The sequence below is a fragment of the Bos mutus genome, chromosome 11 (assembly GCF_027580195.1).
Source record: "Bos mutus isolate GX-2022 chromosome 11, NWIPB_WYAK_1.1, whole genome shotgun sequence".
Lineage (NCBI taxonomy): Eukaryota > Metazoa > Chordata > Mammalia > Artiodactyla > Bovidae > Bos > Bos mutus.
Genome location: NC_091627.1, coordinates 99,289,407 through 99,424,620, shown reverse-complemented (window position 1 = coordinate 99,424,620; position 135,214 = coordinate 99,289,407). Strand labels below are relative to the sequence as shown.

At 43.0% G+C, this 135,214-nt stretch overlaps 2 protein-coding genes across 9 annotated transcripts; both read left to right on the top strand.

The window, feature by feature from the left end:
* The first annotated feature begins 67,506 nt into the window (after window positions 1-67,506).
* On the top strand, window positions 67,507-94,352 carry IL1RL1 (interleukin 1 receptor like 1). 5 transcript variants are annotated; one of them, XM_070379873.1, is made up of 12 exons: window positions 67,507-67,580; window positions 74,368-74,407; window positions 74,695-74,864; window positions 75,966-76,176; window positions 77,790-77,964; window positions 78,058-78,220; window positions 79,641-79,712; window positions 82,056-82,197; window positions 82,295-82,434; window positions 86,947-87,093; window positions 88,380-88,547; window positions 92,920-94,352. In XM_070379873.1, exons 3-12 carry the CDS (start codon window positions 74,804-74,806, stop codon window positions 93,303-93,305), a joined length of 1,665 nt encoding a protein of 554 aa, XP_070235974.1. In that variant the 5' UTR covers window positions 67,507-67,580; window positions 74,368-74,407; window positions 74,695-74,803; the 3' UTR covers window positions 93,306-94,352. The 5 variants fall into 5 exon arrangements, with proteins under 5 accessions (XP_070235974.1, XP_070235973.1, XP_070235972.1 ...); XM_070379872.1 differs by having other exon boundaries at window positions 67,508-67,580; window positions 74,368-74,424; XM_070379871.1 differs by lacking the exon at window positions 67,507-67,580 and adding an exon at window positions 73,685-73,800.
* Window positions 94,353-97,594: 3,242 nt separating this feature from the next.
* IL18R1 (interleukin 18 receptor 1) lies at window positions 97,595-134,928 on the top strand. Of its 4 annotated transcripts, XM_070379876.1 has the most exons (12): window positions 97,603-98,488; window positions 103,167-104,214; window positions 105,306-105,391; window positions 107,225-107,468; window positions 109,364-109,529; window positions 110,915-111,062; window positions 115,912-115,974; window positions 117,200-117,320; window positions 121,712-121,851; window positions 123,706-123,867; window positions 127,679-127,837; window positions 131,241-134,928. In XM_070379876.1, exons 3-12 carry the CDS (start codon window positions 105,334-105,336, stop codon window positions 131,594-131,596), a joined length of 1,617 nt encoding a protein of 538 aa, XP_070235977.1. In that variant the 5' UTR covers window positions 97,603-98,488; window positions 103,167-104,214; window positions 105,306-105,333; the 3' UTR covers window positions 131,597-134,928. The 4 variants fall into 4 exon arrangements, with proteins under 4 accessions (XP_070235978.1, XP_070235979.1, XP_070235977.1 ...); XM_070379877.1 differs by lacking the exon at window positions 103,167-104,214 and having other exon boundaries at window positions 97,595-98,488; window positions 109,364-109,433; XM_070379875.1 differs by lacking the exon at window positions 103,167-104,214 and having other exon boundaries at window positions 97,607-98,488.
* The last annotated feature ends 286 nt before the right edge of the window (window positions 134,929-135,214 follow it).

Below are 135,214 nucleotides of genomic sequence, written 5' to 3'. Positions count from 1 at the left end.
GGTGATGTTAACACAAGGTCATGTGCCCGGTGCACAGCGAGGTCAAACAAACTGAAACATCGGAGGCGGGGCCAGAGGAAGGTTTCTTTCGGGGCCATGCGAGGAGAATGGGTGGCTCGTGCCCCAGGAAGCCCCGAACTCCCCGAGGGTTTCAACACAACCCTTTTAAAAGCCTGATGAGAGAGGAGGGCCACAGATCTGTGATCAGCTCGAGCATGATTCTGATTGGCTGATGGTGAGGCAGCAGGTGATGTCATAGGGACACGCATCACCAGTCCCAGGGCAGGGGGCCCGGGTTCAATCCCTGGTCAGGGAACTGGAGTCCATGTGCCACTGCAACTTAAAACCTGGAGCAGAAAAATAAATATTTAAAAACAAAACATTATCAGTCCTTAGGCTCCAAGAGGCCTGGGGCTGTGTGCTCATGATTGTCAAGTAGTTAACATTTTCCATTTGTTGAAAAGGGAGGCTTTTTATTTGATCTACCAAAAAACCTCAGGAAATGTGCACCAACTACTGTCATCCAGGTGCTTCAGCGAGGAGGTCAAGCAGAGGATGCAGCGGAAGGCCCCACGGGTCCTGCTCCCTTACAGTGAGAGGTGAAGAAGTCAGTCAAGGTGACATGCAGGTGCTATGCCCCTCTAGCTTCTGGTTCATTCCTGTAATGACTGAGTCGCCCACAAAACCCACTTCCTTTGGTCTCTCCCCTCGAACACCATGCATCTGTCCCTGAGAAAGGGCAGCCTCAAGGCTGAGTCATGTCAAACAAAGGGTCCAGAGAGGGCTGGTCTTTCCCCAAAAGACTGAGATGCAGATACACACGTGAAAGTGCTTGGCACGCTCCGAGGTCCGATGAGGAGCTGTCTGACCAACAGGGAGTGGGTGGCGGGGCTGGTTCCTCAGTGCCTCCTGGCACCCCTCCATCCCCCTGGCCCCCACAGTGACTCAGAGGCTTCCTGCTGGCCCCAGGCAGTTGACCTTTCCCCAGCGCCCCATCCCCCTTCACAGTTATAAACTTTCCATCCACGCTCACTCCTGTGGTTGATTTATCCAGGGGTGTGTGTGTGTGTGTGCAAAGTTCAGAGAGTGGAAAATTCCTCCTTGGTTTCCTTCTTAGAGACTTCTCTACAGATGACGAGCCCACAACATCTGGAATAAATGATGGGGGTTGGGGAGCCCTCATAGGACATTGGGACGAAGCCCTGGAGACCACACGTCTTGAACGGAATTCTCCTGGGGCCCTTGAGCGGCGGAGGATGGAAACTCTGTGCCTCTGTGCCTCTTCCGCTGCCAAGCCCAGGCAGCTCCTAAGGGACGCTGGTGTTTGTTGCAGTCAAACTGAAACCTCACGCTCCTCTTCTTCCTCCTAGAGGAAGGTGGAAGCAGACCTTGAGCCCTGGCTCTTGCCCTCGTGAGTCACCTCTCCCCAGAGGCTCTTTTATTCTTCTTATTTTTGAAATCAAATCCACAAAACCGAGAAAGCCAGTACAGTTCCTGCCTGTGAGTTGTAAAGGGAAACACAGATTCCAAAACCCGCACGTTTGCCAATCTGTTTAGGTAGGTTTTTCAGGAATGTGTCTGCTTTTCCCTAAATAATCTGTTGGTTCTGGTCTACCATTGATTCAAACTCTTGAAACAGAGCAGGACCTTATGGTCCTTCCCCCAGCAGGTCCTCTGCCTCCCCTCTGTCCGTGGAAAACTTTAGTCAAAGAGTGAGTTTAATCAGAGGAATGAGAAAAGCAGAAACAAAGGGAAACAGTCAGAGGAGACCGGATAATAATGATGTAGTCGTTAAGCGCAGTCAAGGGTCTTTAGTTTCTTGTCAAGGGCTGTAGATAATATTCTCAGCTGTATCCTGTGAGCTGTCTTATAGATACTAAAACAGCAGATGGGAGAAGTTAACTACATAATGCAAAGATTGTACAGAGGACATAAGCTGCCACAAATCCAAGAACTGGCCTCAGACAAATCGGAACAAACAAGCCCCGGAACTGAAGATTAACTGTATCTAAAACAATCAAGACGACACTGGTCAGGCCACCAGTGACAATCTGAAGCTGACTGCTGTTCTGCATGTAGCCCACCCCTCCCCCAACCTATAAAAGTTCTGTGGGGGGAGTTGGCTTTTGTACAGATGTCTGCCCTTACCCCCAAGTTGCTGGCATCTGAATTAAAGCAAACTTTCCTTTCCACCAACCTGGCCTGTTTATTGGCTTTTGGGCATCAAGCAGTCAGACCCACCCCACGCCTTTCAGGAACAGTCTGACAAAACACAAAAATTAGCTTTTTGCTACTTTGGCAGGATATAAACAAGCTGCTTTAATATGGCAAATGGTTGTTTGGTTTTCCCGCCTTTCTCAACTGCTTTGGGAGGGTTTGCATTTTACGCTATCTTGATCAGAGGCTCTCTTATTAACAACTGCCACGCCCCACCTCTGATGCTCTGATCTGACTGTTCCTAGGAACACAGCAGATGTTGATCTGCAAGGACCTCAGCAACTTTCGTGAAGGAGAAGGGAGAGCAGGACAATGGAATCCACGGGGAGATGTCATCAGAGGACTGGCCCTCAGGTGGTTTTCTTGTCTTTATCAGGAGGCTGCCCAGCCCCCGCCTCCCAGCCCCTGGGAAGCGGAGAAAGCGCATCTTTTCTGAATGCAGGTGCAGACTGGGGCCATGGGGGACAGGGCTGCACTCACGTCAGCTGAAACGGTGGCACTAAAATGTCTCACGGGGCAGCTCGTGCTGTGGTTTGCTCTGTCTCCTCTTCCCTGCCTGCCTCCAGTTTCCTGATGCAGGAGGGGTTAGGGGTGGGATTCCTAGATCCACCTGAGCTCTGCCACAGAGGAGAGCTGGATGGGGTGAGAGCCAGTGGTCCTGGTGGACTCAAAGCCTGTGACTGAAGACTGTGTACCCCGACCCACCTCTGTCCACAATGAAATACTGTGTTGCTGTTGTTTAGTCACTCAGTTGTGCCCGACTCTTTGCGACCTCATGGACTGCAGCATACCAGGCTTCCCTGTCCTTCACTATCTCCCAGAGCTTGCTCAAACTCATGACCATTGAGTCGGTGATACCATCCAACCATCTCATCCTCTGTCATCCCCTTCTCTACCTGCCCTCAATCTTTCCCAGCATCAGGGTCTTTTCCAGTGAGTTAGCTCTTTGCATCAGGCCGCAAAAGTACTGAAGCTTCAGCTTCAGCACCAGTCCTTCCAATGAATATTCAGGGTTGGTTTCCTTTAGGATTGACTGGTTTGATCTTGCTGTCCAAGGTACTCTCAAGAGTCTTCTCCAGCATCGCAGCTCTAAAGCATCAATTCTTTGGTGCTCAGCCTTCTTTATGATCTAACTCTCACATCCATACATGACTACTGGAAACACCATAGCTTTGACTATACGGACCTTTGTTGGCAAAGTCACATCTCTGCTTTCTAATACGTTGTCAAGGTTTATTATAGCTTTTCTTCCAAGGAGCAAGTGACTTTTAATTTCACGGCTGCAGTCACCATCTGCAAGGCTTTTCCGGTGGCTCATACAGTAAAGAATTTGCCTGCCAATGCAGGAGGTGTGAGTTTGATCCCTGGGTCAGGGCATGGCAACCCACTGCAGTATTCTTGCCTGGGCAAACCTATGGACAGAGGAGCCTGGCAAGGCTACAGTTCATGGGGCCACAAAGAGTCAGACACGACTGTGCAGCTAACATTTTCACTTTCCAGCCACTGTCCGCAGTGATTCTGGGGACTAAAAAAGTAAAATTTGTCCGTTTCCACATTCTCCCCCTATTTGCCATGAAGTTATGGGACTGGATGCCATGATCTTCATTTTTTGAATGTTGAGTTTTAAGCCAGCTTTTTCACTCTCCTCTTTCACCCCCATCAACAAGCTGTATAAAGTGGTAAGTCTGGCTCCTCTTGGGTTGCCTAACTTCTGGGTCAAAGGGCTTTGTTGTTCTGTGCCTGCAGGGCAGCAGAAGTCTTCCCTACAGCCAAGTCTTGAGCCAACAGAACTTCCTGCTTGTGTAACAGGATGACATCAAGAGGGAAAGAAAGTAGCCCCGTGGGTGAAGGATCTTGTGAAAGAGAAAAGCATTTCCTCTCTTGAGACAGGGGGAACCGAAGTTAACGCCCCATCTTGGAGCCATCAAAGGTCTCCCCGCGGCGCTACAGCGCCCTCTGCTGGCAAATCCGAGTAAATGCGCCCCTTGCGTGGGAGCCTGTAGAATCCCGGACTGACAACGCAGCATCCTTACCCTCGCAGGTGCCCGCGCAGCCTGTCGGGGTCTCCACCTTAAGGCCATCTTGTCTCCTCCTTCTTAGGCTGTGGGAAAGGTTGAGAGAGGGCCATTTTCTAAGCCTGTCACTGAGTTTCTAACCCTTGGGCTTCCAAGCCTGCAGCCATCTGTCCACGAGTTGTGATGGGGACCAGGAGGCTGTGCTTTTATGCCCACAAGGCAGGGGTCTGAGGCGGTGGTTCCTGAAAGATTGCCCCGCCACCATACTGCCTGGATTCCAGCCACACTCCGCCACGTGCTAATTGAGTTCATTTGCTAAATCTGTGACTTCTTAGTCCCTCAAAGCAAGTCACATATTCTGTTTTAGTTTCTTCCTCTATAAAGAAAAAAAAAAGTATGAATATTGCAGGACAACCAGCCAGTAAAGTACTTCGTGGTGCCTAGTGAGACCTCAGTGAACACTGGCTTTTATTATTCTTATATTGTTACAATAATTCATGGGCTTCCCTGGTAGCTCAGCTGATAAAGAATCCACCCGCCAATGCATAAGGCGCAGGTTCCATCTCTGGGTCAGAAAGATCCCCTGGAGAGGGCATGGCAACCCACTCCAGTATTCTTGCCTGGGAAATCTCATGGACAGAGGAGCATGGTGGGCTACAGTCCATAGGGTCACAAGAGAGTCGGACATGACTCAGTGACCAAACAACACCAATAATAATTCATATTATTTTCACTGTAATGTCATTTTTACTATAGCTATTATTTTGCAGTTATTAATTTTGTTGTCACACTAATGATAACAGTGATAAGTAACATTTCAGACATTCACTCACAACATTTCAGACATTTTTCTACATGCTTTGTACATAATGGTTCATCATCATCTCTGTGAGGTGGCACCCTAAGGATTTCCACTTTGCAAGTGAGGAAGGAGGCTTGGTCTGGTGTTAGAGGGGCTTGGGAAGCAGAGAACCTGGGTTCAAGGTGGCTAGTCTCTCTGTTCCATTAGCCCAGTGAGCCATCTCTAGAATCCAGGTGACGGTAATACTTTCTTGATAGGGAGTGGAAAATATTAAGTGCCATATGTGGACAGGACTGGAAGTCCTACACACAACTGGTAATCAGTATTACTGTGAATATAGTTTACCCAAGACTACTGTATATAACTTAGTTCAGAGTAGTTCCACCTTATGAAAAACCTGATTTTACATATATCAAAAATAAGCTCATGAATTCAGTGAGTGATTATATTGGGTTGGCTGTTTGTTTGACGTTTTCCGTAACATCTTACAGAAAAAACATGAGTGAGCTTTTGACCAACCCAATATTTTTGCTTGTTTAGTGAAAATAGATTATGGGGCTCATTTAGTGAGTGATTCTCAAAGTTTATATGAGCCAAATAAAAACACAAAACACATATATAAAATATATATATATTATATTGATGCAAACAAAGGAAAGGAAGGATGTATTTTCCCACATAATTGTAAGTAAAATAGAAAAGCATAAACTAAAAAAAAAATGTGAGCAAGCATAAGAAAGATAAGCGTTGCTATTCTTAATGCCCATTAGAAAAAGAGCCAGAAGATATGAATAGGAAATTCATAAAATAAGGGCCAGTGCCTACAAAAGCCTAGTAGAAGAGAAAGTGGAAAATGTGGCAAGTCACCCGTCGCTACTAGTTTAGGATGCTTACAATGTGCCAGACTCCTATACTAACCTCTTTCATATAATCTCTCATTTAGCACTGTCAGTGACCTTATATTCTCTCCACTTTAAAAATGAAGAAGTTAAGGATATAAGAGGTCACCCAGGAGTAAGCAGTTGCAAGAAATGGCCCTAGGGAAATGTATTGCTGCTGCTGCTGCTGCTGCTAAGTCGCTTCAGTCGTGTCCGACTCTGTGCAACCCCATAGACGGAAGCCCACCAGGCTCCCCCGTCCCTGGGATTCTCCAGGCAAGAACACTGGAGTGGGTTGCCATTTCCTTCTCCAATGCATGAAAGTGAAAAGTGAAAGTGAAGTCGCTCAGTCGTGTCCGACTCTTAGCGACCCCATGGACTGTAGCCCATCAGGCTCCTCCGTCCATGGGATTTTCCAGGCAAGAACACTGGAGTGGGATTTTTCCAATGCAAGAGTGCTGGGAAGGTGCCATTGTCTTACTAAGTGTTTAATGATGGACCATCAGGCTCCTTCCATGGGATTTTCAGGCACGTCTTGATGTAAGTGTTTAATAATAGCTTTGCTCAACGTCTTGATGTGATAATAATAATATCATATAAATCATGAAAAATGCCAGTCCAGGTTCGATGCAGGATACAGGATGCTTGGGGCTGGTACACTGGGATGACCCAGAGGGATGGTACGGAAAGGGTTCAGGATGGGGAACACGTGTATACCCGTGGCAGATTCATGTTGATGTATGGCAAAACCGATACAATATTGTAAAGTAATTAGCCTCCAATTAAAATAAATAAATTTAAATTAAAAAAATAATAGCATTGTTATGTTTCCAAAAGAGTCCTTGTGTTTTGGATGGGATATAATGAAGCATTTATGGATGAAATGCTAGGATGTCAGAGATTAGCCTTAAAATAATTCAGCATAGAGAGAGAAGGAAGCGTCTAGAGAATGGGTAGAAAAAGATGACCGTGAATGATGTTCCTGGGGGCCCATGGTATTATTCTCTCTATTTTTGTATGTGTGTGAACTTTTATCCAAAATAAGTTTGAACATTCCAGTAGGTTAAAAGGAGATTAAAAAAAAACAACTAACTCTCAGACACTTGAGCAAATTTGCCTATGAAAAAAGAAGAAGATTTGTTTTCCTAGCTAAGGGAAAAGGCGTGTGGTTTTCTTTTATTTTCAAAAAATATAAGGCGCTTTTCCTTTTCCTGATTATTTGCCCACTGGAAAAACTTGTAAAAACATGAAATTATTAAAAAATATTTATTAATATGTTGGTGTATATATGAATATTTACATAGATCTGATCTCATAATCTGTACCTAATTGCTCCCCAATAACAGACTAAGATATCAGCATGCCAGCATATCATGGACATAATTACCATCCAATAAGATGGAACTACATGGTTTTGTTGAGGATGGCACCCCACTCCAGTACTCTTGCCTGGAAAATCCCATGGATGGAGGAGCCTGGTAGGCTGCAGTCCATGGGGTCGCTAAGAGTCGGACACGACTGAGTGACTTCCCTTTCACTTTTCACTTTCATGCATTGGAGAAGGAAATGGCAACCCACTCCAGTGTTCTTGCCTGGAGAATCCCAAGGACGGGGGAGGCTGGTGGGCTTCCGTCTATGGGGTTGCACAGAGTCAGACACGACTGAAGCGACTTAGCAGCAGCAGCACATGGTTTTTGTTGAGATACAATTGACATATAACTATACTAGTTTCAGGTATACAACATAATGATTTGATATTTGTATTGTTGTGACATGGTCCCCACAATAAGTCTGGTTAACATCCCTCATCATACGTGGTTACCATTTTTCTTCTTGTAATGAGAATTTTCAAGATCTCTTCTCTTGGCACCTTTCAAACATACAACACAGGATTATTAACTATATTCCCCACCCACCAGTTTTCATGGTTGCCTAGCATCCTATGGGAATTCCCTCATTGCTCAGAGAGTAAAGAATCTACCTGCAATTCAGGAGACCTGGGTTCGATCCCTGGGTCAGGAAGATCCCCTGGAGAAGGAAATGGCAACCCACTCCAGTATTCTTGCCTGAGAATACCATGGACAGAGGAGCCTGGAGGGCTACAGTCCATGGGGTCACAAACAGTCAGACACAACTGAGCACCTAACACTACCATCCCATTAGATAGAAGTATTATAATTTTTACATTAATCCTTGATTTAAGGATCTTTTGGGACTTCCCTGGTGGTCTTGTGGTTAAGACTTCACCTCCCAGCGCAGGGGATGGGGGTTTGATTCCTGGTCAGGGAGCTAAGATCCTACATGCCTCATGGCTAAAAATCCAAAACATAAAACCAAAGCAATATTGTAACACATTCAATAAAGACTTTAAAAAATGGTCCATAAAAAAAAATCTTTAAAAAAATATTGGAAAAAACAAGGGTCTTTAGGTTTTTTCCAATTTGTTGCTTTTGCAAATGTGGTCCATTCATTTGGTGATTTGCCTTGGATAGGTGACTGGAAATAGAATTTCCAAGTTAAGACATCTGAAACATCCTTCCAAATTCCCCTTCAGAAAGCTTGTGGTTGTGACTCATACCATACGGGTTGAAGATACCAGAGAGTGAAATATTTATTCATAGATGAAGAATTTCAGGCTCATGTTTGAATTGTTATTTTGGTCATAACAATGGAAAATTTCTTGTTTCATACATTTGCGTATGCTTCAAAAGAGATGATCAACAAGATGGGGTGGGATATTTGGGGTCTTGAAGGGCCAGGTTACACACTTCTGGGGGCAGGGGTGCAGCTGTGTAATCCCCAGGTCTGAATCCCTGGTGCGAGCGCGGTCTCCAGCAGTACCTTGACTTGGTGGCGGGGCCACTCCTGCAGGTCTGGGCTCTCTTGCTGCCCCATCCAGCTGCATCCTAAAACCTTGACAACCCATAGTATAGAGATGAAGAGAAGTACGGGGCTCCAAACAAATGAAGGATAGAGGCAGCCAGGCATCTAGTGTGCCTGCTACCCACCCTGGTAGAGTGAGTTACTTATACAACAGCTCCTTTCCCTCCCCGCCCCAGGCGAAAGAGGCCGACGTCTTTGGTTTTAAGAGAAGAGGACCAAGGTGAGTCAGATGGGCTGCTGTGGAGAGCTGCTCCCCTGTGAGGAGTGTGATCCCCTAAAATTAAGAGGAGGCTTGTGATTGAAGGATGTCTCTGCCCCGCTCTGATGTCACTCACTCTGAGTTAATTTCGCATAGCACAGGTGACAGGCACAGATATTCCTGAGAAGAGATGCTTGGGGAGGCTATAGGTCTTGTGAGTAGGTATTAATATCAGCTTGTTGGGAAACTGGGTCATTCGTAGTAATGTGGCTGGACCTAGAGACTGTCATACAGAATGAAGGAAGTCAGAAAGAGAAAAAAATATCATATATTAACACATAGATGTGGAATCTAGAAAAATGGTACAGATGATCCTATTTGCAAAGCAGAAATAGACACACAGATGTAGGGAACAAATGCATGAATACCAAGTGGGAAAGAGAGGGATAGAAGGAACGGGGAGATTGGGCTTGAGACATATTCACTATTCATACTGTGTATACAATAGATAGGGCTTCCCAGGCAGCTCAGCGGTAAAACAAAAAACAAAAGAGTCCGCCTGCCAGTGCAGAAGCCTCAGGAGATGTGAGTTTGATCCCTGGGTCTGGAAGATCCCCTGGAAGAGGGCGTGGTATTCTTGCCTGGAGCATCCCATGGACAGAGGAGCCTGGCGAGCCACAATCCATAGGGTCACACAGAGTCGGACATGACTGAAGTGACTTGGCACATACAATAGGTGACCTATACGAACATACTGTACAGTACAGGGAACTCTATTTAATGCTCCGTGGTGGCCCGAATGGGAACGTCTGGACGGGAGGGCATGTATGTATATGTATGATTGGCTCATTTTGCTGTACGGTAGAAATGTATATAGCGCTGTAAAGCAAGTCTCCAATAAAAATTAATTTTTAAAAATCTGCTTGTTGGAATAAATCAACAGTGCAAAATCCTTTACCGGGGTGGGTGGAAAATAGCAGGACATGTACTCCTGGCCTCCGTGTTTGAAAACCATTCGCTTCTGAGGTTTCCATCTTTTCCATTTCGAATAACATCAGTCAGCTGGGAAAATCCCCACAAATGACTGAATGAACGACAAGCAGGCTCTGTTCATCTCATGCAGGGTGAAAAGAAGCACCCACACTCTGACTCGGATGGAGGGTGGTGGTGGCCCCGGATCGGGGGAAGGTTCCGCTTTGCTGATGACAGAGAATCTGGAAGAGAATGACTTGTCTTAGGGCTGCTGTCCCCATCCCAGGGCAACCCCCAGCCCCCTGCCCCGCCCCCAGTCACGGTCGGCAGGCCACTGTGGCACAGTCTCTCCGTGAACCTCCCTTGGGAGGTAGCTACTTGTCTGCACCCAAGGACCATAACTGACTTTAAAGCCCCCTGCAGACAGACAAGGGCTTTCCTGGTAGCTCAGCTGGAAAAGAATCCGCCTGCCGTGCAGGAGACCCCAGTTCGATTCCTGGGTGGGGAAGATCCCCTGGAGGAGGGCATGGCAACCCACTCCAATATTCTTGCCTGGAGAATCCCCAAGGACAGAGAAGCCTGGCCTGCTACATCCATGGGGTCACACGACTGAAGAGTCAGACACGACTGAAGTGCCTAAGCACAGAACAGCAGACAGACAAGCCGCGGGAATATCCCCGCGCCTCAAACCTGGGGCTGATGCAGGCCGCCCTCGAGGCGTCTGTGGTTGCTCCAAATGTCCTGCAGGGGGAGCCCTGGCATTTTTAAAAATTCAATTTCAAAGGGTTTCTGTGAAGAACTGTAACCTTGATTTGACACAAAGCAATAAACGTCTCATGCTCCTGTTGCTCAGTCGGGTCTGACCATTCACTCAGGGACAATTCTCTTGGGCTTCCCCCACCAGGAGAGTGGAGAAGGAATAGGCTCTTTCCATGAAACAAACACTCTTAGCAGAGGGGGCCCATGGAGTCTCTTTAGACGGGGTGGTTGCTTCTTGGGGTGGGGAGTGGGGAGGAAAGCGGTCAGGCTGTTGAAGTGAAAAGAAAAAAGAAAAATTTTTTTAAAGAATGAGTTTGTTTTTTTTTCTTTCCCTTCCCCGAGAACAAAGAAGATAAAGAGAACATTGAACAGGCCTGACCATTCCTAGATTTTTTGTTTTTTTTTTTTTACTTTAACTGCTCCTAACTCTCCGTGTCTGTAACTGAGTTTGCTTTTCTGCCCCTCAACTCTGCAGGAGCTGCAGTTCACACCTATTATCCTTGGACTCTATGTCTGATACATCCTGTATCTGGTGTTTACCTTTACAACAGCCTTCCCCTTGTAGTTACATATCAGAAAGTAGGCCCCAGAGGCACCCAACTGCCAGACTCGATTCCTGGGTTACTGACTCCAGCCTACGACTGTCTTTGAAACAATGCAAGAGGGAAAAATCAAGATCCTACCACCTTTGGTTCTCATCACCAACACCTGAGTGCAAGCCCTCGTGTACGCCCCTAGACTCCTCACGGGAGGGGCCCAGTTCTTGCAGCACAAGCCTACCGTGTTCCCCTCTCCGCTGGCTGAGAAAGCCACCTTTCTATTTCCTGCAAACTCTGTCTCCGTATTTTTCATCTGGCTTCAGCGGGCAGAGAAGGCCAAGAGTTTGGCCAGCAACAAGGCCACGTCCTCTGCAGCATCCCCGCTTCTCCGTGGTCCCGTGGCTGTCTGCGTTTAGGTTAGGGCGAACTAAGCACATTCTCCCCTCTGTCTCAGGCTCAGCTGAAAATCGAGACAAGAGAAAAGATCCTGCTTGGATTCCCTTTGGCACAGGTTTTCAGACGAGGAAGATAAAAGGTTTCAGGTGCCGAGGCCACACCTAGGTCACTGATCCAGCGCTCTTTCCAGAATCAACCGCCCCTCCGCCCCCGTCCCGAGGCATGGAGCTGGAGGTAGCCCATTCCCTCTGTGCACTCAGCTCTGTGAATCAGTGTTGAGGGAAGAAAGGAGACGGAAAGGGTGGAGGGAAGGAGCGTGAGAGGCAAAGTCAGATTTGCGGTCTTCCTGACACAGATTGGAACAGGCTCAAATGGGAGAGAACTCTTAAAAAGACAAAGCAAAGAGCTTGTGAATGACAAGCATCTGACTTTCAAGTTACAGAAACACAGTCTCGGATCTGTTTTCTGGGCGGTCACTTAGCTTTGTGACCTTGGACAAATCATTTATCAGAACTGAGCACTGGTTTCCCCATCTGTAACAGTGGGACAAATGATTCACCCTACAGTGCCCTGGGAAGATTAGCTTTAGCATCCATAATTAAAAGGACGGAGGACCCTTGGTGGAAAATGTTACTGATCTCTGTAACGTCATCCAAAGGAAAAGTCGACTTTCATAGAAAATTTCCCCAAAGTCCTTAAAATTAAAATTACAATATAAAATTATATTACAAAGTATATTAAAAATTACTGATCAGGAGGAAGACTTCTAAATGAAACATTTTAGAAATTTAACTATCAAAGAAGACCCATGCTTGTGTGCTCGGTTCTGTCAGACTCTTTGCAACCCCAGGGACTGTAGCCCACCAGGCTCCTCTGTCCATGGGATTTCCCAGGCAAAAATACTAGAGTGGCTTGCCATTTCCTCCCCCAGGGGATCTCCCAACCCACGGATTGAACCCACATCTCTTGTGTCTCCTGCACTGGCAGGCGGGTTCTACTTGTACACAATGACAGAAGATAAATATCTGAACCGTGAAAAGAACTCCTAAATATTCAAGAGAGATAGAAAGGTGATATAAACAGGAAAACCAAAACAGGACAGGAAGCCAAACGGCCCAGACACACAGGGAAGCCCAGGCTCAACAGCAGTGAGGAAACACATGAAATGGCACAATGTTGCCTTATAGCCAACAGATTAGCAAAATGCCAACAGTCTGACAACATTGGCAAGATGCTGGGGCAAAGGGAGTGCTCCTGCACTTCTGATGACACTGCAAATTGGTTAAGATCACTGTGGAGAGAGTTTGCTAAAAGCCGGCATAGCTGTCTAAGGTATGACCTAAAGAAATTCTCACATGTGTGAACAATGACCCACGTGTGAGAATGTTACCGAGTCCAAGGGTCCTCTGCTCAACGTATGACAGGCCAGTGAATCTGAGAGACAAGGGGTTGAGGCGAGGAAGAGCCTTTAATTGGGGAGCCAGCTGACTGAGAAGATGGCATCTCAAAATAACCATCTTGTCAGGGTCTGGTTGCCAGGCTCTTTTATGAATCAGAAATGGGGGGGAGGTGAGGAAACACAGTAATAAGACTATTCAGTCCTTGCAAATATCCCCTAGAAAGGCAAGCCTCAGACTGGGCGATGTGTTAGTTTCACTTCCTTACAGCCCTTCACAGGTGGGCAGCTCAGGTTATTTCCCCAAAGCAGGCGATTATGTCTGCTTATAAAAACAAAAAAGGGTTAAAGCCACAGAAGTAGAGCCAGTGTAAATTTAAAATTAACCCTTCCCCCGTTAAAAGAATATTTATTGTTGCATTGTTTGTAAGAATGGAAATTTAGGAGCAAACGAAATATACACACAGATAGGAGAACACCAAAGCTGTAGTATGTTCCCCAGATCAACTCTTATTCCCAGTTTAAAAAGAATGAATTTGGGCTTCTCTGGTGGCACAGTGGTTTAAGAATCTGCCAGACAATGCAGGAGACATAAGAGGCACGGGTTTGATCCCTGGGTCAGGAAGATCCCCTGGAGGAGAGCATGGCAACCTGCTCCAGTATTCTTGCCTGGAGAATCCCATGGACAGAGGAGCCTGGTGGGCTATGGTCCATGGGGTCACAGAGTCGGACACAACTGAAGTGACTTAGCATGCACCCACGCATGCAGTAGAAAGAAGAAAGGTTCCTTAAAATGAGATGTCCTCAGGGGCTTTATTCACACACTTGCAGGGGGAAAGTTAGCTGATTGTGTCACAATGGGATGGGTAGCTGAGAAGGAGCAGAGCTATAAAAGGGGGGATTTGCTACTGGAAATGGAGAAGGCAATGGCACCCTACTCCAGTACTCTTGCCTGGAAAATCCCATGGACGGAGGAGCCTGGTAGGCTGCAGTCCATGAGGTCGCTAGGAGTTGGACACGACTGAGCGACTTCACTTTCACTTTTCACTTTCATGCATTGGAGGAGGAAATGGCAGCCCACTCCAGTGTTCTTGCCTGGAGAATCCCAGGGACAGGGGAGCCTGGTGGGCTGCCGTCTATGGGGTCGCACAGAGTCAGACACGACTGAAGCGACTTAGCAGCAGCAGCAGCAGCTATTGGAAAGGAATGAGGGACAGACATTCAGTGTGGGCTGCTGTGGGGAGATGGTATCGTAGCACCACTCTGGGGTACAGTATATGCTCTTTGCAAATGAGAGGAAGGGAAAAGTTATGAATGTGGGTGTTTGTAAAAACATGTAAACATGTCACAGGGCACGATGCCTGGTAACTTCAATGACTGTGGGGGTTAAGTTTCGTTGAGCATCTACTTATGTTCCAGTCACTTAGCTCACACCATTCTTGTGAGGTACATTTTGCAGATGCTAAAATTGAGCTTCAAAGTTTAAATATTTTTCCTACATACACAACAGTATTTGAATGCAGTGTTAGTTGACTTAAGAATTCAATGTGCCATGATGTTACTGAACGATGGTTTTCCTCCTATTTTATTTCTTGTTCCTACACAGGACCTGGGTTTGTGGTGGGCCACACTTTGAGTCTGACTTACACATTTTCTCACCCTTCTTTTGATCCCATTGAGAAACTCCCACTTGTATGTAAATGGACCCTGTGGTCTATGACCCAGGCTCAGGCAATCCTAATAAACCACTGTCTGCACAGTTTGAAGACAGTCTTGAGACCCAGTATGGGTGAACCAGAATACTCCGTGGTTCTTTTCAGCTGGAATAAGTGGGGGAAATTGTCTGCTCTGTGTCTTTCTCCGTCTTTCTTTCTCTCTTGGAAGTGGATTTCCAGGAGCAATTTTTCTTCCCATAAACAGAAACTGTCAGAATTAAGAAAGAATAATGCCCAAAGTGAAGAGCTACAGAGATAGGCAGAATCAGGGAAGAAGAAAGAGAGCTGGAAAGAGAAAGCCTGACTCATGACCTTGTTGGAGATGCTGGATCCTGCCGCACCCGAATTCCCTAGAATGCTCAAGCTCAGGAATTAGATCTTCCTCCTTTCTGCTTAAGGTGGATGTCTGTTTCTTCCAGTTGAAAAAATTCTGACAAATATAAGCCTCCTCAATATTTTCACCTTTTTCTTCAGATGTTTTTACTGATATCAACCATAAGCAATGCAAGTTTTCCTACAGAATATTATCTATTTCTCCATTTAAAAAAAGGATAAAAGAACTGTATTAGGTTTGAATCTCCTTTGATGAAAGGGATTTGAGCCATTATAAAATGACTCAATGGCTCAGAAGCAATTTTTAATGTATCTATTTGGTATAACCTAGCCAAATAAATAGGCTTTTCAGGTGGCTCAGTGATAAAGAATCCACTTGCCAATGCAGGAGATGTAGGTTTAGATCCCCGAGTTGGGAAAATCCCCTGGAGAAGGAAATGACAACCCACTCCAGTATTTTTGACTGGGAAATCCCATGGACAGAGGAGCTGGGCAGGCTATAGTCCATAGGGTTACAAAAGAGTTGGACATGACTGAGCAGCTAAAGAACAACAACAACACAAAACCTCATAAATGCTTTTGATAGTTAGTAGAATGAAATGAAAGCTGGGCCTCCAATGGCATGCTTCCCTGGCCCTCCTTCAGTATGCCTTCCCACCACAAGTCAGGAGTAAAAGAGTAAGAGCTGGTCCTTGCTACTAATACAGCAGTTTGGAGCAGATGGGTCTTTTATTAGCGGGTCAGCACACCCAGGAGAGACATAGGTCTGTCACCGCTATATTTGGGTGGTCCAAATGATGCTGCAAGACATGAGCAAATGCCTTGCAAGTGACGCAGCTTCCGCATGGCAACAGGCCAGTCAGCCACGGAAATGAGGGCTGAGCACAGGGAGGCTTTACTGTAAGAGGGATGCCTGTCATCACAGGCCAGTCCAGCTCACAGGTCCCGAAGAGGAATGTCCCAACTGTGAGCCCTTTCCATCTTGGTGCCAACCGGGCCAATTGGGATGCTGAAGGGTTTTCCTTTTTATACCTGACCCAACCAAATAGAGAGAAGAAATCTCTTTCTCTCCCTATTTTCCCCAATGCCTGATGTAAAGACTACTGAAATCAAGGGCTTTAGATAGGGCGTCATGCAACAGTGACCTGCCAGAATGAATCAGGTGCTGATCATGGTAAAGGCTTGGTGTGCTGGGTTTTGTTCGGGTTGTTTGAAGGAGGGGAGCTTAAGGGAGCTGCTGTCTGGGATGGCTTTAATAACTGTGCCTTATGTTTTAACTGAAACCGTGAGCTAGAATTAGCAGGGCACGATGCAGTTTCTTTTCCTCCTTCCTTTCTTTCCTTCTCCCTCTCTACCTCCCCTTTCCTTTCTTTCTTTCTCCCTTTTGTTTCTTTCTCCTCCTTTTCTTCTCCTCCTACTCATCATTTGTCTTCTTCATCTTCTTTTCTGTCTCTCTTTCTCTGATGTTGCTACCTACCATGTACAGGATAAATTGCAGAAATACAAAACAAATTCTGCAGAAAAACATGCAGTAGTTTCCACTGGCCAGGAAGCTCTGATTCACTTACCACCTCATCACCCCTACCTTGTGTGAATTCACAGGTGAAAAGACAAGTCTGTTTAATCCTAGCTGTTCCTGAACAAGAGAGTTGACTTATGTTTTGCTCCCAGGCTGAGCTTACTAATATGATGCCGTCCCCCTTTTTTTTTTTTAAGAGGAAAACAAACAAAAAACCAACAAGCAAATATTGTAGAGAAGAAAGAAGAATTGTAAGATCCCCACTGATGGGAGGACGTTCAGAAGGAAACCACCGAAGATCAGAAAGAGATTTGGATCATTGATGTGAAAGGTTAAAATATAAATAGAATGGGCAGAGGCCAGAGAGTTTTTGAACAATAAAACATGAAAATTAGTGAAGGCTGCGATGGGAACCGTTTCTGCCTTAGAGATCTCAACAAAGGGTTATGTATAAAGACTTTAAACACCTCTCTAGTTTAAGTTTCTCTGTGCCTATTGCCAAACAGACAAAAAAACAGAATCTGTTTTTTGCCTAAAAAACAGAGCTATAAACATCCCTTGTTACATTACCACTTCGTGTTTAAAAAGGATACTTTGATTGAGAATGATAAGCTAGTTTTAAGTCCCAGGGTTGGAGAGGAACAAAATATACCATCTCAAAACCTTCCTGTTTGGCTTAAGAAGAATGTATTTTGAGCTGATTATTTTTAAGCCATGGCAGATACAGGAGAGGCTCTGAATAGAGTAGAAATTAGCCTTTTCTAAGAGACATTTACATTCATAAAGGAAGTCTGCATTTGTAAATCTACCCTTAGTACCAGAAAGAAGACGTCTGTAAATCACAAGAAACTGCCCCAGGGCGAAGGCACCTGGTCATTTCTGCCTACCCGCCCTACACTTTTTTGTTGTCCGTTTACTGATAACCTCCCCAAACTGTCCCCCACCCCCAACACCTTTCTTGTGTCTTGAGCTGGAGGTGGTATTTACCGTGCCAACTTGGGTCATTCCAGGGAGTTTACTAAGATTTCCTGGGTACCACCCATACAGACAGAAGGTGTGCGTGATATTCAACTTTAGTTTGTTTTTCTATTGTGGATCTTTTTTTTTTTTGGTCATTGTGGTGGGGGGCGCTCAGTTACAGAACCCAGAGGGGTAGAAGGAGCATTATTTTTCTTCCCTTTCAAGATTAGAACATGAATGAGACAACCAATCTTGAAAATAATCTGATTAAGAAATAAGCGGAAGAGTTTTCTGCATAAGATAAAGTATACCTCCTCCATCCAGGGAAATATCAGCTTCAATCTAAGTGTTTGTTTTATCAGTTCTCTTATTTACACATGATTTTAATGTGACGTGAGAAGAGCAGTGAGGATGGGGGACAGGAGGCCGGGGAGAACTTTCTGGGAAATGTGACCCCTTATCAAACTGGAGCCAGAGCATAAAGCCGCAGTGAGGGAGAGGCTCAGAGGTGAGTAAGCAGAGGGTGAATGGAAGGGAGTGAGTGGGAGCCTCAAGCAGGGCACACAGTGAGAGAGGTTTAGGATTTTGTATATAGCTTACATTTTCAAAGATTTCTCTTGTTTATAAATACTTGAGTAAAATATTGAAAATGCCAAAAAAAAAAAGCATAGGAAAAAGCATTCACAAATCTGGGCATAAACACTGTTTATATTTTTATACTCTATGTCTTAACGGGGCTCCCTAGGTAGCTCAGTGATAAAAGAATCCACCTACCAGTGCAAGAGCCACAGAGACTCCAGTTCCATCCCTGGGTTGGGAAGATTCCCTGAAGGAGGAAATGGCAACCCACTCCAGTATTCTTGCCTGGAGAATCCCAGGGACAGAGGAATCTGGTGGGCTACAGTCCACGGGGTCACAAAGAGTCAGACACGACTGAGTGTGCATTTACATGTCTTAACATCTGGAAATGTGACCCACCCCTTACTATTATAATTATTATACTTTTCCCCCAACACTTTCCTAACTCTCCTTGTTTATTCATTGGTTTCTCAAGTTTCAACAAATTTCTAAAGGTATTTTGATTAGAACTGCCTTGGATTTATGCATTAATTTACATTATGCCTCTTTAAAAACATGGAATATCTCTCAATATTTGTTTAATGTTTAACATTGTACTTTAATAATTTTTTTCCATGTAGATCTTTGCCCAAGTTTCTTAAAGAGTTCCTCCCCAGAAATTATTTTGTTTTTGTTGTTATTGGAATTGTTACTAGGACCTTTTTTTAACCCCATATTTTCTAGCAGTTAATTCTTGACTAACGGGGTACTGTTGATTTTTGTATTTTTGTTTTGTAACTGGCTGATTCCTATTAGTTTTAATACTTGGGAGCAGATTTAACTATGCTTTTCCTACATAGATGTTTATGTAATAAAAAAATAATAATCTGAAAATGATAGATTTCCCCCCCATTTTTTATGATACTTGTTTTCTTTTTCTTTAATTGTTAGAATGTCTAGAATTTGATTCATAGAAGTGATAGTAGATATGTTTCTATGTTTTAACTTTAGCTATGCTGTTGGCTGTTGTTAAGCTTTTTGATTATGTTAGATTCAAATTGCTTTAAATTTAATCATCTTTTAGTCCTAATTTACTAAAGGTATCAGAATGTACTTGAATTTTATCACAAGTCTTTGGCATATATTAAGATGATTATATGCTTTTTCTCCTTTGACTTTCTGATTAAACCTATTAATATGTAACCTTGTATTACACCATTTTTGCATTCCTGAATGCCGACTGTAATCTTATTTGTTGATACATTTCATTTATCAAATTTTATTTGGAATTTTCATTTATATTTACAAATGAAATTGATCTTTACTTTTTAAAACTCTGCCTGTAGATGTATTGCTGGCTTTACAGAAGGAATTATGAAGCTTTTGGTCTTTTATTGGCTCTGGAAGTATTAACATAGACTGGGAACTCTTTCTTTTCTATAGGTCTGAAACTGTCTGAGTACAGTATCACTTTGATGGTGATTTTACACTGTATTTGTTATTTCTATCACATTTATTGATTAATTTGGTTACAAAAGTTTTTTAAATCAGTTTTGCTAATTTATAATTATCTAGAAATTGTGGACATAAATTTATTGCCATAGAGAGATATAAATACACTAATCCTTCTAAAAGCACTTACGTCTAAAATATATACTCTCTGGTTCTTTCTTCATCTGATTTTGTTTCCTTTTGCTTTCACTTTTCCCTCCTGCCTTTTGACCGAGCAGAGATGTCTGTTTCATCTTCTCCCTTCCATTGTGTTGCTGTTGTTGTTTAGTTGCTAACGCTAACTCGTGTCTGACTCTTTTGCAACCCCATAGGCTGCAGCACACCATCTCCTGGAGTTTGCTCAAAGTCCTGTCCATTGAGTCGGTGATGCCACCCACCCATCTCATCCTCTGTCTCCCCTTCTCCTCCTGCCCTCAATCTTCCCCAACATTAGAGTCATTTCCAGTGAGTGGGTTCTTAGCCTCAGGTAGCCAAAGCATTGGAGCTTCAGTTTCAGCATCAGTCCTTTCAATGCTTGGATTTATCAATGCAAATATTTTCTCCTAGTCAATTAATTTCTTTTTCTTTTTATCCTTAAGTATCTCTACCTTTCTTTTCAACTTTATTTGTGATTGCTGACCTAACTTCTCAAGATAAATGCTTAATTAAGAAACAAAGAATTGTCCGCTTTTTGCCCAGTACAGCTTTCACCATATCCCCAAATTTTGATATGTGACATTCTTGTGCCTAATATTCAGGCTTTGATTTTTAACTTTTTTCTTTCCACTTTTACTGAGACTATAATAGACATAAGTTTAAGATGTTCAGCGTAATGATTTGACTTACTTCAATCATCAGTTTAAGGTGTATAAATTTATATACATAAATAGAAGTTTATGTTTTAAAGCATAAGTTTACTTACATAAATCATGAAATGAGTACCACATGTTTGGATTTTTTAAGTCTCGATTCCAATTTTGAGTTCAATTTTGGTGACTTTCTTTTTTTCCTAGTGGTTCAGTTCGTTCACGTGTAACATAGTTAATTATTTTTAGTTTTATTTCATCATAGCTAGAAAATTTATCCTTCATCATTTATCACATAATATGGTGGTAAATAACATCTTGGCATCCATGGTTGTAATCCCATTGGCATTAGATGCAGGATGATAGATTCCCTATTTGCTGCTTTAATGCTCAATTTGCACACTCTCAAATCATTTCACTCACAGGACTGAGCCCAGCCAAGCATAACTTGACAGAGTTCAAAATGTGGTCAGCATACCTGTTGTGAATTGCATGCGTGCATGTTTAGTCACTAAGTTGGGTCTGACTTTTCGTGACGCTATGGACTATAGCCCGCCAGGCTTCTCTGTCCATAGGATTTCCCAGGCAAGAATACTGGAGACAGTTGCCTTTTTCTTCTCCAGGGGACCTTCTGGACCCAGGGATCAAACCCAGGTGTCTTGATTGGCAGGTGGATTCTTTACCCACTGAACCACTAGGGATCTTCCCTCTAGCTCAGTTGGTAAAGAATCTGCCATCAATGCAGGAGACCTGGGTCTGATTCCTGGGCCAGGAAGATCCCCTGGGGAAGGGAATGGCGACCCACTCCAGTGGTCTTGCCTGGGAAATCCCATGCACAGAGAAGCCTACTGGGCTACAGTCCGTGGGGTTGCAAGAGTTAGACACTATTTAGTGACTAAACCACCACCACCCCTAGACAGCCAGCACACCTGTTCCCAGAGGGCAAATTTGAAAGGCCCTCTCACCTCTGACCTGTCACTTCCTTCGCCACTCGAGTTCTGATAAGGGTGCTCTGATAAGGCTGCTTGTGGTGGTGGAGGTCTGGACTACAGAAAACCTGCACTCTGGGCTCTGTTGTAAGTACAGGGTGCTGGGGAAGACTGGGGGACTCTTGTCTAGTAGAGTGCTGCTCTGGGGGTCTCACGGGGAGGCGGCATTCACTGACCTGGCAGCTGCAGTGGGCGGAGGCGGGTGTCCTTCCAGGGCAGCCTCCACCGTGGACCAGAGCCCCCATCTGCTCTAGTCTCTCTGGCCATCACGCATTCTCTTGTGTGGGGCCCCTCTCTCCCCCACAAGAAAGCCATTGCTCTTCTCCTCATATCTCTGCATCTACCCCAGTAAGGGAGGACCTTGCCAGTGGTTTTAAGGTAATGTGATGTTTACATGAGGATGGCCTCACAAGGAATCTCACGAGATTTCTTTTTTTTTAATGTATTTATTTTTGGCTGTGCTGAGTTCATTGCTGTGTGTAGGCTTTCTCTGGTTGCAGGGGGTTTGGGGGTGGGGGTTGGGGCTATTCTCTTGCTGGGGTGTTTCCTTCTCATTGTGGTGGCTCCTCTGTTGCATGGGCTCTAGGAGATGTGGGCTCAGCGGTTCTGGTGCAGGGGCTTCGTTGCTTCAGGGCATGTGGAATCTTTCTGGATCAGGGATCACACCCGCATCCCCTGCGTTGGCAGGCAGATTCCTTACCACTGAGCCACCAGGGAAGCCCCCAGGAGATGTCTTATCCTCACTTACATTAGGACATGGTGGAAACTTCTCTCACTTAAGAGGACCCTTCCCTGCATACATATTCAAGTATACAAGAAAAAAATAAATAATCCCTGAGTTTCTATTTTCTTTCTTTATGTGGAGACTACTAACAACATGTCACATGTATACTTTAAGCATCTAACTGGACCATAACTAGTTGCTTTGCCAGTATTGTTGTCTCCTTTAATATAGTCTGTGTCTTTTTAATTATCCCTGAACATTCTTTTCCAAAAAAGTATGTTCTTGCTCAAAGTTAATAGCCACTGCCTGGGAGAAAGTATCAAAATAAGTGAGGAGAGAGTTACTTGCATTTAAAAAGCCAGCTCCTTATCCTGGTAATCTAGGTATTTAAAAAAAAACTTTTTATTTTATATTAAAGTATAGCTGATTAACAGTGCTGTGATAGTTTCAGGTGGACAGCAAAGGGACTCAGCCACACATGCACATGTATCCATTCTCCCCCAGACTCCCCTGCCAGCCAGGATGCCACGTAACGTTGAGCAGAGCTCCCTGTGCTGTGCAGTGGGCACCTGCTGGCTATTCATTTTAAATTTAGCAGTGTGTACATGTCCATCCCAAGCTCCCTTACTCTCCCTTGCCCCCATCCTTCCCTCCTGGCAACCATAAATTTGTTGTCTAAGTCTCTGAATCTGTTTCTGTTTTGTAACTAAGTTCATCTGCGTTATCTCTTTTCAGATTCTACATATCCGGGGTATCATACAGTATTTCTCTTTCTCTGACTTACTGCACTCAGTATGAGTCTCTAGGCTCTTTCTAATGTGACCGCATTGCACCTTATTTTGTTCAAAATATCACGGTCTATCATTAGTTCTAGTCCTGGAGGAGGAAATGGCAACCCACTCCAGTATTCTTGCCTAGAGAATCCCATGGACAGAGGAGCCTGGCAGGCTACAGTCCATAGGATCACAAAGAGTTGGACATGACTGAAGTGATTTAATAATAATAATAGTCCTTGTTAGAGCAACAGAAAGAGCATGGATGACCCGGGTTCAGACCCCAACCCAGGATCATAGCATCTGGCTACCTTAAGGATACTGTTTAGTCTTTGCTTTCTGATCTGCAAGCTGTGGTAACATATGGACATGTTTGGGGATGAAAGCAAGAACCCGGTATACTGTAGGCTCTCAGAGTGTGGCTACTGTTGCTGTTATCGTTACCAGCCATCCTCCGCGTTATGCTGCCCACAGATGCCCTTTCTCCAGCCTGTCGCTGTGTTCAGTCCCCATCTCTGATTCCAGCCTGTGCACACTCTCCCCCAGAGCAGAGCTCTCCACTGGAACATGGTTCTCAACTCAGTGAAGAGGGAACAGCACCCCAGGGGACAGTGAGGGGAACAGCGCCCCAGGGGTCAGTGAAGGGGGAACAGCACCCCAGGGGACAGTGAAGGGGACCAGCGCCCCAGGGGTCAGTGAAGGGGGAACAGTGCCCCAGGGGACAGCTGGCGATGTCTGGAGACATTCTCTTTGTCATCACTGGGTGATGGCTACCGGCACTGAGTGGTCACTGAACATCCTGCGATACACAGGGCACGTGCCCCCGATAGAGATTGCCAGGAGTGACCAGCCCAAACGTCCATCGTGCTGAGGGTGGGAAACTCTCAGAAGCACCTGGGGAGTTTCCTCCAGATGTGGTCACCTAAGGATTCTGATACGCACTATGGAAAAAGGGCAGAATTAAGCCAGAAGGTTTAGCATAACTTTCCCACAAGATGACGAAATCATCCAAACGAAGCTGCTCTGGTTTGTCTAATCTATACTTGTGGCTCTTTCATTGGCTTCATTGTATCAAAAAATCCAGACAGTGGCTTCTAGGAATGCCTCTGGCTTTGGTTGCCTCCTGTAAGGGGGTTTAGTGAAGTGAGATGCAGAGTGAGCTGCTCCATAAAAGGGAATCTACCCGCTTCTTCTGTATTCTAAGCTCTCTGGAACCTGAGGCCGTGTCAGCAACTGCTGTCTGCAATGCAGGGGGTGCTCATTTAAAGAGTCGCTCATTGGTTGCGTGCCAAGTCGCTTCAGTCCTTGTCCAAATCTTTGTGACCCCATGGACTGTAACCCGCCAGGCTCCTCTGCCCATGGGATTCTCCAGGCAAGAATACTGGAGCAGGTTGCCATTTCTTCCTCCAGGAGATCTTCCTGACTCTGGGATCAAACTGCTATCACTTACATCTACCTGCATTGGCAGGCAGGTTCTTTACCACTGCTGTGACTAATACTAGTGAAATAACTCTTCATTTCACCAGTGGGAGATAGATTTAGTGGCAGGCAATTCAGACTTTCAAAACCACAAGCAGTGTATCTCCTGAAGGCAGTAAATAACAAAGCCAAAAGAGAAAAAGAAAAAACTTTTCTTTCCTTTCTGAGAACATTTCCGTTCTCAGAAAAAAAAGGTGCTACAATCACTTTTTCTTGTAAAGTGGTAACTGGAAGCCACCCTTGGTCGCAATTGCTGATTCAGCTGGTCTCTAGATATTTGATCTTAGGCGCTCGCATACACACACACATACACACACACACACACACACACACACACACGATTTTTCTTCCCTATGTGCTGAACGAACAATATTTTGCTGCTACTTGGAAGTATTTTAATTTGCAAGTGCATTTTTTTAAGTTTCTATTTTATATTGAAGTATAGTTAGCAATGCTGTGTTAGTTTCAGTATAGCAAAGAAGTTATACATATATCTACTCTTTTTTCAAATTCTTTTACCATTTAGGTTGTTACATAATATTGAGAAGCATTTTCTGTGCTATACAGTAGGTCCGTGTTGGCTATTCATTTTATATATAGCAGTGCGTACATGTCCTTCCCAATCTCCCTAACTATCCCTTTCCCCATTCTTCCCCCCGGTAAGCATAAGTTTCTTCTCAAAGTCTGGGAGTCTGTTTCTGCTTTGTAAGTAAGTTCATTTGTATCATTTCTTTTTAGACTCTACACTTTGGTCACTCAGTATGACAATCCCTAGGTTCATCCATGTTGCTGCAAATGACACTGCTTCATTCTTTTTAACAGCTGAGTAATATTCCATTGTGTATATATGTGCCACAGCTTTATCCATTCCTCTGTTGATGGACATTTAGGTTGCTTCCATGTCTTGGCTAATGTAAACATTTCTGCAGTGAACATCGGGTCTGAAAACATGGTCAGAAAAGACACATGCACCCCATTGCCAAGTGCACTTTTTATTTTTTTCCTACAAGGAAACAATTACTTCACTTGTATCTCAGGGTTGATTTTTGTTTAAAAATGTAGTTTTGTGTCTTTTATGTAAAGTTCATGTATAAAATTCATGTAAAGTTCACCTATAAGATTCCATGCTGCTTTCCTTCTTTCTTATATGTATTCACTTTAAAAAATGCAAGTGTTTTTCGCCCTCAAACTCTTGAGAATTTACCTGGGTGGAATTAATTATTCATTGTCCCTTCAGGTACCATCGCTTTTTGGTGTCACCATTGATAAAGGATGTTTCTTCTACTGCTTATAAAAATTAAACTATAAAATTTGCAAGTTAGGTAAATCTAAAATCTTTTGTAAAATCATGTCAGGTTAGGTATAAATCCTGGTTTAAAATGAGAAACACTCAGATCAACATTATAATTTGCAAAACATGCATGTTTTAAGATGAACAAATGCTTATGAATTGATTTTGTAAGCGTGGTTTTTCAATGGAATGGAAGAAAGCTTGGTGTTTCTTCTACTGTGTGTTCTTAAATAGCCTGCAGCCTTAGAATGAGATTTCACTTACAAACGTAGATTTTAAATATAAACCAATTCTCTCACCAATAATTAATATAAATGACTACTTCTTAATTTTCCACCTAAATACGTCATTTTCTTCTCCTTTATCTTTTGGAGACATTTTCATTTGTCTTCCTTCCCTGGGTCAATTTGTTGCATACCTTTCCTGTTTGTTAGGCTCTCCAAACCTAGAATGTGGTATTTGGACAATATTAGTGGTCAGCCCACTCCAGTGTTCCTCCCTGGAGAATCCCGGGGACGGCGGAGCCTGGTGGGCTTCTGTCTATGGGGTCGCACAGAGTCGGACACGACTGAAGTGACTTAGAAGCAGTAGCAGCAGCAGTGTCCTCAAACCTGGCTGCATGGAAGAATCACCTGGAGAGCTTAGAGAAATATATACGTAATGCCTTGCTCCAGCCCCGGTTGATTCCAGTGGTAGTCAGATGTGAGACCTTAGGGCAGATCTCTTAGACTATTTCCAGCTTTAAAATTCTGTGATCTGACAGGATCAGATCTGTTTTCGAAAGTGCGATAAAAATTGGCAAGTCACTGATCTCAGATAGGATGGTTAAGTTGGATGGTGATTCTCACGGCATGTTTAATTACAGACAGCAAAGGGTTTTAAAATGTACCTAACCTTTGACCCAGCACTTCTGTTACTAGGCATCTATTCTTAAGAGAAAATTCACATGGAACCAAATGTTTAGTTACAAAGATATTGACTTAAGCGCATATAAAATAGACAAAAGTAAAATTCAACCTAACTGGGAAGTTTTTGAATAAATTATGGTACAACCACGGAGTGGAATACTACTTATTAGACGTTAGAAAAATAATTCTATAGCAAAGTATTTTATGTCACCAGAGAATGCTCATGAAACAAAGTTACAATTAGGTAATATAGTAATTTCATTTGAGAGGTAAATCATATGTATATTTTAAATATAAGTAGAATAATATTTGTAAGGTTATAGAGCAAAATGATGACAATGGTAATCTCTAGGTGTAGGGATTAGAAGTAATTTCTTTTAATTGATTTGTGCTTTTCTATTTACCTACTGTCATTGTATATTATTTCTTTAATTAAAAATGTTAGTTTTGGGAACTTCCCAGGTGGTCCAGTGGTTAGGACTTCACCTTCCATGTGGGCTTGATTCCTGGTTGGGGAGCTAAGACCCTATATGCCTCGGAGTCAAAAAACCTGAACATAAAACAGAAGCAATATTGTAAAAATTTCAATAAACACTTTAAAAATGGTCCACATTAAAAATAATCATAAATAAATTTTAAAAAGAGACTTCCCAGGTGGTCCAGTGGTTAAGAATCTGCCTTCCGATGAAGAGGATGCAGGTTCAATCCCCAGTCAGGGAACTAAGACCCCACATGCTGCAGGGAACTGAGCCTGTGTGCTCTAGAGTCCATGGGCTGCAACTAAGACCCAAGACAGCCAAATAAGTAAACACATATTTTTAAAAAATGTTAGTTTAAAGCAATGCTTTGATCTGGCTCCTTCAAGGTTCACCTGTATCCTTCTCAAGGCCTGTTTTCCAAACTGCAACCTCACAGTACTGAGCTAAAACCCGGGCTTATCCGGAATGCTGAGCTCAACACAGCAGCACGTGTGGGCGCCCGTCTGCGTCCTGCCGTCAGCCCACCCAACAACGGAGCATGTAGGTTCTTAGTCAAAAGTCACAAGTCAAGCCAGAGGGACGTAAGTGCTCAAGAAACGTATAACCATTTACACGGGGAGCTAAGTAGCAAGGCTCAGAACCTTCCCAGGCCAAAGGGCGTTGGAGAAAGAGGTTCTCACCAGGTGGACACTGCTGCAGGAGTAATGGAAAGAGACACGCTAGGTCGTTCCAGTACATTGCATATTTGGGGCAAATTGGAAGATTCAGGTCTGAGTATCAAGTAGGGAGAGGGATACGTAAGTGTTAAAGAAGGACTCTGAGGAAATCCCAATCCGTACTGTACCTCTGAGCAGATTAGGGAAAGGAGCTTCCTCCTCTGTCCAAACTCGGACTCAGCTCAGACCAGGCAACCCACTGGTGACTAGGGCGCGGGTTGGGTTTCAGCTTGCACGTGCTTCATCAGCTGGGCACGCTTGTGCCTGTGGTGGTAAAAGAGATACCAGAGGTGGGTGAACACAGTGCATTCCGTGCAGGCTGTGGTTGGTGTTGTTAGGCCGCTGTCATGTCCACTTCTTTGTGACCCCATGGGCTCCTCTTGCCAGGCTGGTCTGTTTATGGGGTTTCCTAGGCAAGAATACTGGAGTCGGTTGCTATTTCCCTCTCCAGGGGATTTTCTAGAGGGATCGAACCTGCATTGGCAGGCAGATTCTTTACCACTGAGCCACCAGGGAGGCCCTTATTGTGCAGGTAGCATGAAGGTATTTGCAGATAGGGTGGTGTGAGGAAGCAATTGATACGGGTCTTGACCATCAGCATTTGTTGATAGGTGAAGTTGTGGGAATCCCTGAGATTTGCTACAGAAAGCAGTAAGCACAGATCTTTAGACCAGGGGTTCCCAACCTCTGGGAGCTAATGCCTGATGCTCTGAGGTGGAGCTGATGTCATAATGAAAGAAATAAGTGCACAATAAGTGTAACATGTTCGAGTCATCGTGAAACCATCTCCCCCTCCCTGGTCCCTGGAAACATTGTCTTCCACAAAACTGCTGCCAAAAAGGTTGGGGACCGCTGCTTTAGACAATGCCTGCATTCAGCTGCAGGGGTTGGTGAGAGCAATCGACGAAGCACCCGAGAAGAGACATCAGGGTGACGGGAGGGAGACCCAAAGGGGAATGAGTGTCACGGAGCCCGCGGGTGGAGTTTCGAAGAGGAAGTGGTCAGGGTGTGAAGTGGTCCCAGTGGAGAAGCGAATGCAAATCAGAAGTTTCTGGTTACTTTTTAACCAGCAGTTCAAGCAGCAGGGCAGAATTGGACCCTAAGGGTCTGAGGAGTAGGTGGGCAGTGGGGGTGATGAGGGCTGGGGCAGAGGTTTCTCTAAGAACATGGGCAAGGAGAGATGGGGCAGTACTTTCATAGGAAAGTGATTAACAGAAGGGAAGGCTTCAGTTATGGTGGGGAGCCCAGAGTCTTCTAGACACTGGGTGGAGGAAGCCATAGACATAGATATAAGGATGAGACCAAGCAGAACTTTTGAGAGTAAGACTGTATGCAGGCTGCGGGCTGAGAGATTAACCCCAGAAGAGGCACTGTTCTTGGGAGGAGGGAGAATATGAGTGAAGAGACGGGGGATTTTTTTTTAACTTTTTACTTTATGTTGGAGTTTAGCTGATTAACAATGTTGTGACAGTTTCAGGCGGACAGCCAAGGGACTCAGACATACATACACATGTATCCATTTTCCCCCAAACTCCCCTCCCATCCAGGCTGCCACATAAGTTTGAGCAGAGCTCCCTGTGCTGTACAGTAAGCCTGGGATATTTTGAGTTGGGAAAGAGATAGTACATCTCTTAGTGCCCCTTTTCTCAGGGGCCAGGAAATGGGACCAGTGGGTCATAGCCAGAGATTCCATGATGGATTTGTGAGTCAAAGGAAAGGTCTGAAAGATGCTATGGACCATAAGAGAAAGGAGTTTTGGGTGAACAGAAGGATCGATTAGGAGTGTGGTGAGCCTCCCACTGCAGTGGGAGGAATTTGTTACTTTTGTGAGGAGAGAAACTCTGTTCATCCTGCTGATAAAGTGAAACTTCATGCTTATCTTAAACAGTATTTTTCTAAGACATCACACAGTGCCTGGCCAGAGCAGGCACTTGGCAAATATCTGTTTAATGGATACATTCTGTGATGGTGCTCATCAGTGAAATCAGGTGAGTGCTGCCAGCATTATTTAGCACCTGGCAGAGAAAACAAGATTAGGGAACCCAACCTTGCTCTGTGTGTGTGTCATGACTGACTTAGTCATGACTGACTCTTTGCAACCATCTAGACTGTAGACCTCCAGGCACCTCTGCTCACGGGATTCTCCAGGCAAGAATACTGGAGTGGGTTGCCATTCCCCTCTCCAGGGATCTTCCCAACCCAGGGATCCAACCTGCATCTCCTGCATTGCAGGCAGATTCTTTATGATCTGAGCCACAGGGAAGATCCCTTATAGGTCTTAGAATAAGCAAAAGAAAAAAAGAAGGAAATTTTTTTCCCTATTTGCTTGACTGAAGAGCGAAACTTAGACATACATGATGGTACCAGAAGGTGACAGTTTCAAACCTAGTGTACTGAGAAATAGTGGAGAATCATCCCAAATCTGAGACCAAAGTCTTGTCATTGTGGTATGAAGACTGGTGACTTTCCTTGGGGTGGGGGTGGGGGTGGGGGCTCATTTCAGGGGCCAAGCTACTTTCTCTGTGAGCTTTTTCCTCTCCCAGAGCAAGGCTCTGAAAGGATGATTCATGGGGCTGGTGAATCTGTGACATCTCTGTGGGGGCACTGGCCCTGGGAACTTGTGTGAGAATAAGTCAGGTCTGGCTGGTGAAACCATGCTTTGGGGACCAGCAGCAGGGCTGCCTTGACGGAAACTCAGAGTTTTGAAGGTCATCCGTGGATGATCCTTGGGCAGCTTTAGAAACCACATCCATCTCTGAATGAGACATAACTGCAAAATCAAGGAACCGCTTTGCTCCACGCCCACAGATCAAGCTGGGCAAGGACTGTGGCCACTTTGCGACCTGGGCCTTCCACACTGGGTAGTACATGGCCACATCTGTATTAGTCAGCTCGAGTTCCATAACAAAATACTGCAGATCAGGGAGTTCAGAAAACAGGAGCTGATTTTCTCACAGTTCTGGGGACTGCAAGTCCAAGGTCAAGGTGCTGGCAGGGTCAGTTTCTCTGAAGGCCTCTCTCCGTGGCGTGCAGACAGCCACCTTCTCCCTGCATCCCCTGGGTCCTCCACAGCCTTTCCTCTGTGTGGATTTGTCCCTGGCATATCTCTTCCGGCAGGGACCCCAATCATATCGGGTTAGGATCTGGCCATGTGAAGGCTTTAACTCTCAAGACAGTCACATTCCAAAGTATATTGGGGAAGGAGGTGAGGACACCAACCTATGAATTTTGGTGGAGTGTGGGGGACACAATTCAGCCAGAATACCACCCACAGTGAGATCCAGAGTGCGGGCTTACGTTTAGTCCACGTGTGTGCTCAGTCACTCAGTCGTATCTGACCCTTTACAACCCTACAGACTGGAGCCCACCAGGTTCCTCTGTCCATGGGATTTCCCAGGCAAGAATACTGGGTTGCCATGTCCTTCTCCAGGAGATTCCTGACCCAGGGATAGAACCTATGTCTCCCGCATTGGCAGGCAGATTCTTTACCGCTGAGCAACCTGGGAAGCCCAAATATCCTTGTTACATATATCTTTATTAACATGTGTGATTTTTTTTTAAAAAGGCACATTCTTGAAAGATTAACTTTTGAAAAGAATGTTTATCATAAGATGCCCTGTAGAAAAGTGTTTATTGACTTACAATTCCTAGAGTAGTAAATATACAACATCATCCTGAAAAAGAAATCTTGTTACTCAGTTGGCTAAAGAGATATCTCCTTTGAACTTACATGTCTTTGTTTACTTATGAGACAGCCTTGCCTAAGTTTGTTGATTTCTGTATTTCCTCTTTTGCTGATGGCCTGTTGTAATTTCTGCTCATTTTTGTATTGTGATATTGTTAATCTTTTGGTAGTGGTGGTGGTTTGTTTAGTCTCTAAGTCATTTCTAATTCTTTTGTGACCCCATGAACTGCAGCCTGCCAGGCTCCTCTGTCCATGGAATTTCCTAGGAAAGAATACTGAAGTGGGTTGCCATTTCCTCCATATTAATCTTCTACTTATCAAATTATAATAATTCTTCCAAGTGAATCATATGTTGCTTATTTTATTTGTAAATTTTGTTTGGGTTATTCTTTTTATGTGTGCAAATTTAATTTTTTTATTTTCTTTAAGGGGATAGAATCAAATATAGTAGTCTTTTATTTATAGTGTCTGCCTTTGTTTTTATGCCTATAAATACTTAGTCTATTCCTAAAGGAACCCAAACCCAGTACTCACTGACAACCTCGAGGGATGGGATGGGGAGGGAGGTGGGAAGGAGCTTTAAGAGGGAGATGACACATGTATACCTATGGCTGATTCATATTGATAAATGGTGGAAGCCATCACAATATTGTAAAGTAACTATCCTCCAATCAAAAATAAAATAAAAGACTGTAAGAAAAAGAAAAAACAAATGGGGAAAGAAAGAAAGAAAGAAAAGAGTGTGGGCTTAAGTAGCCAAGTGGCACAGTGGAAAGTCCTGGCCCCCTAACCTTGAGGTTGTGGGCTGCAAAGCACCTTCTCCTATGGTTCTGTCCCGCCTTGAGGACATTATGCTCAGTGAAACAAGCGCTGATACAAAGGGACAAAACAGTATACGAGGCCCCCAGAGAAGTCATATTCATAGAGACAGAAAGTAAAAGGGTGGGCGCCAGGGAGGGGCTGGGGAGCTTTTCTTTAATGGTGCAGAGTTTCAGTTTTTAACAATTATTTGTTTCTGTTTTATGCCGTGCTTGGTCTTCATTGCTGTGTGAGGCTTTTTCTCTAGTTGCAGCCAGCAGGGACTACTCTCTAGCTGTGCTTCTCATTGTGGTGGCTTCCTTGTTCAGAGGACAGGCTGTAGAGTATGCAGGCTCCGGTAGTTGCAGCACACAGGTGATGTCTTTCAATCGTTGCGGCTCCCAGGCTGTAGAGCATAGGCTCAGTAGCTGTGGTGCACGGGCTTAGTTGCCCTGCTGCGTGTGGGATCTTCCTGGACCAGGGATCAAACCTGTGTCCCCTGCAGTGGCAGGCAGATTCTCAACCACTGGACCACCAGGGAAGTCCCCAGAGTTCCAGTTTTGCCAGATGAAAACAGTTCTGGAGACGGATGCTGGGCTGACGCTACCACACGTGAAAGCACTTAATGCCGCAGAACCTTCACTAAAAGATGAATAACGTGGTCAATTTTATGTTGTGTGTATTTGACCACAGGAATAAGAAAGAGTGGGCTGAGGCAGGAGACCTGAGTCTCAGCCCCTGCTCCCCTAGCCCCACCCCACGCCATTATTTTATCTCATTAGGATGCAGGTTTGGGACCTGCAAAACGGGAGCGATGTTTCTTATTATGTGATCCAAGGGGACAGTGAGGCTAAAGTTCTTGGCAAAGCCTTTGACCTGCAACGAGAGCTCAGCCCAGGAGATGTAAGAACAGTAACAGCGATGGAAGGACAGAAAGTGTCACTTTCTGGTGGCCAGTGGTGTTTCCCTTTGGAGGGACTTGTTTGTGGATAGGGTTGTAGGAGCTGATTGGAGCCTCTAGACCTGGAAAACTCCCTGCCAAATTGCCAAAGGAGTCCTGTTTCCAACACTCTTGAAAGAATCCGCTGCTTTGTCACATACGCAGCAATCAAGCAAATGTGCCAAGAACCTGCCAGAGCCTCAAGGATCAGCCAGCTGTCGCCTTCTCTCTGAGCTCTGGCCTCCACCTCTGCCCAGCTGGGCCCTCGCGCAGACCACACGGGCTGCCTGGACAGTCCTGAGGCTACAGCCATACATGAAACCTTGGCCTTGTGCCAAGATACACGTGACCCTTCCCAGGCACCTTGCCGCCCCCAGACGGGGCCCAGCGAGGCTCCCCGACCCCGGCTGCCCCCTGCCAGGCCATGAGGGTCCACTTCCTGAGCCCTGAGCTGCTGGCTGTCACTCTCACCCCACCCACACTTTCCTTACAGCTAGTCCAGGCCCTAGCTGCTGCTGCTGCTGCTAAGTCACGACTCTTTGCAACCCCGTGGACTGCAGCCCACCAGGCTCCTCCATCCATGGGATTTTCCAGGCAAGAGTACTGGAGTGGGGTGCCATTGCCTTCTCCGCCACTCAGTACTAGAGGAGCAATGTCTATATGTGGGTGTTGAGCGGAATTTAGCCCCCGTGGTGAGCTTCCTCATCCTTCGCATCTCCAGGCTCTCCTGTAGGGGTCTGGTGGACCTGATCTGCACCAAAGCTTCAGGATTATTGCCCCCAAGGGAGCCCTTCCTGGGGAAGGGAAGGAGGCTGAATTGCAAAGCTCGGCTGTTCTGAGAGCCAAAGTGCCCTGGAGCATCTTCTGGGTCCAGGTGCCACGGTGAGAAGTCCAGGTGAGCCCTGGCCCCTTTCAGACCAGCTCAGCCTAGCAGAGGCTGCATTCCCTGCCCCCCACCACAAGTGCTCCTGCCCACCGAACGTCCTGTCTCCATCCAGGGCTGCGCTGTGCCCAGCTCGCTAGTTGCACACTGGGTGATTCAGGGGAATCTCCAGTTTTCGCCTTCCGCGCCCTGCTCACCCTGCCATCTCTCACCTATCAATTTCTTTATGCTTTCTGATATTGCTGGTTTGACCACTTAACTCACATTTTTGCTTAGCATCCTTTTGGGCTGGGTATGTTGACTAGGACTGACAGTGTGACTGCTCTGGGGACATTGTAAGAGGTCCTTTGTGGTAGTGGTTGTTCAGTCGCTCAGTCATGTCCGACTCTTTGCGACCCCGTGACTGCAACATACCAGGCTTCCCTGTCCTTAACCATCTCCCAGAGTTTGTTCAAACTCATGTCCATTGATTCAGTGATGCCATCCAACCACCTCATCCTCTGTCGCCCGCTTCTTCTTCTGCCCTCAGTCTTTCCCAGCATCAGGGTCTTTTCCAGGGAGTTGGCTCTTCACATCAGGTGGCCACAGTACTGGAGCTTCAGCTTCTGCATCAGTCCTTCCAATGAATATTCAGGGTTGATTTCCTTTAGGATTGACTGGTTTGATCCCCTTGCAGTCCAAGGGACTCTCAAGAGTCTTCTCCAGCACCACAGTTCAAGAGCATCAGTTCTTTGGGACTGATTCCCAAAAGCACATACCTGTGGCCCTGACAGCCCCTGTACCATGTGGAACATTCATCTTTCTCTCCATTTCCTTTCCAGTCTCTGCTCCATTTCTTTCTTCTTCTTTATAGCAAAATTCCATGGAATAGTTCTATATACTTACTGTCTTCATTTCCCTTTCTCTCACTCTTTGTCTCTTCTTCTTTTTTTTAAAGAATGTATCTCTATTTTTTAATTTAATTAAAAAAATTTTTTTGTGATAACACCTCATGGCATGCAGAGTCCTAGGTCTCCTACCAGAGGTGGAACCTGGGCCCCCTGCATTGGAAGCATGGGGTCTTAACCCCTGGATCACCAGGGAAGTCCCTCCCACTCTTCTTGAAATAGTCTAAATATTAATAGGTTTTCGTACTTACTATTTTACAAACACTAGCTTCTCAATATGGCTATGGTGTCTATATTATTAAGTCAGTGGTTTCTTCTCCCCCGGTCCTCATCCTATTGGAACTGCCAGCAGCAATGGCACAATGAATCACTCCTTGCTCTTTGAAACATTTCTCGGTTTTTAGACTCCAGACACCCCTGGTTTTCTTCCCATCTAACTTTCTTCCTCTGTCTCCATTGATACCTCTTCTTCTAACCTGTCTCTCGGTATGGGAGAGACCCAGGGCTCATCTGGTCCTTTTCTCTATCTGGGGATCTGAGCTAGTTTCATGATTTCTCTCTCCCTCTCTCTTTCTCTCTGGAGATAAGAACAGTTAACATGAGATCTACCCTCTTATAGTACTGTGAACTGTAGATACAATGTTTCACAGCAGGTCTCTGGAACTTATCCATCGTAAGTAACTGAAGCTTCAGACCCATCAACCAACCCGTCATTTCCCTGTCTCCCCAGCTGCCGGCAACCACCATTCTACCTTCTGTTTCTATGAGTTTGACTATGTTAAAAGTGGAATCTTTGCAGGGTTTGTTCTCCTCTGATTGGTTTATTTCACTTACCATAATGTCCTCCAGGTTCATCCGTGTTGTCACATATGCCAGGATCTCCCCGTATTTTTGAAATTGAATCGTATTCCATCATCAGATGTATAAGCCGCATTTTCTTCCTCAGTTGATTGTTGGTGGGTATTTGGCTTGTTTCCATTTCTTGGCTGTGATCAACAATGCTGCGGTGAACATGGGAGTGAACAGGATCTTTTAAAGATCCTGATTCTGATGCTTTTGAATATACACCCCAAAGCATGGTTGATGGATTATATGGTAGACAAGTGGGACGGCATCAAGTTAAAACCTTCTGCAGAGCAAAAGAGGCAATCAACAGAATGGAAAGGCAGTCTATGGAACAGGAGAAACAAGTTGAAAACCATATATCTGATAAGGAGTCAATATCCAAAATATACATGGAACTCCAATGGTTAACTTTCCATTATTAGTAGATGATCTTCACCCTTAAATTCTCTTTTTCTTCTTGGTTATATTGAGTCTTCATTGCAGCACTTTGTTGCAACATGTGAGCTTCTCTAGTTGCCCGTCAACATGTCTGATCTCAGTTCTCCAGCCAGGCATCAAACCTGTATCCCCTGCAGTAGAAGGCAGATTTTTAACCCCTGGACCACCAAGGATTTCCCACATTCTTCAGAGAACATTCTTTGTAGCTCCTGGACTTAACTGAGACCTGATGTTCCTCTGAGGACACCAACTCTCCGGTGAGGTTTGCTTTGTCTCCCTTTTTTGTGTCTCTGAGAGGAGGAGCCAGTGGTCTTTGCATTCACTGACATTTCCAAACATACACACATCAAACTTACTCAGTGTTCTCACTTCTCCTAGCATTTCCTTTCAACTCACTCTTCTGCCCATGCCACCCTCAACAATTCTGATGTCTAAAACACATCATTAGTGCCTGCCCTGGTTTCTTGATGGGAACTTCTCCTTCCTTCACCATCTTCTACATTTTTTACTTCCCTGTGTGGGTACCAAGCCCCCAAGAAGTCATGCTTCCCAGGGCTCCTTCTTTGTCCCTGTGGTTCTTGCTCTGGTTTTTCATCCCAAATTATCTCAATCATTTTCATGGCTTGACTACTAATTGGAAACTGACAAATCCCCAATTAATAGATGGAACCCATAATTTTACCAAAATATTTCTAATAGTTTAATGTCAAGACAGCCCTTCAAAATTAGCTTACCCAAAGTTGAACCCAGGACTTACCAGTTGTCTCAGTGGTAAAAAAAAATCCACCTGCCAATGCAGAAGGTGTGGGTTTGATTTCTGGGTCAGGAAGATCCCCTGAGAAGGAAATAACAACCCACTCCAGTAATTTTGCCTGGGAAATCCCGTGGACAGAGGAGCTTGGTGGGCTATAGTCCATGAGGTCAGAGTGAGACATGATTTAATGACTAAACAACAGCCATGGAGATTGACCCACTGTTGCTTTCCTGTGAACTGTTCCTCTTCCCGTGTTTGGTATGTCTGTGAATGCTTGTCAAACACCCACCTTACTTGTGAGGTGTCCCCCAAAGTCCTTCCCCTTTTTCCCTCCCAAATGCAAAGTGCCTGATAAATCTAATCAATTCTACTCTTAAACACAGGCATACACTTTGTTCTTCCTTCCTACTCAATTCTAACATCTGTTTTCTAAACTCAAGCCCTTTCCATCTCTTGGTAGGGTTCTTGCAGGAGGCTTCCAACTGGTATCTTCTCATCTTCTGGTTGGTTACCTCTCATCTTCTAGGCTTTTAGCATAAGAATTTAGAAACTAAACTGACTCTTGTTTTTAATGATAATGTGCCAGGAGCCAGCACGGAAGTTCCCACCCATGACAAAGGTTATGCGGAGAGGCCTGATATGCAAAGGCAAGTCGGGACTCGAGGGGCCCCCCCGGATCTGCCTGAGCATCTACCCAAAAGCTATCCCCGACCACCTTTCTCTGAAGGAAATCAACTTAGAGCTCTAGCTAATTAGCCTCCTGGGCATAATAGGAGTGTTTCAATCCAAACCCCTCAGATGGATCTTTAACTTGCCTGACAGGTTTACCGGGACTCCTACAGCTATGCATACGATTGTTTACAGTCTCCCAAACGCGAGAGGCACGGGAAGCTTAAGATATTCAAATAGTATAGAGCCTCTAGGGGAGTTAGAAATTGTTAGAACTAGTAGAAGATTTCATTGTTGAGCCAATGCTTGCTGCTAAGTTTCCACATCCCCTGTATTGTATCCTTGGAAGTGTATTAATTAATATAGTTGGTACATAGAAAAAATAAGTAGTGGCCTTGGTGCTAACAACTTTAGACTCTTAAGGTAATAAATTCTTTCCTTGTTGTAAACCCACTGCACCTCTGCCCTATAGGAATGCAACTTTATTAACACCTTCCGAGGATGGCACCAAACTTTAAAATAATTACTCTTAGAGAAAATAAGTCTTATGGTTCACAAACCTTTATCAGAGTCATAAAATGTTAACAGGCCTTTTGGCCAGAAGATGATGTAAATCACCTAAACCATTTGTTTGCAGAAAAGAAAGCCTGGTCTCCATAAGGATCAAAGACTGCTGACTTTGCATGATTTCACACCCCCTATCATCCTCTATGCACAACTTAAGGTATATAAGCTCCCTTTGAAAATAAAGCTACGGGCCTTGCTCAAAGCTTGGTCTTCCCATGTCATTCTTTCTTGTTTCTTTTTCTCTCTTTTTCTCTTCTGATCTTCCTTCAGGCCAAAATAATTGGAGCGTGGAGGTCCTCTGAGACCACTTACTTGCCTGGGCTTCTAAGACCCACTCGAGAAGGTGCCCAAGGTGGGGCACCTTCAGCAATTTGAGAGAGCGCCTGCGGCCTTCGTGGTCAGAGCAAACCTGGTGTCACGGGTTTTATTGATTTTCCGTGTAAACCAGTTATAATGAGCCTCTAATGTCTTTGCTTTGCTATTCTAATCTCCCACGCCGTCATCCTGAGGGAATCCCTGTATCCAACCGGGGCAGGACCCCGGCAATAATGAATGTTGGGTTTCATAGAGCACTAGGGTGTAATGATGAGGGCCCTTCCCTATTTCCCCTTTGTCTATATCTCTTCTCTCTATACAACTCCCTCCCATCAACCTTAATGACTTGGATCACTATTTTATCCCTCAGATATTCTTCCAAGTTTTTCCACAAATGATGCCATGGATATGAATTTTCTGAAAGATGGTTTAAATGAAATTAAAAGAAAAGAGCTTAAATTTCATTTTTTAGTTCTCTTAGCTTTGTGTTCTCCCTTTAAAGAAGGCTGTGCGACACCCGAACATGCTCGGAACTGATGTGGGGATCCTGACGTGCATGAATGCTCAGATTTCTGTCTTCTTACTTTCCAACACCCTGTTTTCCTAAGGTCCATGGTCTATGAATTATGTGCATTTCTAATCACTTATTTTCAACACATGTGTGCATGATTAGTGGCTAAGTTGTGTCCAGCTCTTTGTGACCCCATGGACTGTGGCCTGCCAGCCTCCTCCAGGTTCCTTCTCCAGTTTTCAACATGAAGTTGAGGTGTTTTGTCCTTTTGTCAAAAAATATGATAATTCATCTAGTTTTAAAAGAATAAACTAAAAATTAATTGTTTAACATTTTGTAAGTAATTATCTGTAACTTCACCTTTGCTTTGTCCTTTATTCTAAATATATAAACTATTTCATAGTCTCTCACAGTATTGGATCAAGGCATTCTTTATTTTTAAGTGTTCTTGTTCAAGAAAAGTCAGAGAATGCTGACCTTGAGAACTCTGAGGTCTTCTGTCATTTCCAGAAATGTGTTGACTATTTGCTTTCAAAAGCATTTCTTTAATAGTCTGTTCAGGTGGTCGCGTGATATTTTTACTTCTCTAAACATATACATTTATTTTTAGACACCTTATTTGTCTCTTTGAATGATGTCAGTACATCTCTTTTGGCACAGAAAGTTCTAGAAAGCAGGAAGTTTATGTATTGTTTAATCTCATATTATGTCTGGATCAATGATCTGTTCAGGGCTGCTGGGCATCATTTACAAACACAAGACAAAGAAGATGCTGCAAAAGCATTTGTTTTTCTGCTAACGTCACTGATTAGACCACACGCCACATCCTTACCCTTAGCCAAAGCCTCCCACCTAAAACATGGAAGTGGCTGAGCAACATAAAGTTGTGGAAAACAGAATCATGGTAACAGCAGATGAAGGGGTCCGCTTGATTGAACATTGGATTTTGGTTTTCCCACGTACCGACTATGTGACTGGTACTCCTCTCTGCCTTGGTTTCCTGTGCCACAAGGGTGCTAACAATACCTTAATCTCAGACTTATTTTGAGTACGCAAATGGGAATATATAGGTACTTACGTAACATATGTAAAGCACTCAGAGCTTGGCACATAGAAATTTCTCAATAAGTGGCAGCCACTGTTGACAGGGGGAAAAATCACACAATCAAAAAGTTGAGAGTTATCTTTTATTTGGAGACTTTTCTGAGTACTATAGCCTGAGAGACAGCCTGTCAGATAGGCCTGAGGAACTTTTCCAAACAGGTAAGGGAGGAGCCAGGATACACACAAGTTTTTGCTGGAAAAAAAGAAACTCAGCTAGTTGAACATCAGACACCTCAGTGGCTGACGGCGGGCAGCATTCATTGCTTACTGGAATGAGGTGTGTTTGTGTGCTCAGTCATGTCCAGCTGTTTGCAAACCATGGATTTAGCCCGCCAGGCTTCTCTGTCCATGGGATTTCCTGGCAAGAATACTGGAGTGGGTTGCCATTCCCTTCTCCAGGGGATCTTCCCAACCCAGGAATCGAGCCCGTGTCTCTTGTGTCTTCTGAATTTGCAGGCGAATTCTTTGCCACTAACACCACCTGGGAAGCAGGCAATTTTTTTTTTTTTTTTTGGTCCACATGCTATGATTTGAACCACAATACCCCCTGCCAGGTATACCAACCTCCTTCCCCACTACCTTTTTTTGGGTAAGAAGTTGTGGTGCTATCTTTGTATTCAACTCTGTGGGATCTTTGAGTGCACTGATTTCAGCAGCTGCTCTGATCACCGAGGGAACATTAGCTTTTCCCCGGGGAATGTTGGACTTTCATGTACAACCGTAGAGATGACATCTTTGGTTCTGTTTGAGATGCTCACAGTGGTTTTGGATCTTCTCAACTTTCCCTGGAAGGTACATATCCTGGTTGCCAGTGTACTGATATCACAGTATATCAGCACAATACCTGTCCTTATAGAATAGACTTTCTGACCCTAGAAAAGGTTTCCCAGTTTCTAGAAAGACTACCTGCCAGGGTGCAGCAATTGAAAAGGGGACATGAAATAAATCTACACTTTTACCTTTCATCTTTATAAGTTGTCAGCAGAGTTTGAGTTGGTTGAGAGACTGACCTACTCATAAACTTCTGGATATGACACCTCTTGTTGAACACGAGGTAATGTGTTAAAAAATGAGAAGTGGGACAGCCTCTCTGTCTATTTCCTAACGCTTCCTGTCCAGGGCTCTGCAGTGGTTGGCCTGATGCTTTCAGCCTGAGGGGTCTCTCTGAGGCAGGTGAGGGAGAGTGGCATGACTTAGATCAGATGGCTGTCTGCCTGCTGTAGGTACAGATGGAGGACCATTCTTGACTATTCTTACTCCAGTGAAATCTGTGAGACTGTGACGGTTGCATAAAGATTTGAGAGCACAGTGAGCCTTTCTGAGAGTGAATTCTTCTCCTCAATGGACATCCCCTCAAATGGCCTTGCAAATCAATGTAGATTTTTGCTTTTTGGTCAAAATTAGAGCCTTAAACAGTAGCATACATTTCTCCTTTCCAAGTATTACAGTCACCACTGACTTTATCAGTTCAGGGGGACCACAGTCCCCCTGTCATTGTTGGGAATGGCTTTGGAGGTGCCCCCTTCTGCTTTGCTCTTCCAGGCTCAGTGTTCATTGCTTTCCAAGGACAATCACTCAGAACTCAAAGGGCTTGTTGCAGGCTCACCCTCCTGTCCTCTGCTATGGCTTCCTACCTTGGAATCCTGGAAGCAGCTTTCCTCCACCCCAGAGAACCTCAGTTTTCTATGCAGCAAAGTGTATCCCCCAATAAATGTAGCTTAGTTACCATCAGAACCTTTTGAACACTTTTAAAGAAATTTATTTATTTGTTTATTTCTTTTTGGCTCTGCTGGGTCTTCGTTGCTGCATATGCTTTTCTGTAATTGCAGCGAGCAGGGGCCACTCTCCAGAAGTGCTGCTTGGGCTTCTTACTATAGCGGCTTCCCTTGTTTTGGAGGATGGGCTCTAGGTTGTGCAGGCTCGGTAGCTCTGGTGCAACTTAGTCGCTTAGTTGCTCCGAGGCATGTGGCATCTTTCGGGATCAGAGACCGAACCCATGTCTACCACACTGGCAGGTAGATTCTTTACCACTGAGCCACCAGTGAGGCCCTTGAATCTTTATTGAACGTTGGACTCTTCTCTGAGGACAATGATTGCTGACTCACCTGTATTGCATCCCTAAGCAGGCATCAACTGACCTTACTCAAGGAAAAACCAAGTTCTGTCAAAGGTAACCATTTTTCCTCCCAGAGAGATGATGCTGGAAACATCTCTGGATTAAAAATAATAAAAACCAAGCCATACTGTGTTACATAAAAGAGTAACTACTGTTTGTGATACGTTTTATTGTGGTCTAAGCACTCGACACACATTTTCTCACCTATCATTGACATAATATTGGAAAGTTGCAGTAGCTACCCCCATTTTATAGATAAGGAAACCGAGGTTAAGAGATGCTAAGTAACTTGCCCTGAGATCACATTGCTGGTAAGCAGCAGCAGAGGTTCGTGCACAGGTGGTCTGGCCTCAAAGCCACTGCTCTTAACCACCATGCATGTCTGCCTCTCAGGTTCTTACGTGGCTGGTGGGGCCTTGAGTTCCTAGAGATGTTTCCCATCAGATTCTGCAGGAGATTCTGTCTCTTGAGACTGATGAGATAGCTCATATCACTGAATGGCTAGGGGATGTGATGTAATATTTGCATAGGTGGTGAATAGATTTTTTTTTTAACCTGAAAAAAAAAAGAAAGAAAGAAAAACCAAAAGAGTTCTAAAAGAAGCTTTGATGTATCTACATAAAACAGATTTCCTGGAATTTCTTGGTTCCTGAAATAATACAGAAGTACTGTTATCAGCCCATGTAGCTGACACTGTATCTGTGTCTTGGCACTTTGAGGTGAAGAGCAACTCCAGCCCAGCAAGGGCATGTCAGTTGTAAGGGGCCTCTGTCCATGCTTATGTTCAGTGTGTGGTTTTGGTTTAGTCGAGAAGTCGTGTCTGACTCTTTTCAACCCCATGGACTCTAGCCTGCCAGGCTCCTCTGTGCATGGGATTCTCCAAGCAAGAATACTTGAGTGGGTTGCCACTTCCTTCTCCAGGAAATCTTCCCGGACCCAGAGACTGAACCCACAACTCCTGCATTGGCAGGTGGACTCTTTACCACTGAGTCATCTGGGAAGATCCCATAAGGAATATCAGTTCAGTTCAGTTCAGTCGCTCAGTCGTGTACGACTCTTTGCAACCCCATGAATCGCAGCACACCAGGCCTCCCTGTCCATCTCCAACTCCCGGAGTTCACTCAAACTCACGTCCATCGAGTTGCTGATACCATCTAGCCATCTCATCCTCTGTCGTCCCCTTCTCCTCCTGCCCCCAATCCCTCCCAACATCAGTCTTTTCCAATGAGTCAACTCTTCACATGAGGTGGCCAAAGTACTGGAGTTTAAGCTTTAGCATCAGTCCTTCCAATGAACACCCAGGACTGATCTCCTTCAGAATGGACTGGTTGGATCTCCTTGCAGTCCAAGGGACTCTCAAGAGTCTTCTCCAACACCACAGTTCAAAAGCATCAATTCTTCGGCGCTCAGCTTTCTTCACAGTCCAACTCTTACATTCATACATGGCCACTGGAAAAACCATAGCCTTGACTAGACGGACCTTTGTTGGTAAAGTAATGTCTCTGCTTTTGAATATGCTATCTAGGTTGGTCATAACTTACCTTTCAAGGAGTAAAAGTCTTTTAATTTCATAGCTGCAACCACCATCTGCAGTGATTTTGGAGCCCAAAGAAATAAAGTCTGACACTGTTTCCACTGTTTCCCCATCTATTTCCCATGAAGTGATGGGACCAGATGCCATGATCTTCGTTTTCTGAATGTTGAGCTTTAAGCCAACTTTTTCACTCTCCACTTTCACTTTCATCAAGAGGCTTTTGAGTTCCTCTTCACTTTCTGCCATAAGGGTGGTGTCGTCTGCATATCTGAGGTTATTGATATTTCTCCCGGCAATTTTGATTCCAGCTTGTGCTTCTTCCAGCCCAGTGTTTCTCATGATATATGCTGCATACAAGTTAAATAAGCAGGGTGACAATATACAGCCTTGATGGACTCCTTTTCCTATTTGGAACCAGTCTGTTGTTCAATGTCCAGTTCTAACTGTTGCTTCCTGACCTGCATATAGGTTTCCCAAGAGGCAGGTCAGGTGGTCTGGTATTCCTATCTCTTTCAGAATTTTCCAGTTTATTGTGATCCACACAGTCAAAGGCTTTGGCATAGTCAATAAAGCAGAAATAGATGTTTTTCTGGAACTCTCTTGCTTTTTCCATGATCCAGCAGATGTTGGCAATTTGATCTCTGTTTCCTCTGCCTTTTCTAAAACCAGCTTGAACATCTGGAAGTTCACGGTTCATGTATTGCTGAAGCCTGGCTTGGAGAATTTTGAGCATTACTTTATTAGCGTATGAAATGAGTGCAATTGTGGGGTAGTTTGAGCATTCTTTGGCATTGCCTTTCTTTGGGATTGCAATGAAAACTGACCTTTTCCAGTCCTATGGCCACTGCTGAGTTTTCTAAATTTGCTGGCATATTGAGTGCAGTATTTTCACAGAATCATCTTTCAGGATTTGAAATAGCTCAACTGGAATTCCATCACCTCCACTAGCTTTGTTCGTAGTGATGCTTTCTAAGGCCCACTTGACTTCACATTCCAGGATGTCTGGCTCTAGGTCAGTGATCACACCATCGTGATTATCTGGGTCATGAAGATCTTTTTTGTACAGTTTTTCTGTGTATTCTTGCCACCTCCTCTTAATATCTTCTGCTTCTGTTAGGTCCATACCATTTCTGTCCTTTATCAAGCCCATCTTTGCATGAAATATTCCCTTGGTATCTCTAATTTTCCTGAAGAGATCTCTAGTGTTTCCCATTCTGTTGTTTTCCTCTATTTCTTTGCACTGATTACTGAGGAAGGCTTTCTTATTTCTCCTTCCTATTCTTTGGAACTTTGCATTCAGATGCTTATATTTTTCCTTTTCTCCTTTGCTTTTTGCTCCTCTTCTTTTCAAAGCTATTTGTAAGGCCTCCTGAGACAGCCATTTTTCTTTTTTGCATTTCTTTTCCATGGGAATGGTCTTGATCCCTGTCTCCTGTACAATGTCACAAACCTCATTCCATAGTTCATCAGGCACTCTATCTATCAGATCTAGTCCTTTAAATCTATTTCTCACTTCCGCTGTATAATCATAAGGGATTTGATTTAGGTCATATCTGAATGGTCTAGTGGTTTTCCCTACTTTCTTCAATTTAAGTCTGAATTTGGCAATAAGGAGCCAAATTCATGATCTGAGCCATAGTCAGCTCCCGATCTTATTTTTGCTGACTATATAGAGCTTCTCCATCTTTGGCTGCAAAAAATATAATCAATCTGATTTTGGTGTTGACCATCTGGTGATGTCCATGTGTAGAGTCTTCTCTTGTGTTGTTGGAAGAGGGTGTTTGCTATGACCAGTGTGTTCTCTTGGCAAAACTCTATTAGGTTTGCCCTGCTTCATTGCGTATTCCAAGGCCAAATTTTCTTGTTATCCCAGGTATTTCTTGACTTCCTACTTTTGCATTCCAGTCCCCCATAATGAAAAGGACATCTTTTTTGGGTGTTAGTTCTAAAAGGTCTTGGAGGTCTTCATAGAACCGTTCAACATCAGCTTCTTCAGCATTACTGGTTGGGGCATGGGCTTGGATTACTGTGATATTGAATGGTTTGCCTTGGAAACGAACAGAGATCATTCTGTCATTTTTGAGATTGCATTGAAGTACTGCATTTCAGACTCTTTTGTTGACCATGATGGCTACTCCATTTCTTCTGAGCGATTCTTGCCCACAGTAGTAGATATAGTGGTCATCTGAGTTAAATTCACCCATTCAAGTCCATTTTAGTTCGCTGATTCCTGGAATGTCAACATTCACTCTTGCCATCTCCTGTTTGACCACTTCCAATTTGCCTTGATTCATGGACCTGACATTCCAGGTTCCTATGCAATTTGCTCTTTACAGCATCGGACCTTGCTTCTATTACCAGTCACATCCACAGCTGGGTATTGTTTTTGCTTTGGCTCCATCTCTTCACTCTTTCTGGAGTTATTTCTCCACTGATCTCCAGTAGCATATTGGGCACCTACCGACCTGGGGAGTTCCTCTTTAAGTATCCTATCATTTTGCCTTTTCATACTGTTTTGGGGTTCTCAAGGCAAGAATACTGAAGTGGTTTGCCATTCCCTCCTCCAGTGGACCACATTCTGTCAGCCCTCTCCACCATGACCCGCCCGTCTTGGGTGGCCCCACATGGCATGGCTTAGTTTCATTGAGTTAGACAAGGCTGTGGTCCGTGTGATCAGATTGACCAGTTTTCTGTAAGGTCACACATGACAAGCTAACATCATACTCAATGATTAAAGGCTGGATTCTTTTCTCCTAAGATCAAGAATAAGACAAGGGTGCCCACTTTCACCACTTTTATTCAATGTAGTACTGGAAGTCCCAGCCAGAACAATTAAACAAGATAAATAAATAAAAGTCATCCAAATTGGAAAGGAAGAAGTAAAATGGTATGTTTGCAGATAATCTGACCTTATCTACACAAAATTCTAGCGACTCTACCAAAACTCTGTTAGAATTAATAAACATATTCAGTAAAGTGTCAGTATACATAATCAACACACAAAAATCAGTTGCATTTCTATACACTAATAATGATCCCTCTGAAAAAGAAATAAAGAGAACAATCTCATTTATGATAGCATCAAAAACAATAAAATACTCAGGAATAAATTTAACCCAGGATTGTCGAGGTCCTTTAATGGACTGGAACCTGATGGTCCGGAGTTGATGACAAGAAAGTAAAAGAGAGAGAGAAAGAGGCTATTCCTTGGTTTACGCAAAAAACCAATAAAGTCCTTTGACACAGGGCTTGCATCACTCACGAAGGCACCTGGCGCCCTCTCGAGGTGGGTGGAGGCACAGTGCGCCTTCTGGAGAGGGTCTTAGAAGCCTGGGCGGGAGAGTGAGCATGACGGGTCTCTGCGCTCCAGAAAATCAGCCTTAGAGAGAGAGAGAATGAAAGACACGGGGACCCAAGCTCTGATGGAGCAAAGGTGTTTTAATCAACATGGTGTGGGCATATATACTGTCTTACAAGGTAGTTATTCTCAGCAAAGATAAAGATTAAAATTCCAGACATAGGCGATCCATATCAAAGAGAAAGAGTTGTAAACAATCACTTTTACCGTATGGCTCATAAGAAGAAAGAGGATACTTATCACCGTACTGAAAAACTAACGAAGGAAATGCCTGGATCCCTCAGCCCCGGGAGAGGCTTGCGTCTCCTCTTAATTCCTGAATATTCAGGAATTAATAAGTAACAGAGGACTCCTGACAGATCCAAAACAGCACACAGGAAGCCTCCTGTTCAATGCTTCCTGACACAGGATGTGAAAGATCTGGACAGTGAAAACTATAAGATATTGATAGAAATCAAAGAAGATGCAAACAAATGCAAAGATGTCCTTTGTTCATGGACTAAAAGAAACAGTATTGTTAAGCTGTCCACACTACATACAACTATCTATAGATTCAGTAAAAATCCCTATTAAAATTCTAATGGCATTTTCACAGAAATAGAATGGAATAAAATTTGTATGGAACCACAAAAGAACCTGAATAGACAAAATAATTCTAAGAAAGAAGAACAAAGCTGGAGGCATCTCAAGATGGTCTTTCTTTTGACAGATTCTACGTTTTCACTTGGTTGAATGCATAGGCAGAATATTAGGGTAACTTGTCACAACCTGAGGAGGTATTGGTGCATCTTATTTGTCCATAATTAACATTTTCTGGTCAGGCATTCTTTTTAGGAGCTCTTTGGAACAAAGAACCCCTAGTCGATAATTAGCTGTATAAAAGGACACACATTAATAACTTAAAAGGAACAAAAGAGCAAAAGTTGAACCATTTACATTTTAATATATATTAGGAAATCATATTTCATTTGGAATTTGTATGAAATAGTCCAGTACTTTTGGGTGGGGGTAGTCACTGCACTTTGTGGCATGAGGGATCTCAGTTCCCCAACCAGAGATTGCAGCCATGCCCCCTGCAGTAGAAGCACAGAGTCTTCACCACTGGACTCTCAGGGAAGTCCCACAACACTTTTAATGGTGTTAAAATACAGATATATTTAGTCCAATGCTCTTACCACAAATTGCATTTGACCTGCAGTTTGGACTGCTAATTCTAACCCCCCAAATTATAGCCAATAATACCAGTCAAAGGCTTCCCAAGAGGCTCAGTGGTAAAAATCTGTCTGCCAATTCAGGAGACTCTGGTTTGACCCTTGGGTTGGGAAGATCCCCTGAAGGAGGAAATGAAACCCCATTTCAGTATTTTTGCCTGGGAAATTCGATGGACAGAGAAGCCTGGAGGGCTACAGTCCATGGGATTGCAATGAGTCAGACACAACTGAGCATCGGAGCACAATACCAATCAATCATGGAACTCTTATACTGAATTTGGATTGAGTTTCAGAATTCTTTTCAACATAGTACTCCAGGGAACAACTGGTGAAGTATTAGAACTGACAAGTTAGAATCTCCTAGTCATTTTTAATATTCTTTAGTCTTCCCTTTTCTATTTTAACCAGCTGACCACATTACAGTATGACACCATGATAGGAAGATGATTTTGAGAAACCATTATCTGGGAATGTGATGTGTGTCACTTAGAATCATGCATGGGCAACACTGGGTCTGGGTTATTGTTGTGAAGATGGAAATACATGGAGATCCAGGAAACAGCTCTGCATGTGTGGGATGGTGCAGGAAGCAGGGAGGCAGCAAGAAGTAGCTGGCATTGAGATGTAAGATACAGGGAACTAGAAATAGAGAACAATGCCAAGGAGGGTTTGTATAGAATGATTTAACTTTGGGTATTTAAACTGCTTGCTTCAGCCACAAGCTCATCTGTAGTTGACCTTCAAAACAGGCAGAGATAAAAATTTGGGCAGAAGAAGAAACTTGTGGGATGAAGTAGTGCCTCTGAGAAGCCATCCACCAGACAGATGTGAAGTCACCAGGTAAGCCAGGCTGTGAGTGGGGACAGCAAGCCTGGGAGGGAGAGAATTTGAATGAAGAAAGGAGACACAGATATTGAGTCAGGGGAAGTGGCCCCAGGCAAATGATGGGGAGAAGAAGACAGTCAGCCAAGTGAAGCACAGAGGAGAGTTTCTGGGAAGTATATGGTGGCTGGAGAAATATAAAATTCAAACATAGAGTTACCTTCTTTATTAAAGAGATTATAGAAGCAGAGCGATTAAAAGTGCCAATAGAAGGGAATGATCCGACAAAGCACTCGTTGGATCTGACCACACTGGGGTTATCAGTGACCACAAGGTAAAAGCCTGGGGCTTCTCTCCACCTCCCTTTCAGAAAACCTTCCAGTTTTCCATTAGGCACCAATAACTCTATGGAAGCCAATCTTGTAATGAACAATAATCACCTCTCTCTGCTAGATGTTCAGAGCTTTTCTCACATAGCCTCTCGTTAGCATTTGACATGGTTGACACTCTCCTTTCCTTAACCATTCTTTTTTTGGGGATTTTGGTGAGCAAGCCACTCTTAGCTTCTTGTTAGCTCCTTGACTATTCTTCGGGGACCTCTAGCCTCCTCTCCATGACTATTACATGTTCAAATTATTCAAAGATTATGTCCATCTCTCTTTTCTTCAAGCTTCCCAGGTGGCTCAGTGGTAAAGAATCTGCCTGCCAATGCAGGAGACGAAGTTTCAATCCCTGGGTCAGGAAGATCCACTGGAGAAGGACGTGGCAACTCACTCCAGTACTCTTGCCTGGGAAATCCCATAGACAGAGAAGCCTGGTGGGGCTACAGTTCATGGGGCTGCAAAGCATCAGACATAACTTATTGACTAAACAACAGATCTTTTCTTCACACTTTATTAAAAATTTTATTTATTTATTATTTTTGGCTGCACTGGGCCTTCATTGCTTTTGCTCAGGCTTTCTCTAGTTGTGGAAACTGTGGGCTACTCTTCCTTGTAGAAGCAGGGGCTTTTCGTTGCAGTGGCTTCTCTTGTTTTGGAATACAGGCTCCAGGTGCGTGGGCTCAGTAGTCGTGGCGCATGGACGTGGTGGTATGCGGAATCTTCCTGGACCAGAGATCGAACCCGTGTCCCCTGCATTGGCAGGTGGATTCTTATCCACTGCACCACAAGGGAAATCCTTTTACACACTTTATATTCTCTCTGACCCCATCTACATCTATATGTAAGTTACCACTGAAATAACTCCCATGTTTACATAGCCAGGCTCAATTTCTCTTAGCTCTTCACTTGACTTTCGAGAGTCTCAAAGTCTCTTCCCAATCAAAACCAAATTCAAGTTACCCTCCTCACAAAGCGAAACAAGCAAGCCCTGATCCCCTTCCTCTGTCCCATAGCTCACCACCATCCATGCTGGCGTCCTACCTGGAAAGCTCACTGTCCCCCTCACATCAATCCTATTACCAAGTCCTGCTCATTTTCACCCCTTCATTCCTTTTCTCCACCTCTGCTACTGTCGCCTTAGTTAAGGTACCCTTATCTATCACCATCTCTACGGAAAGAAACTTATTGCTTATTTTGCCCATTGAAACATTACTCTCAAGCCCTTTTGTAATTCTCCCACTGAGAAGTGCGCACCACCCGGAACTGGGGTGCGCTGTGGGACAGTGCTGCCCAATGTTACCTGACCCAGGGATTGAACCTGGATCTCCTGCATCGCGGGTGGATTCTTTACCACAGAGCCACCGGGGAGGCTTTAAGCTGATGAGAGAACTATCAGCTAATTATCAGCCATCAAAACAGCACTGTTTTGCAGCAACAGTAACTGAAACACAGACGGATCTCATTTATCTACACTGTTTCTAACTTGTTCTTTTTTTTTTTTTTAAAGCTTGTTTCTTTTGGCCACACCCTGCAGCTCATGGGATCTCGGTTCCCTGATCAGGGAGGGATACTTTGCCCCCTGCATGGGGAGCACAGAGTCTTTTAACCACTGGACCACCAGGGAAGTCCCTCTAATTTGTTCTTAAAACTGCTGACCCCAAGTAATCTCCCTACTGGAAACTTTTCACCACTATAGGTGAGATATCAGAATTCTTCATCGGTGCTAGAGGACTCTACCAGGTCGCTCCACCCTCATCCTGTAGTGCACGACCTCTGCTCTGTTTTCCAGCTGACCTTCTTTCAGTTCTTGTATTTGCTATGCTTCTTCCTGCCGTAGGACTTTGCACTATTTCCTTTGTTTGCAAACTTTTCCCCCTCTACTCTTCAGCCTATTAATGGCCACTCATCCTGCAGGTCTCAAATCCAATGGCTTCCTCAGAAAGACCTCCCTTGACTGCTCAATTCTAGATCAAACTTCCCTATTGGATGCTCTCAAAGATAAGATCCCTGTACCTCTAAGCATGGCAGTGCCACCAGGAATTTTGGACTTTATCCAAAGGCAGTAGTAAGTCACTGAATAATTTCTTAAGAGTAACTGAAATATTAATCTGGCAGCAGGATGTAAAATACATTGAAAATGAGAAGCATAATTTTTTAAAAAAACTTTTTTTGGGGGGAGGGTTAAATATTTGATTGATACCTGTTTCCTGCAGCAGGCTGTCAGCTCTACTGGGGCAGAGACCACATTTGTTTTGCTTTCAGTAGGGTTCTTGCTGTTTTGCCTGGATCTTTGGTCTTTAACGCACATAACACAGAGAGTGTACTTTTTGGGGACAGAACAAAGCTTGAGAGTCTATTTATGAGGCCAGTGTGTTTCCACTGTAGTCTGTTGCATAGCTTTAGGATAGCTAAAGAAATAGTTATGAATCTGTTCTTGAGGAAATTACAGTCCAGGTGGGGAAATGGGACAGGCACAGTAATACCTCTGATGCTTGAACTTCGGTTATAATTCAGATGTTATGCTCGGTGCTCTATTTAAACAATGCTATTTATCTTCACAACTCCTATGAGGTGAGTATTGTTATTATTCTTATTTTGCAGACCAGAGAACAAACACTCAGGGAGGATTTGAACAAAAGACTCTTGTTCTAATAATCTGGCTAAAAATATGAGATTTTCTTGGGAGAGAATATTTTGATTCAAATAGAAGTGGGGGATAAAGTAGGTTAGATCAGATATTCTGGCTAAGAAATTGTGAGTCTCAACACATTTTTTAAAAAAATTAAAACATACAGAGTAAGTTATCTGACCAAGAGAAAATTAAATTAGGATTGAACAACAAAAAGGTATCTGGAATATTCCTGAATTATTTGGATATTAAGTAACACACTTTTATATAGTCAATGCATCAAAGAAAAAGTTACAGAAGGAATTAGACAACAACATTCGGAATGTTATCAATAAATAAAATGTTTAAAAAAGCATTATCAGAGGAAAATATTAATAAAGAAACTAATATGAATTGCAGGTCTTCTATCATTTAACTCTCACAAGTCCCTGGACAGGAGGTATTAATCCAGTTCTAAAATTCAGGAAACTGAGGCTTAGGCAGCCTAACAAGCCTGAGTGAGATTCCAGTCTCTGCTTTAAACCATAGTCACCCTGGGAATTTTAAGCATATACACCCCTGGCCTTCCTGGTGACCCAGAGCATGAACTTCTCTGAAGGTGGAAGTCATTCCAGTTACTGTGGCTCGGATTCTATTCCACTATCCTTCAGTTATCAATGTTAGAATGGAAAAGATGGGAGAATGAGGTACACTACCCTTCTTACCTCTATTTGTCTTTTGCAATTGTGTGAATCTGGCATTTCACAAACTCAAACACAAGAGGAACTTGACTTACCTGGATACATTGCTGTATCAGCATCTACAACAGTGCCTGGCATGTAATGGATGCTTAATACATTTGGAAAGAATGGGTGAATGACCAAGGACACCAATGTAGGAGAAAGGTGATTATAATGTATTTATAGGTGATTATAAATGTATTTATAAAATAAAAACATTTTATTTATTATTTATTGGGAATGGAGTGTGTATGTGTATGCACATTTATATGCATATATTTGTGTGACAAAATAGAAGCAGTGCTTACAGGGAAATACATAGCTCTGGTTTATGGCACTGGTAGATTATATTAGAGAGGAAAAAAGGATTGAAATCAGTGGTCTAAACATCTACATTAAGAAGATAGGAAAAGAACTAATTAAATTTAAACTTTATACTTAAAAAGCTGAATATATATATTTTTAAGGTCAATAAAATCAAGATGTCTGCCCTTTCTATTTCTATGCAATATTAACCTAAGAGCCCTAGCGAGTGTATGAAGACAATAGATAATAAATATTGGAAATAAACATTAACATTGTCTCTATTTTCCAAAGAAATTGAGTGTGTATGCAAAAAACACATTCAAAGGAGTCTAAAACATAAAAGTTTCTAGGGCTGACAAGTGAATCTACAAAATCACAAGATGAAAGATCAGTATATAGAAATCATTGTTTTTCTATACACTGGTAGTGAACAATTAGAAAATAAAATTTAAGAATATTATTTACAATATGCATAAAACCTCTACATTTCTAACTACAAAATGTTGCTGAGAAAAATTAGAGTAGGTATAAATAGGTGAAGATATGCAGTATGTTAATGGTTGGAAATTAAAATAATTCTAAGATTTAAATTCCCTTCAAATTGACCTACTAATTCAGTGTAATTTCAGTCAAAATTCCTAAGACTAATTTTGCAGAAATTATCAAGCTGATTTTATAATTTATGTGAACATGTGAAGAACCTAGAAGAGTCAGAATAGTTTCAGAGAAGAAAAAGTTAGAAGACTTATACTACCTGATTTTATACTTACTATACAGCTATGGTAATCAAGACTATATGTTGTCAAAATAAAGACAGACAAATGAATGGTAAAATAGAGAATCCAGAAATAGATTCACACTGATATGGTTTTGACTTAGCACCAGAGTACTTTATTGAGAAAAAGACTCCTTAAAGAGATGGGAATAAAAGAACTGAGTATCTATATAGAGAGAGAAAAAAAAAAGTCAACCTAGAGTCAGGTTTTCCATTTTAGTTTAAACTTTTTAGTTTAAGGTGGATTCTATGTAAAAACTAAAAATACAATACTTCTATATGAAAACATAGGAAAAATTCACTTCAAAGCCTCAGGTTGGGCAAAGATTTTCTGAGTCGACCCAGAAAGTACTAACTTAAAAAGAATGTATTAGATTTCACCAAAATTTAAAACTTCTGCACATGAATTTTATATCAGCATTATTTATAATAGCTCAGAGCAGAAACAACTCAAATGTCCATCAGCTTGTGGGTGGATAAACAAAAGTTGGTCTATCCACGCAATGGAATACTATTTGGCAATAAAAAGAAATGAAGTATAGATACATAGAAATACAGGAAGCACCTCAGAAACATGCCAAGTGAAAGAAGGCAGGCGCACAGACCATATGTTGAATGCTTCCACTGATACGAAATACCCACCGTGGGTGAATCCACAGTGGGCGGATTTCCACCCCTACCCCAAATGTAGTTGCCTGGGAGAGGCTTGCAAATGAGGGGAATGAACTCTAGATGGGCTTGAACAGTCTTGTTGGGATGATGGAAATGTTCTAAATCTGAATTAGGGTGATAGCTGTACAACTTGTTAACTTTATTAAAAATCACTTAATTATACACTTTAAATGAGTGAATTTTGTTGCATTAAATTACACCTCAATACAGTTTAAATAATTCAAAACTTTTGCTCATCAGAGGACAGCATTAAGAAAATGAATAGGCAAACCACCCTCCCCTCCTCCTCCTTTTGAGAGACCCTGAGCCAAAGACACCCCAGCTGAGCCACTTTGGATTCCTGACCCTCAGGAATCACGTGAAAAAGTAAGACAGAATCTTGTTGTTTTAAGTTGCTAAGTTTTGGTGGTAATTTGTTATTCAGGGAGCTATAACATTCAGGTGAGTACACAGGAGCGCTCAGGGGTAGTGGAAATGTTCTATCTCTCGGACAAGGCATCCGCCATGCAGGTTTATGTGTTTATCAAAAATCATAGTACTGTGCACTTAAGATGTGTGAATTTACTCAAGACAATATATTCTGTGTATAAAAATACGTAGGTTTAGGACACTTCTTCCATTGAAATGGTTCTACTGGAACCAGCAGAGGTCTGGTTTATTTGCTGAGAAGGAACATTACTATTGGGAAAACATACTTTGACTGTAAACTACCATAGCGGTTTTCATCATCTAGGCAGAGAGAGTGAGACTTGAACTTGTAAGCACTCTCTGGCAGGCTACACTTGATACTGTTAGCCATCCTCAACACTGCTTAGTCACTCTGTACACAGGGGGTCTTCTGCATTAGTCAGAGAGGAGGAAAAGAGGCCAAGCGTAGACTGGCTTAGACAAGACATCCATTTTCTCCTCTCTCACGCAGCAGTGCGTGGGTGGCAAGATGCGCTGGGCATGGTGGCTGGATGGGCTTCCGGAAGCCATTCAGAATCCTCAGATCCTTCCAGTGCCCTGCTCCATCATTCTCTGGGAGTGGGCTCATCCTCAGGATTGGACCTGGCTCCCTGCTGATTCCACGTTGCAGCCCACCTAGAGGAGAATATACACTGTTTCCACTGATCTTGTGGTATAGATGCTTGTCACATGGAGGTTAGCCTAGAACCTTGGTATCCCTTTCTTTCTTTTTCTTCTACTACTAAGTGTCTTTCTTAATTTTTTCTTTGAAGGCACTTAAAAAAATTATTTATTTTTTCTTTTGGCTGAGCTGGGTCTTCCTTGTAGCACTAGGGCGCCTCTCTAAATTCAGAGATTAGGCTTAGTTGCCCAGCAGCATGTGGGATTTTAGTTCCCCACCCAGGGCTTGAACCCACATCCCCTTCATTGGAAGGCAGATCCTTAACCACTGGACCACCAGGGAAGTCCCTGAAGACCCTTTTCATAACATTTTTTTTTGCTAAAATATATATATATATATATATATATATATATATATATATATATATACACACACAGCAACAAGCTCTCCCTCTGTCCATCCGTCTATTCTGATCTTCCTGAGCCAGGGATCAAACTTGCATCTTCCACATTGCAGGCTGATTCTGTACCACTGAGCCACCTGGGAAGCCAACTTGGTACCATCCCTTTTTTATAGATGGGGCACTTGTGACAAAATTTGGATGACTTCCTCCAGATTAGACAGTAAGAAGGTTCCTGTTGGAGCCGTGGTCCTCGGGAGAAAAGGAAGGTTGAGACAGTCGTCACCTTCTTTGAGTGAAGAGCTATGGCTCAGCAGCGCCGTTGAGTCTGTCCTTGAATTTGTCACATGTCAACTGGTGTTGGACACATCCCATCACATGACCAGGCTTCATTGTAAAATAAGGGACTTGGGTGTAGACATCCTCTACATTATCTTTTGTTTGAGATCTGTGTTCCATTTTCTTGACGTTGACTCCTACTGAGAACTTTGACCAATTGACTATTACTAAGAAGGTTATCTGATGGCACTTCAGCCGAGTTTCTAAAAGTGCAATATTAGGGTTTTGGCAGGTTGAGTGAAACAGTGTTCGAAAACCTCCTGCTTCATTTTCACATTTGGCCTTTCAGCCTCAGCCGTGAGAGGAGTGGTGCTGAGAAATTCACTCTCTTAGCTCAAGTCGCCAGGTTAATGGGGACTTGGGGAAGGAAATGAGGACTTCTGTTCTGATCAGGTTCTCCAACCAACCTGGTAAGTGAAGTCTTTGACTCATAAGCTGAACATTAAAAGTTTTTCTGATCTTTACCAGTGTGATAGTACAGTGTCCTGGGACCAATCAGGATTTGGCACCCAATTCCAATAAGTGTGTGTGTGTGTTGGGGGGGAGTGGGGGTGGAGCGTTTCCCATGCCAGCAAGCAAGTCTCAGTGTCTGGGGGCCCTACTCAATTCTGACCCTGTATAACCTGGAGATGGGGCTTTCCAGGTGGCTCAGGCAGTAAAGAATCTACCTGCAATGCAGGAGATGCAATTTTTAATGTATTTATTTGGTATAACTTAGCCGAATAAATCAGAGAAGGTGATGGCACCCCACTCCAGTACTCTTGCCTGGAAAATCCCATGGATGGAGGAGCCTGGTAGGCTGCAGTCCATGGGCTCGTGAAGAGTCGGACACGACTGAAGCGACTTAGCAGCAGCAGCAGCAGCAGCCAAATAAATAAGCTTCCCAGGTGGCTCAGTGATAAAGAATCCATCTGACAATGCAGGAGATGTAGGTGTGATCCCTGGGTTGGGAAGATCCCCTGGGAGGAGAGCATGGCAATACACTCCAGTATTCTTGCCAGGATAATCCCAGGGACAGAGGAGCCTGGTGGGCTACAGTCCATGCAGCTGCAAAGAGTCAGACACCACTGAAACAACCGTGCATGCACACATGCACATAACCTGGAGATGACATCAAATTCCACAGTTTGAGGTCTCAGTTCCGAGACACCACCCCTCCACATACACACACACATGCTTCTAATGACAGGTTATCATCACCTGTGCTTCTGACCAACTGATTAAAGACAAGAGGTCCTAATCACTCCCTCCTTGGGATCGATTAATTTGCCGGAGCCGCTCACAGAACTCAGAAAAAATATTTTGCTTACCACGTTATGTTTTTCTTACTCTTTGTGACCCCATGGACTGTACCCACCAGGCTCCTCTGTCCATGGGATTCTCCAGGCAAGAGATCCCAAGGGATCTTCCCAACCCAGGGATCAAACCCAAGTCTCCCACATTGCAGGCAGATTCTTTACTGTCTGGGCTACTACTGATTCATACATTATGCCATAATTTATTTTTATCGAGGCTTCAAAATAAGGAGATTCTTTGTCTGAATTAGGTTAGTTGCTGTTGTCATTGTTCAGTCGCTCAGTTGTTTCTGACTCTTTGCAGCCCCATGAACTGCAACACGCCAGCCTTCCCTCTCCTTCACCATCTCCCAGAGTTTGCTCAAACTCATGTCCATTGAGTCGGTGATGCTATCCTACCATCTCATCCTCTGTCACCGCCTTCTCCTCGAGGCCTCAATCTTTCCCAGCAACAGGGTCTTTTCCAGTGAGTTGGCTCTTCGCATCATGCAGCCAAAGTACTGGAGTTTCAGCTTCAACATTAGTCCTTCCAGTGAATATTCAGAGTTGATTTCCATCTTATTCTTTAATATCTAATATATGACTTGGAATATAGAACATACACAATAAAAGTTTCTCTAGTAAATGGCTAGAAGCTGTATGAGAAATAACTGTCCTATTTACACATTGTCTCAAGGGTCACCTTAGCATTGATTGAGTAACTAGGATTTAAGTCCATCCCTGGTCTCGGCCAAAGTGGTCTTGGACAACCAGGAATGGAAGGGTCATAACCACTGGCAATAAAGTTAAAGTACATGACAGAACTGGAGAACAGAATGTAAAAATGGTTATGCTTGATTACAGAAGTTACTGGAGGGAGGATTTGCCATGGGAAATGATAGACTACATATGTCATTACTGACTCATACAATATGTCACAATTTTTATCGAGTCCTCAAAATAAGGAGATTCTTTGAATTAGGTTAGTTGTAATTTTGCCTCAGATTAGTGGAAGGGTTGAATAATCTCTGGCATTTATTTGGAGACATGTTCTTCTTGGCATCTTACATATCTCAAGGTCAAAACGCAGAACCTTGCCAACACCCTCCTTGTTGCTGCTGCTGCTGCTGCTAAGTCTCTTCAGTCGTCTCCGACTCTGTGCAACCCCATAGACGGCAGCCCACCAGGCTCCCCCGTCCCTGGGATTCTCCAGGCAAGAACACTGGAGTGGGTTGCCATTTCCTTCTCCAATGCAGGAAAGTGAAAAGTGAAAGTGAAGACGCTCAGTCGTGTCCGACTCTTAGCGACCCCATGGACTGCAGCCCACCAGGCTCCTCCGTCCATGGGATTTTCCAGGCAAGAGTACTGGAGTGGGGTGCCATTGCCTTCTCCGCCCTCCTTGTTGAGAATGTCTTAAAAATGTGTGTGTGTCTGTGTGCATGTGTATGTGTATGTGAAATCAGGAAATAGGAGCGCTCCTGGTGTAAATAGAGATAGAAGGTTAGCTTTTGCTTTAGAGTATTTGTTCCTGAATCACCTTTTACTTCTTTTGATATCCTTGACCTAAGGCTATATGCTTGATTTTTATTTTTTGGCTGTTTTTTTTTTTTTTTTTAATTGGAGGATAATTGCTTTACAATGTTGTGTTGGATTCTGCCATACAACAATGCAAATCAGCATAAATATACATATATCCTCTCCCTCTTGAGCCTCCCTTCCACACGACCATCCCACCCCTCTAGGCTTCACAGAGCACCAGGCTGGGCTCCCTGTGCTAAACAGCAGCTTCCCACTAGCTTGTCTATTTTACACGTCATCGTGTGTATAAGGCAACCCTACTCTCTCAAGATGTCCCACCCTCTCCTTCCCCTCATTGTGTTCAGAAGTTCGTTCTCTACGTCTGCATCTCTAGTCCTTCCCTGCAAATAGGTTCATCTGTACCATTTTTCTAGATCCCATATATATGTGTTAATATACAATAATTGTTTTTCTCTTTTTGATTTGTATATTCAGGGTTTTTTTTCTTGCTATTGTCCACAACATTGCCAATGAGAAGCTAAATATTTTTAAACTTCCATGACTTTTTAAAAATATATTAACAAAACACAAGCTACCAAGTTAAAGAGTATTTTGATATGTTTCCAAATTATCCTCTAAAAAGTTTGTATTAGTTTATACATTCACCATCTCCACATTCTTTTTGTCAGTATTGAATATTATATAATGTAAAGCTTTCACAAATTTGATAAGTGGAAATGGTATTTGAGTTAAATTTCTTAATTACTTCTGATGCATTTTATTTATCAAAAACTTCTAGTGAAGCTTCCTGAAACTTCTATACCTCCTTTTTTGAACATTTAAAAAATTAAATTATCTTTCCTGTTAGTGATTTATAACATCTACTTATATAGAATGTATATACTTGAGTGTGTATATATGTACATACACTGCATATATAAGCTATACATAAATTTTCAAATATTTCTCCAGGCTTTTGCTTCCTGTCTGTTAATAATATGTTCAGAGGTGATGAAATTGATTTGGTCTATGTTGTTATGGTTTCTGTATTTGCTGTTTTGCCCAGAAAACCAATATTACTCCCACTTCATAATCAATTAAATATTTTATTCTACGTTTATAGTTTTAAATTCTTTTTACTGTTTTAATCTCTAATGCATCCTGGAATTTAATTGTTTTCATCAATTAAACTGGATTTTTCTATTGCTTGTAATATATTTTACAATGTTGATATTAAAACATTTATAATGCTTAAGCAAATCTAAAATGGTCTTAACACCATTCATTTAAAGCCTAGAGGAGTCTGGTGGGCTTCAGTCCCTAGGGTCACAAAGAGTCGGACGTGACTGAAGCGGCTTAGCACACAGCTTGTGTATGTCTTGCCTAACTATGGTCACATACACAGTCTTAGATACAGGGCTGACGGGAAATATGTGAGCATGATTAAAATGATTATTAGGAATAATACTCAGAAGTTTTCAAACTTTCTTCACTGAGGATTGCTCATCATAGTCTGAAATCCATGATTTTAAAGTTAGTCTGGTGTCTCAATACTCCGTTGTTTGTGCTTCAGACAAAAATGCAGTGCCTGTTACGTAACTATTGCTATGTATTACACAAGTGTATTTACAAATTCTTTTTAAAAATATGTCCTCAATTACAGAAGTTGGTTTCAGGAGAACTGGACAGGACAGTGAAGAGAAACACTTTAAAGTGGATGATTAAAGTGACTTCCTGCAAATGTATGTCTGTGGTTTCTGTGAAATTAGCTTTTTTCTTTTTTTCCCCCCTCCAGAATCCTCTTTCCTTCCTGAGTCTAAATTTTTTTGGAATATTTCTTCAAAATATCTAGACTTGATCTCAGAAGATAATCTGAGAATGAAGGTTTACAGGCTTGGAGAATATCAGCAAATGATGACCACGTTTAAATTTTCACGAACCCCAGATATTTAGACTTAGGTTTTAGAAGATGTAGGGCCATGAGGAAAATGTCGACATTTATTTAAACAGGAGGAGTGGATGAGAACAGGACCTGCAGTTGGGCTTTGCCTCTCATGTTCTTATGGACTTACAAGGCAGGGGCTGTAACCGAGACTGCAGAGAGGAAAGGCCAGCACAAAGGGACGTACTAAGACCTGAGTATCAGGCTGCCCAGGTGGCTCAGTGGTAAAGAATCTGCCTCCCAATGCAGGAGACGCAGGTTCGATTCCTGGGTTGGGAAGCTCCCCTGGACAAGGACATGGCAACCCACTGCAGTATTCTTGCCTGGAAGAGGAGCCGGGTGGGCTACAGCCCATGAGATTGCAGAAAGTCAGACATGACTGAGCGACTAAACAACAAACCTACACATCGGATTTTCTCTCCCACTCTCACTGTGTGAGAGACTAAAGCATTTGCGTGAGATTCTGAGGAGCAGAGGCTGCTCCAGGAGACACCACATCAGGATGAGAACATTTCAGATCAGGGCAAAGATTGCCTGCTCATAGTCATGCAGCCCCTGCCAGAGACCCAGAGCCAGCTCCTGCCCTCTGCCCCACCAGACCTGTGGCTGTCCCTCTGTCCTGCTGTCTGCTGTCTGTCTGCTGTGCTCCTGGTACCCACATGCGGGTCAGCTCTCTGTCCACAGAGACCCATCCCCACGAGTCCTCTGAGATGCCACTGCTGACCAGTATGCCAGGGGCAGGATGTCTATGATAAAACAGACTTGTTAACTTCTGACACCCGGTCAATGATCTGGTGACTATATAGAATGAGCACGTGGAACAGAAGAAACTTTATCTGATTAGATGAGGGGAAGGAGTGCTTTTAAGAAGAGTGGAACAATCTCTAAGGTAGGAAGTTGCCTCTGATAAAGGAACTCCAAAGAGATACAACAGAGCAACTTCCCAACAACACAGATCACAGAAGGCCTCTTAAATAGGACTAGAAGTTGAAATTTTCGATTTAAATGTTTAATTTTGTATTGGGGGTATAACCGATTAAAAATGTGATAGTTTCAGGTGGACAGCAAAGGAACTCAGCCATATGTATACATGTATCCATTTCCCCCCAAACTTGCCTCTCCTCCAGGCAGCCAATAATACTACTGATACCATAATACTAATATGACTGATACCATAATACTAATAATACCATAATACTGAGCAGAGTTCCCTGTGCTCTACAGTAGGTCGTTGTTGATTATCCACCTTAGATACAGCGGGTGTGCATGTCCATCCCAAACTAACAATCCCTTCCCCTACCCTCCCCCACTAGCAACTCTAAGAATGTTCTCTAAGTCTGTGAGTCTTTTTCTGTTTCCTAAATAAGTTCATTTGTATCATTTCTTTTCAGCTTCCACATATTAGAGATGCCATAGGATATTTCACCTTCTCTGTCTGACTTCACTCAGGAGAAATTGAATTTTTAAATGAAAGTCATTTCATACTAGCAAGGACCCCTGACTTCTACCTCCTTGTTGATAGATTCACAAGGAAAATAGTGACTGACACGTTATTGTCCACTGTTAAATTACCTGTTTGTGTATAAGAAATGACTCTAAAGTTGGGTAGCCTAAACAATACATATTTCTTGTCTCGTGTACCTTTTGTGGGTTAGGGATCCGAGAGTGGTTCTACTTCACAGTCTTCCATAAAGTAGTGGTCAACCTGTTGGCCAGAAGATTTACTGCAACTGGAAGACCTCCCTCCAGGCTCACTCACGTGGGCCATTGGCATGAAGCTCTGGTTCCTCTCTATGTGGAACACTCGTGGGGAGGCTCTACATGTGGTTTCTCTGAGACACAGTGACTCCAGAGAGAGAACCAAGATGGTAGCCACATGCTCTTCATAATCTTGGAGGTAGCATGTGATGGCTTACCCCATGTTTTATTGGTCACACTGACAGTGAGAGAGAGGACTCTGCAAGGTGTGCACGACAGGAGGAAGGGGTCATTGGGGGCCCTCCTGGAGCCTGGCTGTCACACTGAGTAAAGGGAGTTTTTTACTGGGACCTCACAATTTATATATACTCAGCTGCTCATCCGGAGAAGGCACTGGCACCCCACTCCAATACTCTTGCCTGGAAAATCCCATGGACGGAGGAGCCTGGTAGGCTGCAGTCCATGGGGTCTCGAAGAGTTGGGCACGACTGATGCGACTTGCAGCAGCAGCAGCAGCTGCTCATCCTTTAGTTTAAATGTCTCAAGTCTGGCAGGGGACATATGAACACTGAACTTTGTTAAAATGTGGAGAGAGATAAACACCTTTTATAAAAGCCACTGGGTAAACATTTTCTTTTGTTGTTGCTGTTTGGTTTTTTGGAGAAGAAGAATATGAGTATATGAGCATATGTGTGTCTGTCTGTGTGTTGGGGGGAGGAGGGGAGAGAGACATGGGGAGAGACAGAGAGAAGGAGAGGGAGAGAGAGAATGTAGAAAAATATAATTTTTCAGATCAAATTTTTCTTCCAGTTGGTGTATGTGCCTGTGTGTGGAGTCATTCGGTCGTGTGGATGTCAATAGCTGCAGCACATGGGCTCAGTAGTTTGGCTTCCCGGCTCTAGAGCACAGGCTCAATAGCTGTGGTGCACAGGCTTCGTTGCTCTGTGGCACATGGGATCTTCCCAGACCAGGGATTGAACCCATGTCTCCTGTAATGTCAGCCAGATCCTTTACCACTGAGCCACCAGGGAAGCTCTGATTTTTGACATTTAAAAGCTCCTTTTGGTTTGGGTAAAGAGCTAAGATGTCATGTCCATGTGGACAAAATCCACATGCAAACATAAATTATCTCTTGCACATGTGTGTGTGCGCGTACATACACACACAGACAACAAAGAGTTTTCAGCTCTTGCAGCTGCACCAGTCTGTCCTCATTTCAAATGAAAAAGCTTGGCCAATTTCCTTTCATGTCATTGAATGGTGAATCATCACAGATGCCTTGTGCCCCCTTAGAGAAGCGTAGCCTTCCATCAGTTCTGGGGCACTTTTGTTTAGGAGACTCACCTCCAGGGGATGCAATCATTTTTAGAGGCTATGGCCTGAGGTGCCAAGTTAGGTCTTCAGGTCTGGGGGGGTGAGATCCTCAAGGGAGCAGTCTCTGGCCCCTCCCAGGCTCACCCAGTCTCTCCCTGCTAGTTGGGTACATCAGCAAGTGTCTCTGGATTCTACATTCTGCAGAGATCTTGCAGATGGAGGAAAAAGAATCCTCCTGAAGCTACTCACAGCTGCTAAGGCCCCTCTATCTTCCATCAAACGTTTCCTTCTTTCTTACAAAACCTGATGGACCCTGATAGATGGTGGCCTCCCTGAACTTCACAAAATGTCCTGAGCTGGTAATGGAAACATTGAAGATACCATTAATCATCCTGATAGCAGTCAAGTACGTCAGTGCCAGTGCTGAGAAGTTCTTTGAAAGACATTCCACAGCAGAGTTGACCCTGTTTCTAGACCCTGTGATGATAAGGGATATCGAGAGATCTAGATTTAGGGTAAACCATACCTTCACTATGCCAGAAAGGTTTTTTTAAACTCCACTCAAGAGTTCTCAATGTACTGCACTGTGCTTAGTCACTCAGTCCTGTCTGACTCTCTGCAACCCCATGGACTGTAGCCCACCAAGCTCCTCTGTGTATAACCTGCTCTAATTTTTAAAAACATCCAGACTGTTGCAAATTTCTAATTTAAACTCAAATTTTTTCAGGTTTGTAAAACGCTGCCTTCCCCTCAGATGGTGCTAGAGGTAAAGAAACTGCCTGCCAATGCAGGAAACATAAGAGACTTGGGTTTGATCCCTGGGTCAGGAAGATCCCCTGGAGGAGGGCATGGCAACCCACTCCAGTATTCTTGACTGGAGAATCCCATGGACAGAGGAGCCTGGTGGGCTATAGTCCATGGGGTTGCAAAGAGTCAGACATGACTGAAGCGATTTAGCATGCATGCATGCACCTTCCCCTCACCCTCCCTTTTGGGGTAAAGATTAAGTTCCTTGAGATCAGGAATGAGTTTCATCCTGACCTCAGATCTCTCACAATGCCCCACACAATGCTGGGCACATCAATAAATACTGCTTGGTTTCTTGCTTAACTGCATTTTCTCTAAATCTCTAGCTGTGAAGAAGAAGTGATAAATGACTCTGTGCCATTTTTCTAAACTCCATATATATACATATATACACACACACATACATTAATATGCGGTATTTATTTTTGTCTTTCTGACTTCCTTCACTCTGTATGACGCAGTCATAGAGAACAAACGCATGGACACGTGGGGGGATGAACTGGGAGATTGGGATTGACATAAATACACTATTGATGCCATGTATAAAATAGGTAACTCATGAGAATTTACTGTAGAGCACAGGGAACTCTACTCAGTGCTCTGTAGTAACCTAAGTGGGAAGGAAATCCAGAAAAGAATGGATGTATGTATAGGTATGACTGATTCACTTTGTTATACATAGAAACTAATGCAAGATTATAAAGCAACTATACTCCAATAACAATTCTTTAAAAAGTGGGCTCCATATAAAGACTGTGCCGTAAATAACTGGATTCTGCCGTGGATTTTCATCTTTTATGTATGGTGATCATAGGGAAGATTTGATTCCTTTGGTGAGACAGCTGTTAGAAGGAAACTTGAAAAAAAATTGAAGTTTTTTAAGCGAAGTTTTGGTGGGTTAATTATATGGGAAGGCAGAGAGCCACCAGTGTTCGTTACTATGGCTGATATTAGATTATTTGTTTACTACTGACACTAGTCAATCCTAAAGGAAATTAGCCCTGAATATTCATTGCAAGGACTGATGCTGAAGCTGAAGCTCCAATACTTTGGTCACCTGATGTGAAGAGCCAACTCATTGGAAAAGACCCTAATGCTGAGAAAGATTGAGGGCAGGAAGAGAAGGGGGCTGCAGAGGATAAGATGGTTAGATAGCATCACCGACTGAATAGACTGAATAGACATGAATTTGAGCACACTCCGGGAGATAGTGAAGGCCAGGAAAGCCTGGAGGGCTGCAGTCCATGGGGTCACAAAGAGGCAGACATAGCTTACTGACTGAAAAACAATTGATAACAATACCCACTTGCACTGAGGCTTAGAGAGGATGGGAAATTTGCCCTAAGTGACACAGTCAGTGAGAGAAAAACCCTCTAGATCTAAAGCTCCTGCTCTTTCTACTCTATTAGAGAGTCCTTGGCAGATGGTACATCCTGATCATTTGCAAGTCACCAACAGTTTTGAATGGAGAAGGGAAAGGCTACCCTATTCCAGTATTCTGGCCTGGGGCTTCCCTGGTGTCTAGTGGTTAGGAGGTCACCTTGCAATGAGGGGGACACTAGTACAGTCCCTGGCCCAGGACGATGCCACATTCTCCAGAGCAGCTAAGCTCCTGTGCTGCAAATATCGAACCTGTGCTCCAGAGCGCGGGAGCTGAAACTACCGAAGCCCGTGTGTCCTAGAGCCCAGGCTCCACAACTAGAGAAGCCACCGTGATGAGAAGCCTGAGCGTGAACTAGAGAGCAGCCCCTGCTCACCGCAGCTAGAGAAATGCCCAATTAGCAATAAAGACCCAGCACAGCCAGAAATATAGAATAACAATAATAAAATCACATAGATGATTAAAGTCAGTTTATTCGGAATTCTCATGGAAAGAGTCCAGTTACAGAGGCTTTTGATTTTGGCTGTTGCCCTGAGTAAGGTAATTGATCAGCCCCTCTGAGCGTCCACTAAGCCTCTGAGGAGCGCAGGGGTCAGCATGTGCAGAGATCCCTGCGCACAGAGCCTAGTTCACGCTTAGGCACCCAATCATATCAGAGTTTTCAAAACATAGACATTGTGTCATCAACAGTAAAACCTCCTGCAGAAATGTACACTGTGGTTCTTAGAGCCATAGTTTCAGCTGCCAACTCACTGTAAGGGCACCGAGTGACCTGCCACCTAGATTAAGTCAGGAGGTTTTGCTGAAAAAGTTCCCCACAAGGAAGGTAAAACAGAACTAAGAGGAAATGTGACCATCTGCAGAGCTACCGTTGCAGTGGAAAGTGCAGCTCATCAGAGATCTTTCAAACAGAGAACATGGTGCAAACTGAAGTCAATATTTGTTAACAGAGCTCTCATCAGCAACCTGGTTCCTGTCTCTTAACTGATAAGGACAATGGAAGGCTTCAAAAGGAGTGTGGCTATCCTATGTAGCACAGAGCTGTTAGAGAACTGGTCTTTCGAGTTAGCAAACTCTGCTGGTAGGAAGTTGGGGAAGAAAGAGCTCACTAGCCAGATGGTAAGTGTTTTTCCTTGCAGCGCTTTTCAAAAATGCTTTGATCTCAAAGGGAATGGAATTTGAACACAAAAATTTAGGTTGAAAATAATCATTGCCCTTGATTTTCTGTTTATGAAAAAGGTAGTCTTACCAGTGGGAAAACCAAGGTACAGAGTGATGAAGTCCCTTAAAGTCTTGTTTGTATTACATGGAACTTCGGCCTCATGTGTGTGCTAAGTCGCTTCAGTCATATCTGACTCTTTGTGATGTGTTATGGACTGTAGCCTGCCAGGCTCCTCTGTCCATGGGATTCTCCAGGAAAGAATACAGGATTGGGTTGCTATGCCCTCCTCCAGGGGATCTTCCTGACCCAAGGATCGAACCCACATCTCTTACATTGCCTGCATTGGCGGGCGGGTTCTTTACAGCTAGCACCAAATGGGAAGCCCATTGGCCTGCTGTACTGGAAAAGAAATGGAGGAGGGTGGGTTTGGGAGGGGGTCTTGTGGTATAAAGTGCATGCAGAGTGCTCATATTCCAGAATTGTTCTTGCTGGAATCCGCTGAAATTCAGAAATGGAATCTGTTCAGATGGTGGATAAGGGAAAAAATCTTGGGAAGAAACGAGCTCCTCAGTAGGGGTTGGGGGGGCAGGGGAGAGGAATGTAGTGTGTGGAAAGGGGGAAGGAAATAGGATGGAAAAAAAGAGAGTGATGTGTTTCAGGAGGAGGGCTGCTGGGGGCCTGTCTTTTGAGGGGAGTGGTGGGTAGGGAGGAATAACTGACTCAAACCCATGTCTGGCATGGGGACCTCTGGTTGATGGCTCCATTCCTCTCCTCTCTGAAGGCTCTCAACAAAGCGTGCAGGGTCAAATGTGGCAGAGCTGGCCCCTAAAGCTGCACCCACTGTGTGTCAGGTGTGGAGAAGAGGGAGCTATGTATACTCATGTGCCGTATTCAATGACATTCATGTGTCACTGCCCCCAAAGTCTCAATATGGACCTTGTCATGACATTCCTGCTAGTCTGTATACAGTATATGAGAGAAAGCTCCGACACCCACAGAACCACATTTAATCCCTGCTCTTACTCATGACTCTAGACTATTCACCTAACCTCTTTAATTCTCGTACTGTTCACTTATAAAGCCAGCATATTAGTACTAACGTCAGGCTCAGAGGGTGGTGTCTAAAGATGAAATGGGTGTAAAGTCATAGGTGACTCAGTCAGTAAAGAATCCGCCTGCAATGCAGGAGAGCTGGGTTTGATCCCTGGGTCAGGAAGATCCCCTGGAGAAGGAAATGACAACCCACTCCAGTATTCTTGCCCAGGAAATCTCATGGACAGAGGAGCCTGGCAGTCTACAGTCTATGGAGTCACAAGACTTAGTAACTAAACCACCACTTAGCTAATATCAAATGCTTAATAATGTCAGCCCTCATCGTCATCATTATTTTTTTACTTTTCCTACTTTGGGAATCTTCACCTCTGTGCCCTACTGGTGGCCCACGGTGGCTGCTGATTTGAATCACAGAATCCCCAACAGGAAGGAGAGTTCTCTCTGCTCTTGAACAGGATGTGTAGGTGAGGAGCTTGACCCTTCCACATTTGGATATGTGGACCAGTAACTCAAAAAGCTCGGGGATGTCTTTGGTTTTCAGATTCTTGCTTTTCCAGTAGGAGAACTCTTCATCTACGTCCTTCAAAATATTTGTCCTATGATTATGAGGGTCTGTATTTCTCTGCTTGCCCTTCTACACTTTCCAGTTTTTTGCAAGTATGGAGAAAAATGGGGCTTCCCAAGTGGCTCAGTGGTAAAGAATCCACCTGCCAATGCAGGAAACCGGGTTCAATCCCAGGGTCAGGAAGATACCCAGGAGAAGGAAATGGCAAACCACTCCAGTATTCTTGCCTGGAGAAACTCACGGACAGAGGAGCCTGGTGGGTTACAGTCCATGGGGTCTCCAAGAGACAGACACGACTCAGCGACTAACAACAAGAGCAAAATCCTCAACACTTCTGCAGTGATTTACACACAGAGGTTCAAACTGGTCTGTGAAGGAAGGATGAATACCTCTCTCCAGGGGAGTTTTCCAGGGAAGGCGAGCAGCTTTTCTCTTGTGTAGCTTCAAGGTCTATCTGCTTGCACTCTGGAAGATCTCCTCCAGCCTGGTGGGTTTAATTTCATCTATATACTCATGGATCCCAAATTTATATATATATATCTGGATGTAGGTCTCTAACCTACATGTGTTCCCTGAACTTCAGCAGCAAATAGCTCATTGATGCCTTGACATCTCCAGCTGTATGTCTAAGAGGTTTGCCTGGTTGTATATGTCCCATACTGAGGGATTCTCACTCCAAACTCTGTCTCATGTCCAGGCTCCACCTTAGTAATTAGGAGAAAAAATATATGGCCAAATTTCGTGCTAAATTGCTCCAGTCATGTCCGACTCTTTGTGACACTATGGACCATAGCCCGCCAGGCTCCTCTGTCCATGGGATTCTCTAGGCAAGAATACTGGCATGGTTGCCAAACCCTCCTCCAGGGGATCTTCCTTGACCTAGGAATAGAACCCAAGACTCCTGCATTGGCAGGCAGGTTCGTTACCACAAGCATCACCTGGGAAGCCCCCTATGGCCAGATTAGTTTAGATAAATTCTGAAAATGAAGAGTAATTCTGAGAATTCTTAAAAAGAGGGTAATCTGCCCTTGCAGTCAGCAGGCATTGGAAGATTTCTGCTTAACTTGGCAGAATTCATGGCTGCTCAGTATCTTGGATTTAGTTATTTATTGGAAGCCCTTGCCTTTCATGTGTTGTCTTGCTAAGTTATTATAAACTACTATACTTTTACACTGGATGGTATCATAGTAGTTAGAGGCCAAAATTGCTTAGTTCTGTATAGAAAATGGGCTTAAAGGAAATTAGGGCTATTTATTTTATTTCATCTCCCTGTCTCAATCATAAGAAGGAAAGATTTATCACTGTAACCTCTCTTTTCAGTTAAGATTAGGGGGAAAAAAAGACGTGTCTTTGAGGTTCAGCAAGTCTGGTTTCAACCCCAGCCACAACTGTGTGAGCTTGGTCAAATTATTTAACCAGTCTCATCCTTGGGTTTTTATTTTAATCTGTAAAATTTGAATGCTGCTGCTGATAAGTACTATGCAATATTGTACTTTCAATGCAATGACTTAAATGTTGAATAATTGAATTATTTTATAGTGATAGCTTTTATTTATCACAATAGCTAGACTTTATTAAATGCTTCTGCAAGATATCATGGGTATGCTATTAAAACTCTAACTGAAGCCTTATTGAAAACTAGGAAACCAAGATAACCATGGCCTAGTCTGAATGAATAAATGCCTAAACTTAATTTAAAAATTTAAGATGTTTTAGGATACAAAATGTAAGTTTGTATTCAAATGTAAGCATGTTTAAGGTAGTTTTATTTTGTTTGTCAAAATGTTACCTAGAGGTTACAGTGTTCTGGGCACTGTTCCAAGCTTGCCTGCTCCTGATTCTGTGGAGCAGATTCTCAGTGCCAAAGCCCACATGATCTTAACAACTAAGTCAAGCATAGCGATAAGCAGATCTAATTCCTTGAAGTAATGCCAGCATCTTGTGGTGAATCTCCCAGCAGTGACAAGACTTTTCATCTCTCCCTCTGAGACCGCATGACTGATATTGGTGCAGAAGGAGATGCCTGCCTCAGAAACATTGCCAGCCACAGGGGAGAAGGGCGAGAAGTGGTGGTGTTGTCAACTAGCTCCCAAAATCCACTGGAACGTTTTTTGGGCAGCACCTGCTCTTTCAACCTTCATCATATCATAGCAAAATAATATAGTGGTTAGGAATCTAGCCTTTGGAGCCAACCTGCTTGGGTTCAAATTCTGGCTCCATCTCTTAGCATAACATAACTTGTACCATTGGCTTACCTTCTTGATGTCTCAAGGCTTCCCTGGTGGATCAGACGGTAAAGAATCTCCCTGCAGGGCCAGAGACCCAGGTTTGAGCCCTGGGTTGGGAAGATCCCCTGGATAAGGGAATAGCAACCTACTCCAGTATTCTTGCCTGGATAATACCATGGACAGAGAAGCCTGGTGGGCTACAGTCTGCGAGGTTACAAAGCGTAGGACACGACTGAGCAGCTATCACTTGGTGTCTCAGTGTCCTTGTCTGTAGAACAGCTGTAATAATAACAGTGCTTGTGTCACTGGGCGGTGGTGAGAATGAAGGTGCTAATACATGTAAGCCATTGAGAACCGTATGTTGCCGGGCTCCAGCCCCGGTGGATCCAGGGAATTCGAAGCGGGGACGGCGTCGGCGAGGATCAGGAAACAATTGCTTAATTAAACGTAATTAAGGATATAAAGAGTAATAGAATGAGGATAGCTCAGTGAGGAAATTCAGTGGAGAAAAGAGGCTGAATAATTCAGCCAGAAGGTAAGAGAAAGAACGACATGGTGAGACCAAGTTTCGGTGAACAAGGCCCCGCACTTTATTTTCCAAAGTAGTTTTTATACCTTAAGTTATGCATAGAGGATAATGGGGGAAGGGGTAGAGTCCTGCAGTAAGCCAGGCTTTCTTCCTGCAAACTTATCATATGCAAAAGTTTAGGTGATTTGCATCATCTTCTGGCCCGGAGGCCTTTTTCTCTAAAGGTGATTATTCTAAAGTCAGGCGCCAGCCTCCAAAAAGCATTAGATAAAGTTGCATTCCTACAGAGCAAAGGTGTGGTGGGCTATAACAAGAAAAAGAATTAATTCAAGGGTCCCAGGTTACAAACATTAAAGCTACTATTTACACCAATTATATTAATCAATACACTGCCAGGGACACAGCAGGTAAGGGATATGGAAACTTAGCAGCAAACATTGGCCCAACAAGTGAAAATCCCTTCACCAATACAATTTCTAATCAATCTTTTAACTGCTCAAAGGAATCTGTATTTAGACAGTTTAGAACATCTCATGCCTCTCACAGTTTGGAGGCTCTGAGCAATCACATGTGGCCGAAAAAACCTATTCAGGCAGGCTAGAGGACTTCCAAGGGAGTTTGTAGGTTGAAACACTGTCACACCCAGGAATTATTAACTGGAGCTGTAAGCTAACTCTTTTTTCAGAGAGAGGTAGTGGGGGACAGCCCCCCGTAAAGTCAGAGGTGTAGGTGAAAGCACAAAGCAGAAAGTAGGCAGACTCTGGTTTTGGGGGTAGATTGCTCGAGAATTTCCAGGGAGACTCCTGAGGCTTGATCCCGCCTTTGCGTATGCCAAGCCTCCTTCCTCATGACCTTTGCCAGGGGCGGAGCTAGCTCCCCAGAGTAAGTGACATACAGTGAGTTCCTGAGAAGGCTTAGCTTTGGTTATTTATTACTGTGCTGGTCTGGAATCAGTCCCAGAATCCTTCTGGGATGTGGTGAGTTTTAAGTTAGTCAAATTTACTCATGACTGAGTTACACCAGCTATGTGGAGCTAAAGGCAAATTTGCAGCTAACATTTGTTTGACATGGAACCCAAAAGTTGAGGCTGACAGTTTTCCATGTTTCCCTGTTAGACAGTCTAATGACTTCCCTCTGTTTCTATGAACTCCTTAGAAAAACTTGCCTTTCCCGTCTAAGAGCCCTGTAGGGACTTGAATCTGAGAATCTGGAATCCGTGTTTGGATGAGACTATGTTAGTTCTGGATCTTAAACAGTACATTTGCAAAACCCCTTGGAGTCTGTTTACTTTTTATCTCTTGTCCCCATTTGCTTTCGAAACTCTCTCAGCACCAAAGTTGCTGAGCCTTCCTCTCTAGAGTCTGTCAAATAAAGTATCAAGGAGTATCTGGATGGGTAGTCATAGGGTTCCCGGATTTCCAGATCATTTGGAACTCAAATTGTAATAATATTGGAGCCACAAACACCAAGCATTAGCTTGAGTAACTGATGCTAAAACGGGATAAGATCTGATTACTTCTTCCAAATGATTATTCTGTTGTCCTTAAATATTTATATATCAGGGTCAAGAGTTCTTGGTATAAGTAAACCGGCACTTTTGAACGAGTCATGGATTTTGGCTCAAGATGAAATTTTAGGGTGGGTGGAGTGGGTGTGTGGAAGGATGTCTCTTATCTCCCCTTTCAAATAAAAGAGGGAATTTGTGCTTGTGGGGAGTCGGTAAGGAAGAAGCCACAAGAACTGGAAGATCTTCACAGCTCAGTCACTGACTTGAAGTTCTTTCCTTCTGCCCTTCACTTAGGGTAAGCATCCTTTACTTAACTAAAGTTCGTAGTAAAAACGTTTCCATACATGTAATGAGAAAAGTACCAACAATTCATGTGTAGAGGAAATGTGCTATCCGGAAATATATTAAGGGTTATTGTAGTCATCCTATATTTGTTGGTTTCTTTATTGGTTCCATCTTTCCTCAACTCTTTAAGAAAAAAAATATAGCTGTTATCCTTTTGTTGAAAGAAAAAAAATGTAATTGTTTTTCATAGACCTTTAACTCATCTTAGAAAGCCTTTGGTGGATCTTGGGGACAAACAGGGTGAGAGACATGTTTTTGAGGGTTTGGAATGGTGTCTAGGGCAATAATTTGATGACCGTTTTAGCCATCTCTTTCTCATAATCCTTAGGAAATATGGGATGAGAGCTTGCCTGTGTTCTTGGGGGAAGAAGGGGGTCATGTGAACGCACAGCCAATTGCCAGCTTGTGTGGATGTTTGTGGTTTTATGTCAGCATTTATAATATTGTGTTGTCTAGGGTCACTTGACTTTTATGATTTTTTTTTAATAGAAACTTATTTTCTTTCCTCTTAATTTAGCTTCAATCATGAGACAGTGAAACAGGACGGCCAACATCAGGTCTGCATGGCCCCAAGGTCTAGTATTCAATGATGTGTGTCTGAAGTTAGCTCATATACTAAAGATCTGCTAAGGATGACTCCTCCTTGCAGGGGGCAGGGGTATTAAGCAAGTCAAAATCATGGCTGTAAATATTTTGCTTGAGAATTTTAAAAATTATTTTTAATTGGATAATAATTGGTTTTTAAATTAATTTATTTTTAATTGGATAATTGCTTGCTTGTGATTTCGAATGATTCATTTTTTTGGTAGAGATACTGACAGTTCTTTGCAACTATCTGTCTTAGGGAATATCATCAATCTCCTAGGTGGGAGCTTTGCCATTGGATGTCTCAGACTCGACCTGAATCATCTTGAGAATCGGTTCTCAGCACCTGCTCTCACTTGAGAAACAGAATGAGACTTTGGGTCTCGGTAATTCTAACAGCTCTCATACCTTCCACATCAGCTAGGTTTAGTAAGTATTGCTTTTGAACTAAGATTTAAAACAATTTTAATTAAGTAATTCCAAGAACATGTGCCTTGCTATCCAATTGCTCTAACTGAATGGCAATGTGGAGAGTTCATTTATGTTCTACAGTTATTCTTTTTTAAAAATTCATTTATTATTAATTTTTGCTTGTTCTGGGTCCTTGTTGCTGCAAACAGGCTTTTTATAGTTGCAGCGACCAGGGGCTTCTCTCCATTGTGGGTTGCCCTGCAGCATGTGGGATATTACCAGACCAGGGATTGAACGTGTGTCCTCTGCTTTAGCAGGGGGATTCTTATCCACTGCGCCACCAGGAAAGTCCTTAGAGTTATTCTTCATCAGCAGCTCTTCATTTGTCCCCTTTATGGGGATAAATTTTTTATAACAAATACAGCATCATTTTGATTTAATGCATTCAAATACATCAAAATGTAACATGATGCCTGCACGTAGAAGTATGGGCAGCGTTTGTTGACTCGACAACATGCTTTGTGTAGGTGGACTTGGCTGCGGTTTCTTTGGAGCAATGTGGAAGATTAAGGTCCAGGTTAAAGCACTAATGTACGTACCCATTGTTAGTCGCTCAGTTGTGTCCAACTCTGCAAGCCCGCGGACTGTAGCCTGTCAGGTTCCTCTGTCCATGGACTTTTCCAGGCAAGAATACTGGAATGGATTGCCGTTTCCTTCTCCAGTGTACCCATTAGAATATTTCATAAAAGAGCTTAGACGATTTACTTATTCTTTCTCAAAGTGTCACAAAGTATGACAGCTTTCTCAATTTAATCTTGCTATTGTTTAATCACTAAGTCATGTCCGACTCTTTGCGACCCCATAGATTCTAGCCTGCCAGGCTCCTCTGTCCAAGAGATTTCCCAGTCAAGAATATTGGAGCAAGTTGCCATTTCCTACTCCAGGGGATCTTCCTGATCCAGGGATGGAACCTGAGTCTCCTGCATTGGCAGGCAGGTTCTTTACCACCATACTGCTGGGGAAGCTTAGAAGGGGATATTTAGAATACCAAAATCGTAATCTTTTCATATGATCACTTCAAGAAATTTATGTGTTTGTTTGTTTGTTTTTAATTTGCAGGCAGACCATTTTTGGGCCTGGAAAATGAGGCTTTAATTGTGACATGTTCCAGACAAGAAAAATATCCATACCCTGTGGACTGGTATTACTCAAAGACCAACAAAAGTATTTCTACCCAGAGAGGAAATCGGATAGTTGCCTCAGGGAAGCATCTCAAGTTCCTCCCAGCCAAAGTCAGCGACTCGGGATTTTATACCTGCATTGTCAGACGGTATTGTCCAGGCCTGCTCCTTCGTCTTTAACAGCTGATATTCTGAGCTGCCTCACTTCTCTTCCCTTTCTAGACCTCTCGAACAGTCATATGTATGAAGTAATCTGAATAAAAAGCACTTCTAGAAATGTCTTCATGGTGAAGTTCAGGTGGTGGTGAACTATTTGTCATTATTACTTGGAGGCACTGCAAAGCATGCAGTATTTTAGTTCCCCGAACAGGGATTGAGCTCTGTTAGGGATGTTCCCCTCTGCAATGGACTCACAGAGTCTTAACCACTGGCCCACCAGGGAAGTCCCTGGTAAGCTATTTGTATGTATAATTGCAGGGCTTAACTTATAGCCCAATTAGAAAAAGACCAGGTTGTTCTAGTGGCTGAGAAACTGAGAGCAATCACTCACTTTGAGTTCCAAACAAGAACAATCCAGTATAAAAAGGTTAGGCTTGTGATGAATGTAAAAGGGTGGTCACCTGGGCCTTCCACCTGAGGGGCAAGCCCGAGTGCATTACTCTACATGCGGTTGTCACAAATGTTGTCTCATAAATGTTGTGTGCCTGTTTGGTAAATATAAGCTATGAGACCAACTATGTCCAAAGGCAAATCGCTCTAGCTCGGTGCCTGGGCTCTGAGGTCAGATGGTGCTAGTTTTGAATCCACGGTCCTCACTGCTTATCTGTGTGCTGTTGTTAAGTTGCTTCTCCTTCACTGTTACCTCATCTGTCAAATACACATGATAACAGAACCCACTTCAGAGCCTGTTATGAGCACAAAATGAGGTAATATTATCACCATAAATGGTATATAGAAAACTCTTAATAGATACTAATTATTTTCATTATTATATCAGGGGTTGGTGTCATAGCACATACAGTATATAGAGAAATGGTGAGGGAGTCCTTTTTAAGGCTACAGCAGAGGTTATGCTTTAAGCTTCGCTGGTGGCTCAGTGGTAAAGAATCTGCCTGCCAATACAGGAGATGTGGGTTCATCCAGGAAGATCTGCTGGAGAAGGAAGTGGTAACCTGCTCCAGCATTCTTGCCTGGAGGACCCAATGGGTAGAGGAATCTGATGGGCTACAGTCCATGGGATTGCAAAGAGCTGGACACGACTGAACAACTGAACAGCAGCTACAAGGGGTTATATTTTATTTAAAATGTAACCAAAAAAGCAATTAAAACTTTAGATTTTAATGACTATTTTAAAATAAGAACTACTGTGTATCAATTGTTTTAGGAAGAAACATTAGAGTTGAATTATTTCATAGTGTTAGTATTCAGTAAAAGTTAGAGTCAGAGTAAGTCATTTCATAATGCTGCTGCTGCTGCTGCTGCTAATGCTAATATTAAGTAAAAATTAGAGTCGGATTAGGCTTCCCTGGAGGCTCAGTGGTAAACAACCTGCGAGCCAATGCAAGAGACGCAGGTTTGATCCCTGGGTTGGGAAGATCCTCTAGAGAAGGAAATGGCAATCCACTCCAGTATTCTTGCCAGATTAAGAGTTGGATTAAGTCATTTCATAATGCTAAATAATATTAAGTAAAAGTTAGAGTTGGATTAAATTATTGCATAATGCTAAGTGACTTTTTAAAAATTGCTTATTTTATTTTAATAGTCCTACCTCCAATAAGACTGGATATGTGAATGTCACCATTTTTGAAAAACAACCAGATTGCAATATTCCAGATTATCTGATATATTCAACGACATCTGGATCAGAAAAAAATTCCCTAATATTTTGTCCTACAATTAACCGCTACAATTGGACACAGCCTGTTGAGTGGTTTAAGGTAAAAAGAAACTTGCCGGGAAATAGATGAAAATACACAATCAAAATAGGTAAGAAAGAATTACTAAAAGTGGACTGGAACCTTTCATTTCAGAACTGTGAAGTTCTCCAAGGACCAAGGTACCTGGTACACAAGTCGTTCTTGCTGATTGACGATGCAACCAACAAGGATACTGGTCATTATACATGTAAATTTATACACAACGAATATGGAGTCAAATATATTGTAACAGCAACCAAATCATTCACAGTTACTGGTAAGCTACTGAATGTAACAAGGGCAATATCGAAAAAAGATAAAGTGAGAGAAATCGTGTCCTTCTTGTTGATTTGCCTGTATTTTATCCTCCTCCTTGAGCTTCCTCCTGCCTCACCTTTTCTTACACATCCTCTAATATGATGCAAGGAGATTTTCTAAATTATACACCATCATGTTTTAAGACATTTGGGGGAGGGGGCGAAATTACACTATGAATCCAAAGCCACATCTGCTCTCTCCTCTATGTTTTAATTTTTCAAAGGTAATGCAATCACCTAACTTTTTTTGAACTGCAACTCAACTATTTGAAGAGCAAGATTAACTCTCTTTCTCCCAATGTCTTGTCAGAGTTTCTGTAAATAGAGCAAGATCTATTTACTCTCTGATATAACTAACTGGATTAGAAGTATAATGAGAAACTTTATAAAGAGATGCATAGATATTATTGGGTGGTTTTCAATCTTGATTTGCAAGGCTTTCATCATCATCTACCACCTTAGGTGGCCATTTAATTCTAATTTTTAAGTTTACCTTACATTCTATAAAAATCCATCAGGGGAAAGGCCTCACAATCAAACATGCCCGATCTACAAAGAGCTGGGGTCTCCTCAGCACAGCTTGATCTATGGGTATAGATGAAACCTATATGCCTGGCACATTTCTTTGGGCAGAACCATAGTGGACAGGAGTTTTGTCTGGAGTTTTCCAGGGCTCCGCCCCTGTAAAATGAGCAGCACTGGACCGCATTTGTGCTTGCATCTCTCAGTGTTCAACATCAAACCCCACGGAGGTCCTTAATCACAGCATTCTGAGATAAGTGAGAATCAAGGGGTACAGGAATGCATGCGTGCTCCATTAGAACTAACTTCTCATTCAGTTAGTTATATCAGAGATTAAATAGGCTTCTCTCTATTTACAGAAACTTTGAGAATATTTTTACCATGTCTAAGCAGGAATTTGGACTTTCTGATATGGCAAGCCACATAGGTGGAAGGTTGCGAGCAGAAGTGTAGACTGACGTGTTTATCACTTTCACGGGTCTTTGGAAATCCTCCCTGTAGCGTTATGCCTATTCTATGGAATCGAGGTTTTCTGGCAATTGCTACATTATGCAATTCATTTAATGGTTTGCATAGTATTTGTTTTAACAATAAAAAAGAGAGAAGAGAAAATATGTATATAAAAAAAACCATAGCTAATAACAGAAAGGTATTTCTTGACTGTTTTGGTTTCATTTGTGTGTGTGTGTTGGGGGGGGTGTATGTGTATACATGTGTATTTCTTGCCATGGATCACTATCGAAAAATTTGAGAAATATCACTGTGAAATAGGTTAGAAATAAGAAAATACAACCTTTGTATTGACGACTATTCAATGCTCTCCAAATATTGAAATTCTGTCTTTGTCTTTAATTTCAGAGGAGAAGGGCTTTTCTTTGCCTCCTGTAATTAAAGCGCCTCCACAAAACGAAATAAAGGAAGTGGAAATTGGTAAGAAAACTATAAGAATACTGTAAAATTTTTGCCTGGAAAATCCTTCCACGTGACCCAGGGGTCAGGCTATCTCCATAGTAGGTCTTGAGGATTAAATGAGATATACTTGCAAACACCCACCTTAGGCACTTTCTAAAATTAGGGATATGTGCTCACCACCATATACAGCACTCACATTTGTACTGTGCTCTGCTTTGCTTTTTGTTTTTTGGTACTTTCACCTGTGCTGCCTCATTTCCCTCTTGCTTCTGTCCAGGAGGTAGATATTGTCCCACTTAATGTTTATGGATGGTTAGGCTTAGACGGATCAGTGTGTGCTGTGTGCTAAGTCACTGCAGTCATGTCCCACTCTTTGCGACGCTATGGACTGTAGCCTGCCAGGCTCCTCTCTTCATGGGATTTTCCAGGCAAGAATACTGGAGTGGGTTGCCATGCTTCCTCCAGGGAATCTTCCCAACCCAGGGATCCAACTTGCAACCCACATCTCTTACATCTGCACTGGCAGGCAGGTTCTTTACCACTAGGCACCTGGGAAGCCCCACCTTTCTATTAGAACGCTAGAGTACCTTGTGTTCCAATTGTGTGTTTATACCGTTGTCATCTCCTGGGAGACTCTAAACTCCTTTTCTCTCTTCAGATGCCTCTTGTTTGTTTTTTTCGTATTTTTAAAGTCTTTCCTGAATTTGTTACAGTATTGCTTCTGTCTTACATTTTGGCTTTACGGCTGTGAGGCATATGGGATCTTTTAGCTTCCCAAACAGGGATTCACCTCACACCCCCTGCATTGGAAGGACAATTCTTAACCACTGGACCACCAGGGAAGTCCCTGGATGCCTAATTCTTGACCCAGGAATTACGAACTCAGTAGGGGACAGCTGAATGCACTGTCCTAAGGCAGGAAACAGCCCTTAAGTCTTTCCTCTGAAGGAGGAAGTCTCGATTAACAGGAGGGAGAGTAGAGAGGCTCTTGTCAGAAGATTAGAAATAGTGGAATAGTTAGAAATCGTGGAATTGTAGCTGAGTCAGGTGAAATGGTTTTACCTATAAAGGTAATAACAGGGAGAGGAGGGGTATTTGGTAGGATGAGAAAGGAGTGGAAGACAGCCATTAAAAAGAAATTGCAAATGACCCAATTTCATTCCTTTTTATGGCTGAGTAATAGTCCCCACAGTGAGTGAAAAAAGTCAGAAAGAGAAAAACAAATATTGTATATTAATGTATATATGTGGAATCTAGACAAATGGGGCAGGTGAACCTATTTCAGAGCAGGAATAGAGACGCAGATGTACAGAATGGATGTGTGGAAATGGTGGGAGTGGTGGAATGAACTGGGAGATTGGGACTGACATATATACACTGCCGTGTGAGACAGATGGCTAGTGGGAACCTGCTGTACAGGGCAGGGAGCTCAGCGTGGTGCTCTGTGACGACCTAGAAGATTGGGATGGAGAGGGGTGGAGTGGGGTGGGATGGATGTCCGAGAGAGAGGGCATATGTGTGTACATACAGCTAATCCGTGTTGTTGCACAGCAGGAACACAACATTGTAAAGCAACTCTGTGTGCTCAGTCGCTCAGTCGTGTCCCACTCTTTTCAACCCCATGAACTGTAGCCCGCCAGGCTCCTCTGTCCATGGGATCTCCTAGGCAAGAATACTGGAGTGGGTTGCCATTCCCTTCACCAGGGGATCTTCCCAACCCAGGGATCGAACCTGTGTCTCCTGCATTGGCAGGAGGATTCTTTACCACTGAGCCACCTGGGAAACCCCAAACAACTATATCCCATTTTTTTTTTAAACAGCTATACTCCAATTTAAAAAAAAATAAATTTCAATGTATAGTAAAGGGAAATCTTAGATTATAATGTGGCATTGGTGAAACCTCTTTAGTTTCTGCTGCAGAGCAGGGGAGAAAGGAGAGGGGGGAGGGGGCTGACCTTTACCCTGACCTGTGAGTGCAATGAAGAAGCTGGGAGAGGAGAGGAGGAGGCGAAGGGAGGGCAGAGAAAGAAGAAGGTGCTGCCGATGAGGAAGGGAAACGGGGATACATTTATAGCCATGCATCTGCCTGCAGTGCAGGACATGAGGACTGGCTTCCCGGGTCAGGAAGATCCCTGGAGAAGGGAGTGGCAGCTCACTCCAGTATTCTTGCCTGGAAAGTTCCTTGGACAGAGCAGCCTGGCAGGCTGCAGTCCATGGGGTCAAAAAGAGTCAGATGTGACTGAGTAACAATTTCACTTTTCTTTCGTGGCACACAGAGGATGTTCAGTGAATTTTTTTCACATTAAATTAAATCCCATTTGAACAGAATTTTATGGATGAGTTTCTTTCCTTCTTATCTAGGAAAACCAATAAACATAACGTGCTTGGCTTGCTTTGGGAAAGGCCCTCAGGTCATGGCTGAGGCCTTCTGGCGGGTGAACGGAAGTGAGGTCAAGAACTTTGGTGAAACGAGAATAGAAGTGGTGCAGGAGCAAACGCAAAGGTATTTTTAAACGGCAGTTAAAGCAGCCCCTACCTTCCCACATGGTTTGCAACTGTACAGTAAGCGCTGAAAGTAACAGACTGCCTTTTAATCCTAGCGATGAGCTGACTTGCCGAAACACCGTTTTAAAAATAGAGGATGTAAAAGAAGAGGATTTGACATCGAAGTACGACTGTCTGGCCATGAATTTCCACGGCTTCATCACGCACACTGTAACACTAAGGAGGAAAAATCCAAGTAAGGCGTGTTTCTGAGACTCCAGTCACTTGAGTTTGCTGTATCAACTGTAAGCTGAAATCCTATTCTTAGAGAACAGTGTGTTGGTGTGCGGTTGCAGGGAAATCCATCAAGACAACAAAATGCTCCATCTCACAAATTGAAGAAGGCAGGAGGAGAAAAGATTTGTCCTGGGTGTAGGCATTACACATATACACATTGTATATACAGACAGATATATATTGTGTAGAGAGACAGAATTCAAGACAGAAAGGAAGCGATTGAACTGTCACCGTGCTTTTTATGATCAGCACACTCAGACACCGTTAAACCAGTCAGTAAGGACACACTCCTTCTCCCTGGGAGTGAGTGCACCTTTCTTCCACTCCCTCCGTGTACGACTGTGCACAATGATGGCAGCAAAAAATAGTTTCACAAACACTTCCTTCCTGAACACCTGTTGATTCTCTCACTTGTTTGCACATCCAAGTAAAGACACTCCCCTGGTTAGATGAAGCATTTAGTCCAGTGTAACAAAGGGTGCAGGGAAAATTCTGATATCTTTTCTTGTTACTCCATGTGTGATGATGTAGAAATTATTTAATGTGTTTGTCATATAGTCACAGGGAGAGTTCAACTCTCAGTTTATACCGGTAAGTGGGGTACTGTGCTGTGCTTAGGCGCTCAGTTGTGTCGGACTCTTTGTGACCCCATGGACTGTAGCTCCGCCAGGCTCCTCTGTCCATGGGAATTCTCCAGGCAAGAACACTAGAGTGGGTTGCCATGCCCTCCTCCAAGGGATCTTCCCAACTCAGGGACCGAACCCAGGTCTCCCGCATTGCAGGTGGATTCTTTACCATCTGAGACACCAGGGAAGTCCAAGCGAGGTACAGTCCAGATTAATTTGGATAAACCCACAGCAGCACAACTTGATTGGGAGAGATGGGAAAATTTAACTAATTTGATAGGGTTATTTAGTCTTTGCCTGAAGTGGTCCTTGGGATTTTCTTGTTTGAATTCAACATGAACCACTGATTTGTAAGTTTTTGTAAAACAATGGAGCCATGACTACTGCAGATGATTTTAAATGCTATCATGCTCCATGGGTTGTCAGGATTCTGCTAGTTATATATACATACATATATCCATGTCATCTCAGGATGTGTTGACCCTGATGAGATGTCATTTTATGCTGACATTTGTGGTGTTGGTGGGCACAGAAGACCCCACAGGAACGGGAAAGCCACCCGACCCCAACTCTGCCACGGCGTCCTTATCCCACTGCTGTCTGTGCTCACATTGTCGTTTTATGAATGTTCTCTAGGTTCCTGTGTATTGGAATTGTTTTCTTTTTTTTTTTTTGATTGGAATGTAATTGCTTTTTTTGTGTTCGTTTCTGCTGTTCGACCAAGTGAATCAGCTATGTGCATACATATATCTCCCACCTTGGATCTCTCTCCCATCCCCGCCCCCATCCCACCCCTCTAGGTCATCACAGAGCTCCCAGCTGGAATTGTTCTCATGTTCTGCATACATGTGATTTTGTTTCTTCTAATTCATCTTTATATGCTGACTTTCACCTGCTTTTCTTCAAATCAACACGATTATACTGTCTCAACAACTGTGTAAATTAAACAAAAATTGTTGCAACTGCTTTTAATGGTCATAATCAATTCCTTTGTTTCTAATCATACAGTAAAAGAAATTACACACTGTCCTGAATTTTAAAAATGAAAACTTAAAAAGCCTATGTCCCCATATGATTAAATATTCAACATTTGATACTACTACTATTAATAATAATAATGCGTGCATTCAGTTGTGTCCAACTCTTTGTGACCCCAAGGACTGTAGCCCGCCAGGCTCCTTTGTCCATAGCATTCTCCAGGCAAGAATCCTGGAGTGGGTTGCCATTCCCTTCTCCAGGGGATCTTCCCAATCCAGGGATCGATCCAGGTTTCCTACATTGCAAGCAGATTTTTTACTGTCTGACCCATCAGGGAATACTAATAATAATAAACATTTATTCATTGTTCTCTAAATATGAGGACCAGTCATTATTTTTCATATAATTTTTCATTTGTTTTATCAAAAATCCATAATGCAGTTATTATTACTATTGTCTACTTTTATAAATGAGGAAATTGAAACAAAGAGAGGTTGACTAATTGTGCAGTTTTACGAGCCAGGATTCAGACACAGCTTTTCCTGTTTATAAACACTTACGGAAAATATTCAGTGTTAGGCATCACATTTAAGGATTATTTATGCATTTGTAAAGTAACATTTAGGAAGATACTGAACTTCAACTTCTCTAAATGTCTTCAATTAACTTCTCTCTGCTTGTAAACCAGTCACATGTATAAATATTGTGCAAGAAATTGGAATTCCCAGCTCTTGTCCAAATATTATTTTTAGAAAAAGTGACCTGGAGAGGAATCATGTTGAAAAAATTTACTTAGGGAATATTTATCATTTAAACTGATGACAACACAGACACCAGGCCCACGGCCAATTTTCAGTTTTGAATCAGCTCACTTTAGTCATTATTTTTACATTTTTTTTATTAAAAAGTTTTTTTTTTTAATTTGGTTGTGCCATTAGGCATGTGGGATCTTAATTCCCTGACCAGGAATCAAACCTGTGCCCCCTGAAGTGGACATGCAGAGTCCTAGCCACTGGAGTGTCAGGGAATTCCCCACCTTGGTAATTCTTGATTTCATACTGCTAGATAGTCAGGGAGCTGATGAACTAATGAAGGAGTTTGCAAATCTGGACCAGTGATTTTCTTTGCAAAACTGGGAGCCTATGTCTTGAGATCAGATGCAAATGAAAAGGGAATTATCCAGCCAAATCTCATTTGAGTCTCCTCAAATTTATCTTTAAGTGGGACTATTTGTAAGATAGGATGGTTAACTATTTTAAAGAGAGAAGTAGACTTACAACAGCCAAAATTACTATTGATGAGCACAGTCCTTACATTCAGTTTGTATGTATCTGATACAGTCCAGATGGGGACCGTCTTGCATATATATGTTGTGAAGCAACGAGTAAGGGTAAAAGTGCAGCAGTGGCTAAAAAATGTTCAACAAAAGGGAAATAATGATGTGTTTAGGACCTGCTGCTGCTGCTACTGCTGCTAAGTCGCTTCAGTCCTGTCCGACTCTGTGCAGCCCCATAGACCGCAGCCCACCAGGCTTCCCCGTCCCTGGGATTCTCCAAGCAAGAACACTGGAGTGGGTTGCCATTTCCTTCTCCAATGCAGGAAAGCGAAAAGTGAAAGTGAAGTCGCTCAGTCGTGTCCGACTCTAGCGACCCATGGACTACAGCCCACCAGGCTCCTCCATCCACGGGATTTTCCAGGCAAAAGTACTGGAGTGGGGTGCCATTGCCTTCTCCGATTTAGGACCTAAAACCCAGTAATTTGACTTTATCAAACACTCATTAGAGAGTTACAAAGTTCTTGTTTCTCCCGTTGCTTTCACCAACCCCAGATGTGGTAAGTCTCTAAGACCTGCTGATTATTTCTCCCTAGTGCCACCAATGCCAAGCTTGTCCACTCTTTTCTCCTTATTACACGGATCTGGCCCCTCCCATACTGCAGAAACTTCCCTCTCATTCTACTCCGAGGATCTATTGGCCACGGAAACAAAACTTCCATACCATCAGACTAATCTTGCTTGAAAACCACCTTTATTATTAAGGAACCACTCAACACTCTTCAGTGGTTCCCACAACCAGGATAGAGACAAAATGCTTTTGCTGGACTCTCCAGTCTGATCAGAACCTAGGCCTGGATCCAGCTTTCCAATCATGTATTCCAGCAATTCCCCGAATTAGATTATCTGTCTTCCTCAGAAAACACACTCCCATCTCTGCCCTTGGAATCACAGCATCCTTGCATGCCAGGAGTGCATTTTTTCCTTTGAAACTCTCCGAGTCTTACTTGGAGACCTCCAGGGACCTCATTCTGCAGGAAGTCTCCAACTGCTAGTCCAGTACACTGTGGGCACGCCTTCCTAAAACCTCTGTTAGCTAAAACTGAGTCTTTCACTTTCTGTCTTAGCTAAGTTTACACGTGTCTCTACATGTTTTATATTGAAAAGACCCTGATGCTGGGGAAGACTGAAGGCAGGAGAAGAAGGGGACGACAGAGGATGAGATGGCTGGGTGGGATCACTGATTCAATGGACATGAGTTTGAGCAAACTCCAGGAGATGGGGAAGGACAGACAAGCCTGGCATGCTGCAGTCCATGGGGGCGTAGAGTCAGATATGACTGAGCGAGAACAACAGCTGTATCTCTTATGCTTTGAAAATCCCCTACAATGCCTAGCCTGGTACCTTGCACAGAGTGGAGGCTCAATAACCATTAATTTACTGATTCTTGAAACAGCCATGAGAATTCCACGTAGGCAGTCCTTGTGTGAATCTCTTGTCCTCCCAATGGATGCCAGTACCCACGTGTGTTTTTATTTTCTCCTGTTTTAGAAATAATAATAATCATGTTTCTCCTCCCCCACCTTTTGAATAGTGGATCAACAAAGTACCTACTACATGCTTGCAGGATTTACCCTATTATTATTACTAATCAATGCCTTGGTGATAATTCTAAAAGTGTTCTGGATTGAGATTATTCTGTTCTGGAGAGACATAGTTAGACCTTCCGAAACTAGGAACGGTAAGTGGCAAGTTTCAAATTTTCTTTAATGGAAAAGGTTCTATAATGGCTGTTGTTTGCTTATCTAATAATCTCTTAATAGTTATGCTACTAAACTTACATTTTCTTTTGCTTATTATTAGCGTATTATCAATAAATCTTTTGAGTACTCAGAGGACACTCTTCATCCTGTCTGGTCATTCCTTGTGGTTCTGATATTCACCTAAACAGCTCCAATTTTCTCCCCAGTAGAACTGCTGTTCTTACAAATTCCTCAATAACAGAATCTGATCCCAGCCCAGAAAGGGCATTTGGGGAAATATGTACCAGTAAAACTTTATGGAAGTCAAACATTTATAAAATTGTTCCTCTTTTCCAGAGGTGAACATGTTAGAAAGGTCCATCAGATTGTAGGTGTATTTTTACCAGAAACCCTGTTCCATAAAGAGTCTTACCTCCCTACATATGTATACACATGAAAGGAAGCAGTTATCCCTGCTAAATATGAACACTGTTCTTTCATTTGGAGGCAGATAAAATTTAGATTTTCCATAGAGTCACTCAACTAGAGCTAATTGTTTGATTTGTGAGAAATTCAGACCCCTTAAACATTTCTCCTCCCTTGCCACCATGAACTACCTTTTAGCATTTTCACTTCCCCATGGGGAAAAGAAAAACTAAAACTTAGATCTGCCTGGCACAGCAAAAAATCCCTTATCTGTGACTATAAATACTTATTAATATATTATTAATCAAACAGGACAATATGGTTTGAACTAAACTGGTCAGGCACTTGTCTGTGTTCAGTGTGAACAACCTGAACTCTGTTCAAGTTCAGCTTGAACTCAGTTCAAGTCTAAGACGGTAAAAAGGAGAATGTGGGACCAAGACTGGTTTCCTGATGACTGAGTGTGCTGAGTCGTGTCTGACTCTTTGTGACCCCATGGACTGTAGCCCGCCAGGCTCCACTGTCCATGGGATTTCCCAGGGAAAAATACTGGAGTGAATTGTCACTTCCTGCTCCAGGGCGTCTTCCCAATCCAGGGACCGAACCCAAGACGAATCTCTTGCGTCTCCTCCATTGGCAGGTTTATCCTTTACCACTGTGCCACCTGGGAAGTCACTTTCTGATGACATTTTGGGGATGGTAGATTGTTGTCATCCTCTCCAGATTCTAGAGTATTTGAGGGGCTGTGGTATATTCACCAATAATCCTAAAACTCTCCCCGAGAAATGTCTATCAAGAGTAAAATGAGAATTTTTTAAGGACCAGTTAATAATGTTGTGTTCCTTGTTCTCATGTTCAGATGGGAAGATCTATGATGCTTATGTGATCTATCCACGAAGCTGCAAAAACAGTCCAGAGGGGGCCAGCTCTGTGGAGTACTTTGTTCACCAGATTCTGCCCGACGTTCTTGAAAATAAATGTGGTTACAACTTATGCATCTATGGGAGAGACCTGCTTCCTGGACAAGGTAAACTTATCCACAACCATCAGAGACAGAAACTCTCATTCCTTAGAAAGCTAAGTGATGAGCTCTTGGATCAGGAGTTGCAATCATTATTCCAGGTCTTAGGACCAGAACTTTTAAATATTTCTCCAGAAGAAGGAAGTACTTCTTCTTTTCTTCTCCTCTCCCCATCACCACTCTGATCCTGAGGTCTTCACAGGAGTGGCAGTGATGTGAAGACAGGGTAAGACATCCTTGTTTGTGGATCTGGCAGGGCCCAGCCTCTACTTCGGGCTTCCCTGGTGGCACAGTGGTAAAGAGTCTACCTGCCAATGCAGGAGATACAGGAGACACAAGTTCGATCTGAGTCGGGAAGATCCCCTGAAAGAGGGAAAGGCAGCCCACTCCAGTATTCTTGCCTGGGAAATCACATGGACAGAGGAGCCTGGTGGGCTACAGTTCTTGGGGTCACAAAGAGTTGGACATGACTGAGCAACTGAGCACATCCACCTGCCCAGGTCCGCCACTAGGAGAACTGACATCTCTGAAGTCTGTCTAGATCTGAAAGAAGACTTAACATCCAAAGAATTACATTCTCCTATCCAGAGGCACTGGCTAACATATTTGAAAGGACTCAAAGTTTTTATAATTTTCCTGACACTGAAGAAACATTTGCAAATGTATGTCCTCACAAGAACAGATGGAATTGTCTTCTGTTTCTTAATACTCCTCGTCAATTTCACATGCTTTTGACAGCTGGGTCACAACTCTAGCATTTCAGTAGTGTTTCTTCTTTCTCTCCATATTTATGTCAAGTACTACCTTAGGGACCCTCTTTTTTTGGGGGCAGGGGCGGGCAAGGAGTACCACTTTATTTAGAATGGCCAGCCTCAGGGAGGGGATGTGTTAATTTCCTCTTTCCTGTAGCTACCCCCAGGTGGACAGGGTCCTGAATGAAGACACTTTGGAAACCCTCCTTCTAATGCTTCTCGAATTCCTCAGGGACCAGGAAGCATTTGGAACATGAACCAGGCAGGGTATGTTTCATAGACTGTGAGTTTCAACTGGCATTCCTACCAAAAAGGGATTCAAATGCCTATATGTGAGACAGCAAAAGAGACACTGATCTAAAGAACAGACTTTTGGACTCTGTGGGAGAAGGCGAGGGTGGGATGATTTGAGAGAACAGCACTGAAACATGTATATTGCTGTATGTGAACTAGATCACCAGTCCAAGTTGGATGCATGAAACAGGGCACCCAAAACCAGTGCACTGGGACAACCCAGAGGGAACGGACAGGGAGGGAGGTGGGAGTGGGGTTCAGAATGGGGGACACATGGTGGATACACCCATGGCTGATCCATGTCAGTGTATGGCAAAACCCACCACAATATCGTAAAGTAATTAGCCTCCAATTGAAATAAATAAATAAATAATTTTAAAAAGAAATGAACACATCACAGGTGAATCTGATTCATCCTGAAATATTCAGGTACTGTTAATGGCCTAGTACCAGCTTGCGAGAACTGTAGAGTATACAATTCAGGAGGATGTAACCCACATCTCTCCCGAGGTGCCCTTCTTCCTCCAGCTCTCCCCATTGGCTATTTGTGGACCCCATGGACTGTAGCCCTCCAGGCTCCTCTGTCCATGGAATTCTCCAGGCAAGAATACTGGAGTGGGTTGCCATTCCCTTCTCCAGGGGATCTTCCTGACCAGGGATGGAACCCACGTCTCTGTTTCCTGCATTGGCAGGCAGATTCTTTACCACTAGCACCACCTGGGAAGTCCATGTCCTCTGATCTCACCTCAACTAAAATAAATTAAAAACCAACACCAAAATTCACTTTTCCCTTAGAATGATTTCATAACTGGGCCATGCAGTGCATTTCTTCTCATGACGGTTACCCGCCATCGGCTCTTTCAAGCCCACTCTGCACCCCCTACTCCATCCAGTGGCCTGATGACTGATCTTTATGGAAGGCATCATCTGCTTCACACCAGGCTAGGCCAACGGGAGGCACAGGCAGGGGCTCAGAGGGCAGGGTGTATCCCTGGTCCCCTCCGGGGAAGGGGAAGCTGTGCTTCTCCCTGCTGAGCACTGGCTGCTGTTGGCTGGTCCTCCAGGTACACAGCTTGGGCTCCATAACCGTTCCCACCCTTCACACCTGGAGGGTGACTGTCACTCTCTGATTTTACCAGTTGTGGAGGTCTGAGCATCTCTCATTGATTTCCCTTGGCTCCGCCCACATCTTTTATAAGCTGACCTTTCATTAAACTCTCTCTTCTCCGTGCTTTCAAGTATTCTGAGATTTCTGTTAGGATCTACTGACACAAGGGCTCTGGCTGGCACCATTCGACACTGATTTCCTGCTTCCAACCCTGTGGACTGGCAGTCTTTGGCCCCTGCTCTCTAAGAATCTCTGGACTTTTTTTTTTTTTTTTCATGGATGTGCTTCCTTCATCACTCTCTTCTCTCTTGCTTTGACAGCTGCATGTTTTACATGTTTTCAGTCCACCCAGAAGTTAAGGGAAATCACCATAGAGTTGATGGTCCATAAACAGTGACTTGACAAACAGATCTCATCTTCCTTAAAATTTTCCTAGTTTCAATCAAATTACCTTCTAAAAAAGAGACTACTGGGGGTTGGGGGGTGGTGAGCAAAGTGGATCCAAGACTTCCTAGAGACTTGAGTCAGTTCAGAGAAGCAAAGGTTCCTGAGTTTGCGCTCTTCAACAAGAGAGTTAAAATTCTAAGTCAGAGTGAGAGTAGCACGGAAGTATATACATTACAATGTATAAAATAGGTCGCTCGTGGGAAGCTGCTGTACGCAGCACGGGGGACTTAGTTGGGTGCCCTGTGATGACCTAGAGAGTGGGATGAAGCAGGGGTGGGAGGGAAGCTCAAGATGGATAAAGTGAAGTAAAGTTGCTCAGTTGTGTCTGACCCTTAGTGACCCCATGGACTGTAGCCTACCAGGCTCCTCCCATGGGATTTTCCAGGCAAGAGTACTGGATTGGGATGCCATTTCCTTCTCCAGAGGATCTTCCCCACCCAGGAATCAAACCCAGGTCTCCACATTGTAGGCAGACGCTTTACCGTCTGAGCCACCAGGGAAGTCAAGACGGACGGGATATGTGTATACTAATAGCTCAGATATGCAGATGACACCACCCTTATGGCAGAAAGTGAAGAGGAACTAAAAAGCCTTTTGATGAAAGTGAAAGAGGAGAGTGAGAAAGTTGGCTTAAAGCTCAACATTCAGAAAACGAAGATCATGGCATCTGGTCCCATCACTTCATGGGAAATAGATGGGGAAACAGTGGAAACAGTGTCAGACTTTATTTTTGGGGGCTCCAAAATCACTGCAGATGGTGACTGCAGCCATGAAATTAAAAGATGCTTACTCCTTGGAAGAAAAGTTATGACCAACCTAGATAGAATATTGAAAAGCAGAGACATTACTTTGCCAACAAAGGTCTGTCTAGTCAAGGCTATGGTTTTTTCCAGTGGTCATGTATGGATGTGAGAGTAGGACTGTGAAGAAAGCTGAGCACCGAAGAATTGATGCTTTTGAACTGTGGTGTTGGAGAAGACTCTTGAGAGTCCCTTGGACTGCAAGGGGATCCAACTAGTCCATTCTGAAGGAGATCAGCCCTGGGTGTTCTTTGGAAGGAATGAGGCTAAAGCTGAAACTGCAGTACTTTGGCCACCTCATGCGAAGAGTTGACTCATTGGAAAAGACTCTGATGCTGGGAGGGATTGGGGGCAAGAGGAGAAGGGGACGACAGAGGATGAGATGGCTGGATGGCATCACCAACTCGATGGACATGAGTCTGAGTGAACTCTGGGAGATGGTGATGGACAGGGAGGCCTAGAGTGCTTTGATTCATGGGGTCACAGAGTCGGACACGACTGAGCGACTGAACTGAACTGATGGGTGATTCATGTTGTACAGCAGAAACTAACACAACATTATAAAGCAATTTTCCTCCAATTAAAATTTTAAAAATTTTAACAATTCTAAGTCCTTTTGCAGTATGTAAACTAATATTCTAGGAAGATAATGTGTAGATAATTCCTCTGTCCATGGAATTCTCCAGGCAAGAATACTGGAGCGGGTAGTTGTTCCCTTCTCCAGGGGATCTTCCCGAATCAGGATTGAACCGAGGTCTCCCAAATTGCAGACGGGTTCTTCATGGGTTGGGCTACCAGGGAAGCCGCAACGTGTGGACAATGAACCTGAATTCCAAGTCTCCTGCTATGTAACTGTAGGCTCCCCTTGATCTAAAGAACTCTCGACTGCTCTGCCTGGGAGAGGAGAGGGCTTGGCACTCACGCGGTGACAGCTGTGTGCGGGTTCTTACCTCCTCCGCCGTGTCTTTTATCACTAGATGTAGCCAGCGCAGTGGAAAGCAGCATCAGGATGAGCAGGCGGCACCTCTTCATCCTCACTCCCGAGATCATGCACAGCAAGGAGTTCACCTATGAGCGGGAGATCGCCTTGCACAGCGCCCTCATTCATCAGGACTCCAAGGCCATCCTCATTGAAATGGAGGCTCTGTGCCCGCCTGGTGGCCTGCAGTTTGAGGAGCTCCAGGACTCCCTTAAGCATCTCATCAAAGTGCAGGGGACCATCAAGTGGAGGGAGGACCACATGGCCAACAAGCGGTCCCTGAATTCCAAGTTCTGGAAACACGTAAGGTACCACATGCCACAGGTGCCAAGCCGACTCCCCAGGAAAACTCCAAGCTTGGCATCCTTGAGTGCCCAGGGGTAGCAGTGGTTGCTTTGATGGCGAATGCATCCCGTGTTGTGGAGCCGTATTTCTCCTAACTGGGTCACGCTGCTGTACCAGACGCTGAGCTCCAGAAATAGGACTATAGCAGAGGGATTTCAGACCTCAGGCTTCATGCTCTAACTTTACTTCCGTTTCCCTGATTCCGGGTGCGTGCAAAATGCCCAGAGATTTTCAGCCTCAAGCTCCCTGACTCTTAACCTCACATTCCATCTCCCTTGGCTAGTCCTTCTTCATTGTGGTTTAGCATCTTCTAGCTACAGGAGCCTGGTGGGCTGCAGCCCATGGGGTCGCTAGAGTCGGGCACGACTGGGCGACTTCACTTTCTCGTTTCACTTTCATGCATTGGAGAAGGAAATGGCAACCCACTCCAGTGTTCTTGCCTGGAGAATCCCAGGGACGGGGGAGCTTGGTGGGCTGCAGTCTATGGGGTCGTGAAGAGTCGGACAGGACTGAAGTGACTTAGCAGCAGCAGCAGCTATACTCTTCCTCTCTCTCACTCTCTCATTCTCTGTCTCTTTATCCCTTGTCTATATTACATAATTTGAACATATTTTGAAAGTTTTAGAATTAAATTTTCATGTAATCTTAAAGAATACTCAGATCATCTCTAGCGGAACACTGGTATTAAATCTTCCTCACTCTGCCAGAACATGTTCAAGTTTATTCAACCAGATGCTTAATTTTTATCATCTCAATATTGCCGATTTTGTTGGTGTACCTTACTCAATTATCCAGTTGTCATTATATTTGTTGGTTTTGATTCTAAAATTTATTTCATATGAGAGAAATGAGAATAATCATACCAAAACTCCTTGTTTTTCTGTGCTAATCAAATGAGAAATAGAAGTATTTAGACCAGAGTAAGAGTTCATGAAATAGTGACAACTTGTTAAGACATGTTCTTGCAATGTGGATTTCATTCTATGTCCTCTTAAGCAGAGGTCCCCAATCTCTGGGATCTAATGCCTGATGCTCTGTGGTGGAGCTGATGTAATAATAATAGAAATAAAGTGCACGAGAAATGCATTGCGCTTGAATCATCCTAAACCATCCCCCCCACCCCCCACCCCCCACCCCCGGCCATGGAAAAACTGTTTTTCATGAAACCAGTCCTTGGTGCCAACAGAGTTGGGGACCAGTGCTCTGAAGAGTGAATTCTCTCCAGATTCACTACCACCTGGAAGGACAGAGGTTTTTCTGGTTCATGAACACAGGATATTTTGGAACTGATTTTATTTCCTTCTTTGCATTAACTACTTGAAAGCATAAAGCCAAATCTGGAATCTTTCTATAGCAAATACACGGGCTATCATAACAGGGAATTGAAAATAATCTCTTCCCTAGCTCCATAATAAAAGAAACTGAAAAATTGGATGTCATCAAAGTTTCAGATGTCTACTGATAATTCTCACCTTACTAGTCTCTTTGGGAGGGGCAGTTCCTTTTCAGAGAGAAGTAAAGTAAGAATTTTTCCAGGTTTACCTATTCATTTTTAAAATCACCTATTGATTAGCAGACATTTAAAATTTTGATTATGCCCAACTTATCAATTTTTGTTACATGGATAACATGTGTTCATTTTCTGTGTCCTAAATTTTTTTTTTTTTTTTTTGCTTATCCCAAGGTCATGGAGAATTTGTCTTATGTACTGTTATGAACTGTATATGATTCCAGCTTTTATGTTTAAGTCTATGGTCTATTGTAAGTTAATATTTGTATGTAGAAATATCCCCCCATAGGGATACCCAATTACTTCAGCAACATTTGTGAAATACTTTTCATTCCCTACTGAACTGACATGGTATCTTGGTTAAATAGCTATAGACTATATATGTGAAAGTGAAAGTTGCTCAGTCATGTCTGATTCTTTGTGACCCCATGGACTATACAAGTCCATGGAATTCTCCGGGCCAGAATACTGGAGTGGGTAGGCTTTCCCTTCTCCAGGGGATCTTTCCAACCCAGGGATCAAACCCAGGTCTCCCCCATTGCAGGCAGACTCTTAACCAGCTGAACCACAAGGGAAGCCCAGACTATATATGTATGGATCTGTTCTTTTATTTTCCACGTATATGCTCATGTTAATATCACACTACCAAGATTACTATTGCCTTGTAAACCTTCAAGTTGGTTTGATTCCTCTCTGTTCTGTGAGATTGTCCTGACTATTCTAGATGGTTTGCATTTTCATATGATTTTTAGAATGTGTTTCAGTTTTTTTGAAAACTCCTCCTATGACTGAATATACAGACTCTATAAATTCTGTAGTTTGTGGAGAGTAGATATCTTAACAATGAGTCTCCCATTCATAGACATGGGTCTAGCCCCCCATTCACTGGGGTATTTCCTGTCTCCTAGCAGTATTTTATATATTTCATAGTAGATATCTTGCATATCTTTGAAAAAAAAATATCCTTTGGTATTTGATTTTTTTTATGTTTTTGTAAGTGGTATCTTTCTAGCAAAGTTCATTTTCCAAATTTCCATTTTTAGTATATAGAATTGCAATCTGTTGCACTGATGGTCTGGTAGCAAGCGATGAGAATGAAGACAGAACATGAAATCTGGTGCAATGGGTCAGCAGATCTGCAGCCTCTATTGAACTGAGGTGCAGAGTCCACTCTGAGTCCAGTTTTTATTCCTAATTGCAGACTACAAGATTTTCTCAGATCTTAATCTTTCTCAAGACACATGCTGTATTTTTTTTTTTTTATGAACACATGCTGTATTAATAACGTACTCCTAAATGTCATGGACTACACTGACAAAGTCCAGATCTCCTTGTGTTTACCCCAAGCCTTTCCCTTCTGGGCTAGTCTTGGGAACAATTAGCAAGTATGTAGGCAGTGTTAGTGCCTGACACTGACTAGCTTTCCAAGATCCATGCTTTTATGATCCCAGTCATACTCCCTTCTGGGTCTGGCCTTGGGGTTGTAACAAGGAGATTATTCTTAAGGAAAACATAAAAGATAATCATTACCATAGTTTCTTAATATATGCTATTTTTCCAGGTGCTATTTCTGTGAAATTTCTCAAAGCTGTGAAAGTACATTGTTAGGAATTCCCACTACACAGTCAATTTCTATATATTCACCTTGTGTTTTGTGATCTTGATAAATTCATTAATTTTTTCCAACAGGCTTTTCTTGTAGATTTCAAAGGGTGATCAACATAAAATTATGCCCTCTGCCAAAACCAATAGTTTTATTTCTTCCTTTCCAATCTTTATGCCTTTTACTTTTATTTCTTTACTAATTACAAAATATTTGTCCTAGATGAGAGCTGACATCTTTATCTTGTTCCCCATCTTAGGAAAATGCCAAGCGTTTCACCATTAATTATGTAGTTACATGTAGCTTTCTTATAGGTGTTCTTCATCAGCACCTATTCATAAGAATGGTCCCTTCTGTTCCCAATTTCCCTAGTGTTATTAATCAAGAAACAGTATTGAATATTGCCAGTTGCTTTTTAATTGCATTTATTGAGAAATCCTATGGTTTTTCTCTTTTATTAGATGAATGACTTTGATTGGATAAAAAGAATGAAAATCACTCTCTTTAAGCCCTTTAACCTCTGCTATGGGTTTCATTTCTCATTTTTGTTTGAAAGATACAATCACAGGCCAGTCTAAAAATACATCCTGAGTTCCATCTGCTGATTTTTTAAAAAAAGCACAATGTGGGAGTTGAGAGTTAAAGTTGTATTGGGGGCAAAATAAGGACTGCATCCCGGAGATAGCATTTCAGATAGTTCTGAGAAACTGCTGTGAGGAAGTGATGGGAGGAGCTAGACTATTTAGGAGTTTTGCAACCAAAGGCAGGTAGTTGGAAACATCAAAGGATTACTGTTAATTAAAGAAACCAGATGCTTCAGGTTAAGGAATTTAGCTCATTTCTATGTGTGGGAAGATTCAAGAGTCTGGGCTCACTGAAATCATTCCTTTGAGGTGCATCTCATCTGTCTGGGGGTCATATCCTGTATTTGCACGTCCTGAAGTGCCTCAAGCTTCACCTTAGGGAGCGGCTACATTCTGCTGACAGCTAGATGGCAGGTATTCTTTCCTTCCAGAGTGACCTTAGGGCTCACATTGGAGGGCTGAAATCGTGGATATCTGTGACATCCTTATTTACTGATACGGCAGGAAATGTTCCATTTCTCTCACCACACCATAAAAACTTACAAACACACCTCCTTTAGCCTCCTTTTCTTCTAACCCTTTTAAAATTTCAATTTAACACCCCTGTGCTTCTCTTTTACTTCCCAAGAGGGAACGCCCATCCATCAGGCTTAGCAGAAAGCCTTAGGACCCAGCCAGGACCCCAGGGCTTGAAACACCAAGTCCTCCGCACGTTTGGTTAGCCTCGGGGAAGCCGGGCCCCCCGGGTTAGGACGGCTCTTCTGCCTCCATGGGGCCGCCTGCCGGCCCAGCCCCTTCTCTTAAAGCGCAAATGCTCTCAGTCCAAAGACTGACTCCGGGACTCTGGTGCAAGCTGCCCGCTGCGCCCAGGGTGCGTAGCAGCTGCCCCGGCGCGCCCCCTCCTGGCCCCGGGGGCCGCTAGCCAGCTTCGGGGACCTAGGCGCGCCGCCCCTCGCCGCAGCCTCCTCAGCCCCCTCGGCTCCCGGCTCCAGCGAGCCGCTCCCCGGAACCCAAGGGCGGGGCGCCCAGCGACAGGAGCCTGTACCCCGAGCGCGGCGAGGAGCGCGCACTCCGCTCCCAGTGCGCCGCGGACCGGGACACCCAGGACCCAGAACGCGCCGAACCTGGGACACCGGGACTCTAAGCGCCCCCATCCGAGGAGCATCCCCAAACTGGGAGAACCCCGGACCCGGAGCGCCCCCACGGAGGAGAAGCCAGACTCGAAGAATCCTGACCGGAGCAAACCCGGACGGGGAGTGTCCCAGACCCAGGACTCGTTCCCCGGCACAGGAGCAGCGAGCACCCCACTCGCAGCTGAGTTCTGCCAGACTCTTTGTTTTCATACTTTCCGTTCCTTTTTTTTTCTTTTTCTTTTCTTTTCTTTTCCAACCTTCTCTGTTTGCACTTGCGGTTCCTTTCTTGTTTCGCGGTGGGAGAAAGGCAGCAGGTATTGTTTCTCGCCTGCCTCCGCCAACCGAACCGTGTGGAGGAAGCCCCCGCCCTAGCCTCGGGACCCCTTCTGAAGGTAAGAAAGACCTGTCTTTTTCACCTTCACCTTCTTCCACTGTCCTCTGCTGCCAAGGGGCGGCCAGCCTCTGGGGCAGCATTTCTGAAAGATCAGTTAAATATGACGATGTATGAAAGTGTTCGTCGCTCAGTCGTGTCTGACTGTTTGCGACCCTATGGACTGTAGCCCCGCCAGGCTCCTCTGTCCATGGAATTCTCCAGGCAAGAACAGATGGAACAGAGTCGCCTTTATGTGTCTCCTGGATTGCAGGTGGATTCTTTACCGCTGAGCCGTCAGGGAACTCCATTATATATGTTATGCGTATAATTTTAAATATTAAGTATATGTGCATACTTACATGAATAATTGGTGATTCACCATCATCAACTTTCCCTGATAGTATAATTTTAGAGTCTAAAACCGTCCCAATTTTTTTTTTCTAGAAAGGTGAGAACAGGGAAAGGAAGTGAGAGTTTTCGTTTATCAAGCAGTTACTTGTGTCTGACGCTGTGTAGAAAACTTTTAGATGCTTCGTTTTCGATTTAGCCTCCTACAGGCCAAATGAAGTATGCTTCCTATTCTTTTTTTTTTTTTTGGCGGGGTGGGTGTAATTGCTTTAGGATGTTGTGTTGGTTCTGCTGTACAATAAAGTGAATCAGCTGTATGTATACATATATCCCCTCCCTCTTGAGCCTCTCTGCCCCTTCCCCCTCTAGGTCATCACAGAGCTCTGAGCTGAGCTCCCTGTGCTGTACAGCAGGTTCCCACTAGGTATCTATTTAATACATGATAACACACATATATATATATGTTATATATATAATATATATATACATGTACTGTATATATATATATATATATATATATATATGTCAACCCTAATCTCAATTCGTCCCATCCTCCCTTTCCCTCCCTCTGTGTCCACATGCCAGTTCTCTATGTCTATGTCTGTAGTCCTGCCTTGGAAACAGGTTCCTCAGAACTGTTTTTCAAGATTGCACATATATACGTTAATATATGATACTTGCTTTTCTCTTCCTGACTTACTTCATTCTGTATGACAGACTCTAGGTCCATCCATGTCTCTACAAATAACCCTATTTCATTCCTTTTAGTGGCTGAGTACTATTCCATGTAACCCATTCCAGTACTCTTGCTTGGAAAATCCCATGGACAGAGGAGCCTGGTAGGCGACAGTCCATGCGGTCGCAAGTAGTCGGACACGACCGAGTGACTTCACTTCCTTTCAGTGTTCCGTGTAGCACCACATCTTCTTTATCCGTTCATCCATCACTGGACGGGTTTAGGTTGTTTCCACGTCCTGGCTATTGTAAACAGTGGTAAAGCATGCTTCTTAAAAGGAGGGGGCCCGAGTGCAGAGAGGTCTGGTAGTTTACCCAAGGGCATCCAGCTACTAAGTAACAGATTCCCAGATTCACTCCTACATTTCCCTGATTTCAAAACCTTTGCCTTTACCTGAGGTGCCTCCCAGGGTTTTAGAACCCCAGCGGCTGTACAACAGTTATCAAATAGGTGCCTGGGCTGTGCCTTCAGATGCAGGTACCTGAGCTCAGTGTATTATTGAAACACCACACCCTTTTGGTGCTGTTGTCCTGGGATCTGGAACCCCATTTTCCAATGCAAAGGCCTTGGATGGGCTGGGAGGGAGCACTGGTTTGATCCCTGGCTGGGGAACTATTGATAAGATCCCATGTGCCACATAGTTCAACCAAAAAAAAAAAAAAATCAAAAATTACAAAGCAAAAGAATGATAGACTTGAATGCATAAATATAAAATTGTCCATACGTTAAGACATCAAAACAGGGATTGAAAAGGAAAACTATGCAACATATTGAAATTTTGTAACAAATTTCTTAAAAATTTAAGAACTGGATTAAAAAAAGCATGAAGACATGGATATAAAATAGCTGAAAATACATGATTGGTATTTTGCCTCATTTATATCCATAGAAATGCAAGTTAATAAGCCATGAAGTAAAAGCCACAGAGAGGTAATAAGTCATGAGTGGTAAAAGCCACTATTTTACTAATTTAAATACCCAATCAGATTTAAAGAAGGGGAGAACTCAATGCTAATGTGGGTGTAGTAGAGGAATATTGTTTTGTGCTGGTGTGTTAGCCGCTCAGTCATGCCCGACTCATTTGTAACCCCGTGGACTGTAGCCCACCAGGCTCATCTGTTTTTCCGGGCAAGAATACTGGAGTGGGTTGCCGTTCCCTTCTCCAGGGGATCTTCCTGACCATGGGATCAAATCTAGGTCTCCTGCATTGCAGGCAGATTCTTTATCACTGAACCACCAGGGAGGCCCAGGTCTTGTGCTGGTGAGGGGCATGAATTATTACATTTTGGGTACAGTTTGGTGGTATGCATTTATCATGTTTAGAATATATTCTTTGACTCATAGATATACTGCCATGTAGTATGCTATGCTAAGTCACTTCAGGCACATCCGACTCCGTGTGACCCCATAGATGGCAGCCCACCAGGCTCCCCCGTCCCTGGGATTCTCCAGGCAAGAACACTGGAGTGGGTTGCCATTTCCTTCTCCAATGCATGAAAGTGAAAAGTGAAAGTGAGGTCGCTCAATTGTGTCCAACTCCTAGCAACTCCATGGACTGCAGCCTACCAGGCTCCTCCATCCATGGGATTTTCCAGGCAAGAGTACTGGAGTGGGGTGCCATTGCCTTCTCCGGCCATATAGTAGCACCAAGAAAAAAATAAGAAATACTGAAAAATATTTGGTTGGCCAAAAAGTTCCTTCTAGGTTTTCATACACTGTTACAGGAAAACCTGAATGAACTTTTTGGCCAACTGGTAATAATAGCTCAGTGATATTTATCACTCACCAGACACTTCGCAGCAGTAGCTCATGTAACCTTCACAACATTTCTGGGAGGTAGTATTGTTATTCCCTTTTATGGGTAAAGTGATTGAGGAACAGAGATGGTAAGTGACCAGCCCAATGTTATTCAGCTGCTAAAGAGTAGAATGAGTTATCTATTTTATGCATACTATCAATAGTGTATATGGATCAATCCCAATCTCCTGATTCATCCCACGTGCTCCTTTTTCCCATTTGTATCCATGTGTTCTCCACATCTTTCTCTTTCTGCTTTGTAAATAAGATCATCTGTACCAGTTTTTTTCAGGATCCACATATAAGGATTCATATATGACATTTGTTTTTCTCTTTCTGACTGACTTCGCTCTGTACAACTGTCTGTATAAAAATAGATAACTAATGAGAACCTGCTCTAGACCACAGGGAACTCTACTCTGCTCTGTCATGACCTAAATGGGAAGGAAATTAAAAAACCAAACAGGGGATATATGTATACATATAGCTGCTTTCCTTTGCTGTACAGTGGAAACTGACACATTGTAAAGCAGCTATGTGTGTGTGCCGTCGCTTCAGTCAGGTCCCACTCTCTGTGACCCTATGGACTGTAGCCTGCCAGGCTCTTCAGTCCACGGAATTTTCCAGGCTAGAATACCGGAGTGGGTTGCCATTTCTTACTCCAGGGGAAGGAACTATACTCCAATAAAAATTATTTGTTTTAAAAGGGTAGAATGAGGATTCAAATCCAGCCAGTCTGGTACCAGAGGCTGTACCCCAAAAACTGATCTATGCTGCCATAGATCACTTTATAGTAAAATAATAAAGTCATTTTATAGTAAAATATATCTTGTAAATTATAAAATATCCATAAGAAGGAATATCATGTGGTAGTTAAATTCATAACAAAGAGTATTTTTTGACACAGGAAAAGGATATTTCCTTAAGTAGTAACTACAGGATATGAGATGATTTTAAATCTTTATTTGAAAATATACAGAAAGAAGTATGAACCAATGCTAAAGTATGATGCACATTGAAATTATCTTCTTCTTTTCAATCTTTATTTTATAAATGTTCCATAATTGGAATATATTACTTTAGAAATCAGAAAAAATTTTTTCAAAGAAAGAAATAAAAAGAAAAATTTAAGAATTATGAAAAGGCAAAAAAAAAACCATGGTATCAACATCAAACATAACACTAAAAATACTCACCAAACTTCTTCCATGTAAGAAATGCAATACTTATATCCTCCTAAATATATCTTATTGATAAGTAGCAGGATGTCTATGACATTTATCAGAATAGCTTTTCTTTTGGAAATGACTTTCATAATTTAATATCTTAATGTTTTAAATCCATAATGAGTACATTAAAAATTTTATATATACACATACAGAGAGCAGTGCAAATACCAGCTAATCTGTATACTGGGATCTTCACATGTTGCATATTGAAACTCAGAGTTAAATCATCAGAATGCTGAATAATCTCATAATAACTTCATCTCTTAGCAGACCTTGAAAATTTTAAAAATAAAACAAAAAAAACCCCAGCAGTGTCCTTTACAAGGCTGTGTTGACCTCAACCAGAGGAAATGAAGCTTTTCATTCTACCTGAGATAAGAGGATAGTGTTAATAATAAAATTGTATCTGTGTGTGGTCGAGGGATTGATTTCAAACCATAGATGTATTCTAATTTGGTTATGATCAGTTGGTACTTTCCACTCATACTATATTCCTTTGTATTTACATTATTGAGTATTCTCTCTCAGAAATTACATCAAAGGCTTGGTGATGTTATTCCTAAGGCTTAATGTGAATGGTTTGGCAGGTTAGCCATTAAACTTCATTGAGGATTCCGGCATTAACAATATTCTAAGAGCATCTTGATGAAAGTGAAAGAGGAGAGTGAAAAAGTTGGCTTAAAACTCAACATTCAGAAAACAAAGATCATGGCATTTGGTCCCATCATTTCATGGCAAATAGTTGGGGAAACAGTGACAGACTTTATTTTTTTGGGCTCCAAAATCACTGCAGATGGTGACTGTAGCCGTGAAATTAAAAGATGCTTAATCCTTAGAAGAAAAGTTATGACCAACCAAGACAGCACATTAAAAAGCAGAGACATTACTTTGCCAGCAAAGGTCCGTCTAGTCAAGGCTATGGTTTTTCCAGTAGTCATGTATGGATGTGAGAGTTGGACTATAAAGAAAGCTGAGCGCTGAAGAATTGATGCTTTTGAACTGTGGTGTTGGAGAAGACTCTTCAGAGTCCCTTGGACTGCAAGGAGATCCAACCAGTCCATCCTAAAGGAAGTCAGTCCTGAATATTCATTGGAGGACTGATGCTGAAGCTGAAACTCCAATACTTTGGCCACCTGATGTGAAGAACTGACTCATTTGAAAAGACCCTGATGCTGGGAAAGATTGAAGGTGGAAGGAGAAGCGGGTGACAGAGGATGAGATGGTTGGATGGCATCACCGACTCCATGGACATGGGTTTGGGTGGACTCCGGGAGTTGGTGATGGACAGGGAGGCCTGGTGTGCTGTGGTTCATGGGGTCGAAAAAACAGGGCTGAGCGACTGAGTGACTAAACTGAACTGAACTGAGTGGTGATTAGTGAAAGAATTATTTGGGGTAGAGAGACTACCACACCTGTAGGAATCCTGCATAAAAATTTGCTCATTTAATCACTCAGTACTTTTTGGAGATAGGCCTTCTTATCAACACTATTTTGGTAATGAGCAAATAAGCCTTGTGACTTCTAAGTGACTTGCTCAAGGTTGCACAGCCTGTGAAGACTCAAGCAGGAATGCCAACCCAGTTTTGTATGTCCCAAACTCCAAACTCTTTCCACCGTGTTTCACTTCCTTTACAGGTATGTGTTATATAAGGAACATGGGTTTGTTTATGAGATATTCAGTCTTGATCTATGAACCCCAATGCACCCATTTTTGTATTCTCTCTCAATTTGTATTATAATTAGTCAAACAAAAGATGGGTTGGATTAGTATCAAAATTCAACACAGATTTGAATTCATTGAGTCCATTTAGCTTAGGCATCTGGATTGTATAAAACTTTGAAATTTGGGAGTTTTTCTATGGTTGTGTGAGTAAAGACACACCTCTTCCTTTTTAACAAGTATTAATGAGTGCTTACTATGTGGAAGGCATTGACTTTAGTCATACAGTGATGAGCAAGATAAATGTAGCTCCTAATTTGTGAAACAGAGAAGGCAATGGCACCCTACTCCAGTACTCTTGCCTGGAAAACCCCATGGACGGAGGAGCCTGGTAGGCTGCAGTCCATGGGGTCACTAAGAGTCAGACACGACTGATCAACTTCACTTTCACTTTTCACTTTCATGCATTGGAGAAGGAAATAGCAACCCACTCCAGTGTTCTTGCCTGGAGAATTCCCGAGACGGGAGAGCCTGGTGGGCTGCTGTCTATGGGGTCACACAGAGTCGGACACGATTGAAGTAACTTAGCAGCAGCAGCAATTTGTGAAAAATTTAGTTCTGAAAAGAAAAAGGTCAATATTTAATAATTCAACTCATATGAAGATGGTGATGAATATTTTGGTGTAGTGGGAGGGAAGCTTCAGTGCACACACACTCACACTTCCACACAGGCAGACTGTTCATTTACAGGGTAGTGGATTTTCTGGAAATTCTGTTGTCCTCACCTTTGACCTTCGAGGTCAGATTTAGTGGACCAGACCTAAAATACAGCAGGCCGTCTTAGAAATTTGCATTTTTAGGTATTCCCCCTGAATTGCCTTGAAATTTTATTAATTCTGCATGGCTGAAAGTTCTAAGGAACACTGGTGACTGTATGAAGGGATATAAACATTTGTTGAGCTAATTTTTTAGCCTGTATGCCAGAAGACTTTGAAAACCTCCTTCATGAAACAGGTATGCTTTTGTTTGAAAGTCTTGGCTGAATCTGTTTTATTCTGTTTTCCAGAGAAGCCATTTGAAGCAGAATCCTAAACATGCATTGTAGAGAAATACCCCTGACAGTTTGGGTACTTATGTTTATAAGCACCTCAGGTGAGTAATTATAATCAAGCACAAGCTTGCTTCATTGGTGTTCTAGAGGGAATATCAACGTTTTACTTATTTATGTGGAGGTGGTTCCTAAAGATGTTGAACTATTAAAAATTGTGTTTTAAAATTTTACTTTAGAAAATTACCAACCCTTTGGTATCCCTGGCATAGAAAATGAGAGATTCATAGGAATGGAATCAAGTAAAAACTCATGTGAGGTTACTGATAAAGGAAAGATTCAACCCTGTGAGTTTATGTAGAGAGCAGGAAGTGAAAACTTTTATTCTGAAATACATTTGTCTGAAATTGACTTCATGTTATTTGAAACCAAAGAGATCACAACCATCCTTGTCACTGATTTTTACAAAGTTTTTCACATGTGATTTCCGTCCCAAAGGGAGGTTATATCATGGCTCCCTGGGGTTTCCCTGGTGGCTCAACAGTAAAGAATCTGCCTGCCAAGCGAAAGACCTGGGTTTGATCCCTGGGTGGGGAAGATTCCCTGGAGGAGGGAATGGCTGCCCACTCCAGAAGTCTTGCCTGGGAAGTCCCAGGGACACTGGAGTTTGACGGGCTACGTTTCATAGGGTCACAAGAGGCAGACACGGCTGAAGCTACTTAGCAAGCACGCATATGTAGGTTATATCTCTCAAACTGGAACGTATATCAAGCTCTTACTGACCTACCATCCTTTTAGGTGCCAGTGAAAACTAACACCCTCATTCACACATGTATCACACCTTCTAAGTTGAAGTCCTGAGCTGTAAGTTAAAGGTTTTGTGACAACCACCAGAAGCAAGATTCATGTTCATTAGGTGCTGTGCTTCGAGGTCGTTTTGACAGCCATGTTTTCAAAGCATGCTTCTGCCATTGGAGCCACTTCCTCTCTACCCTGTGGTTAACAACACTGAATTAAAACCAGACAGTTGCTTTGAAAAATAAACCCTGGCTATAGAGAAAGCACGCACTTTGTATCCCCCCAGAGAACTGCTTGGTTCAATGTACAGGTTCTCATGTTCAAAATGCAGTCAAAGGGAGCTTCCAGAAGATAGGATAGGGAAAAAGTCCATTCCTGCCTACTTTGAACTATTGGAAGTGAAGAAGGAGGGGAGAGGTGACTCAGGATGACCCAAAGGATCCAATAAATCCCTAAAGCCATAATGTCTGGATTAGTTGAGAAAGAGGGAAGGAGAGAGAGATCTCAGAAAGGAGAAGTGACCCAGATTTGAGTAAGTCAATATGAATTAATCATCAGTATGAATTATATGAGTCAATTATTGATTACCCACATGATAACCTAGAGAAGTAATGGATTTACACACACATAAGCATACTTTTAACCATCCTCTCCCTTGCCCGGGGAATGGTTAGACTGGTTGAGAACAAGACCCGTGAGACTTCTGATGATTTAAAGGGGAAACTCTGAGGTTTCTAGGTTTCTTTTTTTTTCCCTATGGTGATGCCTCAAGTGGGATGTTTCAGGATAAGTGTGGCAACACTGTGACCTTGGTGACTGTCGTGTGTAACATTTTCTTTTAAGAGACTACATGCATTTAGTTGTCTTCCAGCTTCTGTAGGTTAAGTTCCAGTATCTTCCTGTTTGGGAGACGCTGTTGGAAATTTTGTCTTCATTTACCTTCTGCAAGTGCCTTACTGTTAGAGAGATTGACCTCCCGTTTCTTAGTGTTGGAAAGGTTGACCCTAAAATAAGAACCCACAGAAATGAGACATCGAGTTTTCTCAGGACGTTCTTACCAATCCAGCTTCTTCATCTGAAGAAAACTTACGTTTGTCATTCTGGCTTTTTTTTTCCCCTTTTACCTTGCTAATCTTTAGAAGAAACTTGTACCTCACGTCTTCACATTACCGCAGTCGAAGGGGAACCTTTCTATCTGAAATATTGCTCATCTTCACCCGAGCATGGGAAAAAAACAACCACCATAAAATGGTACAAAAATGAATCACATGGACCTGTTGACCTGAGCTTGCGCAGTTCACCCAGAATTCTTTTGCGTGATTATGTTTTGGAGTTCTGGCCGGTGGAGTTGAGTGACAGTGGATCTTACTCCTTCCAAATGGGGTGAGTACACTTTTCATTGCGGAAGTATATTTCACAGAACTCTTGGACTTGGTTTGGCAAATCAAATAAATAATAATTGGAGAAGTCTGATTATCCATATGTTTTCTTCTTCCTCTTCTTCCTACAATGTGAAGTAATATGTCATTGTTGAAAAACTGAATTAAATACTGCCCTGTGTTTATTTTCTTAGTAATGTTAATGAAAGGGGATTGCCTCAGTGTGACTTACTTTTAGGTGACCCTTGCCAAAGATAAGTGAGGCTTCAATGAAATTCATTTTTTAATGCAGCTGCTCCTGTTGCCCAAAGTCACCAGTCAAAAGAATCAAGTGGTGCAGGCTTCATGATGTTTCTAAGCATGAAGTGAAGCAGAACAGATTCCGGGGTGATGACCTCAGACTGGGGAGATGGGCTGGAATTGGTGTAGATACTCTCTAGTCCTGGTGGCCATAATTCTTTGGTGGCTCGGTGGTAAAGGATCCGTTTGCCAGTGCAGGAGACACAAGAGACACAGATTTGATCCCTGGGTTGGGAAGATCCCCTGGAGAAGGGTATGACAACCCACTCTAGTATTCTTGCCTGGGAAGCACCATGGACAGAAGAGCTTGGTGGGCTACAGTCCCTGGGGTTGCAAAGAGTCAGGTGTGACTGAGTGACAAACACACACACCCTAGTCCAGTTTTCAGGAGTTGATTGAGAGCCACGTGGCAGTGCTGGTGAAAGATGTGTGTGTCAGACAATCACAAACCTACCTCCCAGGGCAGTGAGAGTGGAGCATCCAATGGACTTGGCACAGCCTTCTCAGGACTAAGCCTAGATAGAGTCTTCCAGGATACCTGTAGTCAAGAATCCTGAATTCTATGAAATGACGGCCACTCACTGAACGTGTCAGTGATTATTACTGAACTTAGTTCTCTTTATACTTTATTTGGTGAGATGGGGAAGGAGTAACTGGGACAAGAAATAGTCTATGTGATGAACCGTTAGTGAGAACATGGATGATGTAGTGTTAATCTGGTACCTCTGTGATGTTGTGTATGTACTTATGTATACATGATATATGTGTATGTACTTATGTATATACATAATATATATACACGTATATATACATGATATATGTATGGTTTTCTTTTAAATTAATTAATTTTTGTTTTTGGTTGCACTGGGTCTGCACTTCCTCTAGTTGCAGTGAGCAGGCTTCTCATTGCATTGGCTTCTCTTGTTGCAGAGAATGGGCTCTAGGGCATGAGAGCTTCAGTAGTTGTGGCATGTGGGGCTTAGGTACCCCATAGCATGTGGAATCTTCCCAGACTAGGGGTTGAACCCATGTCCCCTGCATTGCAATGTGAATTTGTAACTACTTGGCCATGAGGGAAGTTCCATGTGTGGATTTTTATAGAGATTTGAGACTGACCTGTAGAAAATAGCTCAGCGCCAGGTGCATGGTGATGGAGCACTGCTGCACACAGTAGATTCTTTCACGAGCACCTCTGGAGTGAGTCCTGATTTATCATCAGAGCCCTTGAGAGCAGAGTGAGACATCGCAGTGAAACCTTAATTGCACTCCTGTGGTTTTGCAGAGTGAGGTCACTGGGGTTTGTTACATATAGGAACTCCCAGGAGTCGGGAAGAAATTCAGAATCTCTTATTAACCTGTGAATGTTATGTGACCTTTTAACAGGGTTGATTCCAGAAGTGGGTTTACAGCTGGGTCTTTCCACACTAAGGTAGACTATATAACTCACAGTTGGGGTAGAAGAACAGGACTTGGGCATCCATGAATGAGTCTCATTTTACAAAAATAAGGAAACATTTTTTCATTGGATTGGTTACTGAAAAGTGGTATTTGAAAAGTCTTTGTCCTAATGATAAAATATCTCTAACCTTTATTTTCTAGAAATGATACTCATGACTGGAAATTAAATGTCATCCCAAGAAGCCCACACAGCTGTTTTACTGAGAAACTGGTAATGAGTAAAGCTGTGGAAGTTAAGAAATCTTTGCAGATACCCTGTGAACACAATTATTATCAACAACTGGCCAATAGAACAGTATTATATAAGGTAGTGCCTTTAAAATATTTTAACTGAAGACAGTAGAAAAGACAAAATTCCAAAAGGAGGGTCTGATGGCTGTGCAGCATTCTGGTCTCATAATGTGTAACATACAAGCTGTGGGTCTGCACAGCTCAGCTGACTTGTCTGAGCTCCTACATCCACGTAGGATGCTCCAGGTTAGGTGTTCAGTACACACGTTGAATCCATATTGGCAGTCAGATTCTTAACCCTGGATCACCAATGAAGCCCTCTTTATGCCTTTCTAATCAGTCCACTGTCTTCTGATGAGGGACTTCAGCGGGCTGGGTGGTGTGCGAGGAACATGATTCTCTGAGTAATTCTGCTCCCCACTCCACTACCACCCCTAGGATGGGTAGTCCTGAATACATGGAATTAGGCTAAAAGCATTAAGAAATAGTTGTGTGGAAAGTTTTGACCCAAACAGGGATATTTTTGTGGTAGTGGTTTTTTTTTTTTTTTTCCCTCTCTCTCTCTCCTCTTCCTCCATTTCCTCCCTCTCTTTGTGTATATAAGAGAGAGATGAAAAGCAAATGATGAAAGCATTTACAATATCCCCATACTCTATTTCCCAGAGAATATTAATAATGCTATAATACCAGAAATAGGATTATATTTCTTTCTTTTTCTTTTTTTATTGTTCACATATACCCTTTATTCATCTTATCCTTGTTAACAATATACATACATAACCATATAATACAACAGTCATGAGCAGGAAATTAGCACTGATACAATATGCTTTTGACCTGTGGTGTTGGAGAAGACTCTTGAGAGTCCCTTGGACTTCAAGGATATACAACCAGTCCATCCTAAAGGAGATCAGGCCTGGGTGTTCATTGGAAGGACTGATGTTGAAGCTGAAACTCTAGTAGTTTGGCCACCTGATGCGAAGAGCTAACTCATTTGAAAAGACCCTGATGCTGAGAAAGATTGAGGGTGGGAGGAAAAGGGGACAACAGAGGATGAGATGGTTGGATGGCATCACCAACTCAATGGATGTGGGTTTAGGTAGACTCCGGGAGTTGGTGATGGACAGGGAGGCCTGGTGTGCTGGTTCATGGGGTTGCAAAGAGTCGGACATGACTGAGCAACTGAACTGAACTGAACTGAACAATATTATTAACTAAACTACAGACCTCATTCTAATTCCACTAGTTTATCTTTTTTGTTTCAGGGTCCAATTCACTAATGGGAGTATATTTCATTGTTCCAGTAGAGGCAGTACCAAATCACTGAGACATTTGTTCAGAAATTGCTAGTTTTCATTCTCTTTCCCTCTTTCTCTAAAGATCTTTAACTTAACATTTTAAATTCTTGTCATAGGATACCATTTTTACTCAAGGTATTTTAACTTGCTTTTTCTAAAACAGAACTGTGAAAAGATGGAGAACAATCAAAACCCATTTTTAAAGAATGCAGAGTTTAAAGATCAGGGATATTATACCTGTGTGTTTTTCCTACATCATAATGGAAAGCTATTCAACGTCACCAAAACCTTCAATATTACAATAGTTGGAGGTAAGATAAATTTTAGAATCAGGAAGAAACAAATATGTCTTAGTAAAATGGACTATTTTCTTTCTTCTAAAGTCATACAGGAAGGCAGAGGCAACTTAGTTGGACTTGTGACCACATCACTAATTCACATATAAGGGTCAAAATCATTTTGGCATCATCTTCCACTCTGGATAATTTTGCAGGGATGGAGTGAGGGTGGGTAATGAAAGTTGTTATAAGTGAACCTCTGATGTTCTTCCATTTGCTATTTCAGTACATTGTGGAATCTTTTCTTAAGCATCTGCTTTTACTCAATATTGCTTATTGAGCATCTATATTCAATAAACTGAGTATTAGGAGGTAAGAAAAGCAGGGAAATATGAAATTAAGTGAATAATGCACTGTTTTCAGGAATTTGATTATATATAGTCATGAGAGGTTAAAGCCAAATCTGAACTCTGGACCCTGACACTAAATTAAATCTTGGAGACAGAATTTTAGGTGAAGTAGAAAGAAATAGCTTTATTACTTTGCCAGGCAAAGGGGGCCACAGTGGGCTAATGCCCTCAGGATTGTGTGTCTCCACCTGGAAGGGGTAGTGAGGAGTCAGAGTCATGATTCAAAGAGGGCATGGTCAGCTTGAGGACATTCTTCTGATTGGTTGGTGGGGAGGTAAGTGAGCATCAGCATGATCAACCTGGTTGTAACCAGTCTGGGGCCTACATTCTTGTGGGCAGCACACCATTCATTGTCAACCTAAAAAATATTCACAACCTCAAAGTTGAGAGTTGTGAAGCCCAGAAGGCAGCATCTCAAGTAACCCTGAGAGCACTGCTCCAAGGAGGTGAACGGGGAGCCGGGTTAGAAGTTTTGCAACAAAGGGTAGGTAATCTGAACCTCAAGAGCATCGTTAATTAAAGAAAACTAGGTATCACAAGTTAAGGAATTTAGTGCTTTTCTGTGTATGGGAAGATATAAGAACCGTGGCTCCTTGAAGTCATTCCTTTGCTATGCACCTTTGCTTCCGTGATGGCTCAGCTGGTAAAGAATCTGCAATGCAGGAGACCTGGGTTTGATCCCTGGGTTGGGAAGATCCCTTGGAGAAGGGAAAGGCTACCCCCTCCAGTATTCTGGCCTGGAGAATTCAATGGACTGCATAGTCCATGGGGTTGCAAAGAGTGGGACACAACTGAGCAACTTTCACTTCACTTCACTTCAGCCATCTGGGGCCAGTATCCTGTGTTTTCACATCTGGCGTTTCCTAAGGGCTCACCCTGGGGAGTGGCTGTAGCCTGATGACTGTGAGATGGCAGGTATGCTACTTCCCGAGTTCCCTCAGGGCTCAGAAGCTCACATTAGTGCTGTGCTCATTTGCTTAGTTGTGTCTGACTCTGTGCAACCCCATGGACTGTAGCCTACCAGGCTCTTCAGTCCATGGGATCTCCCAGGCAAGAATATGGGAGTGGGTTGCTGTTTCCTAATTCAGGGGTTCTTCTCAACCCAGGGATTGAACCTGGAGTGGGTTGCCATTTCCTCCTTCAGGAAATCTTCTTGATCTAGGAATTGAATCTGTGTCTTTTGCAACTCCTGCATTAGCCCATGGATTCTTTACCACTAACACCATCTGGGAAACCCTAACTCACATTGGAGGGCTGCAATCTCTGATGAGGATGGGATGGTTGGATAGCATGACAGACTCAATGGTCATGAGTTTGAGCAAACTCCAGGAGATAGTGAAGGACAGGGAAGCCTGATGCACTGCAATCCATGGGGTTGCAAAGAGTTAGGAGATAGTGAAGGACAGGGAAGCCTGATGCGCTGCAGTCCGTGGGGTTGCAAAGAGTTGGACCTGGCTGAGCAACGGAACAACAACTGATGACTGTGACATCCTTTGTTAACTGATATGGCAGAAAGTATTCTATTTATCACTGCTAAGTTCTCCCACCTGGCGGGGGTTTCAGTGTTTGCAAAACAGCTCAAAGATACTGTTCTATGTACCCCTTGAGGGGGAACCAGGATGCTGCCCCAAGGCTGCACTATTCTTTCTTGACTGTTCCTCCCTTGTCGCTGCATCCTGGAAACTCAGGGAAGGTCCTGGAGGCTGAATGAAGCCAATTTCCTGTATTCAATAAATGGGGGACACAGAAAGGCTTTTGTGCCCAGGAGCCCCCCTGGATACTGCTCTGTATCAAGATGATAAGCCACATAGAAGCCCCATGGAATATGAAATTAGAGTCATCTGTGAGTTTCTAAGGGTTCAGAAAGAGTCCAGAGGTAGAAGACATGCTGGAGGCTGTTTGAGCTGGTTCCTAGAGGCAGAGCATGAAGGACAGATAGGAGGACATGCTAGGGAGAGTCCACTCAGGCGAGAGCATGTAAGGAGCACAGGTGTGGCTGTGGAAGAAGCTTTTCATTTGGGGATGATGCCTTTTATTTTGGTTTACCATGAACCCAGACCCTATGTAATGGAAACACTGAAGCCTGGACTTGTAGGGTATTGGAGACCTTGCTTGCTTGCTTGGAAAGTCTCTTCAGTCATGTCTAACTCTTCGCGATCACATGGACTGTAACCTTCCAGGCTCCTCTGTCCATGGGGACTCTCCAGGCAAGAATATTGGAGTGGATAGCCATTTCCTTCTCCAAGGGATCTTCCCAACCCAGGGATCTAACCCAGGTCTCATGCATTGCAGGCAGGTTCTTTACCATCTAAGCCACCAGAGCACCAGAGCTGGAGACATTAGAAGTAATTATTTAATTAAATCCCACGCAGTGAAGATATCCTTCATATGGCTCAGCCAATAATAGATCATTCAGTCTCTTCTTGGGAACTGCCTTGGAAATGACCAAATCACTCAGCAGCTGGGTCCAGATTTTAATGCTTAATTGTCAATGAGTCTTTTTTTTTTTTCCATTGAGTCCAGTTATGCCTTCACAATGAACTGTGGAAAATTCTTAAAGAAATTGGAATACCAGACCTCCTGACCTGCCTCCTGAGAAATCTGTATGCAGGTTAAGAAACAACAGTTAGAACTGGACATGGAACAACACACTGGTTCCAAATCGGGAAAGGAGTGTGTCAAGGCTGTATATTGTCACCCTGCTTATTTAACTTATATATCATGAGAAGTGCTGGGCTGGATGAAACACAAGCTGGAATCAAGATTGCTGGGAGAAATATCAGTAATCTCAGATATGCAGATGACACCACCCTTATGGCAGAAAGTAAAGAAGAACTAAAGAGCCTCTTGATGAAAGTAAAAGAGGAGAGTAAAAAAGTTGGCTTAAAACTCAACATTCAGACAACTAAGATCATGGCATCTGGTCCCATCACTTCATGGCAAATAGATAGGGAAACAATGGAAACAGTGAGAGACTTTATTTTCTTGGGCTCCAAAAATCACTGCAGATTATGAGTGCAGCCATGAAATTAAAAGACACTTACTCCTTGGAAGGAAAGTTATGACAAACCTAGGGAGCATATTAAAAAGCAGACATTACTTTGTCAGGAAGGTCCATCTAGTCAAAGCTATGGTTTTTCCAGTAGTCACGTGTGCATGTAAGAGTTGGACTCTAAAGAAAGCTGAGCACGGAAGAATTGATGCTTTTGAACTGTAGTGTTGGAGAAGACTCTTGACAGTCCCTTGGACAGCTAGGAGATCCAACCAGTCCATCCTAAAGGAGATCAGTCCTGAATATTCATTGGAAGGACTGATGCTGAAGCTGAAACTCCAGTACTTTGGCCACCTGATGCGAAGAGCTGACTCATGTGAAAAGACCCTGATGCTGGGAAAGATTGAAGGCAGGAGGAGAAGTGGACGACAGAGGATGAGAGGGCTAGATGGCATCACCAACTCAATGGACATGAGTTTGAGTAAATTCCAGGAGTTGGTGATGGACAGGGAGGCTGGGCATGCTGCAGTCCATGGGGTCGCGAAGAGTCAGATGCGACTGAGTGGCTGAACTGAACTGATGCCTTCCTGTAGTTTCCACTCGTGTCTGTGGTTGCCTTCAGTAACTCCTCAAATTAAATCTGGTCCCTTCTGCAAATGACAGCTCCTTCAAGTGTCTGAAGACAGGTGGCTTATCCACCCTTCTTGTTCTTTCCCAGGAAGCTGTAAACTCCTAGGTTGACTCATCCAACAAAGTCATGGGCTCACAGTTTCTAGAGCTCATTTACTTTAGCAGCGTCTTCCCTCTTCTCTCCAACTGTCCACTTATATAGCTGTATTCCACACATGCATTGTGAATGTACAAATTACCACAAACTTCCTGTCTTCAAACAATATAAATTTATTGTACAGTTTTAGAGGTCAAAAGTCTAAAATGGTTTCCCTGGGCTAAATTCCGGGTTTCGGTAGGATTGTGTTCATTCTAGAGGCTCTGCAGGAGAATCAATACCTTGCCTTCTCCGGCTTCTAGAGGCGCCTGCATCCTTGGCACATGCCACTTCACAGTGCCTTGCACCCAGTAAATCTATTTTGAGGCATTGAGGGCAGAGAGAAGGGAGAACATAAAGACAATTCCCAGTGAGTCTGCATCTTCTAAGTCTGGAGGTTTCATTGACTTCCTGCACCTTCTGGCTTTTAGCTGTGCTGGGCAGAAGTCATAGGTGGAATTGAGGGGAGACCAAGTTCAGTAAGCTCTCTCCAGCTAGGTGAGCTTTGAGTTGATGGAAAGTGAAAGGGCAACCAGTATTCCCTGCCTCCCTTATCTAATGAAAATACAATTAAGTAATAAATGTAAAGTGATGATTGTTAGAATCTTTGTTCCCTGGAATAATAAGTATATTACAACAGATGTTGTAATACATCTGTCTTAGCAAAGCTCCCTGCAACACTAATGCATTTTTGTTTTCTTTATTCACTTTCAGACCACAGTAATATAATTCCAGCTCTTCTTGGACCAAAGATCGAAGAAGTTAAAGTGGAACTAGGTATATTTGACATACATATATTTTGGGTTTATGAACAGGGGGCATAATTGAGTCTTTCAAGGCTGATTCTGGTTTTTTATTGATCAACGTTGTATTCGTAACACATGCCATGTTTACTGAAGAATATTGCAGAAGCAGGAAAACCTTGTCATTGTTTGAATGTTGCCCCTTTTAGTGATAGTTAAAATTAGCAATGTGTTCAAAAGATTATGGAAGTGCCGATGGTTTGCAGACCTGTGGTTTTAATCACTTTCTATGTGGCTTTTCTCTAACAGTAACTTGTTTAGTCACTAAGTCATGTCCGACTCTTTGCGACCCCCTGAACTGTAGGCCTCTAGGCTCCTCTGTCCATGGGATTTTCCAGGCCAGAATACTAGAGTGGGTTGCCATTTCCTTCTCCAAATAGTAACTGTGGTCATTTTTAAATATGAAAACTCAGTGAGAATTCTCTGGAGAAATTATTCAAACTTACTGTATGGTTTGAATATTTGATTAAGGGATTCAAATATTAAGGGATTGATTTGATTTGAATCAGTGGACTGACTTGACTGGTGTTTTTGCTATTCAGTTGCTGAATTGTATTGGGTTTAGTGACCCTGTGGACTGTAGCCCGCCAGGCGCCTCTGTCCATGTACTTCTCCAGGCAAGAAACCTAGTGTGGGTAGCCATTCCCTCACCAGGGGATCTTCTGGCCCAGGGATTGAACTTGTATCTCCTGCATTGGCAGGTGGATTCTTTACCCCTAAGCCACCAGGGAAGCCCCAGTTCACCCTGGAAGAACTTTATTCCTCACTGTACTTTCTGTCCAACTGTTTCTCTTAGTTTTCCCTTCACTCTGACATCTTTAATTTTTAGCTAATTTAATTTCTTGTCTTTTATCCATTTTGTTTTTCTAGACATTACAGTGGGTGTTTTGGCCTGACACTACTTATTAGACTGTTGGTTGAAAAGAAAGTCCACTGGCCTTCCTAAGTTTTAATAATTGATTTCAACATAAATATTTGAATAGAGGCCAATTCATAGTTTGGTGATGACTTGTAATCACAACCTAATTTCTCTGCTTTGTAAGTTTTTCTTTTTATTAATGAAAACAGGCATATTTTTCTTAGATGCAGCACTATATTAGCATTGTATGTTACATTAATATACATTGGCTTTATTAATTTTAGCCTTTGGGAAACTTGAGTTTCTAAAATCAGAACGTTGGTTGTCAACTTTTACCTAGGAAAAGATATACAGCTCAACTGCTCTGCTCTGCTGAATGAAAAGGATATAATTTACTGGAACACCTGGAGAAAAAATGGAAAGGATCCTAATGTACATGAAGGGGAAGTGACGAGAATTAGGTATGGATATGTGATATATTGTTGTTGTTCAGCTACTAAGTCGTGTCTGAGTGTTTTGCAACCCCATGGGCTGTAGCCCGCCAGACTCCTCTGTCCATGGGATTTGCCAGGCAAGAATACTGGAGTGGGGTGCCATTTCCTAATTTAGGAGACCTTCCCAGACCAAGAATCAAACCCACATCTCCTGCATTGGCAGGTGGGATCTTTACCACTGAGCCACCAGGGAAGCCCCTGGATCATATATATATATGAGATCAAAACACCAGACTCCTGAAAGACTGATAGGATGCTTGGGATGAATTTAACTTATAATTATAACTTATATATTTTATAATTATAATTCTCATATCTAAGCTGATGAATGATGCAGAAATTTATTGCTGAGGTCTAAGTTAGAAAGAGAAGGTCAGGACTTCCCTGGCAGTCCAGGGGTCAAGTCTGCATGCTTCCAATGCAGGGGGTGTGAGTTCATTCCCTGATCAGGGAGCTAAGATCCTGCATGCCATGTGGTGTAGTCAAAAAAGAAAAAGAAGGTCAGTGAGGCTTATTAGCACTGCCTTACGGAATTAGCTTTTGGTGAGTCAGGATCTGATGGGGGTGAAGACTTTACCTCCACCATCTTATGGAAGAGTGATTAACTAGGCCACTGTCGTATGAGCTTTGAACATTGTGTTAAATGCTTTGATTTTACGAATGTGCCAGAGAAAAGGCCACATCAGGAGACTGGGGCATGTACAAGTCACTCTGGGCCCCTTGAGCGCACTCTGGACCCTTATTGCATGCCTGGCTGTGTTGCCTACGTGTCACCGTGGGGCCAGCTGGGTGTCCGTAGGTGACGCAGTGCGTCATCAGCACCTGTCTCTGAGAATCCTGGAACACCCCCAGCTGCCCGCAGGCCATCTATTAATACCACTTCCTCTCCAGATCTGCCCCTGTACTTCCCCCTGCACACTTTGTTCTCTTGTTGGAAATTATGGAAACGAGGAGAACTGAAAATCGTGAAGATGCAGCACTGTTTATAATACCAGGACATGGAAGCAACCTAGATGCCCATCAGCAGACGAATGGATAAGAAAGCTGTGGCACATATACACAATGGAGTATTACTCAGCCATTAAAAAGAATACATTTGAATCAGTTCTAATGAGGTGGATGAAACTGGAACCTATTATACAGAGTGAAGTAAGCCAGAAAGAAAAACACCAGTACAGTATACTAATGCACATATATGGAATTTAGAAAGATGGTAATGATAACCCTGTATGCGAGACAGCAAAAGAGGCACAGATGTATAGAACAGTCTTTTGGACTCTGTGGGAGAGGGAGAGGGTGGGATGGTTTGGGAGGATGGCATTGAAACATGTATAATATCATATAAGAAACGAATCACCAGTCCAGGTTCAATGCAGGATACAGGATGCTTGGGCCTGGTGCACTGGGATGACCCAGAGGGATGGGATGGGGAGTGAGGTGGGAGGGGGGTTCAGGATGGGGAACACGTGTACACCCGTGGCAGATTCTTGTTGATATATGGCAAAACCAATACAATATTGTAAAGTAATTAGCCTCCAATTAAAATAAATAAATTTAAATTAAAAAAAAAAAACGAAGGAAAAAAAATCGCGACGATGGAGAGAGCCATTTGAAGACAGTTTTGTGAGTGTGAGGGGATATCTTCACTGGCCATGAGCTACGCTGACATAGACACTGCCTCCTGCTCTTTAGGGATAGTTCAGAGCTTCTTTGTATAACATTCCTTATAGTGATTATCTTTTTTTTTTTTTTTAGGGTGGTCCAACTAATCAATTATATTTGCTTTTTAAAAATTTTTATTGGAGTGTAGTTGCTTTACACTGTTGTGTTGGTTTCTACTGTACAACAAGCTGAATCAGCGATATATATGTACATATATATATGATTCTCTTTCTTAAGGGTGAGAATTATGGATTTTTCTCAGGTCCAGGAGGGTTTCCAAAGATTGTCAGGTGTAAATGATGACTCAAGAAAACACTGATTTAAAGGACTAATCACGTACCCCCTGACATTTGTTGTTGGTCGACTGACATTGACCATAGTAATTATGGCAGCCTTTTCCCGCCAGTGTCCATTAATGGAAATTAGAAACACAGTAAGAGCAGATAGAAAAACCCAACAGGGTGGTTAGGTGTAAATATCTAGGAGGCAGCGTTACTGCAAAACGTTCCAAATGGCGTACAGTTTAATACTTAAATGTCCTATATTAAAGAACATGAGTTTGAGTAAACTCTGGGAGATGGTGAAGGACAGGGAAGCCTGGTGTGCTGTGGTCCTGCTGCCCATGGGGTTGCAAAAGAGTTGGACATGACTGAGTGACTGAACAGCAGCAACAAAGGAATGGTTATACTGTATTAAAACAAAACACACTGAACCTATGACCATTTACTCATTTTTGCCTGCACCTGCCTTTGTGGGATCTTAGTTCTCTGACCTAGAATCAAACCAGCACCTCCTAAAGTGGAAGTGCTCAATCTTAACTGCTGGACCACCTGGGAAGTCCCTCTACGGCCATTTCAATGCTTCTGAATGGTTTGGAGTCATTACCATCATTATTAAGGTAGTTGTACACTCGGGTTTTAGTGAGTCATGGTCCTGAGGTGTCTGTCACCTTAGCTGCATTTTTTAGTTTTTCCTGCCTTTTTTATACACACACACACACACACACTTGTTTGTGGATTTTACACTGATGTTGAAAGAAAGATGAAAGTGTTAGTCGTTCAGTTGTGTTTGACTCTTTGTGACCCCATGGACTCTTTACACCAGGCTCCTCTGTCCATGGAATTCTCCAGGCAAGAATACTGAAGTGGGGTGCCATTTCCTCCTCCAGGGATCTCTGCAACCCAGGGGTCAAACCAAGGTCCTCCCACATTGCAGGCAAATTCTTTACCGTATGAGCCACCAGGGAGGCTATTTCTGGTTTGGTGACTTCTGTAGAGAATTTGGTTCTAAAATGAAACAGACAGTTGGAGGCTGCAGCAGGTCCCACGTCCAGCTGCTGGAGGCCTGGCAGGTGAATGACTATACTTGGGAGTGCTGGTTGACCCCAAGCCTATAGAGCCTGCCACTGGCAAGAGGCAGATATCAAGAGCATTTGCCTTGTATCAAAGACAGGACATCTTGAGTCCTTTCAGAAAAGAAAGACAGTTGGCTGTGCTGGTGGTCTCTGGTCATTTTCTGACACTTTCTGAGCAGCTTAACTGGTATTTCTCATGTGCTTGGAGGATGTCTGAAAATAGTATTGTGTTTTAACTTAAATGCAGAACAAAATAAGAGTTATCATTAGGATTGTGAGGACAAGCTTGACATGCATCTGTATCTGTACTAATGATTCGCAGCCCTGTCACTGCTGGCAGAGACTTCACGGTGGGAGGGACACTGAATAGTCGGGACAGGAGGAATGGATGAAACACAGGCACACTTTGGAGCTATTGCGGGTTTGGTTCCAGACTACCACCATAAAGCAAATACCGCAGTAAAGCGAGTCCCATGAATTTTTTGGTTTCCCAGTGCACGTGAAATTATTTACACTATATACTGTGGGCTTCCCCAGTGACTCAGTGGTAAAGAATCTAGGAGATGCAGGAGACGCAGGTTTGATTTCTAGATTGGGAAGATCCCCTGGAGAAGGAAATGGCAACCTACTCCAATATTCTTACCTGGGAAATTGCATGGACAGAGGAGCCTGGCGGGCTACAGTCCATGGGGTCGCAAAAGAGTCGGACACAACTGAGCGACTGGGCGTGTACTGTACTCTATTAAGTGTGTAATGGCATTAAATGTAAAAAACAATATCCATACCTTATTTAAAAATACTTGATGGCTAAAATAAATGCCCAAACCATTACAATAGTAGCATTGAAGATCACTGATCACAGATTCCCTAATAAATATAATGATAATGAAAAAATGTGAATTTCTGAGAATTACCAAAATGTGACACAGAGACATAAAGTGAGCAAATGCTGTTGGGAAAATGGCACCCAGAGACTTGCTTGATACACCTTGAATTTGTAAAAAGTGCAATATCTGCAAAGTGCAATAAAGCAAAGTTCAGTAAAATGAAGTATGCCTGTAATTGAGAGAGAAAATATTTTCTCTTATTTTCAACTGAACACCGTCGTCTTCCAGGTATTTAGTTCTAGGCAGCACCTGCCCCAGATGGTCTCAGGAGGACTGACATCCCCAGGGAGCAGGCAGCTCACACTTGAACAGAACTCACCAGAAAGCGAAGATCTCTGAAGTCCACAAAACATTGCTTTTTACAGATGTATTTGCGCAAACAGATTCCTCTCTCATGGGTCATGTCGCTGGTAACGACACATAGCCTATTGCTAAACCATGTTCCTCTCTTACAGGACTTCAGAAGGCAAATGGCTTGCTTCCACAATACTGAGGATTGAGAACGTAAATACAAGAAATCTAAACTTTTCATACAATTGCACTGCGGTCAATGAGGGAGGCATCGACACCAAAAGCTTCCTCTTGCTGCTAAAAGGTGTGAGGAATTTTATTTTTGGAAGTCGGTGCAAACCTAGACTGCTACAGCTGAGAGGCCCGTCACCTCACACACCAAGAACCAGGCTCCTGAGAGGTGAAGGGCTTGACTTTTCACAGGCGTCCAGTGGGAGCACTGGTCTCAGCTCACTGCTGTCCCTCATAATATAATGTTAAGCGACAAAGAGTGATCACCATGTGGGTCCAATTAAGTAAATGTTTTCAGGGAAAAAAGAAAATCTAGAAGGAAATGTACTAGCATGTTGGCAGTGGCCATGGCCACACTGTGGAATGGTTATTACAAATTATTCTATTGGGGTTTCCCTGCGATCTGGTGATTGGGACTCCGAACTTCCAATGCAGGGGGTGTGGGTTCGGTTCCAGCATAAGATTCCTCATGCTGTGTAGCCAAAAAATTAAAATAAAGAAAAAATACAATGTGCAACTTTAAAAGTTTTGAACAGATTTATTAAAAAGAATTATTCTGTCCTTTATGACAGAATAATTTAATTTAACCTTTATGGGTTATGTTGTCCATAATGAGCATAAACTCAACCCATCTAGGAAAGGTAACTTGTTTTCTCAAAGGACATTTTCATATAAAAATATGCAAAAGTTCTCAGAGCTGAGTGCCAGGTAATGTGCTCACTACTTATTTGTAATATTTAACCCACCTTCAAAGCAGCAGCCCTGTATGTGAAGGAGAAAATACTACTAGCTTCATTGCTGTCCTGTGTGTACAGATAAAACCCTAAGAGTTGAGGGTATCAGTGACTTTCTCTAGGACACAGAATAGGTGCTGGATCCAGGCTGAAGCCCACATGCCCTCGCCTGGGCACTCAATCTCTCAAGGTTACCAGGGAGTAAGCGGGTGGGGGAGGGGCAAATCGGAAGTTTGGGATTGACATATACACAGCGCTGTATATAAAACAGAGAACAAATGAGGATCTACTGTATAACATAGGGACCTCTACTCAGTATTCTATAATGGTCTATGTAAGAAAAGAATCTGAAGAAGAGTGAATTTATGCCCACATATAACAGACTCACTTTGCTGTGCATCTGAGACTGGGATAACAGTGTAAATCAACTGCGCTTCAATTAAAACACAGTGTCCTTTGCAGAGACATGGCTGCGGCTAGAGAGTGTCATACAGAGCGAAGTCAGAAAGGGAAAAACGAATACCGTATATGCATATGTGTGCAACGTAGAAAAACAGTGTGGATGCTCCTACTCGCAGAGCAGAAATAGAGACACAAACGTGGAGAACAAATTATGGGTACCCAGGGGGAAGTGGGGGGTTGGGATGGACACATAGAGACTAATGAGATAGATGACTAATGAGGACATACTGCAGAGCACGGAGAACTCTGCTGAACGCTTTGTGGTGAGCTGAATGGGAAGGAAGCCCATACGGGAGGGGGTACATGTGTGGCCGATTCATTTGGCTGTACAGTAGAAACTAGCACCACATTGTAAATCAGCAAAAATTAATTAAAAATAAATAAAAATTAATCTTAAAAGATTCCACGCCTTCACAATATGTTCCCAGCCCACTAACTGAGATTTATGTGTGGGTCCTTCTGCATTTTGCCCCGGTGTCTCAGCATCCTAGAAATCTGACTTCCTTGGGTAGAAACAGATTCTCAGTTCACATCTCTGTATAATACCCTTGTACACATTTCTATGGAGCAAAAAGATCACCACAGGAGACTAAGGGCAGGAGTTCAGAGTAACTGGATAGACAAGTTGATTTGTGTTAAAGGTAAAAAAAAAACTGACCACAGCAATATGACGGTGAAAGACTCTAATGAAATTTTCCTGACTGATTTTCCCATTTTCTTTTTCTTTCTAGAAGACATGGTTGACATCCCAGGCCACGTCTTCACTAGAGGAATGATCGTAGCTGTCGTGATCTCAGTGGTGGTTGTCTGCCTTGTGACCATGGGTGTCATTTATAGAGTTGACTTGGTTCTATTTTATAGACATTTCATGGGAAGAGACGAAACCTTAACAGGTAATGAATGTCATAATGCTGGGATCTCTTATCTTACAGTTTCATTAAGAAGCTATGAATTAATCTTCACCTTATGTTGATTATATTGTTGGGTTAATGGTAGTAGTGGAGAAGGCAATGGCAACCCACTCCAGTACTCTGGCCTGGGAAATCCCATGGATGGAGGAGCCTGGTGGACTACAGTCCATGGGGTCGAGAAGAGTCGGACACGGCTGAGCGACTTCACTTTCACTTTTCACTTTCTTGCATTGAAGAAGGAAATGGCAACCCACTCCAGTATTCTTGCCTGGAGAATCCCAGGGATGGGAGCCTGGTGGGCTGCTGTCTATGGGGTCACACGGAGTTGGACACGACTGATGTGACTTAGCAGCAGCAGCAATGGCAGTAGAGGTTTTCCATAAGAAAAATTGATCTGACGAATCATCTGCTGTGGATGTTGTCTGTGCCACTTTTTCTTGTGCTTACTTACCTGTTGTCAAAAATTATTCTCTAATGGTTTCATGCATGTATGCTGTGTCCTTCTAAATGTGCTGTGACGTGTTCTTGCCCAAGGACTGTGTGTCTGAATGTCATTGCTCACACACCATCTGGTGCCTTACACAAAGTGCACACTCAGTTAAAGTCATTTAAATTGAGTTGAGTTGTATCATGGTTCATTATTTAAACCCAGCAAAGGAGGCTGTATGATGGACTTGCAAGAACCTTGAACTCCATACCACATGACCTGAGTTCCAGTCCCCTAGCTCTGCTATTTTTTTATCTGCTCCTCCTTCTATCTGGGGACTGTGGTTTCTCAGTTTTCCTAATTTTGAAGGTGATCAGAGGTCCTCAAGATTCAAAATAGAGGGGCTTCCCTGGTGATCCAGCGGCTAAGACTCCACGCTCCCAATGCAGGGGCCCCGGGTTTGATCCCAGGTCTGGGAACTAGATTCCACATGCTGCAGCTAACAAAAGACATTCTGAGTGTCACTACTAAAAAGAAACCCCACATGCCACAGTGAAGAGCCCAAGGGCTGCAAATAAGGCCCAGGGCAGCCAAATAAAGAGATAAATTTTTTTTTATTTAAAATAGTTACCAAATTAGAAAGGTATGGGTATAATCCATTGCACTTGCTTTTATATCTGTGTGTGTGTGTGTGTGTGTGTGTGTGTAGCACATACATAGCTCAAAATATTAAAACTCTTAGAAATGATACGTACATGTTCGTCCAACGCCTGTTTCCCGCCTCATCTCCTATTGGTAGTATATTCAAATGAATGTTAATAATATAGAATCATATTTTACTCCTATTTGAAAGACAGATCTTGCCATGCTCTACACCTATTCTGAACTTTGTTTTATTGTATCTTGGATACCCTTCCATCTTAGTTTATAAAGCCTCTCATTTTTTCGGGTTGCACAATGTTTTATTTCTATGAATGCACCTTTGTTTATTGAGTCACCACTTGATGGACACTCGGGTTTCTTACAACCTTCCATTATTGCAGAAGTGATGTAGTGGAGAACTTAGTATAGTCATCATTTCGTTTGTGTGCAGTGTAACTGAAGGGAAACTCCCTAAAGGAGAATAACTAGAAATGTAGATGTGGATACAGTTGGTTTGATGTACACTCCATCGTGTCCAACTCTCTAGCCCCGTGGACTGTAGCCCGCCAGGCTCCTCTGTCCATGGAATTTTCCAGGCAAGAATACTGGAGTCAGTTGCCATTTCCTACCCCAGGGGATCTTCCCAGGCCAGGAATCAAACTTATGTCTCTTGCATCTCCTGCATTGGCTGGTGGATTCGTTTACCATTAAGTCACCTGGGAAGCCCAGTAGAATCACTGACTCTTACTTATACTGAGAGATAGCTGTATTTCACAACAACCTAAGAGTTATGCAAGGGACCCACTTACTGATTAAATTCAGAAGTAGCTCTGTTTCTGCCAACTTTTCTTACCTTTGATATGCATGTGAATTCTGCAATTTTTACCAAAGGTTCAGTCTTTTGTATGTGCTCTATTCCTCAAAGCAGTTGCTCTAAACCAAAGATAAGTTCTGATTTGAACTGCTGAACCAGGATGCTAGAGGCAGAATTGAAGAATCTTTTCCCAGAGACAGAAAGGGTTGTTTTGTGAGCCTGGATGCTGCTGAAGATATTGGGCTGGGTTGTTGAGCATAAGTGATACTCAATATAAAGAACATGGACCAAGAATGCTTTTACCCTATTCTTTTGAAATAGAGAAGCCAATAATATTTAGCCTTAAACTCAGTAGCAAATTCATTCACCCCAGTAATGTACGCAAGCATAAATCTAATTCCTCTAGCATCTAACCAAATGTCATGGGATAAGGTAGACCTTTTTACACCTACTCCCCCTTCTTCCTGTACTGACCCCAACTAACATCATATCCATGGAGAGCTCTGCTTACTCTTAGACCAAGTTTTTTTTGTTTATTTGTTTGTTGTTTTGTTTACACTGTCTTGTAGCTGCTAACATTATTTGTCAGCTTTTCCAAGATGTTGCCTGTGTCCACTCTGTCTTCTCAAATAGATTGGATGAAAGCAGAAGAGAGAAATGTGTATTATTTTTCAGTCACCCAGTTTAGAACAGTCTTTATTGTTTGCTGACACAGTCCCTTGAACACTGCTTTCCTATCCAGAATTAAGTAGGAGCAAATGTCATCAATGAAAACCTATAATAGAACAGAAGCTTTTCTATTGCTGTCTAAAGCATCATAGACCATGTAGCATGTGTTCCTATAGCATATGATTTCAATCATCTCCAGTCACTTCGTTCCATTCTCCAGGGTAAATACTCAGCTTTGTTTTTATTCTCACTTTCAGGGGGTGGTTTTGAGGGTAGATTCAGATGGCGGTAGAATTAAATGATATTAATAGCAGTAGAATAAGCCAAGGTAAGATTTGCTCCCAGATCCTGGATAGAGAACATATTTGGGCTCCTTGACCTTCTATTTTCTTTAAATTCCTTTAATGCCCTAACCTAAAGTTTGCACTCCTTCCAGTTATGGCTTTTTGGAGGCCTGGTCTAGAACTTGAACTCTTCATTTGTTTTCACAGGTCTCTGTGTCAAGAGACCTTTTTGGTGTCAAACAATGGAACTTTTAATGTACATGCTTAGGAAAAATTTGCCAGTTGACTACTTGATTCCCATACAAGGTCTGAGTATGTTATTTTTTTGTTGGCCTATAATAATAACTGAGTGTATTCCTTGTTGACAACTTCAAAAGTCAGAGATAAAGAGTGATGCATGAAAAACATGGAACCAAAGGATATTTGAGGGACCTTAGGCATTGCCTAGTTTAAACATTCTTGTTTTATTTTTAAATTTGTTTTCTATCAAAAATATTTTATTCTTTTATTTAATAGCTTCATCGAGGTATAATCGATATATGAAGAACTGCACAGATTTTTTTATTGGAGTATAATTGCTTAACAGTGCATTAGTTTCTGCTGTACCACAAAGTGAATCAGCTCTATGTATACATAGGTCCCTTCCCTCTCGGACCGCCCTCTACCAACGAGCCCCCCGCCCCCGCGACATCCCACCCGCCTAGGTCATCACAGAGCACCAAGCTGAGCTCCCTGTGCTCTCCAGCAGCTTCCCACTAGCCATCTGTTTCACACATAGTCATGTATGTAATTTAATGTCTACACTGTGTCGGACTGATGTGTTTGAATGTGAGGATGCTCTATTTGACTTTTCTCTTTCAATGATTCCATTCCCACCTTCCGGGGCTTTCACTCAAGTCTTTAGTTAAATAAAGCCTTGTTTTCACACTAATGAAAGGGGTCAACCTTATCTCCTAGATGGAAAAACATATGATGCTTTTGTGTCCTACCTGAAAGAGTGTCAGCCCGAGCATGGAGAGGAGCACGCGTTTGCTGTGGAGACTTTGCCCAGGGTGTTGGAGAAACATTTTGGGTATAAGTTATGCATATTTGAAAGAGATGTGGTTCCTGGAGGAGGTAAGAAAGGGAATACCAGATAGAAAATTAGTGGAAGGGGACTTCCCTGGCGGTCCAGTCATTAAAACTCCTAGCTTCCAATACAGGAGGTGTGGGTTCAATCCCTGGTCGGGGAACTAAGATCCCACATGCTGTGAGGTGAGGCCAAATAAGTAAATACACATTAATAATAAATAAACACAGTACATCCAATTTTAAAAGAAGGCCTTAAAAAATAAGGAAAATTAGTGGAGATGGTTTTTAAAAGATGAATAGCTTACCTTATAAAAGGCTCTCCTGTTTGCTTAAAAATGAAAGAAAAGTGAAAGTGAAAGTCACTCAGTCATATCCAACTCTTTGTGACCCCATGGACAGTCCAGTCCGTGGAATTCTCCAGGCCAGAATACTGGAGTGGGTAGCCATTCCCCTGTAAACCAGAAATGATGAGCAACCTGTACTCCTTCCAAGTGTGGCCTCTGGGGAGCCTGGTCCAGAACTTGAACTCTTCCTCTTGCTTCAGAGGTCTCTGACTCTGGAGAAAGGGAGCAAGTGCTCCATTTTCAGAACCAGGGCCAGAATTGCTATTACAAAGCATTTAATAGACCAGAGTAAGGACTTACCCAGTGGCTCAGCAGTAAAGCATCTGCCGCCTGCCAGTCAGAAGATGCAGGTTCTATCCCTGGGTGGGGAAGATTCCCTGGAGGAGAAAATGGCAACTCACTCCAATATTCCTGCCTGGAGAATCCCATGGACACAGGAGCCTGTGGGTTACAGTCCATGGAGTCACAAATCATCAAACCTGATTGAGCACAGGATGAATCCCTCTTTTGATGGTATTTTGTATAGCAAAACCTAATAAAACTAATTTAATATGTGATTCTTTGGACTATAAACACAGGTTAATTCTTACCAAAAAATGTTTCTTCTTTATCGTGTTGACATTGTGAGAAAATTAAAGTAGAAATTAGGAGTAATGGTAAAGGTTAAATAAAATGAGATTGATGGTTCCTACCATATTTTGATTGTGAAATTCAAGTTTTAAATTAATATATGAATACAAATGGCTGTAACATGATACTAAAGTATATTACAGCTAAACTCAAAGAGATTTAGTAACACTTCCACATTTCCTCTGAAAGTCTTTCAGAGATTTGGAATCTGGTGTCAAATTATTATAGATGCTGCTGCTGCTAAGTCACTTCAGTCGTTTTCTGAGTCTGTGCGACCCCATAGATGGCAGCCCACCAGGATCCCCTGTCCCTGGGATTCTCCAGGCAAGAACACTGGAGTGGGTTGCCATTTCCTCCTCCAATGCATGAAAGTGAAAAGTGAAAGTGAAGTCTCTCAGTCATTCTGACTCTTAGCGACCCCATGGACTGCAACCTACCAGGCTCCTCCATCCGTGGGATTTTCCAGGCAAGAGTACTGGAGTGGGGTGCCATTGCCTTCTAGATGCTAGTGCCTCACAAATGATGCAACACAAATGTCTTGATAGTTACCATCACTCATTCATTCATTCATCATTCGCTGAGCACCATCCTTGTGGCAAATTCTAAGTTGGGCATTTAGGATAGGGCAGGAAATAAGAAACAGTTGTGGGGACTTCCCGGTGGTCCAGTGGTTACGACTTCACCTTCCAATGCAGGGAGTGCAGATTCCATCCCTGGTTTGGGAGCTAAGATCCCGTGCACCCAAAATGCAAAGTGTAAAACAGAACAATATTGTAACAAATTCAATAAAGACTTTAAAAATGGTCCACATCAAAAAAAAAAAAGTCTTAAAAAAAGTGTTTTTTCCTTCCTAGGTTACAAATTAAGAAGGGAAAATGTTACACATTAGAAAGAGAAAATATTTTTAAATATCAAATAACCTCTCTAAGGGATAACATACCAAACTGTCAGATGCATTCGACACTGTGATGCTTTGTGTGTCACTGCTTTGTATCCAAGGAGACACGCTGTCACAAAGTATTTCTTCTTGACTTTGCATCCATTTTATTATTAAATATTTCCATTATTTTCTAGGAAGCATTTAAATAACAGGTTTCTTCTTCACTCTTAAATAAAAATAAAGAATGCTTGTATTGTTGTTCAGTTACTTAGTCACGTCCATCTCTTTGGGACCCCATGAACTGCAGCATGCCAGGCTTCCCTGTCCTTCACTATCTCCCAGAGTTTGCTCAAACTCATGTCCAGACTCATGCCATCCAACCATCTCATCTTCTGTTGCACCCTTTTCCTCTTGCCCTCAATCTTTCCCAGCATCAGGGTCTTTTCCAAAGAGTCGACTGAGTGGCCAAAGTATTTGGAGCTTCAGCTTCAGCGTCAGTCCTTCCAGTGAATATTCAGGGTTGATTTCCTTTAGAATTGACTGGTTTGATCTCCTTGCTGTCCAGGGGACTCTCAAGAGTCTTCTCCAGCACCACAGTATGAAAGTATCAATTCATAATTAGTTCAGGTTAGAACCTCAGTCTGCGAAGGGCTGGATCTAGAACAGAGGTTGGCAGTCTGTCAACCACAGGGCAGCTCCAGTCCTTGAAGCAGCCACACGCATTTGCTCCTGTGTTGGCTGTGGCTGCTTTTGAGCTAATCAGCAGAGTTGAATAGCTGTGACAAAGACAGTATGACCTGCCAAGGCTGAAATATTTACCATCTGGCCCCTTACAGAAAAGGTTTATCAACCTGTGGTCTGGAATAATGGCAGTGTTGTGGGCTTTTTTTTTTTTTTTAATATTTCAATTAGTATTTTAGCCTGTTCTTCCATGCATGTAAAGAGGCAGGATGGTGTCATGGTTAGGAATAGACACTCTGGAACCAGACCACGTGGGGTCAGATTCCAGTTCTGCCATTTATCAGCTGTGTGACTCTGGGCAAGTTACTGAACCACTCTGTGCTTTGGTTTCCTCCTCTGTAAAATGAGGGTGATTACAGTACTTTCTTCATAGGATCATTGTGCTGATTAAAGGAGTTCATATACGCAACATGTTTAGAAGAAGGTATGGCACAGAGTTGGAAAAAGAAGTAACAATGCACTCCATTATTCTTGCCTGGGAAGCCCCGTGGATAGAGGAGCCTGGTGGGCTACACCCATGGGGTCTCAGAATCGGATGTTACTGAGCACACACACACCAGGCACAGAGTAAGGCTAAGGAGGTATTCATTATCTTTGTGCAGTTGATTGCTTCTTTAAATGCAGGGGGTGTGAGTTCTATCCCTGGGCAGGGAACTAAGATCCCACATGCCACACAGCCAAAAAAAAAAAATTAGTTAAAAAAATAGGCATATAAAACTGAGAATGACCTACTTTAAACTTTATTAGTGAAGCTGAGTTAAATAATACAAAATAGGACTGTGCAACATGATTTTTATCTCCTGTCCACCCTTTTGGTTTTCTTAAATTAACCTGCCACCTCTTATATTTTCAGCTGTTGTTGATGAAATCCATTCATTGATAGAGAAAAGCCGAAGACTGATCATTGTTCTCAGTAAAAGTTATATGTCTAGTGAAGTCAGGTATGAACTTGAAAGTGGACTCCATGAAGCACTGGTGGAAAGGAAAATTAAAATCATCTTAATTGAATTTACACCTGTCGGAGACTTCAGATTTTTGCCTCAATCACTGAAGCTTTTGAAATCCCACAGAGTTCTGAAGTGGAAGGCAGATAAGTCTCTGTCTTATAACTCAAGGTTCTGGAAGAATCTTCTTTATCTGATGCCTGCAAAAGCAGTCAAACCCTGCAGAGATGAGTCAGAAGTCTCGCCTGTTCTTTTGAAGTCCTAATCTTCAGAAAAGCTGAGCAGAAGAAAGAGCTCTTGACAGTCTGAGGACTGAGTGTCTGAGCCTGTGGATAACAGAGGGCATTATTCAAATATTTAACTCTACTCTGTGAACATCTTACTCACAGACTGAAGATGAACTTGGCATTTAGGTTGCCAGGGATAAGACTAAACATTCGTCTATGGCCGGGGACTTCCACTGTTTGTGTGCTTAGTCGCTCAGTCACGTCTGACTCTTTGTGACCCCATGGACTGTACCCCACCAGGCTCCGCTGTCCATGGGGATTCTCTAGGCAAGAATATGGAGTGGGGTGCCATGCCCTCCTCCAGGGGATCTTCCCAACTCAGGGATCGAACCCAGGTCTCCCACATTGCTTGCATATTGTTTACCATCTGAACCACCAGTGAAGCCCAAGAATACTGGAGTGGGTATCCTATCCCTTCTCCAAGGGAACTTCCCAACCCAGGAATCAAACCAAATCTATTATAGGCAGGTTCTTTACCAACTGAGCTACCAGCGAAGTCCCTGAGCTCCCAGAAGACTGGGGAGCTCAACAGAAATGTGTCTCCTGTTTCTCCTTCTATAACTGGATGCAGGCAGTCTGCTCAGGCACATGTTCAGCAACTGTGAGGTTGGATGTTGTTCAGTCACTCATTCGTGTCTGGTTCTTTGTGACCCCATGGACTGTAGCCCACTAAGCCTCCCTGTCCTTCACTATCTCCCGGAGTTTGCTCAGACTCATGTCCATTGGATCAATGATGCCATCCAACCATCTCATCCTCTGATATGAGGCTGGACATGGCACAAATAACTTAGGCCTTAAAATAAGGGCAGGTTTTAAGAGCTTTTTAATGCTAAAAGTTGAGCTAAAGGATTTTAAGTTTACCTTGTGGTATTGCCTATGCAGTGGGTGACACAGGAACTGGAATGGAGTCTCTCCCAGCTCTCGCAAGAGCTGCTACCTCTACACACCTCAGTGCCTGGGATTGGCTGGGGATGGGGTGGCAGGGCTGTGTGCAGGGCGAGGTATGAGGTTTGAGCTATTGTAACAGTGTTTCAACCTCAGGGCATCCTTAATTATCCTTACTACAGTTGCAGGCCTACAGTTGAAATCCCACTAAGATGCTACAGAGGGCTTGCTTAATTGGACCTATTTGTGGAAATTTCTTAAAAAGGAACTGCAAACAACCTTTTATCTTTCATGCCAGATACAAATCATTTTCTGGTTTTTTTAAAAAACAGTCTCAGACATTTATTGATTTTGAATGTTTAGACATGGGATAGGGACCAGATCAAATTAGTTATTAAGCAGCCAAAAAATTGATGGTTACTTGCTCAATTTTTTTTTGAACCTTTTATTTTATATTGGGGTATAGCTGGTTAACAATGTTGTGATAGATTCAGGTGGACAGCAAAAGGACTCAGCCATACATACACACGTATTCATTCTCCCCTAAACTCACTTCCCATCCAGGCTAACATAGCACATAATGTTACATAACATTGAGCAGAGTTCTCTGTGCTGTCCAGGAGGACCTTGTTGGTTATGCATTTTTAATATACTTGCTCCATTTTTAAAAGGTTACAAATTTAAAATGCCCCTCAGCTCAGCAGTAAAATAAATCAGCCTACCAATTTATTTGATCGGAGAAGGCAATGGCATCCCACTCCAGTACTCTTGCCTGGGAAATCCCATGGATGGAGGAGCCTGGTAGGCTGTAGTCCATGGGGTCGCGAAGAGTTGGACACAACTGAGCAACTTCACTTTCACTTTTCACTTTCCTGCACTGGAGAAGGAAATGGCAACCCACTCCAGTATGCTTGGAGAATCCCAGGGATGGGAGCCTGGTGGGCCGCCGTCTATGGGGTCGTACAGAGTCGGACACGACTGACGTGACTTAGCAGCAGCAGCAGCAGCAGGATCAAACCTACCAAGGGAGACACAGTTTCCATCCCTGGGTCGGGAAGATCCCCTGGAGAAAGAAATGGCAACCCACTCCAGTATTCTTGCTGGGAAATCCCATGAACAGAGGAGCCCAGTGGGCTACATTCCATGGGGTCTCAAAGAGACAAGACTGAGCACTCACGCACAGACCTCGGATGGAGGGCAAGGCTGGGGGTGTGCAGCCAAGACACTTGAACTGGATCCTGGGTTTACTATTACCATGACCTCTGGCATCTCCTCTGACTCACCTCTGATGAGTTTTCCTCATCAGTAAAATTAGAATTTACAAGAATTGTACAGGGGGACTAAATGAATAAATATAAATGAAGCACTTACATCAGTTACTGGCACGGAATTAACACTCTGTAAGTGTTGGTCCTGCCACTTTGGTATTAGTTGTTGCTTTTATTATTATTAGTTGCTAAGTCGTGTCTGACTCTCTGCAACCCCATGGACTGCAGCTTGCCAGGCTTCCCTTTCCTTCACTGTCTCCCTGAGTTTGCTCAAATTCAGGTCCATTGAGTCAGTGACTTGAGGATATTCGTTTATTCAGAGAAGCATAGAGGAAAAGCATATCCGTAGGATAAGCTTCATTGGAAAGGATATTTCTTCACTGGACATGTGCAACTTTCAATGTCTAAAGACATATATCTGTCTCCTTAAAGTGAACCCAGTCCTCTGGGCCTTTCTGATGGCCTTAGTGGTAATGGCTGGGCCTGAAAATCAGTGAGAGAGTGAGAGCTACCAGCCTTACAGAGAAAGGAAAGAGCTGGGTAAGCTTGGAAGCCTAGTTGGATATATGGGTGCAGTATGACAATTCCAAAAGAATTTAAAGCAGATACTGTTTAAAACAGCTGTGGTACTACTGTATATAAAATAGATGATCAGCTAGGACCTACAGTACAGTCCGGGAAACTCTATTCAGTATCCTCTAATGACCTATGTGGGAGAAGAATTTGAATGGATATATCGATATGGATACATGACTCACTTGGCTGTACACCTGAAACGAACACAACATTGTAAATCAACGATACTCCAACACAAAATAAAAAATTTAAAAAATTAAAGGCAACTTAAAAAATTAAATAGAACAGCTGTGGTAGATACTACTGAAAATCAAAAATAAGATTTTCAGTATAAGAAAGTGATCTAACTTTTGTAGCACTACTTACAACTTTGTATGCCAGTTGTATGGTTAAAAATGTAAAATGATTTAATTGCTAAGATTTATATGTGAAAATATATGGTCGTGAGAAATTTTATTCCTGTCATCATTATCTCTAACACACAGAATGATTTCCTTTCTTATTATGTTTCTTTAAATACATTAAATGGATTTTGTAGTAATGTGTTAAATGTATATATTAAATATGTGCTTTAAAACACATTAACGAATCATTGATGTTGTGCTTTTATTTTTGAAAAAATCTCAACATCTTTTTCACTTATTTTAAAATTTCAGGAACTTCTCTGGCAGTCCAGTGGTTAGGGCTTTGCCTTGCAATGCAGGGAGTTCGAGTTTAATTCCTGATCAGGGAGTTAAGATCCCATATATCTCTCAGCCAAGAAGTCAAACATAAAACAGAAACAATATTGTAACAAATTCAATAAAGACTTAAAAAAAATGTCAACCCCTCATTCTCAATGTGGATTTCCACCTCTTTGATAAGATG

Coding starts and splice junctions, on each gene's coding strand:
- IL1RL1 (XM_070379873.1), top strand. CDS start 74,804: ATGAGACTTTGGGTCTCGGTAATTCTAACAGCTCTCATACCTTCCACA. Junction 82,198..82,294: donor GTGCAGGAGCAAACGCAAAG/GTATTTTTAAAC, acceptor TTTTAATCCTAG/CGATGAGCTGACTTGCCGAA. Junction 88,548..92,919: donor AGACCTGCTTCCTGGACAAG/GTAAACTTATCC, acceptor TTTTATCACTAG/ATGTAGCCAGCGCAGTGGAA.
- IL18R1 (XM_070379876.1), top strand. CDS start 105,334: ATGCATTGTAGAGAAATACCCCTGACAGTTTGGGTACTTATGTTTATA. Junction 109,530..110,914: donor ATAGAACAGTATTATATAAG/GTAGTGCCTTTA, acceptor TTTCTAAAACAG/AACTGTGAAAAGATGGAGAA. Junction 117,321..121,711: donor GGGGAAGTGACGAGAATTAG/GTATGGATATGT, acceptor CCTCTCTTACAG/GACTTCAGAAGGCAAATGGC.